The sequence below is a fragment of the Sardina pilchardus genome, chromosome 1 (assembly GCF_963854185.1).
Source record: "Sardina pilchardus chromosome 1, fSarPil1.1, whole genome shotgun sequence".
In the NCBI taxonomy this organism is placed as follows: Eukaryota; Metazoa; Chordata; class Actinopteri; order Clupeiformes; family Clupeidae; genus Sardina; species Sardina pilchardus.
The window spans coordinates 6,461,345-6,605,523 of NC_084994.1; the positions used below are offsets into that span (position 1 = coordinate 6,461,345).

Below are 144,179 nucleotides of genomic sequence, written 5' to 3' on the forward strand. Positions count from 1 at the left end.
ACAGCACTACACCTACAGTATAGGACTGAGATAATGGAGCTCTGCACCTTCAACACTAAAGGTTTGACAGTGACAGTGTATTTTGCCCACAGTGCAGGTGCACTGGCCAGACTGAATTCAGACGCACAGAGTGGGAAGAGTCAGGCCCAACTTAGATAGATAGATAGATAGATAGATAGATAGATAGATAGATAGATCAATCACTGATTGCATGTGATTGGTTTCTCAATAGGGCTCGGGAACAAGCCTTGCATTCTAGGAATATAGCCGCCATATTGGTAGCGCACCGAGCGCAATATCCATTCATTCAGATGCAGAAGACAAGAAGCAGAAATGTAGTATTAGCGATTCTTTTCCTCTTGCGATCATGGGTGGTGCTGTTACACCCCACTACACAGCAACATATGACCAAGAAGGCAACAACTAAGTAACAGGAACACACTTATAGGCGGGAGAGTAAATCCATAGTAATCCATAGTAAACTAAGGAGTGAGGCTGCCAATATGGCTGTGCCCGCGCAGTTTTCACGTCATGTCCCCTAGTCCTATTTCACTTCACCTATTTCAGAAATCCTACCTTGATGTAGCTTCCTTCTATATCTCGCCGAACTCGGGGCCTACGTCTTTTAACTTAGATGACCAAGCACTGCTACTGCATCTCACCTCTGACTTGGACCTCCATATCAGTGTTGTCATGGTTCCCGTCTCCTGCGTCCGCGGTGCACTGGTAGCGTCCAGCGTCCGACAGCCTGACGGAGCTGAGCTTCAGAGACAGGTTACCCCCGGCGATCTGGTCTCGGAACAGGGAAGTGCGTCCGTGGTATGCCGGGTCCTGATCCTCCGTCTGGTCCTCCCCATCGCTGTGCACGTGGATGTGTGTCTGGGTGGAGTCTTGGAGTCTGTACCACACCACGGACAGCTGCTCCGCGTCGCCGACGGCAACGTGGGCGGAGAGTGAGCAGGGCAGAACCACGTCTTGTCCCGCTTCGCCCAGCAGGGGGCTACCAGGACCCACTAGCGTGAAATTACCTGGAACACCATAACGCACACACAATGAGCTCTCCTCGTGTTAATGAATGTGATGGGCTCTGATTGGCTGTTAGCTTTGTAGCATCCTCATTCTTGCCTTTTGTCATTTCACAAAATAATCGTCATCGTAATCGAAAATCGGATTTTGAGAGAAGATAAACAAGATTTTATTTTAGGGCAAAATCGAACAGCCTTACTGAGTCATATCATATATAGAGTCCCAAACAAACAAACAAACTCCGATGAAAACATAACCTCCTTGGCAGAGGTAATAAATGGTCCGAACATCTTGCCATAAAGAGAGAATGCAGCCTAGACACACAGCTTACACACACACACACACACACACACACACACACAAACAAATGGTCCGAACATCTTGCCATAAAGAGGGAATGCAGCCTAGACACACAGCTTACACACACACACACACACACACACACACACACACACACAACAAATGGTCCAAACATCTTGCCATAGAGAGGGAATGCAGCCTACCTGTGGATGCACATGCCACTACCCCAGTGCAGAGAAGTAGGATGCAGAGATGTGCTAAGAGGGGCGAAGAACAGAAATGGCTCAACCCTGAAGGGGACACAAAGAACAGAAATGGCTCAAGCCTGAGGGAGACACAATGCCCATCTGCAGTCAATGTCAAGTGTCTAGTTATAGAGTACATTTAAAAACAATAACTTTATGATGTGTTACTTTATGATCAGTTATCTGGAGTGTTCACACTGTACTGTACTGTAGGCCTACTGTGTAAAGGCCTACAACAGAAAGAACGTTTTTTTTTATTATTATTTGCCATTCAGATTAGAAATGGTTGGTTTGGTGCATTCTTGAACATCATGCAAGAAAGTGGTCGTCACTCCAGTGCATCAGAGTAGTCTGAGACAGTATGGTGGCCGACAGGTGCAAACGACGTGCAACTTAAGACAACACATGCACAAAACACGTGCAAATAGAGAAAACACAAACAATTTCAGAAAACATCATCTTCATTTGACAACACGTGCACAATGCACATCATTTCGAAAAGGTGCTGCAAATTCAGATAGCATCTACATTTTAGCTGCCAATTCACTCAACACTTGCAATTCAGAGAGGCGCTCCGAAATTCACAATAAATGTAAATCAGAAACGCCAACAAAACTCACAATACGTATGTTATCTGTTACAGATATTGACTACATTACAGTATCAATATATTGAGATAACGTTAGCTAGTTGGTTGGTGAACTTACTGATAAGTATGCTAACGTTAGCTTACCCGTCATAGGCTACTAGCAATGTCGCCACAGATGCTAGATGATAGACGCCGCCGCGTTGTTCAGGTAGAAAAACACAACTTAAACCCCGATGTATATCTGGGTCCTAAAGAGCATCTCACAAATTCCCATGCAGATTTAGAGAACTAACGTCAACGTTTGTCCTTCAAGCGATTTGTCTGCTGCTCCAAAATCGTTCGATGTCAACCTATTTTTTAGTCTGTTTCACCATGACAACGAGTCGAATACTATCGAGATCGCTCGTTGTCGAAGAGTCTATCAGTAGTTTGCATTTTTCACATGTTGCATACACCTCTTTCAACACTGCATTTCGGTCGTTGCTTTTACCTTACAAAAAAAGCCTATGCCAGTTTCCTATCCAACTGCTGCCTGCAGCCTACTTCCAAAACTCCAAAGCTGCGGTCAGATCCACCACTCAATAACACTCAATAACAGTTTGTGTGATGTTACTGAATCCCAACAATTTCATTTTCAAACAGCTAGATGACTGCAGTCTGCACCCGTTTACTCGGGTTTTGGGTGGTCGTTTGGATAGGGTGTATTTCATACACAATCTGGTAGCCTGCTCTTAGAAAGGCCGAATAGATCAGTATGAACAAATATATTATATGTTGTCTAAAACCATGTCCTGACCTGCACAACAATGTTCATAAAATAATTTTGCATAACTATAGGGAATATTGAATATTGTTTTGATCCACAAGCATTACAATCATATTTTTCTAAATAATTGAATGCCAGCTGATGTATTCTAAATACGCTCACTGGTAAATGACATAAGTCACTGTGACTAATAATGTCTGGTTTGAATTATCTGCAGGATCTTGGCTGCTGTTGAGAATGGATGGGTTCTCTCACTGTTCTCCAAAGGTCAGATAAAGGTCACTTTTACAGAATGTATCTCTGGCAGATCCCATCACCAGTTCAGCTAAAACGATGTCAGAAGCCAAAGATGCTGATTTCCAGCGAAGAGCGGGTAAATTAACATGTCATCAGTCATGTATGTGCAGCAGATGAAACAAAGTACTGGAGGGATTTACAGTCTTACCACTCAGAGAGCTCCAGAAAATCTGGGAGGCAGCCATATTTTACAATGGGCAGTGCACAGCAGCATTTCTACCTCAAGCATGTTGGGTAATGTGACTCCACTCTCCTCAGATCAGCTGCACTGTCTGTTTTGCTATACACTTTAGTCATCTGCCATTGAGAGGGTACTGTGATCTTCGGTATGTTTACACTGCAAACTCTGATTCTTGCCACCCAAGAGCTTACAATGCAACTTACCAGTTTGGCAGTTAGCATTTAACACCCAGATCTCCAGTCGCAGCAGTGAAGCACTGACATTGAAAACAGCAACTGACAGATGACAGATGACAGTTTTTTTCTACCCCTTGGCATACACAAATCATAGACACAACGACGTCATAGACAAAAAGGCCTTTAATGTCTTTATAATACTGTCCATCTGATTTAACAGATTTTTTTTTTTTTTTTGAATGTCAAAATACTAAGAAACTCTTTTGTCTGAATTTAGTGTTTTGCTGCCACACTGGAGAAAAATGAATACCCAACACTCGAGGTGAGGGAACTGAAGAAACTAAACAAGAGGAACTTAAACAAATGGTAAAACCACACAAACTTAACAAACAGAACTAAAACGCATACTAGAATCAGGAGCTAAGCCAACAGAACTAAAACAAATGAGCTGAGGAGATCGGCATGATGTAGAGGTCTGTCATGGGCCGATGTGTATGGAAACCATCACCTGTAAAACAAACAAACATCACCTGTAAAACTGAAAAATAAACAAACAGCAGCTCTCCCATTAAAAAAATAAATACAAACAAGGTGAAAGTCAAGGGATATATTAATTTCACATTCTTACGACACAAGCTTGGCAATGGGGTCATTCCACCTCAATTCAACAAATGCCTTCTGCTTGACCATCTCAGATTTCCTTCAAAATTTTACCACCTGAAGAGTAACCATTTAAACTGACTTAGCCAAAATATTAGATTGGTATACCTAATACGTCCAGAGAAAAACGTTTTTGAACATGGTACCCCCCTTCTGATTTTTGGCACATTGGCGCCCTCATCTAAATCTGCAGCAAAGTTCAGATGTCATTATCTCAAAAAGTGTTCAAGCTAAAGACTTCAAATTTTCTGGGAATAATGATTGCTACCTATAGATTCCACATATTCATTCGTAGGCCGTATGTATTGATACTGACTGTGTTTCAATCTTGTGAAATCAGAAGAAAAATGGCAGATTTTTTTTCAACCCCCACATTGGGTGCTCCATTACACAATTTGTAAACAAAATGTTTGACAAATGGTTATATCTCTCTACAGAAGTGTTTAAGCTGTCTTTGAAAAAGTAATGAAGAGGTGTCTATATTGCTTTTTTGTTGGAAGTATTGTAACACAAAACTGAAAAATAATCAATTTGGATGATATTGTATCTCCCCATTACAGAGGTATGACACGCTATACCAATGAATTGAACACATCTCCAGAAAGAGTATGGAATGGGCTTTCAGACTGTGAAATTTCAAGATGGTATTATGGCTGCAGTTATTAAAAAACATTTTTTAAATATTGGTCTATTACAACAATTAGCGTTGCTTTTTTGTGCTATTATTTAATGATTTCATAATCCTTGTCTTATTCCTAAGTATCAGATGTTTATGTCTCATACTGTTCAACATTTATATTTTCATTTACTTGCTGAGTGGTGAACTAATAAAATATTTCCTGTATTTCCGAAATAAATTGCTGCTGTCACCATTTAATGCCACTAGATGTCACTGTTCATGGATATCAGCAATGTGTTGTTATAGTAGACCAATATTTCAAAAATAACATTTCAATAACCATAGCCATAATACCATCTTGAAATTGCACAGTCTGAAAGCCCATTCCATACTCTTTCTGGAGATGTGTTCAATTCATTGGTATAGCTTGTCATACCTCTGTAATGGGGAGATACAATATTATCCAAATTGATTGTTTTTCAGTTTTGTGTTACAATACTTCCAACAAAAAAGCAATATAGACACCTCTTCATTACTTTTTCAAAGACAGCTTAAACACTTCTGTAGAGAGACATAACCATTTGCCAAACATTTTGTTTACAAATTGTGTAATGGGGCACCCAATGTGGGGGTGTGAAAGAAATCTGCAATTTTTCTTGTGATTTCACAAGATTGAAACACAGTCAGTGTCAACACATACGACTTAGGAATGAATATGTGGAATCTATAGGTAGCAATCATTATTCACAGAAAATTTGAAGTCTTTAGCTTGAACACTTTTTGAGATAATGACATCTGAACTTTGCTGCAGATTTAGATGAGGGCGCCAATGTGCCAAAAATCAGAAGGGGGGTACCATGTTCAAAAATGTTTTTCTCTGGATGTATTAGGTATACCGATCTAATATTTTGGCTAAGTTAGTTTAAATGGTTACTCTTTAGATGGTAAAAGTTTGAAGCAAATCTGAGATGGTCAAGCAGAAATTTTCTCTAAAATCCGTTGAATTGAGGTGGAATGACCCAATGACTTTTCACACAGATATCTGTTTCTCGAGGTCATGAGAACTGTCAGTTCGGAAACAAATAATAATAATTAAAAAAAAATCTCTAGAGTCACAATACATATTTTACTCTGCTGTTGTAAATAGCAAACGTCTCGTGACTGGTCCCCCCTGTCTTTGTAGGCCACCCTGCAGGTGTGTGTGTGTGTGTGTGTGTGTGTGTGTGTGTGTCTCTACCTCAGATGTGCACGTCTGCGTGCTGTATGTGGTCCTTGTAGGCCACCCTGCAGGTGTAGGTGTGTGTGTGTGTGTGTGTGTGTGTGTGTGTCTCTACCTCAGATGTGCACGTCTGCGTGCTGGATGTGGTCCTTGTAGGCCACCCTGCAGGTGTAGGTGTGTGTGTGTGTGTGTGTGTGTGTGTCTACCTCAGATGTGCACGTCTGCGTGCTGTATGTGGTCCTTGTAGGCCACCCTGCAGGTGTAGGTGTGTGTGTGTGTGTGTGTGTGTGTCTACCTCAGATGTGCACGTCTGCGTGCTGTATGTGGTCCTTGTAGGCCACCCTGCAGGTGTAGGTGTGTGTGTGTGTGTGTGTGTGTGTGTGTGTGTGTGTGTGTGTGTCTCTACCTCAGATGTGCACGTCTGCGTGCTGTATGTGGTCCTTGTAGGCCACCCTGCAGGTGTAGGTGTGTGTGTGTGTGTGTGTGTGTGTGTGTGTGTGTGTGTCTCTACCTCAGATGTGCACGTCTGCGTGCTGTATGTGGTCCTTGTAGGCCACCCTGCAGGTGTAGGTGTGTGTGTGTGTGTGTGTGTGTGTGTGTGTGTGTGTGTGTGTGTGTGTGTGTGTGTGTGTGTGTGTGTGTCTCTACCTCAGATGTGCACGTCTGCGTGCTGTATGTGGTCCTTGTAGGCCACCCTGCAGGTGTAGGTGTGTGTGTGTGTGTGTGTGTGTGTGTGTGTGTGTGTGTGTGTGTGTGTGTGTGTGTGTGTGTGTCTCTACCTCAGATGTGCACGTCTGCGTGCTGTATGTGGTCCTTGTAGGCCACCCTGCAGGTGTAGGTGTGTGTGTGTGTGTGTGTGTGTGTGTGTGTGTGTCTCTACCTCAGATGTGCACGTCTGCGTGCTGTATGTGGTCCTTGTAGGCCACCCTGCAGGTGTAGGTGTGTGTGTGTGTGTGTGTGTGTGTGTGTGTGTGTCTCTACCTCAGATGTGCACGTCTGCGTGCTGTATGTGGTCCTTGTAGGCCACCCTGCAGGTGTAGGTGTCGCCGGGCTGCGCTATGAGGGTGCGGCGCACACTGACGCCCCCTACTGGGTCCCACTCGGAGGTGGCCGCGTCGGTGGTCAGCTTGATCTTCTTGCCGTCCAGCCAGTCGACGGCCGGCTTGGGGCTCCACCCGTGAGACCTGCACACCAGCTTGCAGCCGTCGGCTTCACACGCCTCGACGGAGATCTCGGGGACGGACCCTTTGGCTGGGGACGAGTCCAAGAACAAGGGACATCATGAGTGTGTGTGTGTGTGTCCGTGTGTGTGTGTGTCTGTGTGTGTGTACCTCGGCCTGTGAGTTGAATAACAGCATAGTGCTGCCATATTGTGTGCGTGTGTGTGTTTCAATAAAAGGAATATAATGTCCGGTACACTGATATTTGCTCCCGTTTAATGTTAAAGGCAAGCTACGTTTTGACCCTACTGGGTCTTCATCAGGCAAAACAAAAAAAGTTCTGTGTGTGCGTGCGTGTGTGTGTACCTCTGACTGTGAGTGGCACGACTGCGTAGCGCTGTCTGGTGCTGGACTGCAGCACGATGCAGATGTAGGTCCTGGTGTGTGTGTGTGTGTGTGTGTGTGTACAGTGTGTGTGTGTGTGTGTGTGTGTGTGTACCTCTGACTGTGAGTGGCACGACTGCGTAGCGCTGTCTGGTGCTGGACTGCAGCACGATGCAGATGTATGTCCTGGTGTCCATCATTCTTGTCTGGCTGAGCCTCAACGACACGTTGCCTTCCTGCAGCTGATCCAGGAACAGCGCCGTGCGGCCCCGGAACGAGTCGATCTGCTCCCGGTTGTGCTCGCGGCCGTTCCGGTGCACGTGGACCTTGTTGGTGGGCTCGTCGTAGGCGAAGGTGGTCCACTGCACGGTGAAGTCGGCGGCGTTGATGCGCGGGTCCAGGGAGCACGGCAACACCACGTCCTCACCCACCAACACCTCCAGGGGCTGCCTGGGGCCCACCAGACGGAAGTCCTCTGGGAGAGGAGAGAGGGGGAGAGAGAGAGGGGGGGGAGGAGAGGGAGGGGGAGGGGGGGGAGAGAGAGAGAGAAGGAGACAAGAGAGAGAGAGAGAGAGAGGAGAGAGAGTGAAAGGAGAGAGAGAGGGGGGGAGGAGAGGGAGGGGGAGGGAGGGAGAGGGAGAGAGAAGGAGACAAGAGAGAGAGAGAGAGAGAGAGGGGGAGAGAGAGGGAGGGAGGGAGAGAGGGGAAAGAAATAAAGATGGTTAAGCACAGACATCTGAGTTCTAATATACTGTACTGCTACATTAATACTCTCAGGGCTGGGCATCTGAGTTCTTATATACTGCATTGCTACATTAATACTCTCAGAGCTGGGCATCTGAGTTCTAATATACTGTACTGCTACAGGTCTCAGAGCTGGGCATTTGAGTTCTAATATACTGTACTGCTACAGGTCTCAGAGCTGGGCATTTGAGTTCTAATATACTGTACTGCTCCATTAGTACTCTCAGATCAGTACTCTGCTGGAGCATCCTCACCAGAGCTGTCCACCTCGTCCTCAATGTCTACAACCTCCAGAGGGCGGTCGGGGCCCGCCGAACGAAACTCCACTGAGAAAGATCATCAGACAGACGGACATTTGAGTTCAAAATATGCTGTGCATCTTCATTGGTGTTTTGTAAACATATGGCATTGATAATTCACATCCCAACTCCACTGGGCAATTTACCTGCGTGGCACTCTCTGCAACAGTGGACCAGCACAATCACGACAAAGGCCGCCAACGATGTAGACACAAAATGAGCCATTGCTGTCAATAGTCAGAAACAACCAGTAAGATACGTCATGTAATTTTCATCTTAGCATTGGGAATGTTATGGCATTAATATAACATACGTTTAACTTCTTTCACTTTAACAGAGCTATCTGCTCGCCACAAGTTGCCCAACGTTGAACGTTACGTATCACCAGAGACACTTTAAAAAGACTTTGGTATCACCCAGTGGGACTGTATCAAACAAGCTAACTATTCATGCTATCGCTGTTAGAACCAAAGAAGGTTGTATAAACGGAACCGCTTGTTTCCTCCTTTCTGTGCTAAAGGTATGAATATTGCCTATAGTGGCAACCGGGTGATATGCGGGATAACGGCCTTGGAGGTGTGCAGCTACGGAATTTATAAAGTCGGGCGGAGGCACCTCGGCCAAAGATTGTCTAGTTACTTTAGCAGCTAGCTGCTAGCTAGCTTTATAAACCGTCTCTGCCTCAGCCGTTACACCGTTAGCACTATGGCTAATGTGGCTAACGTTATAAGTATCAATGTGCTGTTAGTTAATAAATATGTAACTTACCCGCTAATTTCATGAAAAATTAAACAGTCTTTGGCTAACATACCACTTGGTGAATATGGAATGAATAAGGTGGATTACCTTGATATTTTCTCAACCTGACTGAAAGCCAGCTAGATCTTCTAGAAGAGCCGAGGTAGAACTAGTCTAGATCTACTGTACAGTTAGGAAGCTGCCTAATTTGTTACCAGGCAACAGCAGCTCTAGAGAGAACATTCCAGAGGGCAGCACTGATTACAGTCCGTTCTTCTGCGTTTTATGTGTGATGCTTGGTTCACTGTTCATTTTTCTTTACTATGAAAATGGGTGAAATTATATAATTTCTTCATTGCTTTAACATATCACCACAAATGGCTGTTCATGTCATAGCCTATGTGTAATAAGAAGTGCTTGCTAAAATGCTTTGCATTGTGAGGGTTAGGGCATATATTACACATGTAGCCTACTTTGCAGACATGTACACAAAAATACATTGTATGGACAACATAAGTGATATTACATATCGTTTCATAGGTTGTTACACTGTGCTCATTATGTAGATACACTGAAAGCAGGACTCCGTAAAAGACTGTTACCTATCTTTTTAAAAAATCATATTTTATGTTTTTAATCATCATTTACAGCAAGTGATCACAAATAAAAGTTTGTCACGTTTTATGTTGATATATATTTTGATAGCATATGGCATATACTGTATAGGAAGAGAGTCACAAACACAGTACAGTATTACATATACAATATGTTTGTGCAATGTTCAAACAGAACAATTTGCAGTTATTATCTGTGTATACACACACAAAAAAAAAACAACAACCAAAAACATGCATTCAAGATTGTAGATTTCCCTAGCTTTGAGGGTTTATTTGGCATTTTTTATGCTTGGTTTTGTTTTTCGTAATTGGAGTGTTTGTAGAGGCTTTAGAGACCCAAATGTAAGTTTCTTGTCTGAACAGTTTCCTTGTTATATAAATATAAGCACTAGGCTACACCACAGATGTTATTAAAAAGAGAAGACAACAACAAAACATTTGCCTTTTAGCACAAGGCATGAATAAAGGCATATACTGTACTGTATAGGAAGAGAGTCACAAACACAGTACAGTATAGACACATATAATACGATATACAATTTGTGCAAACAGAACAATTAGCAGTTATCATCTGTGTACAAAAACAACAACAAAAAACCAACCAAAAACAAGCATTCAAGATTGTAGATTTCCTTGACACCAGGATACCACTGAACTGAGTGAATTTGACAGATGACTGCGAACAGATGCAGCCGCAAAAGAAGCAAACATATATGATGGGTCATATATGCCCGCCCTTAGAATTGGGACTTTATTGGTTTTGAGGGTTTATTTGGCATTTTTAATGTAGAGACCCAAATGTAAGTTTCTTGTCTGAACAGTTTCCTTGTTATATAAAGATAAGCACTACACCACAGATGTTATTAAAAAGAGAAGACAACAACACAACATTTGCCTTTTAGCACAAGGCATGAATAAAGGCATATACTGTACTGTATAGGAAGAGAGTCACAAACACAGTACAGTATAGACACATATAATACGATATACAATTTGTGCAAACAGAACAATTTGCAGTTATCATCTGTGTACAAAAAAAAACAACAAAAAAACAACCAAAAACAAGCATTCAAGATTGTAGATTTCCTTGACACCAGGATACCACTGAACTGAGTGGATTTGACAGATGACTGCGAACAGATGCAGCCGCAAAAGAAGCAAAAATATATGATGGGTCATATATGCCCGCCCTTAGAATTGGGACTTTATTGGTTTTGAGGGTTTATTTGGCATTTTTAATGTAGAGACCCAAATGTAAGTTTCTTGTCTGAACAGTTTCCTTGTTATATAAAGATAAGCACTACACCACAGATGTTATTAAAAAGAGAAGACAACAACACAACATTTGCCTTTTAGCACAAGGCATGAATAAAGGCATATACTGTACTGTATAGGAAGAGAGTCACAAACACAGTACAGTATAGACACATATAATACGATATACAATTTGTGCAAACAGAACAATTAGCAGTTATCATCTGTGTACAAAAAAACCAACAACAAAAAACCAACCAAAAACAAGCATTCAAGATTGTAGATTTCCTTGACACCAGGATACCACTGAACTGAGTGAATTTGACAGATGACTGCGAACAGATGCACCCGCAAAAGAAGCAAAAATATATGATGGGTCATATATGCATGCCCTTAGAATTGGGACTTTATTGGTTTTGAGGGTTTATTTGGCATTTTTAATGTAGAGACCCAAATGTAAGTTTCTTGTCTGAACAGTTTCCTTGTTATATAAAGCACTACACCACAGACGTTATTAAAAAGAGACTGCATTACCATCCACACAGTTGCAATCTCTCATGAGATTGCCACAAGTTATCTTCTGTACTTGAACTTTCCAAGCATGTCGCTGTGCCTGACAATGAGTGTGGCATTAGCATGGGAGAGGAGGAGGTGGTGGAAGCAGCAGCGCCAGTGGAAGTGGCAGTGTCTCAGCGTTCGCTTGCAGCCCTCTCTTCTCTCTCTCTCTCTCTCTCTTTCTATCTCTCTCTGTCTATCTGTCTCTTGCTCTCTTCTCTCCAAAGAGAAGACAACAACAAAACATTTGCCTTTTTACACATGGCATGAATACAGGAATATGTATAGGAAGAGAGTCACAAACACAGTACTCAAAAACAAGCATTCAAGATTGTAGATTTCCTTGACACCAGGATACCACTGAATTGAGTGAATTTGACAGATGACTGCGAACAGATGCAGCTGCAAAAGAAGCAAAAATATATGATGGGTCATACTGTATATGCCTGCCCTTAGAATTTTCCAACACACACACACACACACACACACACACACACACACGCACACGCACGCTCCCTCTACTAGCACGACCCCAGGCAATTGGGTTGGCACCTTGAGCCGTGGATCTGCCCAGGGTTTCTTCCTGAACAAGGGAGTCTTTTTTTACATAACCTGACATAATGGCACAGTGGAGACAATAGTCTAACTATAAAGCACTCATCACTATAGTCTAATAGACTGTACTGAGAATCGACCAATGCCTAGGCTATACAATGATTTGAAGATAAAGTTATATCTAGAACAACAGTCATCTAAAACTTATTTAACAAAGTTTATGTTTCAGATAAAGTCTCAGTCATCACAGTCACTCACCAAAACTCCTCTCTTCTCTGCCCGTCGTTCCTTCCCCTGTTATCTCCCTTCTCCCTATAAATGTTAAATAAATGTTTTTGTTAAAGGTATACTATGCAGGATTGGCGATTTCATCGCCGGTTTAGCTTTCACTTTTCATTTTCGCTCGTTTTATGCTTGCATATTTCTCTGCAGAGCTTCCCCTACAGCTTTAGCGTGTATATTTGACAAAACTCCTCAATCGGTCAGTCTGCCGTGCCTTTTCATGAGACTTTACATGACACTTCCTGGAGTAGAGCATGGGTGCGTGCCCGGTGTCTCCTGAAGTTGCAAGTGTGGTTTTACCGCTACAGACCACTAGAGCGGCCAAAAAAAACATCGTTCGACCGGTAATGACTCATTTAATCATATATAACAGTATAGAACGAATTGATTAACTGAAAAACGTTGCATAGTATACCTTTAAGACACACAATTCCTCAACTTAAGTTATCATTAGTGGTACAGTTTATCCTGAAAGTAGAGGGCAAAAAGCAGAACATATTTACATATTAAAAATCAGCAGCAAGTATCAGAGAGCAGCTGACCCTGATTTCTAAAGAATGGCGTCGGCATCGGCCTTAAAGGAACACTTCACCGTTTTTTTATATTAAACTATGTTATTCGCTTAATTAAGACGCAGGCATGAAAATGGGTCAGGGGTGAAAAAGGTGAGAAGACTCTTCTCTGACCAACCCCCCGACAATCAAATGTAAATTTAGGTTACGCATGGCTTACGTACTCGTAATGATCCGGGTGTAACTGAAACTTGTCGCAAGTCACACACATAACTCAAACGGTTACGTGTGTTACGTGTGGTCTGAAGCAGTCGCAACTTTTTTTTGGCTACGTTACGAATCATTTGCGAACCATTTGAGTTGTATATCTTTTGCATAGGCTTTGCGTAACGTCTAAGCGCAGTGTGCTTCGAGTAACAGGGCCCACGTTTCTTAAAGACAGCATTATCATGTCAATCAACTACATCTCTGGACAAAACGAACCAGCCCAGTTGATGAGCATTTAATTCAACTGTCACATTAGCCTTTGATATAGCCTACTGATAAAGTCTGCCTATTTGCTTCACCTTTTGCCGATCTAGATGGTTCAAACTGCACGTAGGCCTATTCTTCATTAAAATAACTCGTTATGTCTACATGTTTGTCTAATTTCGCTAATAACATTAGAGGAAAACAACCTGCTACGTTGCTACACTAGTCTCAGCGTCTTTTTCTAATAGAAGTTGAACGTTTCAACTAGCCCACCTGTGAAATCCCTCGGTATCTCTCCTCGCCATGATCACTATTCCACCTGACATCTCAGACGCATCTATCTGCGCTCACAACAGGGAGGCTATACTTGGCTTGCGCGTTCTGTTCGCGTTTCGTCTTTGTCAACAATTAGCTTCCACTAATGTTTATTAAACGCATAGGGGCTATATTCACGCATCCCTTGCTGATCAGACACGTTTTAAATGCGGCTCTGGAAACACCTCAAGATGCGTTAGCGTCTGCGCATGACTCAGTTATAAATTCAATTCACCTTGACCCCCCCCACCCCCCTCAAAATATTTTCTCATCGGATCTGCACGAATCATGTAAGTCACCTATTCATTATTCAAAACGGCGAATTTCGCCGAAAGGTGACGAGTTTTCATGCCTGAAGACGAGTTGATACATACCTCTCACGTTTCAATGCGTGCACTCTCTGGCTCTGGCGCAAGGCGCAACTTTGATAGCACTTAGTTAGCCCAATGCATTCATTAGGATCCAAACAGAGATGAAGTTAGAAGTGACCAAACACCTCCATGTTTTCCCTATTAAAATACAGTTACACGAGTAGTCACATGACCAAGTATGGTGAGACAAAATCAAACGTGGTGCATTTCTAAGCAGGTAAAAGGGATAACTATATTGTGTGGCGGAATAATATTGGGAGCACTTAGTCTCTGCGCAGTAATATCCTCACTCCAAAGGGAAACTGAAAGTGCAAGAGTGAGGATGTTACTGCGCCACACAATATAGTTATCCCTATTACCTACTTAGAAATGCACCACGTTTTATTTTGTCTCACCATACTTGGTCGTGTGACTACTCGTCTAACTGTATTTTAATAAGGAAAACGTGGAGGTGTTTGGTCGCTTCTAACTTCATCTCTGTTTGGATCCTAATGAATGCATTGGGCTAGCTAAGTGCTATCAAAGTTTGAGTGCACGCATTGAAACGTGAGAGGTATGTATCAACTCATCTTAATTAGGGGCATAATGTAGTTTAATATGAAAAAACGGTGAAATGTTCCTTTAAAAAAACATATCTGTCACACTCTAATTTTAATGGATCTCCATGTATTTAAATGGAAGCATGTATTTGAAGTGCTCCACCCTGATATTACCTTTTCCACATTCCATGGCTGGTTGGCTCTTTGTATCCTCCTCAGCTGGTTTGTCCCCCTGGTCTGAAACATGAATATATAATGGTAGTTGATTTAGATGGAAGTGTGTGCTACATACATACATACAGTATATGTACCACTTTTTTGAGGGGGAGAGGTTAGTGAAAGCATATTACATATAAAATGGAATATTTAAAGGAACCGTATGTAAGAAATGTATTTCAATTAATCATAAAATGGCCCTGATATGTCACTAGTCATTAAAGAGAAGAGCTTCCCCTACATCTTTAGCGTGTAAGCACAGCGCAACTTTGATAGCACTTAGCTAGCCCAGTTCATTCATTAGGATCCAAACAGAGATGAAGTTAGAAGCGGCCAAACACCTCCTTGTTTTCCTTATCAAAATACAGTTACACCAGGTAGTCACACAACCAAGTACGGTGAGACCAAATAAAACGTGGTGCATTTCTAAGCAGGTAAGAGGGATAACTATATTGTGTGGCGCAGTATTATCCTCACTCTTGCACTTTCAGTTTCACTTTGGAGTGAGGATATTACTGCGCCGAGTCAAAGTGCTCCCAATTGTTATTTCGCCACACAATATACTGTAGTTATCCCTCTTACCTGCTTAGAAATGCACCACGTTTTATTTTGTCTCGCCATACTTGGTCGTGTGACTATTTGTGTAACTGTGATAGGGAAAACATGGAGGTGTTTGGTCGCTTCTAACTTCATCTCTGGTTTGGATCCTAATGAATGAACTGGGCTAGCTAAGTGCTATCAAAGTAGCGCCGCGCACCAGAGCCAGTGAGTGCACGCATTGAAACACGAGAGGTATCAACTCGTCTAAGTTAAGGGAATAACATAGTTTAATATGAAAAATTGGTAAAGTGTTCCTTTAAGTTATCATTAGTGGTAGGCCTCCAGTTTATCCTGAAAGTAGAGGGCAAAAAGCAGAAAATATTTACATATTAAAAATCAGCAGCAAATATCAGAGAGCAGCTGACCCTGATTTCTAAAGAATGGCGTTGGCATCGGCCTTAAAAAAAAAAAACCATATCTGTCACCCTCTAATTTTATTGGATCTCCATGTATTTAAATGGAAGCATGTATTTGAAGTGCTCCACCCTGATATTACCTTTTCCACATTCCATGGCTGGTTGGCTCTTTGTATCCTCCTCAGTTGGTTTGTCCCCCTGGTCTGAAACATGAATATATAATGGTACAGTTAGTTGATTTAGATGGAAGTGTGTGCTACATACATACATACATACATACAGTATATGTACCACTTTTTTGAGGTGGAGAGGTTAGTGAAAGCATATTACATATAAAATGGAATATTTAAGGGAACAGTATGTAAGAATTAATCATAAAATGGCCCTGATATGTCACTAAACATTAAAGAGAAGAGCTTCCCCTACAGCTTTAGCATGTGTATATATATATATATATATATATATATATATATATATATACTGTATGTGTATGTGTGTGTGTGTGTGTGTGTGTGTGTGTGTGTGTGTGTGTGTGTGTGTGTGTGTGTATATATATAAATTGCAAGTGTGGTTCTTCTCATTCCACAGACTCTAGTCTCACAGACTTCCAGCTGTAAACAAGGAGTGAATGCTCCCTGGACAAACTGCATGGCAGGTCAGTCAAGCAAAACAACGATTTCTAAGTGATTTTATGACTATGAAAATGTTGCATAGGGTCTCTAAGAAATCATGCTCGTTTTGAATATTTATATCACTGACAACAGTGGTCCGGCCAAGATATTGTCATTTTAGAGTGATTTGCAGCCCTCAACTGATGCTCATATGTTGTGTTTTGGTCTGATGTGCCACCCTACACTTATCCACTAATCATGAAGTCAGTAGTGTTTCGGCATCCGGGTACCACAGCTGCAGCTACAAACGTGTAACTTACTTGTACATTTCAAATATTCAAAGTTATGCATGTTCGTGCAAAGTATCGTTATGTTAGTGTATATGGAAGAGGTGGGTCATCGATTTGAAAAGGTAACCTAAGGAATTGTTTGGGAAATAAAAACGGCGAGTAGTCATTGCTAACGTTAGCAATGCATTATCAGAGTTTGTTTCTCTGTCATTATGCTGATGAGGAAAACAACATGCCCTTGAAAGCTAGCAGCCTACGTTCCTGCTGGATCCTGCAGCTAGCTGGCAACCGCGACTCAGAGGGGAGGGGGAGGCGATACACCGCTCCTCAGTATTTTGAAAGTAATTGCAGTACTAGTTTTGGCCGAAATCCTACATACAGTATGGTTCTATAAATGCTAGATAAATATTTTTGTTAACACACACACACAATTCCTCAACTTAAGTTATCATTATCGTTAGAGTTTATCCTGCATGTATCTGAGGCCTAATATTACCAAATTCCACGTCTGCTTGGCACTTTGTATCCTTTTCAGCTGGTCTGTCCCCCAGACCTGAAACTTAAATGTATAAACGGTATAGTTAGTTGATTTAGATTGAAGAGAGAGCACGCCTCTTGTGCAGTAGAAATAAAGCGCAGATTCCCCATACAAATGTTTAATCTAAAAAGATTAGGTTAGTCAAAGCACATTACATAAAATGGAATATTTCATATATATATATATATATATATATATATACACGCTATAAATCTATATAGATACTGTAGATACTGTAGATCAGGGCTCAAAATTAGCACCAGCCACCAGCCAAATGCTGGTAAATTTTGAAGTTGGCTGGTAGCTTTCAGACAGAAAATACTTATTTCCTATTGAATGGCTGGTGGATTTCACCAGTTCATTTGTCTCTGGCTGGTAAATATTCACATTTCAAAAAGTTAATTTTGACCCCTGCTGTAGATAGATAGATAGATAGATAGGCATACAACACACATACATTTTTCAACTTGAGTTATCATTAGTGTTACAGTTTATCCTGCAAATAGAGGGCAAAAAGCAGAAAATATTTACATATTATCAGATATCAGAGAGCAGCTGACCCTGATTTCTAAAGAACGGCGTTGGCATCGGCCTTAAGAATAATGAAAAAAAAAAAAACATATATAAACATATTTGTCACCCTCTAATTTGAATGGATCTCTATGTATTTAAATGGAAGCATGTATTTGAAGTGCTCATCCTAATATTACCTTCTCCTTGTTCCATGGCTACTTGGCACGTTGTGTCCTTTTCAGATGGTGTGGCCCTGGAGCCTGAAACATGAATGTATAATGGTACAGTTAGTTGATTTGGATGGAAGTATACTACTCACATACATATAAATAAGTTCCACTTTTTTGAGGGGGAGAAGTTAGTTAGTCAAAGCATATTACATAAAACAAAGAATATCTCAAGACATTTTTGTTTTAATCTCAATGATCACAGTTTACAGTTTACAGTTTACATCATAGTTTACAGCTCATAAACAGCAAAAAAACAGCATCAGTTTATATTTCTTTCTGTTTCTGTTTTAGGCACTCCGCTTCATGTCATGCCTAACAACGCCCCTTAAGGCTGGCTTACATTGTATGATTTCCAAAATCGTGGGAAATCATGGGAGTTGTACTGGAATCGCAGCATGCTGCTGTCAACTAAATCGATTAGAGTAAGCTGCCAATCTTAGCGGTTTTAAGTCTGTCGGAGTCAGGGCTCGAAATTAACTTTTTCAGACCCCCGCGGCTCATGAATAACATGGGAGATGCTCCGCGGAAATGCCTTCATCAATGAACCAATCATTGGAGCTAATAGTGCTGCTAATATCCAATCAGAAATGCAGGATGACTATACATATCAGAAGTTGTCATGCTGCAGGAAAGTCGAGCATGGGGATCGAAAATGAACTAGTATTAAGTTTAGTTGTTAATAAAACCAAACGTGGAACTTCTGGTCGTGACACAGAAATGATGGCAGCATAGTGGAACAGCTCCCGAGTATTTGAACATTTCCCATGCCTCTTAACTTAATATTTAGTAAGAGGGGCAAAGATGTCAGCTAGGGGCAAAAAAGATGGCAAAGAAATAAAGAACCCAAGGCAAACAGGAACGCAAAGTGGAAATGCTAACATGGCTAGCCCTGACAAAGAGCCCATGGATAATCTAGATTTGATCCTTCAAGAATTCAGAGATTTTCGACAGGATAAATCTCAAATAGAGGAAATCAAAGGAGAAGTAAGTAAAACCAACACTAGACTGGAGGAGGCCGAAGACCGAATCGAAAAGGCAGAAGAAAGATTACAAAATGTAGAGGGTGTTCTGTCAGAAATGCTAAAACTCCAAGCACAAATGGAGGCTAAATTAACCAAGCAAGAGAGCGGCTCACGACGAGTAAACATCCGCCTATATGGGATTCCTGAAGGGGCCGAAAAGGACAGTGCATCGGTGGTAGAGTTTGGAGAAAACCTGCTGGGGGATAATCTGGATATTGCAGATACAACAACTCTACAAATTGAGGGAGCCCATCGTTCACTAGGACCTAAGCCACCGTCACAGGCACAGCCAATCAATCATTGTGAAATTCGCCAATTTTCTAACCAAAGAGACGATACTTCGCAATGCTTGGCAAAAGAAGGGCTTGGTGCATGTATCTGAGGACCCCCACCCTAATATTACCTTCTCCCTGTTCCAGGGTTTCTCGGCACTTTGTATCCTTTTCAGCTGTTATAGCCCTGGGGCCTGAAACATGAATGTATAACGGTACAGTTAGTTGATTTAGATGGAAGTATTCCCCTTTCCCCTATACCTCACCTGTGAGGAAAACCAGTACCAGTCATCAGGCAACTTTGTGCCTGGCCCTCATCACACCTGAAATCCCATCCCTATGACAACCCTACCATCGCCTGCTGTGGTCCCCTGCCCGGATTCCTGGCCCACGCATCCTAGCGACCCATTACTTTCCGAAAATTACTAACTACCTATAAATTAATATTACCTATAAATAAGTTCCACTTTTTTGAGGGGGAGGGTTAGTCAAAGCGTATTACTTATTACTTAGTATAACACTATATTTTGTTCTTCTTTGAGGTAACTTGCATTTAAATCTGTATTTTGAGGGGACACACTGTAGCATGTCTGTAGCGATTGCATTCGAGCAAGTTTAGTCTCCTATTCCCAATTAATCTCCATAGACAAAACTCCCTTACTCTATGCGTTGCTCAGCAGTTGCAAAGCTTTAGATGGAGGCATGTGTCTGAGGATCCCCAACCTAACATTACCTTCTCCACATTCCATGTCTGCTGGATTCCTTGTCTCCATTTCAGCTGGTTCAGCTGGTTTGTCCCTCAGGGCTGAAACATGAATGTATAACGGTACAGTTAGTTCATTTGGATGTGCTACATACATACATATAAAAAAATATATATATTTTTTTATTTGATTTTATTCATGGTACAGTCCAATGCAGTCTTGTCTAACACATAGGCTAGGCTATATCAAACTGCCTGTATGTTAACTTTGTTTTGTTCATAGCACTGGTCCTACAGAGGTTGATAGTTCTGTAGCACAATCCCCCAAATCTCTAACGGTATGTAGTTACAAACACCTCATCTGCTTCACTCTAGAAACCATTTGAAATAAGGTGTCATCATCCATAGCACCTATAGTGTGATGTTTGTAGCACTGTACAGCCCTGCTGCCAGCAACCCTTTATCCTCTCAAATTCAAATTCAAAGGAGCTTTATTAGCATGACTGTTTGGGTACAGTGTTGCCAAAGCCAGTGTTACAGATAACACAGTAGAATCACAAGGGTACAGAACGCACCAACATACAAAACATCAAGACGCATATTCTCTCTCTCTTTCAAACATACAGGCACAAATAACTTATTCTTATCAAAGCATGAGCTGAGCAGCAGGATTTAAAGCTCTCCGTTTGCCTAGGTGTTTTAGGAAATAGAAGCATAATTTTAGCCTAGAAGTTTAAACGCCCCTACCAGTAGCAAATTTAATTTGCTGCCGGGGTAGTCTAGCAACTCTTCCTTGTCTTGGGAGCTGGCAGCTGTCACCACACCAATCACATTGTGTATAGATATTCGACCATAAGTTGCGACCATTAAGCGTGATTTCTGCATCCTGTAACTGCTGCTACTTGAAAACAAGAAGATGAGTGGTTGTAGGGCTATCCTATTGCGTGGAGAGGGAGTTTGAAAGATAACCATTTATCCCATCTTTCCGATTGAGCCCTACGGTTAGTTCACAAGACCCATCTTTATGTGGGTCTGGCTCGTCAGGCTAGCATAATTTAGGCATTTGGATAATAAGAAATAACTTTCATTTATTGTGTGGATAAGTGGTCCCCAGCGATGGGGTATTTTTGCAAGCTACGCAGTAGGAAACGGTAAAACATGTAATTGAATAATGACCTTTTCTGCTCTTCTTCCTCCATGACTTTCTCGTGTAGTAAGTTGTCGGCCCCAAAACAAAGCAAGAAAGTAGAAAAGATAAAGATGCAATAAAAGGGATTTTCCATGGCTGAGTAAAAACACCATCTGCCAAACAAAACAAACACAAGAGTGATGAGTGTCAATATATAACTGCTTGACAATTTTTTTGGCAAGACAGACAATCAAAATGTATGGCATACCTGAAATATGAAATGTGGCCTCCATCACAACAAGTTTCTCAAAAGCAACTCTTGCATCTTGTTGTGTGAGTCTGCACACATATTGATTCCCATTATAAGCAACTAGCCGTCGTTTCACTCTGACGCCATTTGGACCCAGGACTGTCTCAGGTGGTTCTGCAGTTAATAGTCGTCCCTTGCGGTCCAGCCATTCCAGAACCGGCTCAGGCCACCAACCTTCAGACTCACACACAAGAGTGAAGCCGCCATCCTTTCTGATGCCCTCTGGAGTGATCAGGGGGGCTTGTCCAATACCTATAGAACACAACAAATTGATCATTAATAAGTGTGTTGATTACATAAATTTGTCATTGATTATTTTCACTGTGTGGTGTGTTAAAAATACGATATTAATCCTCAAAGAGGCAAAAGGTATGCACAGGCAGGCCGACCTTCGGTACTAGTGTACAAAGCTTTAATCATGACGCCGGAGACAAGTTACAAACACACAAACATCCTAGACGAGCATGAGAGTCCTCTTTTAACATCTATATTTAAACTCAGTTCCATGCAGACATCTAACATCCAAGGTGTTATCTACAAGTAGTTACTGGAAATTTCCCCACAGTGGCAACAATTAACCATTTTACCAGCCGGAGGCAATATTCAACGCCGTTCTCAGTTACCTGCGAGTTCACGTTTTGATTGAAAGTGTGGCATGGGACCATTTTGATTTTAAAACTGACTGACTTAGTTCACTGCAAACACTGTAATATAAGTACAACACGGCTATAACTCAAATGATGTACCACTTAAATTAATATAGCAGTGCATCCCGTATCTACCAGACTGGTAGAATTTCACTACAAAGAAAAGACGCTGTTAGCGAGATTCTACCAGTCTGGTAATAGTAGGCTACATTGTGGCCGAATGTGATAATGCTGGTTACAATACATATTGTATATACATGTACTTTCTTGACAACAATAGGCTACTTAAGGGCAGCATATCCATCTCAAAGAACTTGTAGATCTCTTGGATAGTTTTCTCTGGTTGTTGTGCATCGCAGCTCCTCCGTCTAACGTCAACGCTATGTTGAAACTGAAAGCAAGGTGCAACTGGTGACTGAGAATGGCATCAAATGTTGCCCCTGGCTGGTAAAATATTTAATTCTTGCCACAGTGGAATTTATTTCATTGCTTCAAGACCACACTACGCAACAAACACAATGTATTTTTGTATTTTCATTAAATTCTAGATGAATAGAAAGTTAAATAAATATATTTTAATATAAAAATATAATATCATTAATCTATAGTCAATCTTTAATTCTCCCAACAATTGACTGAGAAAATGTAATCGAATACCCATCCTTAATCAAAACAGGCTCACCTCTTACAAAAACATGAACAAAGACATCGTCATAGTGTGATCCGATCTGTATGAAGCATTTGTAGTCTCCATCATCTGACACCTGGACGCTGCTGAGTTTCAATGAGGTGTTTCCTGTCTTTAGCTTGTCTTCAAACAGAGAGGTTCTACCTTTGTAGGCCTGGATCTGCTTGTCATTTTGCACCCTGCCTTCTTTATAAAGGTGCACCAAAGAGCCCTGTTTATGACGGTTCAGCCTGAACCACTCCACAGTTGTGTCCTCCTCAGCACTCATACTGGGCTTTAGGGAGCAGGGGAGAACCAGGTCCTCCCCAATCACAGCAGAAAGAGGATAGTCTGGACCAAGAACCTGGAAAAAGCCTGTTCACAAAAGAAGGAAAAAAAGTCTGTTCACAAAAAGAAGGAAATTGTCCAGCGTTGAATAAAGTCATCATTAGGACATTGTAAAAACCTTCAAGAAAAGTAACATTTCTAAGGTAGAGAAAATACTTTCACATGAGGAAAATGGTCTGGTCTCCACGAACATTTATGGAGAACTCCTGGCAAACAGAAAACTTTTTGCAAACATTTACCTACGTTTGTTAATTTGAACGCACCTAATTAGTTATATCATTAGAGTAGCATATAGTAGTAATAATAGAAGTGTCCCTTACCTGAACTAACCTTGCACTCAAGGAGCAGAATCATCCAGCAATATATCAAGTGCTTATACGTATAATCCCACATCATCATTCATAAAATAGGTTCACTTGCAAACGTACTGAAGGCGCAGTGATATCGTACGCAGCATCTGAAAATAGTCCCCATAGACAACAAGCAGTAGTAGTGCCAGTAGGTTGCAAGTTGCCTTGATTATTACGCCAGATGAGAGTGTAGTTCCATGTCAAATCAGCCTAGAAAAACGCCAGGTTTCATTTTCAGTTGGTCTTATTGCACTTTCTAACTTGAGAGGAGACACGTTTTAAATGGGAAAATTACCAGAAATCTTAGTCACTTTTAAACATGAAGCTAGCAGGCGAGAAGCTAATGGTCTAATCCGATTCAATGATCTATGCTAGGCTGAAGCTAAAAGTTGTATCGCCAGACTCACAGAATGGCTGGATGAACGGGAACAAGGTAAATATAGATTGTTTTGCTCGAGGGGAGGTGGAAAATGAGCGTATTTCCAAAAATGGCGGAATATCCCTTTAAGGCAAAGATTTTTTGTATTGCAAGTTTTCTGAAATGTGATGTTTAGATATGCAAATGAGACCAGTTTTACTTAAATATGCGGTAATTTGCATATATTTCTAGAAAACTAAATCTGAACAATAGGCACAGTCAGCTTCAAAATAATTGCTGCATTTTGCTTATATATTGGATACCAAAAGCCTATGCAAAGGGAATATTAGATATTACTTCATATCACCTCAGAAATGAGGAAATCAGGTCAAGTCAAAATCAATGTGTTTCAATGGAAGTACATAATAGAACAAATGATTGTCAATGATATGGTATGATGGAAGTATCTAACTGAATGCCAAGTCACATAAGGAAGATATTGACCTTTAGACAACATATCAAGTGAGTTGGCATGCATTGAGATACTTCCATCATACCATATCATTGACAATCATTTGTTCTATAATGTACTTCCATTGAAACGCATTGGTTTTGACTTGACTTGATTTCCTCATTTCTGAGGTGATATGAAGTGATATCTAATATGTTTCTTTAGACACTCTTTAGCTCCAGCTCCTCCAAACTGCATGGTTTTCTTGCATGGGCTCTTGTTAGCATGAGCCACAGATTTTCAATGAGTGGCAAGGCTCTCCGTAGACGGGCTCTGATAACGGAGTCTCCTAGTAATGAGTGGTCAATCAATTTCCCAACAGTGCAATGACAAAATCACTTGAACACAACACACTGGTAAATATCAGTTCACAAATGGAAAATATCATCTTTTCCATAGCACGTGAATGAAGCAGTCTGACCTCATGGCTAGCGGACTGTCTACCATGGGTGGCATCAACACGGACATTTAAGGCTCTTTCATTCGAAAATTCTAAAACAACGATGCTTCAAAATAACATTTGATTAATAAACCTATAATTTTCAGTGGCCATGAGTGTATATTTGAACAAAATGTGGTTTGGTTGTTAAACGGGATCTAGCGCTGCGTTAGAAAAATGCTTAAAATGATGCTAGCTAACTGCAACTTGGCTATTAACATTGTTAGCTGTTCAGCAGTCCAAACACGCTGGAAAATACTTGCTGCAACAGCACACACATCTTTCAAATTCAATGTTTATATTGATCGGCAGAGACGCTGGCCTGTCATTAAGTTTAACGCCAAATAGTTGTGGTAAACAACCTAGCAGCATTAGCTGCTAACAGTGTTAAGACAGCTAATAAAAAGGCGGGCGTCACGGTCAATCAATCAATCGTCACGGTCGTAATCCGTGAATACACAGTACCAAGTGACACGTTATAACGTTAACGCGAATAATAACATGTCTTTAAACGACTCACCAGCAGACGCTTCAAATGAGCATAATAATAACTGTCGAAAGTGGAAACTGGAAAGTAGTACAACAAGTTCAAGTGTTCGGCTGAATGCGCACGTGCAGCTCTCGAGATAAGATTTTTTTTTTTTTTTTTTTTTTTTTAAAACGCGAAGCGTAAAACTCTTTACATCATGGCGCATATCACGTAATGTACGTTCATGTTAACATAACTCCAAGGAGTGTAGCCAACATCCAGAGAAATCTAAACGTTGAACTCGCGCATTATGCGCAATGATATGTTATTATTAGCTTACAGTCCTATTGCTATTTACTCATCTGCCAGGATTGATTGATGGACGCATGCTTCGCTCATAAACCATTTAATTGTATTATTTGTATTTAATATAATATAATTATTTGTATTGTCCGCGAATTTAGCTTAGGCTACTTGTTGTTTTGAAACCCACACATCTCCTTGCAGTTTTGTTCAACCACAAGCAGAGTTGTTTTCTGTGATGGTATTTCTTATTTCCAATCTTGCTATGATCTCAAAGTCTCAGGAGAGTTGTGAACAACGACAGTGTTGTGTTCACTGCTTAATTAGAACTACAGGAAGTAGGTATACAGGATGTTGATATATGATGTAGCCTAGTGATGCTTCCGTACATGCTGCCATGCTGGAATGATGCATGCTTTGTGACTAAGTAAAGTACCGTTCGTTATACAATGTCGACGCCGTCATTCCTTATCTAAAACACTACAGACAGGTAGGCTACAACCCGTCTCCTTTATCGACAACCAGTATATCAGAACATATGATAGTATGACTAAGTATTTATTAAGGCACGTTTTAGCAGTCTTTGTTTTGCGAGGGCTGTTGTGGTCGAAAGCGGCACCGTGTGGTTGTTAAACTTCATTTAATAGTTAATGGTGAAACGGTGAAAATACTGTAGCCTATGTGCTGCGTGCTAAGGGACAATTATCTATTCAATTAGATTTGTTATAGCAGTAGCATGTTATATTGAACTTTGGGTGAATGGTGGACAGAGGCCAGTAAGCCAATTTACCCTCGGGAATATTATTAGCCTACAATTATAGCAGTGATAAACTGTAAAGAAATTGTCCATGTTTTCGCCCATGCATATTGCAAGCACTTCACAAAACTTCACAGTATTTCACATAACTATATTGTATGCATAATGGCCACATGTCCATTACTTATTGTGCAAACATGGGCATGATGCATGCAATAGTTAGTTTGTGAAAAACTGTGAAGCTTTGTTTTAAGTGCTTGAATCATGTTGGCTGCTGCAGTAGTCTATTGTACGTAAGGCCTCGAACTTGTTTCTCCCGGGGAGCTTTTGACTAAATGGACATGGCTGAGAGCTTAGGCTATACCCTGTTTGTTACACTGTGGTCAGCAACTTCTTAAACATGTTAGTTACATTGTGGTAATACAAATCACATGATTGCAATGTTCTTTTCTAAAACTCCTCACACATGCAGAAATACAACAATATATGGACATAGCATGTGATCCATGTGCCATACGCAAGGCATGGCTACTCCAAGTAAGTTAGATAATTGGACAATACAATACATCCATTAAATATACCTCCTTCAGCATTTTCTAACTCATACTGTATGCTCCCTGTTAAGATATTACTGCCTCTAGCAGAATACCCTTAACTTGTGACAGAAGGGGGTCGTGTAACCTGCGTTGTGTGGAACCATAGCGGTCCAGCCCTGCACACGCCCAGACTCGAATCCGCAAAACAGCAGCACCTCGGATCGGGAGTCGAGCGCGCTAACAATCCAGCTAAAAGCCAAGGTTACTAGCTTTCATGCCAGCACTGCAGCACTCTTGAAGCGTCGGGGAGACAAAATATGACGAAGCAGGTAAGTGGAATGAGTTTTGGAGATTCTGATATGAACACAGGCCATTATCATCATATAAATCACTAAATAGCCTACATTTATGCTTTGAGAGGACCATAATGGATTTTGAAATGGCTTGCCACCTACCTATCAAGAGTTTAAAGTTGTGCCAGAGGGGTGCCTGTGCACTGGTGAAGAGTTGAATATCCATGCATTTCCCTGCTTGTTTCCAGATAGTGCTCAATTAACCCAGCCTTAAATTCTGGTTGGCCCTACCAAGCCCAGCAGAAAGCAGATCCTGTAATTTATGAGGCTTCACCATAGCTTCTTCAATAGATCTCCAAGGTAGGCTACTTTAGACTCTGGGTCAATTATGCTTTCATTTCACAAACTTGAACTGGCACTTGTAGCATGAGTGACTTTTTCAACAACACTCTGTTGCTTCTCTGTGAGAGTGTGTGTGTGTGTGGTATATATCACATTGTGATGTGTGTGTGTGTGTGTGTGTGTGTGTGTGTGTGTGTGTGTGTGTGTGTGTGTGTGTGTGTGTGTGTGTGTGTGTGTGTGTGTGTGTGAGTGATCTGTGTTGACTGGTGTGTGTGTGTGTGTGTGTGTGTGTGTGTGTGTGTGTGTGTGTGTGTGTGTGTGTGTGTGTGTGTGTGATCTGTGTTGACTGGTGTGTGTGTGTGTGTGTGTGTGTGTGTGTGTGTGTGTGTGTGTGTGTGTGTGTGTGTGTGTGTGTGTGTGTGTGTGTGTGTGTGATTGGATCAAACCGGTGCGTGTCATTGGTGTGCTTAACATTCCAACCATACAGTATTGTATAGTGATTGTGTCATGCTACGGAACATGTCATATAAATAACTGCAACAAACGTCTATTCTTCCCGCAGATAGCAGGTTAATAGCAGATTGACCAGAATCAAATTCCTTGTTTGTTTATGCAAACCTGGCCATTAAAGCTGATTCTAATTCTGAAACAGACACCCATGCTTTATGCATGTAGGTTTAGAGAAAGACCAATAGGTGTCAGCATTGCACACAGATGTGCTTTTGCCTCACAGTTCATACCTGGCAATACAGGCTAATACAGTGTATACTCTATGTGTCAGTTGGGGAGCTTGTGTGTGTGTGTGTGTGTGTATGTGTGTTTTCTGTGTGTAACTGCCTACTGTACACCAACACAAATGCCCCCGCCCGCCCCATACCATATGTTTACAACTCATACCTCTAACAGCTCAGAATGCAAAACAGGTGAACAGAGTAGGCCAGAGCATATGCCTGCTCTTCCACTGCTCACTGAGGCATGGGTAACATATGAAGGGGAGTCCATATCATTTCAAAAGCATTTTTATTAAACCATTTAGCAGTGTTGGGGATTGTTCAAAACAAAATCAATGGCGGGAGGAAGTTGAGTTCCCGTCGTCTGCTCTTCCGTTAGTGAGGCCAATCAAAATCAAGCAGGAGCTGCTACGTCTCCTGTACTGTATCTTCCATTTAGCAGATGCTTCTATCCAAAGTGACTCACATGTCAATCACATTACAGGAGCCACTGACCCCAGGGCAGCTTGGAGTCCTGTGCCCTTGATCGAGGGCACAACGGTGGGAGCCAGGAATTGAACCCACAACTTTTCATTCCAGCCCACTTTAACCACTACACTCCGTTCTGCTGGGAAGACAGGAAGTGGGCGAGCCAGCGCAGGCCCAGGGAGGTGAGTCAGAACCTGTAGAGGGGATCCCAGACACAGTGGTGGAACGTAAAAAGAGGTGTACCATAAAACAATCTATACATTTGAAGTTAGTTGAATGTTGAAGATATATACATGCATGATAGATTTTAATTTTTGTTACAGGGCATCAAAATGCACTGTTTTGTTATCACACCTTTCTTATTCTCCCTTATTCTTTTTCCCAGATTAATTCAGCTCAAACTACTTAACGTACAAACTTTGTTCAACCTCCATTGTGTAGATCTCCCAAACGACACGTGTGCTACGTAATTTCCGTGTTTGACAACTTATGCTTTTTGAGATATTTGCCATAAACAGGTTAAAATGCCCCATAGTGAATTAATGGGTCAAACGATTGAGCTTAAACTAATCATAATGCATCATAATGCTGCTCTCAACAGCTCCTTTTCTCTCTCCCAGCCTCTGGAACGGGACACTTTCTGTATCTCGCTCCATTCAACCACATAGCCGCTTTATTTGGTATAGCAACCACCATATAGGGGCAGTCGTGGTGTACTGGTTAGGGCTTGTAACCGGAGGGTTGCCGGTTCGATCCACGACCAGTCCACGGCTGAAGTGCCCTTGAGCAAGGCACCTAACCCCTCACTGCTCCCCGAGCGCCGCTGGTTGGGCAGGCAGCTCACTGCTCTGGGTTAATGTGTGATTCACCTCACTGTGTGTTCACTGCGTGCTGTGTGTGTTCACTAATTCAGTTAAATTGGGTTAAATGCAGAGACTGAATTTCCCTCACGGGATCAAAAAAGTATATATTATATTCTATTCTATTCTATATGTACTTTAGCAACAATCGGAATTACCCTAGCAACACAACTGTAACTATCTCTACTCTATATGATATTTTACATCATATTTTTTTTGCATTTTAATGCATTGGTAATTCCTTGGAATTGCATTTCTAGAGAGTTATCAGTGTTATTATTGTCCATTTGTCATATTATGTAAAAAATACGTTACCTATGGAGAATGGTATAGGTAAAGATCACAGCGACAGCATTTAAACCGGTGACGCCAGCAACAACACCTGGAGTAGAAAATGAGCTCTTGAACTGCAGGTAACCATTTCATCAACTTCAGATAAAACAGTGCTGTTGAATCAGTGCATATAATTTCATTAAATTTTCAAAAAATATGGCTTTCTTCCTCATCATCACAGGCTAATCTTCCGAGTACATCATCACAAGGCTGCTCAACATGGAGCATGTGTGTCATGTGTTTCATCTGACTGAAAGTTTTTCAATTGGCCTGCTGTTAATCTGAAAGGGATGTGAAAGTGATGTGAATAATTACCAGGATAACGAACAACTGATCAAAATCACCAAAACCACAACCCCAACCACAGTCACTCCTACAATGAGGTGAAAACGGATTTGTAAAGGATAAACGTGATTCAACCATCCTTCTGCAAAAGATTAAGAAATGTGAATTATTTATAAAACACACACACACAAACAAATTGAAACATTAATTATTGTATAGTATGTTAAGACCAACTGAAGCAGTTAGACTGGATTGTTGAGCACCATTAATGTGAAAGATGGTCTCCTTAATTTTTTCATTCTGGGATACTCTACAGATGAAGGTGCTGTTCTTTTCCAACTTGTCCACAACCAGGCGTCGCTTGACTGTCAATCCATCAGAGTTCCACTCTTGGTTGTCAGCTGGCAGTCTCCTCCTCTCACCATCCAACCAATCAACCGCTGGCTCAGGGTTCCATCCAGATAATTCACACACTAAGCTGAATCCACCGTTAACGTCATACAAAGAAATCACTGGGTGTGAGCCTATGCGTATAAATAGGAAAACACATATTTTTGGTTAAATATTTTTGAATACCTCGGCAATAGTGGATTTGTACACACCTTAAAGGGGGTTAATCCAGTGTTAAATGGGTTTTATATACACTATATTGCCAAAAGTATTGGGTCACCTGCCTTGACCCCCATATGAACTTCAGTCACATCCTATTCTTAAATCCATAGGGTTTAATATGATGTCGGTCCACTCTTTGCAGAGTTGAAGCTGTTATAGCTGGAAAGAGTGGACCGACATCATACCAGTGTACCAGTGCACCAAGCAAGGTCTATACCAGGGGTGTCCAAACTACGGCCCCCGGGCCAACTGCGGCCCGCCGAGCATGTATTAGTCTATTATAGCTATGGCCCGCCACACTTATCATTGGCTGTTCGCTATTTCTTTCCAGCAACGACGTTGTGGTTAAAGGAGAATTCCAGTGTGAAATTGACCTTAACTGTACCGAAACATTTTGCGGAATACTTAAACATGTTAAAGAGGCACCTTCGCTCATTCCCTAGGATTCCGAACTCCGCCGTTTTCAGCCGAGCTTGCAGTAGGCTTGAATCTATTAGATTGGGCATCACATACCCTATGCAGCTAAATCGCTATTTTTAAACCATTAAAACGGTTCCAAGTTCACTGTATTGGTAGACTTCTGAGGGTCCTGACATTTAAAACGAGATACTTAGAACTTTGGAAGTGCACAGGAAGTGTATTAAAAATACTGTTTATTCAAGCAGTACCTTCATAGAATCTCTCCTCTGGGCACCATCTTGTGGTTAAGTCGCAATAAGTCGACTGACGAGCACAAACGAACAGGAGCGACATATTGCAAACATTTTGAGCTTTGTTACTCATCATGCTCATGTAGACAGTATAACTATATATTTCCTATGGAATTACTTTTGCAATATGTTCCCCTGTCCTTCCTGTTCGTTCGTGCTCGTCAGTCGGCTTATCGCGACTTGATTACAAGATGGCGCCCAGCGGAGAGATTCTATGAGGTACTGCTTGTAAACAGTCTTTTTTAATAAACTTCCTGTGCATTTCCAAAGTTCTCAGTATCTCGTTTTAAATGTCAGGACAAATATTATTCTTGATTCTAAATGCGGGAAACAATTAAAAATAAAATGTCCCATTTTCCGACACACCACAAACCTCTTGCCTATGTAGGCTATAGGGCTTTGACTTTTGGCCAAAAATCATATTCGAAGTTCGTTTGTTTATTAATATCAAACTTCGAATGTATTCGAATATTTGTTAATAATATTTTGACCATTATTTTTACGCTATTGAAAAACACGCAGCATTCATTAAGCTGAATTTCCTTTCCCTGCTCTACCTCCGTCTCTCTATCACTCATGCGTCTGTCTCTCTCTCTCTTTCTCTCTCACACACACACACACACACACACACACACACGCGCGTACACAGCCCCTCCACTCCGTGCACACCGCGTCTGTCTCCATAAAAACGAGACCCCTTGAAGCTTGATTGCACCACGCTGCTCGGGTGGAGGCACTATGCATACAACTTTACCAAACAGTATTTAAGTAGGCTAGCCTAAACTCATTCTCCATGGCCCGCTATTCTCTCATCCTCCTTCGTGCGCGCTCAATGGACACCCGTCCCTCGACATGCATGCATCCAAAACATTCACAATCGTGAAAGCAATGACGCATAGAAGACAATAAGCTAAATTATCCGGTTAGCATGATTAGTATGCTGCACAGATTAAAACTCTTGCATTCAAGTTGACTGACCATCTCAATACCAATGTCTTCCAACTCCAAGACTTAAAAGGGCCTGTCCCAATGAGGAAGTTACTATTAGCTTACCTTGAAACTTACACACACGTGGGGAAACTAAATAGGCTAGTCAAAAAACACTCGCTAACATCACCTACAGGAGCCCAGATGACTAGCCTTGCTAATGAGCTCATGATTCACGACTTTACCAGATGTGAGAAAGCTGCTGAATCTGAAAACAACGTTTGCATGCAAACACATGTACAAAAAAATAATGCTCATAACAGGTTTGAATATTAAGAGCTGCCTAAAATTCGTTCGAATATCATATATTTTTCAAAAATTCGAATTATATTCGAATAACGAAGTTTATAGTCAAAGCCCTAGTAGGCTATAGGCTACATTAGGCTATGTTTATTTGAAATGTAATCTGGCTGTTGTCAAATTTGTCAAATAAAATAGGCCTACAGGAGAAACTAGCCTATATGGTTTATGCCCTCTTATGATGTTTCATTCCGAACCGAAAGCGAAGGAGGGAGAATGAATTACGAACGTTTCACTTTTGCATAAATAATTCCTGAACGGTTTTGATCAGGCGGGAAACAATAAAAAAATATAGCCGCAAGCGGCGATGGCGGGCCCGAGCACCTGCGGTGCGGACCGGTGACATTTCGGCATCTAACAAAGCAACACGTACTTGTTGGTTTGCATGTGCATGAGCAACACACATGCCCACCACATTTGGTTAATTTTCATCAATGTATGTGTCAAACAAGCTAGGTGGTGCTATAGAGTCCCTAAGCCACACCTAAGGCCAGAGCTCTGTCTCTGACTAGCGGCAGCAATAACACACAAGAGTACCTAATTGTCGTGAATGTATGTGTCAATCATAATAGACAATGTGCTAGGTGACGCTATAGAGTCCCTAAGCCACACCCTAGGCCAGAGCTCTATCCCTGACTAGCAGTCGCAATAACACACATGCCCATCAAATGTGGTTGATTCTCGTGAACGTGTCAACCATAATAGACAAAGTGCTAGGTGGCGCTATAGAGTCCCTAAGCCACACCCTAGGCCAGAGCTCTATCCCTGACTAGCAGTAGCAATAACACACATGCCCACCTAATGTGGCTCATTTTTGTGAATGTATCAACCAGAACAGACAATGCGTTAGGTGGCGCTATAGACTCCCTAAGCCACACCCTAGGCCAGAGCTCTGTTTCTGACTTGCGGCAGTAATAACACACAAGCTCACCAAATTTGATTAATTTTCGTGAATGTATTTGTCAATCACAACAGGTAACACACTAAGTGGCGCTATAGAGTCCCTAAGCCACACCCTCGGCCAGAGCTCTGTCTCTGAATAGCTATAGCAAAACACATGCCCACCAAATTTGGTCCATTTTCGTGAATGAACTTGTCAACCACAACAGACAATGTGCTAGATGGTGATATAGAGTCCCTAAGCCACACCCTATGCCAGAGCTCTGTCTCTGACTAGCAGTAGCAATAACACACAGTATGATAGACAAATGGAGAAGTAGGATAGACAAATGGAGAATGGGGGGGTGTGTGTGTGTGTGTGTGTGTGTGTGTGTGTGTGTGTGTGTGTGTGTGTGTGTGTGTGTGTGTGTGTGTGTGTGTGTGTGTGTGTGTGTGTGTGTGTGTGTGTGTGTGTGTGTGTGTGTGTGTGTGTGTGTCAGTGATGCGCGGGTACGTGTCTGAACGACCCGCCCCGCCCCGCTGTTTACAACTAACCCGACCGCAACTCGGACCGCAAAAAAAAAATATTGAAATACAGGACCCGACCCGCTTCCCGACCCGCTTATTGTAAAAAGTAGTCTAACTTAGTCGTAGCGTCATTGAGCTACGCAAAATTGGTATCTCATATGCATGTAAAACAATAATATATATTGCCTAATTATATATAGCCTATAATTGCTCAGAATTTGGGAAACATGCATTTAGTCTACCTTTTTTTTGTTCCGTGTCAGCATTCATCCAAAAATGTGGCTGTTTGACTCAACATTGAACATAATTAGCCTAGGATTTTCCTATACAAATTCTGTTTCAGCCGTTCCTCACATGAATGCCTTGAAGCTCTCCCAAGCATGAAATGCAGGCATAGAATATTATTAAGAAACTCTTTATTAACGTCTTCATCAATGGACCAAAAGTCCATTGCTCCGCGATTATAAATTGCAGCGAGATGAAACCTTTATTGCACGACGTGGGGAAGAGCAGACGTGGGGCTTTCCAACGAGCCACTAGGCCTATAAGTTGCGCAAGGACACACATATTGCATGCTCATACCAATTGTAGGCTATATGCCTTGATGACATTAAATTAAGAAATATTTCCTGATTTGGGAAACTTTTAGTTTATTTTTCTTTCCATAATACCATTCGACTTGAGAAACACGCATTGCATCGGCAACTTCGCTGCTCAGTAGACGATTCTGCCACTTTCTGTAGAGGCCAGCAGTTCGAGATAAAAGCTGCAGATCATAGACAGAGAAAGCATATGCTCTGAGAACAGAACACAACTGCATGTCAAGTGTAGCCGAGGGTCTGTCTACGCAGAAACAACAAGTGCATTTCTACATGTTCGTGACAAAACGTGGGGGATAGAATCGCGTTTCAGTGGGAATGCTGCAACTTATGTCTTTCTCTTCTAAAGACAATTATGTACGATATAAATGACAATTTATTTTTTTTACCGACCCGACCAAACATGACCCGCATATCATTAAAAATATTTTTTCTTGACCCATAACCGCGGGTGACCGCGGGTGACCGCGGTCGCCCGCTCGATTTGGATCAGCCCGCGCATCACTGGTGTGTGTGTGTGTGTGTGTGTGTGTGTGTGTGTGTGTGTGTGTGTGTGTGTGCACGCGCGTGCGTGCGTGAGAGAGAGAGACAGAGAATGACGGGGGAGGGGGGGGGCTGAGAGAGTGTCTGTGTGTCTGTGTAGAGAATTAGCGGGGGAGGAGAGAGACATGCAGCTGAGAGAGAGAGCACCTACTGCTGCGCAGTTAAATGGATGGAGTATGAGACAACACAAATAAACCAAACTTACTGTGAACATGGCTAAAGTCAAAATTGCAGCATAGGTTGATATGATTATAATTATTTGCAACTTGCTTCAAAATATTTTAGCTAAAACTGTGTCCACCACAATCATATGCATAATGCACTTTTAAAAAACAAAAACAACACCAAATTCAAAACTTTGTATATGACTGTCACTACAAACACACTAACTAATTCACCATCAAATTTCATCCAAATTAGTCACTGTTTTCTGCCTATAACACCAACTTTTTTTTTCTTTTATAAGACACCTAGATTCAAACCTTCGCCATTTCAATATACTTTTGAAATTCAAAAATCTGGTCGCAACTTCTCTTGGGCAACCCCTCAAGATCATGTTACTGCTGAAATGACATGATTTCGATAAACCGTCTAGGAGAAGTTTTTCAAAATACATGATGTGCAAAAATCGTAATCATAATCATAACTCAAATTCTTCTAATATTTACTATAGAGTGTAAATGTATTTACACTCTATAGTATGTTGTTCAGATTCATGCAACACATCTGCCTACCAAATTTGGTCCATTTTCGTGAATGCATGTGTCGACCACAACAGACAACGCAGTAGGTGGTGCTATAGAGTCCCTGAGCCACACCCTAGGCCACAGCTCTGTCTCTGAGTAGGGATGTAACGGTATGAAAATTTAACTCCACGGTTATAGTGACCAAAATTATCACGGTTTTCGGTATTATCGCGGTTTTAAAAATTGTGTGTACAATATGTTAAGAAAGCGCTGATGGGTGTAGACAAGCTGAAATATTTTAGTTTTAAAAAGTGTGACAGTGTTTATTACATTAAAAATATAGGCAAACCCTTATTGCCTTCAGCAGGATACCCATCATTCACAGCAGTGGCAATCCTAGTCTCTGCTCAACCCTCCACACACACAGAAAATGGCTTGTCTTGTTTCTATTGCATATTTTGAATTCATAAACTTTATATATTTTGCTAATAGTTTAGAATATGTTAGGATCTGCATAATTACTTATAGCTAAATATATTCAGTAATTTGAATACTTCATATTGATTTTTAAACTATTATACTTGTCTTTAATGACTTTAATGTTGTGTAGGTCTAATTGAGAGCCTGTCACTTTAAGAGATACGTGAAGTAGGCTAATTATATTAACCTTCATTCGGTATTAGGAAAGTAGTCACGCATAGTTCAAGGATATCCGTTTTCATTGAATAAAATGAATGTTCAAAAAATTAACAAGTCAAAGAAAATATTGCTGGGATCATAGAAAAGATAAGTGTCTTGCAATGTTAACTTCTATGATTTTGGTGAGCACTAGGCTACTGTACATTAATGATAGACATGACGCGTGAGCTAATGGGATAGTTATGGAACTCTCTCAAGATGTAAAAGTTTGCCAATAGGCTGTGTAGCTTTTTTCGGAAATTGAACTAAACACTACAGTAGGCCTAAATGAACTAAATTCCATAGCCTACTGTAGGTAGGTTACCGTGGCATTGTGCTCACTTTTTCCTTGGTTGGAAATGTTGGCTGCTTATAGCTAAACTTATGATTTGGAGTTTGGTATATCTGTTATATCCAATGAGTGACACCCAGCGCTCAACATAAAACTTCACGGCATTCTCCTGATAACGTTAGTGGAATAGCCTAGATTTAATGTGAACGTGTAGGCCTACATAAAAAGACGCAGAGTGGCTACATGATACAGCGCACGTTTTGGGGTGAAAATGTTGCGCCCTTTAAAAGCAGGGGTAGCCTTATCAGAATCATGGTTAAATCCATCAATTAGACAACAGAATTAGTAAGGTAAAGTTTTGTTTCATAGTTGCCTTCAGCTTGTGTCAAAAGCAGGCTCGGATGAAGCTGGGAGGAATTAAACACGCGGTTACCACACCGTAGTATCAACCGTGATAATAATGATATTCGAAATGAACACGGTAATTGTTATCGTCAACATTTTTATCATGGTTTACCGTCACACCGGTAATCGTTACATCCCTATCTCTGAGTATCAAATGCAATTCTACATATGCCAGCTAAATTGCAAGAGTTTTAGAGCATGCCAAGTTGGTGAAAAAAAGAATTAGGTAAGACGGAAAAAAATATAATAATAATAATAATAATAATAAATATAGCCGCAAGCGGCGATGGCGGGCCTGAGCACTTGCGGTGCGGACCCGTGACATTTCGGAATCTAACAAAGCAAAACCTACTTGTTGGTGGGAATGTGCATGAGCAACACACATGATCACCAAATTTGGTTAATTTTCATCAATGTATGTGTCAACCATAATAGACAACGTGCTAGGTGGAGCAATGGAGTCCCTAAGCCAAACCCTAGGCCAGAGCTCTGTTTCTGACTAGCGGCAGTAATAACACACAAGCCCACCAAGTTTGGTTCATGTTCGTGAATGTATGTGTCAACCACAACAAACAACGCAGTAGGTGGCGCTTTAGAGTCCCTAAGCCACACCCTAGGCCAGAGCTCTGTTTCTGACTAGAGGCAGTAATAACAAACAAGCTCACCAAATTTGATTCATTTTCGTGAATGTATGTCAACCACAACAGGTAACAAACTAGGTGGCGCTATAGAGTCCCTAAGCCACACCCTCGGCCAGAGCTCTGTCTCTGAATAGCTATAACAAAACACATGCCCACCAAATTTGGTTAATTTTCGTGAATGTACTGTACATGTCAACCACAACAGACAATGCGCTAGATGGCGTTATAGAGTCCTTAAGCCACACCCTCGGCCAGAGCTCTGTCTTTGACTAGCGGCAGCAATAACACACAAGCCCACCAAATTTAGTTAATTTTCGTGAATGTTTGTGTCAACCACAACAGACTATGTGCTAGGTGGCACTATAGAGTCCTTAAGCCACACCCTAGGCCAGAGCTCTGTCTCTGACTAGCAAAAGCAATAACACACGAGCCCACCAAATTTGGTTAATTTTCGTGAATGTTTGTGTCAACCACAACAGACAATGCGCTAGGTGGCGCTATAGAGTCCTTAAGCCACACCCTAGGCCAAAGCTCTGTCTCTGACTACCGATAGCAATAACACACAAGCCCACCAAAATTGGTTCATTTTCGTGAATGTATGTGTCAACCACAACAGACAATGCACTAGGTGGCGCTATAGAGTCCCTACGCCACACCCTAGGCCAAAGCTCTGTCTCTGACTAGCCATAGCAATAACACACAAGTCCACCAAATTTGGTTTATTTTCGTGAATGTTTGTGTCAACCACAACAGATAACGTGCTGCTAGGTGGTGCTATAGAGTCCCGAAGCCACACCTTAGGCCAGAGCTCTGTCTCTGACTAGCAGAAGCAATTCCACATGTAGCTGCCAAATTACATTCAATTCATAACCTTTTTTCTGCCTATAACACCAACTTCCTGTTTCTTAATAAAACGCCATAATTCAAACCTTCGCCATTTTAATATACTTCAAAAATTCAAAAATCTGGTCGCAATTCCTCTCGGGCAACCCCTCAAGATCATTTTAGTGCTTATATGACATGATTTCGATAAACCGTCTAGGAGAAGTGTTTCAAAATATGTGACGTGCAAAAATCATAATCATAATCATAACTCAAATTCTTTTAAGATTCACTATATAGTTTAAATGTAAAACTTGTTCAGATTCATACAACACACATGTCCACCAAATTTGGTTAATATCCGTGAATGTACAGTACAGGCCAAAAGTTTGGACACACCTTCTCATTCAAAGAGTTTTCTTTATTTTCATACTATATGACTATGAAAATTGTAGATTCATACCGAAGGCATTAGAATTATGAATTAACACATGTGGAATTATATACTTAACAAAAAAGTGTGAAACAACTGGAAATATGTCTTATATTTCAGGTTCTTCAAAGTAGCCACCTTTTGCTTTTAATACTGCTTCGCACACTCTTGGCATTCTCTTGATGAGCTTCAAGAGTCACCTGAAATGGTCTTCCAACAGTCTTGAAGGAGTTCCAGAGATGCATAGCACTTGTTGGCCCTTTTGCCTTCACTGTGGTCCACACGGTGGTTGGAACCAAAGATCTCAGATTTGGACTCATCAGACCAAAGCACAGATTTCCACTGGTCTAATGTCCATTCCTTGCGTTCTTTAGCCCAAACAAGTCTCTTCTGCTTGTTGCCTGTCCTTAGCAGTGGTTTCCTAGCAGCTATTCTACCATGAAGGCCTGATTCAGGCAGTCTCGTCTTAACAGTTGTTCTAGAGATGTGTCTGCTGCTAGAAATGTGTGGCATTGGCCTGGTCTCTAATCTGAGCTGCTGTTAACTTGCGATTTCTGAGGCTGGTGACTCGGATGAACTTATCCTCCGCAGCAGAGGTTACTCTTGGTCTTCCTTTCCTGGGACGGCCAGTTCCATTGTAGCGCTTGATGGTTTTTGCGACTGCACTTGGGGACACTTTCAAAGTTTTCCCAATTTTTCGGACTGACTGACCTTCATTTCTTAAAGTAATGATGGCCACTCGTTTTTCTTTACTTAGCTGCTTTTTTCTTGCCATAATACAAATTCTTACAGTCTATTCTGTAGGACTATCAGCTGTGTATCACCCCTGACTTCTGCACAACACAACTGATTCCCAACCCCATTTATAAGGCAAGAAATCCCACTTATTAAACCTGACAGGGCACACATGTGAAGTGAAAACCATTTCAGGTGACTACCTCTTGAAGCTCATCAAGAGAATGCAGAGTGTGTGCAAAGCAGTAATCAGAGCAAAGGTGGCTACTTTGAATAAACTAGAATATAAGGCATATTTTCAGTTGTTTTACACTTTTTTGTTAAGTACATATTTCCACGTGTTAATTCATAGTTTTGATGCCTTCATTGTAGGTCTACAATGTCAATAGTCATGAAAAGAAAGGAAACACATTGAATGAGAAGGTGTGTCCAAACTTTTGGCCTGTACTGTATGTGTCAACCACAATAGACAGCGCGCTAGGTGACGCTATAGAGTCCCTGAGCCACACCCTAGCCCAGGGGTCTGTCTCTCAGTAGAGGAATCAATTCTACAGGTAGCTGCCAAATTTCAACTCGGTGCTCGGGCCCTAATAATAATCTGAGCAGAAACAATAGGGCTTTGCACCTACGGTGCAGCCGCTGCTACAGCGCCCGCACCTCGGTGCTCGGGCCCTAATAAAATGTCCCATTTTCCGACGCACCACACACATCTTGTCTATTTAAATATTCTATTATTTGGGCCTATTATAAAAGTTAGGACTTTTTCGTTAGAAAACTATTTCATTTGAATTATCGACTGCCTTTGAATGAAGTTTGATCGGACTTTAAGTTCACAGAAGACAGTTTCAAGACGCTAAGAAACAAAAAATATGCCGTTATTTTTTTGTCATTTATATCGTACATAATTGTCTTTAGAAGAGAATTCTATTCCCCACATTTTGTCACGAAAATGTAGAAATGCACTTGTTGTTTCTGCGTAGACAGACCCTCGGCTACACTTGACATGCAGTTGTGTTCTGTTCTCATTCTCAGAGCATATGCTTTCTTTATCTATGATCTGCAACTTTTTTCTCAAACTGCTGGCCTCCTCGACAGAAAATTCGGCTACTGAGCAGCAAAGTTGCCGATGCGATGCGTGCTTCTCAAGTCTGATAATTTGCAGCAAGATCGAATGGTGGCACCATGGACTGAAAGAAAAATAAACTAAAAGTTTCCCCAATCAGGAAATACTTCTTAATTTAATGTCATCAAGGCATATAGCCTACAATTGATATGAGCACGCAATGTGCGTCCTTGCGCAACTTATGAAGTGGCTTGTTGGAAAGCCCCACGTTTGCTCTTTCGTGCAATAAAGGTTTCATCTTGCTGCAATTTATAATTGCGGAGCAATGACGCACTCAATCGGGCTCTATGGGTTTTGGTTTTGATTTTTGTTTTGGTTCATTGATGAAGACATTAATAAAGAGTTTCTTAATAGTAGCCTAATACTGTAATATTCTATGCCTGCATTTCATGCTTGGGAGCCTCAACGCATTCATGTGAGGAACGGCTGAAACAGAATTTGTATAGGAAAATCATTAGGCTAATTATGTTCAATGTTGAGTCAAATAGCCTAATTTTTGGATGAATGCTGACACGGAACAAAAATAGGTAGACTAAATGCAGGTTTCCCAAATTCTGAGCCTATATTGTTTTACATGCATGTGAGATACCAGTTTTCCGTAGCTCAATGACGCTACGACTAAGTTAGACTAATTTTTACAATAAGCGGGTCCGGTACAGTATTTCAATAATTATTTTTTGCGGTCGGAGTTGCGGTCGGGTTAGTTGTAAACGGCGGGGTGGGGCGGGCCGTTCAGACATGAACCCGCGCATCAGTGGTGGGCACCAACTTTTTTGATGAATTGATAAACATTTAAAAAGTGGTGGGGACAAAATCGTTCGTCATAAAAAGTGGTGGAGACATGTAGGCTACCCGGTCCTCGGCGAAAATGATCCTGCTGTTTCCGAAAGCCGAAAAGGAGTAGGCTCACTGTTGCAGACGCACACTCAACATAGCCTATACAAAAGATTGCTATTGCTAATGATGTGTGAAACTGCTCTTGGGGGGGGGGGGGGGGGTCTTTAATTCGTGTTGTAAGGCACAGAGGTCAGCTCACAGAGGGGGGATGGTAGCCTACAGCCCATTTCGGTGCCTTATTAATCGCTTTGTGGTAGCCATCTGAATGGAATGCCTCAGTCGGCACGGCATAGATGCTTGGAAAACGACTCAAAAGTCAAAGACTAGACTAGACTAATCGTTATAATAATATTTTCTATGTTTCAAATCACTTGATTGCAGATGTAACAGAACCCTCACCAATTAACCAGTTAATGGCAATTTTGAACTATGACAAATATTTTGTTAGTTCATGCTCGTCTTTTTCGAAGTGCAGAGCCTTGCGAACATTTTCAGAGTGCCAGACTGAATTTACAAACACCCGAAAAAACAAAACAATAAAAGAGTTGTAGTGTTGCAGTTTGTAGGTGACTAGGCTACTAGGGATTTCTGTTGGCATTTCCGAAAGCTCCGAAATATACTATATGGGCTGGGCCACTTAGAGGTTGCTTCCTGGCTGCCTATTGAATGAGTAGAACTGGGCTACAGTATCAATCACACCACAGCAATGCTACAGCGGACTGTACTGCCACCTTGTGGCGGTAAGTTGTAATACAGCTGTAATACATTTCACGCAGAGCGTGAATCATGCAACGCATGAGGGAAATGGCCATTCTCAAGTAACGCCTACTGTAGGTCAGAGTATGTTTCTGACCATATGTGGCACCGACACACGAGGCGTTTGCAGGTTGTAAATTGTCATTAACTGCTGAAAATTAGGGAGGTTTACGGGCGTTTACGGGGACGGAAATCCCACTGTTCATGCAGTGGAGATGGCTCTGCACTCATTGGATAGACCTAACCAAACAGAGCAACGAAATAGCCAATAGCGAATATCTTCTGGTCTTTTTTTTAAAGTTATTGCGCTGTCAGTATCTTGTCAAACACCCAGGAGTGAAATCTAAGTCAATGAAATATGTAACAGGCTATTTGGAAAACATTTCCGTTCCTTCGTTTTTAAAAATAATTCCTTTAAACCGTACAAAATCCAATGAAAAGCTGGGGAGGGGTGTCCTTAACCCAACGAGCAAACAGACATTTCAAACAAATGGGAACAACATCACGCAAACATGCTGTTTTACCTTGATGAAAGTGAAAGTGAAACTTGAGTTTTCCCACATATCCACGTTGATCTAAGTGTTCAGAAATAATCATGTGATAATCCATTGATAACTTCTGTTTTCATGTAAACTAAATGATAGGCCAAACTGCATGGAAATACAGTAATATGCATTCATAGCCACAGCGTTTCTGTTGCAATCAAAAATTAACCTAAGCGTGAGCGTGATCTGTCCATCGCCCGCCCTGACAATTTAATTGGACACAGTTCCGCCCCAACGGAGCAATGCGCAGCATTGAGCAGCGCTGCGCAGAACTGCGCAGCACAAGATGCACGTGGTTAAAAATCTGTCCACGATGGTCTAGATGGGTGTGTTTACTACTCTGCGGTTGATATCACATGGCCTTAACTTATCGCGGGAGCAAGGTGGCTGCTACACAGCAGCGGTTGCTCTCCAGGCACTGCCTTCAGGAAGTCGGGACTTTGCCCTAATTGGCTTTTACATCTATTTGGAAAACATTCCCCCTCCTTTTCAAACAAACGGACATCACGCAAACATGCTGTTTTACCTTGGTGAAAGTAAAACCGAAGTTTTCCCACATATCCACGTTGGTCTAAGTGTTCAGAAATAGTTGTGTGAATCCGTGATAAAACCTCCGCTTTCATGTAGCTAAGCTAAACGAAAGGCCAAACTGCATGGAAAAAATATGCCTTCATCATAGCCATAGTGTTTCTGTTGCAATCAATCTAACCGTGAGGCCATGAATGTCACTATTGTTCATCTGTCCATCATTGTGTAAAGACCACCCTGACGATTTGATAAGCCCGGTAAGATCTGTACAGCGCGTAGTGCCAGCCCAACCAGGGGGTCAGGATTTGACTGATTAGCTTCGCTGATTAGCAAGGCACTTCCTCGTCGCCATTTTCCAGATATACATCATGTCCGGTGCCGTTTCTCCTCATGCTGATCAGATGCTGATTGGTGGCTGTTCCACTCTCAGCTCATGCACGAGCTTAGTGTGGGCACGAGCTCTCCTTCTGTACCTTACGTCAATCAGTAACCTGCCACTTAATAGGCTAAGTAAAACGGCACCGGAAACAAGCCCCTTGAAACGCCATGTTGAAGCCTGAAATTTTTTTTCAATTTTGGCATTTTTCACTAGCCTAGCATTCCCATTGAAATGAATGGGGGCGGGACTTGTTCACTTTCTCCAGTTCTTATAATACCTCCATGAGCCCAACGGAGAAATGCCAGACCGAACTCTCAGCCGGAAAGTCATGTAGGAAGGGCTAAAGTTCGGCTGCACCCAGGCTAGTACGGTTAGGGAGGTAGGGCCCTAAATGCTTCAAACTAAGTGATTAGCTTTACAAGTGTATCTATCTGAATGTATACGGTGAGTGGTCAGGTATGGTGGGGGAATGAAAGATCCATATATCAAATAAAAAAAATATATATATTTTTTACATGCAGTATAAATGGCACTTACTTATAACACTGAGTTGTACAGAGATATCATCATAGTCTGTAGATTGTACGAAGCATTTGTAGTGTCCTGTATCAGCAACACTCAGTTGTTTGATGAGTAGTGAAGTATTTCCTTTCTTCAGTTCTTCCTTGAAGAGGGATGTTCTGCCGCTGTAAGACGACATTTGATTGGTGTTTATATCTTTGTGGTCTTTATAAAGGTGCACTATGGAACTCTGGCCTTGGTTGTCCAGTCTGAGCCACTCCACGGTCATCCCTTCAGCATTCATACTGCTCAGTGAGCAGGGGAGAACCAGGTCTTCACCAGCAACCGCATACAAGGGATGGTCTGGACCAACTAGCTGGAAATCCCCTGTGAAATAAATACAGATGCAAAAAATGTGACTCAGTGATAACAGGAAGTTAAGTCTAGAATTAACCCTATGAGACCGACGGACGCAAAGTGCGTCAAAAAACACACCCATTCTTCTCTGTTACATTGCTCCGTGATTATTAGTCACAGCGAGATGAGACCTGTATTGCACGAAAGAGCAGAACCGGGGCTTTCTAACAAGACTAGGCATTTGTCTGTACGATCAAGTATGAAAATAAAATAAAATCATGAAGTTAAATCAAAGTATATCATATTTACAGTCTATATTGCTATGTGTTCACCACCGCATCCAGTACTCTCGCTTGAATTACTCGCGAACCCGGCATCGCACAGACATGCCACGCATATCAAATGAAAGAGGAGAAACAGAGCTTTCCTTTGATATCAAATGCATCGATCCATTTGAGTTATAAAAACAGACGAAGTGACAAACAAATAGCTTAGGCTACCATTACTCTCCTTTGATTTACTCGTGAAACCGCGATCAGAAAGATATGGCACGTGTGTCAGATGAAAGAGGAGAGCTAGAGCTATCCACAGATACCAAATACAACCTTCTAGGCCATAAAACAGATGAAGTGACAGCAAAATAATAACTTAATTTAGCTCCACTTACCCCCCTTATGTTTTTGTGTGGCATAATAGCCTATATGTTCATAATAAAACGTTATCATGTGTTTCTCTATGGCAAGGCATGCTCATAATACGGTTTTGAGATCCTAGCAAACTCCTGTATGGTATCCAATTTGAGACTCATATTGCATCCAAATTTGTTTGACAAATAAACCCTTTTTCCTTTACTTTGTTCATTGCAATGCAGTAAAAAAATATTATAGAGAATCATCATGTGAGCACGTCATGTGTGCTACTGTGGGATAAATTTTATATGTTTCCCATTGTATTAACCATTTACTATAGCTTACATATATAATTAACTCTAGTTGCCATCCTGACCTTAGGAATGTGGAGGTGACCCCATGGTGAACCCATGGCACACAAACACAAACATGGTTGAGGAGTTCTTGTAAACATTCTTATCTCTGTTAATCACCAGGTGGTTGAAGACTCACTAAAGTGTGTCTAGTGATTTTCCATGTGTGTGTGTGTGTGTTAAGGGTATAAGAACAGGCTTCGCCCACAGATGTGTGGGCTTGTTACTTTGACTTTCATGTGAGTAACATGCTCCCGCTATCGTGAATAAAGCTGCAGTCTCACACCAGTTGTCTTGGAATAATTTTGACCACATATTTGGCGACGAGGATGGGATACCTATCTCTGAGACATAGCGAGGAGGACCAAAGGCGCAGGACCCTAACCAAGTCGACTGGAGGGAGATCTCTTTGTGATCTTGGGAGAAGGCCGTCATCAGCAACCAACACTGCTCAGCGGCACCCAGCCTGGCCAGAGGGAATCCTCCTGTGACTCGGATACGGTAACACCCGTGTTTGGTGGTCACAGACAACTTGGTGGTGAGTCCCTGATTTTACATTTGTTTAAGCTTGTAAAATAGGGTGGTTGTATATACATGGTTTCCTACCTACTGTAAACAGAGGTAGAAGGTTTTCCTACCTACATAGGGGTAGAGGGTTTTCCTACCTAGAGAGAGGTAGAGGGTTTTCCGGTTTTCCTACCTAGAGAGAGGTAGAAGGTTTTCCTGCCTGTGATGGAGGTGGAGGGTTATCCTGCCTAAGGTTGAGGCGGATGATACGTATTTTCCTGCCAGATATAGTGGTAGTGGCCGTGCTGTCTATGCGTAGACAGTGCAACCGGTTCTGCGCATTGTGTGTTTGTGTGTTTTGCGCATTGTGTGTTTTGGGTGTTTGTGTGTTTTGTACTTTGGGTGTTTTGAACTTTGGGTATCTGATAAGATTGTCATCACATTTTGTTTGATTTGCTCTGATTTTAGGCGTAAGGCAATTGGCAAAATAAAAATATTAAGGAGACACTGATATGGGGAGCAGTAGAGTAAAGACATTAACCCACCAAAAGGGATAGGATGTTTAAGAGACATGTAGAGAAAATATGGATCTGAATGTATAGATGGGAGATTAGTGGGTAAAGGGAATAGGTGAAGTGAAGGGAAATTTCCTTTATCTATAGTGTGGAGCATAGAAAAGCTAAATGAATGTAGGGCTATGGAAGAAAAGGGAAATGAATGTAGGGCTATGGTAGAGAAGGGAAAAGAAAGTAGGATAAAGAACAGAAAGAAAGATAGACCTGTGCAGAAGAGAGAGAGAGGCAAAGGCTCTACAGAGGATATTATGGACTATGTAAAGAGTTCTTGTTGCTTAGAGTACTGTGGCTCTGAATGAACTGAACAATATGCTTGAAGGAAGAACATGGATGTGGCTAGGGGGGCTAACCAGAGGAGTAGACCACTTTGTATGCCACTGTGACAAAGACAATCAGAAAGAGTATTGGGATCACCCATCACAACAGCACTCTCCAACTCCTGTCTGGTCTCAACATGACAAAGCTGAATAGGACAGAGAGGTCCGAACAGGGGACCCTATGGTGACACTTCTGATTTACAACTTGAACTGTTTCCTCAACTCGCTCTGACAACAGCACAGCCTACTCAGCCAATTCTCTCTTTCTGTTAACGGGGATATTTTTTCTTGTTGAATAATAAAGAAGCAGAGATTAGTTATGAGAGTGAAGAAGGATAATAGTAAGTTTATGATAATGAAAAGTACAAGAGAAGTGCAGGGTATAGGAGTTTCAGATCAGTTAACATCAGACAGAGTTTTAACCCATGGGGAGTTAAATATGAACAACATGTAGTTAAACAACATTCCTCCTCAGCAGTGTTTGCTCCGAAGATTTACTGGACTGGGATTTAATGTGTAAATGACATCTTACAATTTCACTCACACATAATGGGGTGGGTTTAGAGGTCTGTTTTCTCAAATAATTTGGATAGGGTACATGCACACAGCCTAGTGTAGTATTAACTTCACCAGTCTTGGTCCAGGGAGATAAGGAATCACCAGAGTACTTGCAATGTGTGATGTCATCCTTTCAGGATAACCTCAGATCCGAAATACGTAGAACAATGGTACCAGTTAAGACATACAGTTAAGACTGTTGAAACAGCTGGCTAATTAGCAATTACATGTTACTACTCTGCAGATGTAGTAGACCCGTCACCTGGTCTGACATATTTGTTTGCAAACTCAATATATTCTTATACACATGTGTATTTTAATTTATTTAAGGTGTGTGTTAATGGCAAAGATTGGACACATGTCCAACACACCTTGGTTTATTTCCTATTACCATGAAGGCATATATTTTTAGAAATGGTGATTAGTAAAAGTCACCCCTGTGCAGACAGAGACAGATCTTTGTTCCCTTCAGAGAACAGCTTCTGCACAACAGGAGGAGTTTGTGACTCTTTCTCCCTAACAAAAAGCAAATATTCCACTTGTCTACTGCTCAGCCACTAACTGTAATATCAAATAATCCATCGAAGGCGCAATATCCACTATTGAAAAAGGCTGAGCAGGGGATAGAGCAAACATGTAGAGTAATACATGAGAGAGGAGTTATTGTGATGAACTCTAGCACTAGTCTCTCTAAATGCAACATGTTTCTCTGTAATCGTTCTAGAATTGCATAAATTACAATTAGAGCGGATCCTTATTGTTAGTTTCGATTTGCGTTTATTTTCAAAGGACATATTTGCCACAAAGATACAGAGTCAGCGCCTGTTTCAAACAAAGCTCTGGTATCTTGCCTCTCTATATTAATTCTGCTGTCATGAAGCGCTATTATCACCTATGTCAATAATGTTTAACTAGCAAATCCGTCGAGTGAGGTGTGCCAAATTGACACTGTGGCAATATAACATTCCTGGCCAGTGTGAGACTGGAAGCCTCCAAACAAAAGTTGCAACTCTGTCAGGAGAGAGTTAAGTATTTGGGTTATATACTAACTCCTGGCTGTTGGGCCCTAGATGCATTTTGCATCTCAGCAATAACTGCTTGTCCAGACCCAAGACAAAGCAGCAAATGTTGTGCTTCCTAGGAATAATTGGCTAATCCCTTGCTTGGATTTTAAATTAAACAGAGAGTATAGCCACTCCAAGCATATGCAAATGCCTGTTAAAAAATTGACTGACGAACTGACTTGGACTGACAAATGTGACAAAACTTTCTAGATCATTAGTGTCAACTCTAACTCTGAGGTTGCCTAATCATGACCTACCATTCTGTGTGGAAACACCTCAACATGTCCCCAGTGTTATGTCAACAGCATGAGGGTCAGCACAGACCAGTGGCTTAACTTATCTAAACAATTAGGTCCTGAATGATTCCTTATCTGAAGTTGTGACAGCAGCTGCAGTGGGATGTTAGCTTGTGCTGACATTGTGTTGTTGCATCCACTCACTGCAAATGTCCCACATGAAGTATATTCATTGCTTCTACAAGAAAATCTACGCATCTTCCACCTGCCCGTGTCCTGACATATCAGCATGTGTTATCAACCCTTACTCATATAACCCTTGCATGTTGTACAACGCTTAACCCAACTACTGTATACCAACAAGATGATGGTGATTTGCATAATTACTGTGAAGTTGTTTCTATGTGCACTAATTCTAGCCTTGACATTTCTGAAACACTTTTGTCAAATCCCAACCTAATCTTGTTTGTTAATGAATCATCTAAGTGTTTGGAGTCCGGAGAGGTAGGGACTGGTTACCCTGTAGTGAATCAATTTGATAAAAGTGAATCTCACTCCCTCCCATATTTCTCTGCCCAATCAGCTGAATTGGTGGAATTGACAAAAGGCAAATCTGTTCACATTTATATGGATAGTCATTTTAACTAGAAAATTGTTCATGATGTGCCTGTAGCAAATTGTCAACCCACACTGCAAATAGAGATGTTATCAGCTTGGTCAATAGGAGGGCTGACGCGGCAGCTAAGAGAGCCACGCAGGGGGGAGTGTAGAGAATAACACCTGAATTAACAACTGAATTTTGAAATTTGAGACAACAAAGCACAATGCATTTCTTTTTGAATTTCCAAATACCAGATATTGTTACATCTGAAGAGGCTTTAAAGGAAGCACAGAAAGCATCAAATAATAAGGAAAGACGGAAATGGAAGAATTGTATGGAAAGTACACAGACAGGTCTGTGGGTACATATACCCTGACAGCCAGGCCAGTTATTCTGAGGTTTTGTGTTCACATTATTGCTAACCTATCTCATGGCTTAGGCAATGCAAATGCTAATGCTATGATACAGACAGTAGAGAAAATCTTTTTGCACCAGGATTCACTACAGTAGCAACCATGTATTGTGCAAGGTGTATTAATGTGTCTAAAATATAATGTTGCACCTACAATGAGAGTCAAGGAAGGACATCACCCATCACCTGAATGACTGTTGAGCATATTATAATGTATGTCATTCAATTGAACAAATGTAGAGGATATGAATATTGTTTGGTGATAGTTGATATATTCTCAAAATGGCCTGGAAGTTACCCAGGAAATGCCTTATCAGTAGCTAAGGCTTTAATAAGACATGTGGTGCCTGGATGGGGAGGCCCTAAGAAACTAACCTCAGATAATGGAGAACATTTTGTGAATAAAACTTTTAAAATTCTATCAGAGAAATTGCAAATTGGCTTTAGGACCCATTGTGCATACCAACCACAAAGTGCGGTTGAAAGAACTAATTCAATGTTAATGCAATGTTGAAAGCAAAATTGACTAAAATTATAGTGTCAACAGGGATGGGCTGGGTGACAGCTTTTCCTTTGGCTTTTTTCTACCTTAGAGGTCGTTCATCAAAATCTACAGGGTTTAGCACTTTTGAGATTTTGACCGGACGTCCCTTGCCGGCTCTAGTTTACCTAACCTAAGAGATGTAGATAGGACAATGGTTACATGCGAGAACTGATTGCTGCTCTGTCTTCTGTTTCTCATCAGGTGGCGTTGGCACTTCCACAAAGTTTGCAAAGGACAAACCTAGCCAAGCCAGGCTCCTAGGAACTCATCAAAGGATTGCAAAAGAAGAAAACGCCGGCGTGCGGTGCAGGTGCCCCAGCCAGTTGTGCCACGGCTGGGGCCAGAAAGGACCTTTTCAAGAATTATCATCTACACCTACATGTATAGCCATAAGGATTTCAGAGTGGTGAAGAATCCAGAACATACATGAACTGAACTGAACATAACCAACACGTGGTTGCAAGAGAGGGTTGACAAACACATTTTGCAATAGACTGAAGAATAGACTTTTGGGGAGAATGAATGAAATATCACTAGCATCACATTAAAATATTCTTTCTCAGTTTAGCTAGATAAACGTTACAAGTTTGTTGTTTTGGTTTAATTTTATTTGGACAGTTACCTGAGGAGGGTCTAAAACACCCAAGTCAGCTCTGCTGTTGAAGACTAGGATTAAGTTTTATTTTTGGTTTTGAATAACTGAGAAAACAGAAGATGTTGATGTTTGTTTTGCTTATTATTCACCTAATCATCCCTTAAGAAAGAAGTTTGTGATAATAATAAAGTCTGTAAGTTAGCCTTCCATGCTAAATTAACATTAACAGGAAATAATGAAATATGTTGGATATTCCAAGAAAAATCTTTTCAAGTGCGAATGTTTATGTATTAAGTGTTCCCTATAGATCTTTTCAGGATTCTCTGTGCGGTCTATTGACTATGTACCAGCCCTAAATGTTTATCAACAGTGACATGGTCCCATGCCAAGTGGAACTTCTAAAGATTCAGAGAAATACTAGATATTAAGAAAGAGAAAATGATAAAACTATAAAATATACACATAATGTATTGCTGCAATAGAAATGGAGCTTCATAGCTCCACAGGGGGGAATATGTGGGATAAATTTTATATGTTTCCCATTGTATTAACCATTTACTATAGCTTACATATATAACTAGAAATGCAATTCCAAGGAATTACCAGTGCATGAAAATGCAAAAATAGATAGATAATGTAGATATGGTTACTAAGGTGTAGCTAGGGTAAACATGGTGGTTGCATAGTTTACAGAGAGTTGATAGTGTGAAGGTAGACAGTTTAAAGATGAAACATTCCAGCTCTAACTTAACTAATGATTTCTATTCATGTTAAAATGTTGATTAGCTAACTTAGGTAATGATTTCTAGCAGTTACGCTAAAAATGCTAATTATGCTAGCAATGCTAACTTTATTAACAATAGTAACCAGGTTGATTAGCTAACTGAACCGATGATTTCTAGCAGTAATGCTAAAAATGCTAACTATGCTAACAAGGCTAAATTTGCTAATAATGCTAACCAGGTTGATTAGCTAACTTAGTTGATGATTTTTTGCAGCTATGCTAAAATGCTACCTATGCTAACAATGCTAACTATGCTAACCATGCTAACTTGCTAACTTGCTAGTGAGGACTTTTATTTTGAAACATTTGTTGCTAGGGTATCCATGGTGGCCACTATCAAGAAACAAGAAGTTACTGCAGTATAATCATGTTGGTTGCTATGGAAACGGTCATAAACACTTAATTTTAATGGTTGCTATGTTGGTTGCTAGGTACATGGAGGTTTCATGTAGTTGACTGGAGGCATAGTGGATGATAACTGACAGTTGGAATGGTTGAACAGTTCAATAGTTGAGTAGTTTCAATGGTAAAATGATTTAATAGTGTATTATTGCGTTGAGGACTTTTATTTTGAAACAGTTGTGGACAGAGGAAACAGTTAACAGGATATGTCGTCTTCTGAGAGACTGTATGCTTAAAGCCAGAGAAACTGACAGTTGGTGCCCAGGTGGCCGGCCACCTGGCGTAAGATTCTAATTGCTGCCGTGATGTCATAATGAGCAATGTTAAGTCTATGGGGGAAATTGTAATAGTTTTTAACTAATAGTTTAAAAAGTATAAAAGTTACAAAGTTGAAAAATACAAAGCCCACATCGCGTGAGTAAGACCTACGCGACAAAATTTGAATGGAGTTTCTACGTTAAGCGGTTGAAGCTGAATTGCGTGCGTTAGAAGAAGAACTAGAAATGCAATTCCAAGGAATTACCAGTGCATGAAAATGCAAAAATAGATAGATAATGTAGATATGGTTACTAAGGTGTAGCTAGGGTAAACATGGTGGTTGCATAGTTTACAGAGAGTTGATAGTGTGAAGGTAGACAGTTTAAAGATGAAACATTCCAGTTCTAACTTAACTAATGATTTCTATTCATGTTAAAATGTTGATTAGCTAACTTAGCTAATGATTTCTAGCAGTTACGCTAAAAATGCTAATTATGCTAGCAATGCTAACTTTACTAACAATGCTAACCAGGTTGATTAGCTAACTTAACCGATGATTTCTAGCAGTAATGTTAAAAATGTTAAAAATGCTAACTATGCTAACAATGCTAAATTTGCTAACAATGCTAACCAGGTTGATTAGCTAACTTAGTTGATGATTTTTTGCAGTTATGTTAAAAATGTTATCAATGCTAACTATGCTAACCATGCTAACTAGCTAACTTGCTAGTGAGGACTTTTATTTTGAAACATTTGTTGCTAGGGTATCCATAGTGGCCACTATCAGGAAACAAGAAGTTACTGCAGTATAATCATGTTGGTTGCTATGGAAACAGTCATAAACACTTAATTTTAATGGTTGCTATGTTGGTTGCTAGGTACATGGAGGTTTCATGTAGTTGACTGGAGGCATAGTGGATGATAACTGACAGTTGGAATGGTTGAACAGTTCAATAGTTGAGTAGTTTCAATGGTTAAATGGTTTAATAGTGTATTATTGCAGTGAGAACCTTTATTTTGAAACAGTTGTGGACAGAGGAAGTAGTGAAACAGGATCTGTAGTCTTAATGAGATTGTATGCTTTAAGCCTGAGACAGAAGGTGCCTCTCATAGCGTTTACGCGTCCTCTCTCGCTCCTCACTGATCTACATAAAGAATGATGGAGCGGCAACAATGGGATAGTCTAGCCCTTCTTCTATCTGTCTTTATGTAGATCATTGAGGATCGAGGAGCGAGGGAGGACATATAAACGCTGCTTGAGAGGGACCCACAGTAAATACTTTAAAAGTTGTATGTAGATAGTCTAATTAATGTTGATAGACAGAATGTTTAATGGATGTTGATAGGCAGATTGTTTAATAGATATTGATTGACAGTTTAATGGGTGGATGAGTGAATGGTCTGAAGAAGATGAATGGATAGAAGGTTGGATGGAATGTGCCTTATATTCTTGTTAAGAGAGACACTGATACAGCTCTCTGAGAGTAGTTGACACAGGTGTAATCAATTTAACTGGCTAGTCTTAAGAGAGCCAGAGTACTCTTAAAGCCTGCGACAGAGTAAATAATTTAAAAGTTGAATGTAGATAGTCTAATTAATGTTGATAGACAGAGAGTTTAATGGATGTTGATAGACAGATTGTTTAATAGATGTTGATAGACAGTTTAATGGGTGGATGAGTGAATGGTCTGAAGAAGATGAATGGATAGAATGTTGGATGGAATGTGCCTTATATTCTTGTAGAATGGAGAGACACAGCTCTCTACTGAGAGTAGTGGATACAGATACAGGTGTAATCAATTTAACTGGCTAGTCTTAAGAGAGCCAGCCTGAGACAGAGTAGATTGTTTAAAAGTTCAATGTAGAGCGTCTAATTGATGTTGTAAGTAAGTAAGTAATATTTATTTATAAAGCACGTTTACAACAGTTCACACTGACTAAAGTGCTGTACATAGTGTAATAAAAATAGGTAAAGAAATAAAGAAATAACATGTTGTTGATAGGCAGACTGTTTAGAATGGGTGGATGAGTGAATGGTTTGAAGAAGATGAATGGATATAAAGTTGGATGGAATTAGGAGGACTTATTTTGATACTGTTGTGCGCAGAGGATACAGGGGAACAGAATATGTAGTCTTCAGAGAGGAGCCTGAGAGAAACTGACAGTTGGTGCCCAGGTGGCTGACCAGCTGGGGTAACATTCTAATTGCTGCCGTGATGTCATAATGAGCAATGTTAAGTCTATGGGGAAATTGTTAATAGTTTTTAATTTATAGTTTAAAAAGTATAAAAGTTACAAAGTTAAAAAATACATTGCGCTGATGTCCTAAGCAAGACCTTCGTAACACAGTTTGAATGAAGTTTCTACGTTAAACGGTTCAAGCTGAATTGCGTGCGTTAGAAGAAGAATAATAAGAAGTAGTAGAAGAAGAAGAAGAAGAAGCCTAGGGATAACAGTACAGTGCATTTTCATGCACTGTAATAATAAGAAGAAGACCGAGGAAGAACAGTACAGTGCATTTTCATGCACTGTAATTAACTCTAGTTGCCATCCTGACCTTAGGAATGTGGAGGTGACCCCATGGTGAACCCATGGCACACAAACACAAACATGGTTGAGGAGTTCTTGTAAACATTCTTATCTCTGTTAATCACCAGGTGGTTGAAGACTCACTAAAGTGTGTCTAGTGATTTTCCATGTGTGTGTGTGTGTGTTAAGGGTATAAGAACAGGCTTCGCCCACAGATGTGTGGGCTTGTTACTTTGACTTTCATGTGAGTAACATGCTCCCGGTATCGTGAATAAAGCTGCAGTCTCACACCAGTTGTCTTGGAATAATTTTGACCACACTACCACGCAAATAAGTCAGGTCAGATCAGCTCGTGTCACAAATATGGAGTGCAAAAAGTGTCAAAAAGTACGGTGGTCTAAAGGGGCATTCACATACGTCGCTACTCGCACATCGCTCCTCGCTTCCGTTAACTGTCAATCATCTCTATTCTACATTCTGATTTGGTACTCGCTTCACTCGCATCGCTGGAAGTTAAAATTATTTTAACTTCGTACCCGCCCACATCGCATCGCTAGTCCTCGCATCGCCTGTCCTGGCCACATTCAGCTAGAACACATTCACTTAAAGGAACACGCCACCCCCAGGTGAAATTGGGTCACTCCCCGCAGTCCCTAGAGTTGGATGAGTGAGCCAAAGCGTTTTGTAGCCGACCCAGCCACTGTCCTAATCTAGAAACGCCCCGTTAGCCTTATCTTAGCATAGTCGCTGTATTCCAAAGTGTCCGGTTAGCATGTCGTTGCAAAAGTGAATCAAATAACTCAAGATTTTTTATAAGTATTTCTCGTAACTTGTACATTCACATCGAGTGCAAATACCAATGCAAATTCACACGAAGGTATTTACTAGACCAATTTAGATGTGGAACTATTTTCGGGCATTGCACCGTCAAAGCACAGCTGCCAGGCGCAAAGACACCACCAGCATCTGAAAACCCTCAACTTCTGTCAATACGTTAGCAATGTATAATCAAAGCCATCGATATCTATCGATGGCTTTGTGTATAACCTAAGGAAGTGTAGCGCCGAGGAGAGGTTAGGAGACAGGGGATGTCGTTTCAAACTCCGGTAATTTATTCTTGCTAATAAATTGTACAGACTAACACATTGAGGGCAGCAGGAGGTGTCCACTCAAAAACAACAAACTCACTGCTAAATCACGCCAATCGCTCGTCAATCACTCTACACAACTCACTCGCACGTAATTCACTTCAACTCTGATAAAACTTAGTAAACGTCTAGAACCCTTATTCTAATCCCTCCCCTATCAATAACTAGCCTATCTGATCCCCTAAATATTCCCCCAAATCATCAGAACTGATTGACACATTCTATGACACAGGAAGGAGAGGGAGACACAGACACAGACACACACACACACACACACACACGCGCGCGCGCACAGACCGGGAAAACAGGAGACACAGGGGAAACAAACAGAGCAGTCCAACAGGGGGGCGATAGCCTCGGCGCTACAGAAGGATAGAAATTATAGGCTACTTACAGGCACGGATGATGAACACTGTTCTGCCTCTGTACTGAAAATGTATGGGATGGCTGTATCCTTCAGATGTAACAGCATCTTTCTCGTAGCATAGGCTACTGCATTTTCTATTCGTAGTCCTCCGGTTAGAAAATTATGCTCATTGCAAACACAATATCGATTGATTTTATCCACTGGTGTTTTTGCAGGAATGCCGAGGGCAGCAAGCCAAAGATTTCTTTGTTCCAATGGTTTTGGAATTCTGTGAAACATTATGTTCGTGTAGTCCTCTGCTTGTTATCGCAGCCCTTAAAAGCAGTTATCGCAGCGCAGCAAATAATCATTTTCCTCAATAGATGTTAAAATAATTTTAATGTAACTAACAACCTTACTGCAACTTCTTCTCTTACTGCAACTACATGGTCATAGTTATGGTGTATTGAAGCTGCGGTGCTGTGTGGTGTCTTAGAAAAAGCCCACCTGTCACTGCCTAGTAGCGGAAAACTTTGTAGTCACGTTAGTGTATTGACGGAAGTTGAGGGTTTTCAGATGCTGGTGGTGTCTTTGCGCCTGGCAGCTGTGCTTTGACGGTGCAATGCCCGAAAATAGTTCCACATCTAAATTGGTCTAGTAAATACCTTCGTGTGAATTTGCATTGGTACTTGCACTCGATGTGAATGTACAGGTTACGAGAAATACTTATAAAAAATCTTGAGTTATTTGATTCACTTTTGCAAGGACATGCTAACCGGACACTTTGGAATACAGCGACTATGCTAAGATAAGGCTAAAGGGGCGTTTCTAGATTAGGACAGTGGCTGGGTCGGCTACAAAACGCTTTGGCTCACTTATCCAACTCTAGGGACTGCGGGGAGTGACCCAATTTCACCTGGGGGTGGCGTGTTCCTTTAACATTGACAGTTCTCGCTCAGAGATGGGCGAGTAGCGACGTATGTGAATGCAGCTTAAGGGTGACTGTGTCGCTCAAGATAAAATCATCATCATTTATCAAATAAATATGTTTAAGACTAAGATTTCAAATTGTTTGAGGTCTATATCAGAGTGTGTCAGTCACAATATGCCAATTTGTTTAAATTCATACCTACAAAACACCGTGACCGAAATTTTACTTTTTTTTTTTACTTTCAATCCGACCTACCATTTTTTTGTTTTTTGGCTGTTACTGCAAACAACAATATTTTTAAGGATGGTTCTATCCCGAAAAAGGGAGCCTTTCACACTTAATAGTCTAGTCGTAATTTCTTGAACCCAGAAATGTTGAGTACCCTAAAGTTTTATTGCAGAAATGTCATCTATAGGCCTAATAGATGGAATTTAACTTGGTTGCCTAAAGTTGCACTTTGGGCAATTTGCATAATTAGCACAAATATATAGGCAATTAAGGTGAATAGGGTGCAGGTGAATAGGGTAAAAAATTTAAATAATAGATATCACTATGAAACTTTCTTAGTTGGTTACTTGTGCTAAGATGAGAAAAAAATGTGTTGCATGTTTTTTATATTTTAATGTTTACATATGCAAATGAGGCCATGTCTCATTAAACATGAGCTTATTTGCATACTGACAAAATCAGATTGTTTAATAATAAAGTCATGCTCAAAATATTTTTTTCCAAGGGTAACATGTGTACTTGGGGTCTGAGTTGGTGAGAACCTTTAAGGAACCTGTCAGGAGGCAGTGTTGACCTATGGACAGACGGATTAAGAAATTAGGTGCTCCATGCAAAATAACTATAACAGCATGCACACACACGCAAACCTACAAGAACTGTACATAATATGCAAAATAACTATATCCAGCATGCACACGTACACAAATACACATTAACTATATACAAGAACTATACAACATATAAAATAACTATGACATTTTAAAGGCACAGGAGCAAGATGTTTTTGTACGGTCACAATTATGACAATTGGGATTAAATGGGTCAATGGGTTAACACTGCCTCCTTACCAGGTTCCTTTAAAGGTTTTCACCAACTCAGCCCTCCAAGTATACATGTTTACTTTGGAAAAAATAAACATTTTGAGCCTGGCTTTATCACACTATCTGATTTTGTGCGTATGCAAATTAGAGCCTTTTTTATGAGATATGGCCTAATTTGCATATGTAAACATTAAAATATAAAAAACATGCAATACATTTTTTTCTCATCTTAACACAAGTAACCAACTGAGAAAGTTTCATAGTGATATCTATTATTTTATTTTTTTTACCCTATTCACCTGCACCCTATTCACCTTAATTGGCTATATATTTATGCTAATTATGCAAATTGCCCAAAGTGCAACTTTAGGCAACCAAGTTGAATTTCATCCACTAGGCCTATAGATTACATTTATGCAATAAAACGTTAGGGTACTCAACATTTCTGGGTTTACTATTGGGCCTATGGGGATTACGACTAGACTATAAAGGAGCCACACCACTTTTATGACAAGACTATGCTGCTCTGTTGACTCGGTTTTGTTACAGGCCAATTATCAGCTCTGTCTATCATTGGTGGTAGGTGTAGAAACGTTTGCACATTTGAAAAATACCATAATAATGCTGATAACCGTGATAATTATGGTCACTATAACAGTCACGCTCATACCATTACATCTCTATATACCTGCCACCTACACCAAAAGCTTGCATGGAGTTCACCCCATGCACAGTATCAAAGGATGCAGTACACAGAGGTGATCAGTTCCTTTTTTTTTAACCATCTTAGCAGAAGAACCCTATGGCTTATTTATCCACACTGACAAGGGCTCTAAATATTATTATAATAATGAGGATATATGAGTTGAACTGTCCTTACCTGCATCACAGATGGTACTGCACAGATGAAGTATCACCCAGACACATATCCAGTGCTTGGACAGCCAGCTGCACACACACGCCATAACCAGCAAAAACGCTTGAATACCTACAGTCCACAAATACAGTTGGCATAATTCACTGCAGGCTAACTTGTGTAACCCCACAATCATCAGTCTGTGCAAACAGTGTTTGAGATGATTGTGAGCACATGTAGCAGTTTACACAATCATCAGTCTGCGACTAAATTGAGGGGCTTAAATGGCCAAGTGGATCAAGTCACACAAGGCTAAAAATGAAATATAAGACAGATGAGATACTGAGGGAGAACACTGTGAAATGTACAACCCCTGCTATGATGGCCTTTGATCCCACTGTGTCCCTAACTGAGGTTCATTCTTATTAAACAAATTTCTTCTGCATGAAGCATATTGTCTCCTGGTTGCTGTTGGAGCTACCGTTGGATGCAGCATGCATTGTGATTTGTTCTAATGGTATCCCTGGACAGTTAACCCGAGATCCACTTAGATCACAGGTGTCAAACTCAAGGCCCGCGGGCCAAATGCGGCCCGCCACATCATTTCATATGGCCCGCGAGAGCTTACAGGGTCTGATGCAGTATGTGGCCCGCGAGAGCTTTAAAGGTCTGATACAGTTTTTGCGTATAGGCAATACACTGCAATACAATGCACGCACGTGAGACTGACAGGGAGGTAACATCAACCACCTTCCTCTATGATCAGTGTAACTGGCTACATCAGATGTGATAGCAACGCGAACGTGTGAAAACAAAATAGACCAGTATTCTAAACTATTTTAGCGAACGGAGCGCCTAAATTACGCGCTCGGTTTAGCCTGCCTGTGAAACGCATGATTGTTTGAAGTGCGTGTGGTTCTTTGAGAGGGGAATCGATGTAAGTTACTTTGATTTCAATTGGTAGTTGTAAACTACGTGATACATTTACGTCTACGTTTAAAAAGCATACATAATTGTGTGTAGTCCTATCCAAAAAAATCCAGCTTCAAAACCTTGCTAATCGAGCAAATGATTGTTTGGCCAAAAGTGAGCCTATTCCGACCGAGAAAAGGTGCATTCAGATCAGGCAAGCATAGGTAGGCTAGAAGTTTGTTGTAATCCTGTTGCTTTGCATTTTCATTTCGGTTCAAAACGAGCAACGTAGAATACACACAACACCTTTCAACTTCAAAGAAAAAGTCCGCCGGGAACGTTCGCTTCTACTGTATGTGTATAGAACGGTGTAGTGATGCACTTTTTGACATGTCAGTTTGTTTGCATCACTGGCTAGATGTAAAACTGCATTTCGTTACTGGTATTTCGCTTGTGCAATGACAGTTAAGTTGAATATACTCGAATCTAAAAAAAAAAAAATCCATGGCATGACCTCTTCCTGACTGACCAGTGACCCTCATTGAAAAGTCAAACTGTATGGAACTGACAGAGGTTTTTGTTTTGTTTTTACAAACATAACAATAATAAAAAGAACATGTCATGCTGATACCTTTTGCTCTGATTTTAGGGAAGTTCTATACCGATGCTAAAGATTTTGCGGCTGGTGCTACAAATCTTATAGTTACATCTGGCCCTTTGAGGGCAACCATTGTGCTGATGTGGCCCTCGGTGAAAATGAGTTTGACACCCCTTTAGATAAACATAACCCTAGGACCAGTGAAAATCCTACCCTTTTTGGTCATCCATATCCATCCATAAGTTAAACCCTAAGGGGGAATTTTTTTATGTCACACAAAGTGCGTACCAATCAGCTCCAAATGGTCTGAAACATACTCCTACACAATATCTCAAACCATGATTTTGGCCTCAACACAAGCAAATTTCAGTTTTTTTGTTTTTTTCCCAATCGTTTCAATGGGAAATAGTTTTTTTGCGAACAACTCTTGAACGGAAGGTCGTAGACTCAATCTGATTTGCTCCATCAGACATAATTCGACCATGAGGATCAAGCAAGAAGTGAAAGTTTATTTCTATGACCTTCCGTTCTCTAGATATTGCCTTTTTAAAGTTTATTTCCTGTTTTAAACCAACTTCCGGTTATCACAGGATATTAGGGACACAGTGGGTTCCAAGGCCATCGTAACAGGGTCAAACATTTCAGTGTTCTCCCTCAGTATCTCATCTGTCTTACGGTGCAGTCAGACGCTTGCGTCCACCAACGTATGCCTCATTTTGTCACATTTCCATAAACGCGAACTGATTGGTTTGTCAGTGTTCGAAAATTTGCATTAACGGAATTTCATTGGCTGGTGCTTGCGCGATCCGTCAAAAGTTGAACATTTCTCAACTTTTTAGCGGAGGCAACGTATCCCAGGCAACGCATTGGACCCACAATTCAGTGCGGCATGAAATGAAGTCCAGCCAATGTAAAGTGAATGGGAAAATAACGGACAAACGTTGGCGGACGCAAGCGTGTGACTGCACTGTTATATTACATTTTTAGCCTTGTGTGACTTGATCCACTTGGCCATTTAAGCCCCTAAATTTAGTTGCCTTTTTCATTTTTGACAACTTTTGGACATATTTTAAGGGATCACTAAAGAGTAAAAAATGGGATACAACATTTTTATCCTATTTACAGGATGGCATTCTGATCCCTCAAACAGACAAAATGGGTTTACACCCCATATTGTCCTTCTAAGAGGTTCATACAAATCAAACCAACACCTCCTTCAGCAAAGACTATTTTTCATTTTTTCTAACTTCAGACATATGGTAGCCTTAAGAGAGGAGAGGGGTTTAAAAAAAAAAGTGGTGCTCATTAAATACAGGAATTTTCAGCCTTTTTTTAGGACACGTCTAACCACATTTGAAGAGCCATATCTCAGAAACTAAACAAGATACCCAGCTAAAATTTTGGTTTTCTTCTAATGAGACATGGAGGAACATTTGGACCAAAAATCAGGAAAAACTGAGGACCATGGTGTCGGACCTGTTCCAACTGATATGGAATTGCCCAAGAGCTACTTGACATGGGCTCACGTGAGCTCTCAAACACTGTCCACTAATCTATGTATGTGCTGCATCCCTCTGCTTTAAGCATCTAGTGTTTATGTTGGCTAACTGTATCTGGATGTGGTGCTATCAGAGCAGGAAGTTAGATATGGCGCATGATGACATGTAGTGATGCATCGTATTAAAAAAAAAAAAAAAACGCCATTTAAACGAAGCACCGAAATGAGGCACCGAAATTCACGTTGTTATTCGGTATGGTTACTACCGTTTGCGTCGGCACCGGTTCCATACTAGAACCGTGTTTCGGTGCCCAACCCTACTGAAGATCGATCACAGTGGATCTAGTTTGCAAGCGGTGCAGGGAATAAATATGCTTACTTCTTACATCAAGGATGGAAAACATGTGAACGGTATGATCCATTTACATTGGATATCGCTATATAGACTAACAACAATTTTGCTAGTGCTAGCTTGCTAAGTCTACCGTCCTGTTCAGAGTCTATAGCGACCATCAGAGTCCCTAGCAACCTTGACGAGACTGACGAGATAACAGTGCAATCTTGGTTAATGTTAACATACTACTCAAACGCTAACGTTAAAAAGTTGATTTTCACAAAAAGATAGTTTTCTCCATTTTTTGGTCAAAAACAGTGTTTTTAGCAAAACTAACCCATGTTCTACTGACGATTACTAAAGAACGGAAAACGATAGAAACAAACCGTTTTTTCCTGGTGAAAGACGAGTCTACTCATTTGGTACCTTCGGTGTTTACATAGTCATAAAGCTCACCATTCGGTGGATCTTGGAAAAACAGTCAAAATGCTGTAAAACGTCTGGCAGTATGGAGAGCTCTGCACTGAAAATGGCTGGCAGCCAATGAGTTAAATATCGGTATATCGCCCAGCCCTAGCCCAAGGCCTTAACAATAGTAATTTTAGTCACGCAATAAGTATTATCTAAAAGCTATAACTATAATTTCTGTTAAAATCGCTTTTCCAGGGTTTCTCTATTCTCAGGGCTAAAACAGGTAGTGCAACCCAAACATTTCAATGTTTAAGTGTCACTGCACCCTAAAATATGTTTTTTTGAGCTGTTGATTGATTGAAAATACTCATAAGTGGTGAACTACACGATTACGAAGGTTAATATTGACAAAAATCGTGTTTCTCGACAAAAGTAACATTTTGTATGATTGTGTATTGGAGATACTGCTCTCCGTGCCATCTACAGGTTGAAACATGCCATGGCATGTTGGTCCAAAATACTATGCTGGAATGCTGACGTTGTCCTGCACTTCTCGTCCAACATTACATCACCGGGTCGTTACAAATTAGGAATGAAACGCCCCAACACCTGCTACCCTGATTAGCCTACCTGTGATGTCTGTAGCACTCATTCCCAGATTGACACGAAATCACCATGGTTGATTGGCTGCAGCAGGGCTGCACTCCCTTCCAAATTTCAGAACGTCCTGCCCATAGACCTCTGAAGTTCGCCTACAAAAAGGATCCAAAGCTGCCATCTTTGCCCATATAAGGAGATCCGGGAGTTAATTGAAGCTAACTGCCTATGGCAAGTTGCATGGTAAGTTAGCTCTGGGGTAGCAAAGATCAAAGTGTGCCGTCTTCACCTACCGAAGATCACAGTATCCACTAGACAGCAGTGGACAAAACTGTGTAGTGAAAAACATCTGCATTTCCAATGTCATCATCCCCGCGAGAGTTTAACAGGTGCGATAATTGAAAATCCCCATGTTATTTTCCCATAGAAAAAATCTCAAGATACCGGATCTCCTTATTTGGGCAAAGATGGTGGCTTTTTTGTAGGCGAACTTCAGAGGTCTATTTTGAAAGCCTTTTTCAGAAATGTGAAGTGGGTGGAGTTATGGGGTGAAGTGACACTTTAAAGGAACCGTATGTAAGATTCTGGCCGAAACTGGTACTGCAATCACTTTCAAAATATTGTAGAGTGGTGTATCCCCTTTAGACTTTAAACACATTAACAGAAAGTGAGTTATTTAGGGTTATTTGTTTGATGCCCTAGGGAATGAAACTCAATTGTCTGTAAAACCAAAGTCTTTTTAAAGCAAGTCACGTCACTCGGCAGCCATATTGGCCATGGGGTCGGGCAGCGACTTTGACCGGAACAAGACCAGGCTCTATCTAAATGAATGGGGAGAGAGCTGGATGTCCATATTCCGAGGTGTAAGAGACATAAAAATCACATGTTTGAAATCGCGATGAAAATCTGACTAAAATCGCTGAAAAGGTTTGGTGGCTTTGTATCAAATTAACGCTTAAAAAGCCTTTTTCTTACTGGTAATTTTGGACTGCGCATGCTCTATTCTTCACGACGCAGCTTTCAAAAAGCGTGACCGCCAAGGATCGGCCAAATGATTGGAGCAACGGCACTGGAAGAGGCGGGACATGTGCAACCATAGCCAACCGGTGTAAACAACCGCCATCTTTCGCGTTACGAAGTTACCCCATGCTTTTCAATGGGCGATTTTTCCAGTGCAGTGTCTCCTCATATATAAGTGTCTCTGGTAAAACGTCTCTCACTCATTTGACATTCTGTGGTCGAGAGCACTCACTGTCCCGCCCACTACACCATCTGATTAGTCAGTACAAATCCAGGCGATCCCATAGGAGAGGCAGTCAATGTAGCTCTACACTGAGTGTTTTCGTGGACGTATCGTGGAACCAGTGCAATCATTTTGACTTTCTCTCTACGGAGTTATTCTTGAAAGTAAGGTAACAGTTTTGTTGAAACGCTACTGAAGTTGTATAAGCACAACTTTGCAAGCTATTTGATCCGGTTCCATAAGTTGGCTAAAGCGCTCGTGTCCTCCATGTAGCTAACTCCAAGTGATGCACGTTAGTGATATGGTGTTTACTAGATAGTTTATCTTACTTTAAACTTTACAAATAGAGCCTTGATAGCCTAGGTGACAGCCTAACTAGGCCTACCGCAACATAATCCAAACTTTTGACAGTTGTAAAATGTAACGTGAAGTTCAAATGTGTCACTGTTTGGGAGTAGCCTGTCGTTTTGGGAGTATGCTAACGTTATAGCAAAGATACATACCGTCTCTGGTTATAGCAAGGCAGGATTTTGTCACGTTCGGTAATGAACAAGTCTCAGTGCGATAACGAACGTCAAATAGCTGGTCTTGTCGAAAAGGTCTGGCGGAAAAGACAAGGGCACCCAGGGCCATCCGTAGTAAATTCGTCCTGGTTTAAATCTTGGCCTAATTAGCTTAAGCTAACTATCAGGATGCCTTTTTGGCTCACACAAGTAGCTAGAACGGATAGTTCTGGTCCTTGATTATGAATGGTTGAATCGAAGATTGTCTAGTTTGTCAACCGTCCCTGGTTGAATTGTGTTTGATGCATGGTTCGATGCCGTTGTAAATTATAAGCACAACTTTGCAAGATATCTCTTTGATCCGGTTCCATAAGTAGGCCAAAGCGTTCGTTTCCTCCATCTAGCTAACTCCAAGTGATGCACGTTACCGATATGGTGTTTACTAGTTTATTTTAGCTTACAAATAGAGCCTTGATAGCCTAGGTGTCAGTTTAACTCCTGAAACATAATCCAAACGTTTGACCGTTGTAAAACGTAACGAGAAGTTCAAATGTGTCACATTTTGGGAGTAGCCTACCGTTTGTGAGTAGAAGCTAGCTAATGCCTCTATTAGTGGAGGACGTAAGTTTGAAACCACAACGAACTTATTCTGCCTAACTAAAGGAGGATGTTTCTCCATGGACATCTAGAAAGCAGGAGAGAAGATGACAGAGCTAGAACTGGCCGTCTGCTTAGCTGGTTAGCAAGGTAGGTTAATGTTATTCAGTTGTGGTGATTAATTGCCTTTAAATTGAGTGAACCATCTATCTATTCAAAATAATCTAAACGTTTCCCCTATCTGGAAATACGTTAGTTTGGTGCCACCGATTCATATGAGCAGTCGTGCAATGTGTGTGTGATCCAAGTGAAACCATACGAGGCTAGAAACAACGATATTTTTCAAACGATTGATTCCTGCAATTATACCCATGCAAACAGCATAGGCAGACTGCCTAATCTTAGTTTTTGAAGCGATTTAAGATGGTATGAACATAGTTTATCCCTTTGCATGCGTTTGCAAACATGCTCTGGGTACACTTCAAAACGTTTTTTTGTATTATTTGATCTGCCATCACTTACAGCCTAGTTTAATTAGGTTATAGGCCTATGCATTAATAACCTAGCCTATGATGGGCTACCTCGAAATTTGCTGTCGACGTTAGGCATGAAACGGTAGGCTCAAATTATTTATTTAAAAGACGTAATTTATGAAGTTGTTGTTGTTGCCTTTGCCACGCGTTCGCATCCAGTTTGACGTGTCCGGGTTTTCCGATAATGACAGCAATCTCGTGATGGCAATATTGACTTTTAATTTCTGCGCGTGTAAACTAGTCTAGGCTACAGTGCCTAAAGTTAGCTGTGACAGACTAGCCTACTGGTTTTCATAGTTTTAGCCGCAAAGCCTGTCTACCTTAGGTCAACTAAATTGTTTAGTTATCACCTTGTCATTTCGCGTTTTTCCAGTTTTATCTCCGTGCGCCCCATGTCATTCAAAACATATTTCGGGATAGCCATCTCACTATGAGAAAACGTATGACGACAGTGTTAAGAGATTAACACATTGGCATGCTTGGTAAACTTGTCTTGCACATAATATTGAGCTGATTTTTTTTTAGTGAAAATGGCCTGTAGCATTGTGCTGATAGATGAAAAAAGTCGCCTATTTAAAGGCACAGTCTGAATTTTAATCCTAGCTCTCCATTTAGTGTGTGCACCTGAACAAGGGATTTAGCTTACGGGTCATTCCACGCCAAATCAACCAGAGCCCACGCACTTGCGTCTCAAAAAAATCTGAAAAAAATACCATGTGTGCCTATGTTACCCAGGAGACACTCTGTAAAATGTTTTTGTGCTAAGATCAATACTTTTCAAGTAACAGCCAGTTTTACAGGGGGAGGGGGGTGTCAAATTTGTTCTACCTCTTTTTTTTGTCAAAGTTCACAAGCTCATTGCTCAAGAACTAGAATCTGTAGGAGGCTCAAATTTTGCAGGCTGATGCATAAATAGGAATAGTATGCAGTAAAATCACCACGAGTAGTCTGGATGATCCTGCATGGTCATAGCAGTCCCTCAAAGTTGATCAAAATTTTATTGGAGTTCTTGGCTGGGCTCTGTTTAGGCTTACAGAAGACATATTTTTGCTCAACATAGGCTCTTGATTTTTTTTCTCGTATTGAGATAAGTAGAAACACTCTCCGAAAAAGCAATGAAGAGAAAAGAAAATCCATCATGGACTGAACAGCAGACCTCACAAGTTTGAAAAATAATTTTGGATCTCATATTCAGAGCACCCTAACACCTTGTGGGAATATACAAAGATTTTTTAAATATTTTTTTTGTTAATCTGCATTACCTCTTCTTTTTAAAAACACCAGTTTGACTTGTCTTATGCGAATCTTTCCTTTTCATTTTCCACCCTAAACATGGACAAAATGCACCATTGAGATCAATATGTTTTGTCCCCACCCGGCAATTTCAGTGTTTCAGTGATTTTAGTGGCACCTAGTGGTTACTCTATGCAAAACAAATCTCTCAATAGATCTCTATGGTGCATTTTGCCCTTGTTCAGGGTGGGAAATGAAAAAGAAAGATTTGCATAAGACAAGTCAAATTGGTGTTTTTAAAAAGAAGAGGTAATGCAGATTAACGAAAAAAATATTAAAAAAATCTTTGTATATTCCCACAAGGTGTTAGGGTGCTCTGAATATGAGATCCAAATTTATTTTTCAAACTTGTGAGGTCTGCTGTTCAGTCCCTGATGGATTTTCTTTTCTCTTCATTGCTTTTTCAGAGAGTGTTTCTACTTATCTCAATAAAAAAAACCCCCCAAGAGTCTATGTTGAGTAAAAATGTGTCTTCTGAAGGCCTAAACAGAACACAGCCAAAAACTCCAATAAAATGTTGATCAACTTTGAGGGACTGCTATGACCATGCAGGATCATCCAGACTACTCGTAATGATTTTACTGCATACTATTCCTATTTATGCACCAGCCTGCAAAATTTGAGCCTCCTACAGATTCTAGTTCTTGAGCAATGAGCTTGTGAACTTTGACAAAAAAAAGAGGTAGAACAAATTTGACCCCCCCCTCCCCCTGTAAAACTGGCTGTTACTTGAAAAGTATTGATCTTAGCACAAAAACATTTTACAGAGTGTCTCCTGGGTAACATAGGCACACATGGTATTTTTTTCAGATTTTCTTGAGACGCAAGTGCGTGGGCTCTGGTTGATTTGGCGTGGAATGACCCTTACAACAGTAGGGCCCGACATTTGTTTTTAGGAGGAAAGGTGTAGGACATGTTACTTTGGAAGGAGAGGGAGGGGTGCAATTTGATTTTCTTTGGAACTTAAATATCATCAATCAACCTCTTCAAACAGCATCAATATATCAATAGGCCTATTCACTATTATATTATATTGTACATGACAAGAGCTAGAGGACTAAGGGGGCAGGCTATATGTTATCAAGTAGGCCTATATTAAAACATGTAGTCAACATTATAACTTTATGTTGGTTTAAGTGAAAACAAAGCATGTCATGAACTAGGAAAATCCATGGTTCTACATCATTGTTGGCAAAATGATCATGATAGCCTACATATTTCAGCCATATCTGGTTTAGTCTTGAGTAGGCCTAGGCTACTTTGCTATGAATTAGTCGTAGACTTATTACAATATAGTCTATGTATATCTACAGTGCCTATAGAAAGTCATCATACCCTTTTGAAATAGTTACTTTTTTTGTCTTACAGCCTGAAATCAAAACCCATTTTTAAAAAATCTTGTTCCAGTTGTATTTACAAATTTAGCTGTACAACATCAACATAATGAAAAAGAAGTCAACAGTTCTGAAAATTAATAACAAATTAAAAACTAGAATAACAGGGTTGGAAAAGTCATCATACCCCTGACTTAATACTTTGTAAAGCTTCCTTTTGCTTTCATTACAGCCATCAATCTGTTTGGATATGTCTCTATTATAGCTTTGCACACCTTTGCACAATTTTCCGTGCAGAAATGTTAAAATTTAGTCAAATTCTGTAGGGAATGGCGATGGACTGCTCTCCAAGTCAATCCACAGATTTTCTATAAGATTTAAGTCAGGGCTCTGACTTTGCCACTCAATCCTTAAGCCACTGCTTTGTTCTTTTGGCAGTATGTTTAGGATCATTGTCGTGTTGGAAGGCGAATGACCTCCCCATCCTCAGCTGTCTAGGAGAGGGACGCAGGTTTTCCTCAAGAATGTGGGTGTACTTGGCAGCATCCATTTTCCCTTCTATCCTGACCAATTGCCCAGTCCCTGCTGAAGAGAAACATCCCCAAAACATAATGTTGCCCCCACCATGCTTCACAGTAGGTATGGTGTGTTTTGGGTGGTGTACTGTGTTGGTTTTCGCCAAACATTGCACTTGGAGTTCAGTGCAAAAACACATCTGGAATATTCTGCTACCATGTGGAACTGTTGACTTCTTTTTCATTATTTTGATGTTGTACAGCTAAATTTGTAAATAAAACTGGAAAAGATTTTTTTTAAAATGGGTTTTGATTTCAGGCTGTAAGACAAAAAAAGTAACTATTTCAAAAGGGTATGATGACTTTCTATAGGCACTGTCTATATATCGAGGGCTGAGAACCACAGGGGCGTAAGTGACATTTCACCAACTTTACAAGAGAGCCAAAACAAATCTAACTGCTTATGTTCACAGTTAAAGACCTTTGGTTTTTGTTTTTATCAATCATTTTATATTTATAAATATTTTACTTCTATAATTTTGTCAGCTAGAAAGAGCTCATCAAGAGCTTTCAGATGATATATATAACTCAATTTTGACCAAAATGTCACTTGCGCAACTGCCCCTTTGGTTCTCAGCCCTCGATATATGTTATAATGTTTTACATATATGTATCACAGTTTATCAACAGTTCTCATAAAAGTCATCTGATGTTATCATTTAAGGGGTCATTTTTGAAAACTTTCTCCTGAGGGTGCTGGGTATATTTTCCTCTTTTTTGTCCTTTGCCAATCACACCCCTGAAATATGGTGTGAATCAATCCATGCTGTTCAACATCATCGAGTGCTGTCAGTAAGAAAAAGAACAAGGAAACTTGACAGAGCAGCAGCAAACACTCCCTGAGAAAGTTCTTGAGAAAGTTCGAGTTCACCGTTTTTAGCCAAAACTCGTTAGCCTGTAAGTGACCGGGGCAGGTCCTTTCGCCACTACAAAACGCTATTTTTATACCTCTTCTACTGTTCCAAACAACGCTACACTTACGTTGTAGTGAGTAGAGGGTCCCTAAAGCCAAACTGAAGTATCCTCACGTCTTTATGTGGTCGGATAGAGAGTCCAGAATGAATTTAATCGAGTCAGTACCTTTCCGGAAATGTTAGTAAAGTGTTGTTGAAGCGTTGCGCAGCTGCCACAGCGACATTTCCGGAAGGTACTGACTCGATTAAATTCATTCTGGACTCTCTATCCGACCACATAAAGACGTGGGGATACTTCGGTTTGGCTTTAGGGACCCTCTACTCACTACCACGTAAGTGTAGCGTTGTTTGGAACAGTAGAAGAGGTATAAAAATAGCGTTTTGTAGTGGCGAAAGGACCTGCCCCGGTCACTTACAGGCTAACGAGTTTTAGCTAAAAACGGTGAACTCGAACTTTCTCAAAATACATCCGAATGACATGATTTTGGTGTCAACTCAACGTATGTACTCCCAATAGTCCGAAAAATTGATCTAAAGTGCATTTCACTCCGGATTATCCCTTTAAGAACAAAATTTTGTAGCTTACCAGGAAGTACCAGGTCATTCAGAGCTGGAGCTGACAGAGACTTCGTCTCCTGGCATAGTGCTGCTGAAGTGGACAACTTAATTAAATGTTATTTCGAGATTGGATTAACTAACAAAGAGATCCTTGCAGTCTTAGCACAGAATCACAGTATTGTGATTTCTATCCGGACCTTGAAGAGGCGGTGTCATGAACTTGGACTGTGCAGGAGGCGAAATCAGTTGAACATAGACAAGTCATAGCCTTCGTGCAGGAGGAACTGCATGGAATGGACAGACGCAGGGGTATTGACATCAAGCCCCGCCGACATCAAGGACAAGTTAGTGTCTCTGTTCTACGCATGCGCGTAATAGTAGCAGGAAGCGGGGAGATTTGTCTGCCCGATCGCGAGTTTGTCACGAGCTGTTGGACTGCTTATTTGTCTTTATTTCAAAATGTTTGTCTATTCATCTGTTTATTTCAGATAGTTTGTTATTAAAAACCATTAACGAAAAATAATTGGTCGTCGTCGTCGTTGAAAAATGTCATTGCATTCAGTCAATGTAAACTACAAAACTACAAAATTTCGAACATATATAGGCTATAGAGAGCCGAAGTCCCGCCCCTTCGGTTTGCCTCCATGGGACCTATCTTTGGATTTTTTTTTAATGGCAGTCAATGGAGAAAGATAAATTATTTTCTGGTCCCGATTGTCTTGTGCCTTGAATTACCCATATGATGTTTGTCAATTTTAATGAAAATTTTTCACGTAAAGACATTTGAAAAGTATGTCGTAACTAGTGAATTACAACATTGTGAAAGATCGTGTTTCCAACGACTACAAACACATCAGTCGCGTTAGTGACGTTACACAAATTCACAGCCACGCGCGCCAGCATCAGGTCTTATTTGAGCTTCCCCCTTGCCGATGAAAATATCATGAGTCAGAGGATTAAACTCATCAGATAAGTTGTATTTCATTCATAGACTGTACAAACACTACTGTTAAGTGACTTAGCTGACAGCAAGATGTAACCGTTAACTAGCATAATAGCTAGCTAACTAGCCAGCCTCTAGTTTGCTAGTTGGTGACGTGCATCGTTTGAGACGAGAGATGTAGTCCACTGAATGGATTCGCACAATCCATGGGCCACAATGGGGGTCATTGGGGCCCACCTACACGTACCTCCACCCCACATCAAATTATCAATATGATTATCATTATCACAATTGTTATTATGCTATATTGTTCATACATGCACTTCACTTCAAAGCAGTCAATATTTGAAGTGCTAAAAATGCTTAAAGTGCTATGCATGTGTGTACATGTCCTATGCAAATCAGAGGCCTGCTTTAATAATGTAAGATATATTTACAATAGTTCACTGCTTTTGCATGGTTGCATGAGAAATACTTCTGAAAACAACAGCAATTATATGGGTGCTATTGTTTTGGGATGTTTCCCTCATGCAAGCATACTCTGCAAGCAAATGGAGAAAAAAATGATATGCTTTATAATGAAATTTCATTTGAATGCCTGAATGTAAAGATCCAGGAAACATAATACCAACTTTTGTCTATGGTAAACGGCCGAGCATATAGGCGTAAATCACTTATCTGGAGATCTTTAAATAAAAGACTAAAGCTACAATCTTTTGACCATGTTATATTCATATTTGACTAAACAATACTCAGTGCTAAACAATGTATTGTACAGTCTCTGCTCTGTTTCCATGGAAGTTGCAAGAATCCACGTTGTTGAAGGTGCACTATGAGATCCTGCTTGATCTTAGCGAGATTTCATTTGTATCTCAAATCGTATGTTTCTCCCCTTGATCAGCTTGCTGTCTGTCCACTGAATACGATGTGAAAAAACCCGATATCAAAAGACAACACAGGGGCTGTGATCCTCAAAACAAACGTTAACAACAATAGGGGCGCAGGATGTGCACCAAAACAATAACAAACCAAAGATTCTAGAACAGAGCCAGATTGATCAGTTATTACGTCAAAAGAATGAAGCTCTGAGTTCGACATCAGGCGCGCCACTGTGGTAAGCTCAGCGCAACATTTCAGACACAGTTCAATCATAAACCCACCTAAACAGCTGTTTTTGCCGTTGTCAGCTGTTTTTCTTTGTTTACTCGGTAATGAACTGCAAGATCTGGCGGTGTGAAAGGCACGATTTATTATTTTTCAACTTTCCACTGAATAAGGAGGTAGGCCTAATAGGCCTTTATTTGTAGGTCTATAAATGCGCTGGTGAATAAATCACATCAATTCCCATTGGGAGATTCTGTTAAGCTAGCTAGCAGGCAAACTAACTTAGCTACGTTATATTATCATCTTTTTTCTTATTTTCTATCCGTAGACTAAGTTAACCTTTGTTTACGGCAACTGGCGCATTACCAATCACTATAATGTAGGCTAAGTCAAGTAGCCTAACCACTATTTAGCCTACTTTTAAAAAGGGAGTCCAGAACAGGACAGAACAGGTGTTGTGAGTAATGAAGAAGCAGTGATCATAATCATAATCGTAAAACACGCTGCATGTGCTGCCTCCGGTGAAAGCTTGTTGTGCAGTCTGTGAAAGCACAAAAAACCACAAGCTTGGTGCCTGTAGCCAATGGTCGTTTGCAAGAAGCCAATGCCATAGCTTATTTTAAGACCGATCCGATTGTATGTTTCATAATATTGTACCTCATATCTTTCGTTGTCGACTGACTTGAGAGAATAGGTTCATTGTAGCCCATATTCTCGTATTTATCTCAACTGCAACATTGACAGACAGCCTATATAGCTTACTAGCCACGACAGCCAGCGTACCCTTATAGTTAACTTGGTCTTACGGTACCCGTCTTTTTCATAATTGGCTGCTGTGCTGTGTCGTTCATAGACAGAGTAGGCTAAAGATGTCGGTCATTGCTCCCTTTCATTATCTAGGCCTAGGCTACTGTGCGCAAAGTGTCGAGGCCACATACAGTCGGGACATAAAATAGTTTGACGAAGTTTAAGGCATGTTTAGTAGGCTATGGCAGCGCTATCCATAGACTATACTGTTTATTTAAGGATTTCCGATGTTGTGGAAAGAAATTCGTTGGGGTCCTCCTCGTCATATTCTAATAACAAATAAAGCTAATTTCCTTAGACCTAGGCAGGGTTTCCCATAGCGCTTTCCTGCTAAGGCGGCCGCCTTAACAACACAGGGCTGCCGCCTTAACTAGCGTCTTCAAAAAATAAATAAATAAATAATCGCCGTGTTGCTGATATTTGTCATGTTTTCTCCCTGTCGTTACAAACCGTGGACGCTAGTCTCCCTTCTCTGTAGAACACATTGAAAAAAGAAAGAAAAAAAAACTTTGAGTGGGCATAGGCCTATGCGCCAGTGATGCGCGGGCTGATCCAAATCGAGCGGGCGACCGCGGTCACCCGCGGTTATGGGTCAAGAAAAAATATTTTTAATGATATTCGGGTCATGTTTGGTCGCGTCGGTCAAAAAAATATGCCGTTCATTTTTTGTCATTTATATCGTACATAATTGTCTTTAGAAGAGAAAGACATATTTGCAGCATTCCCACTGAAACGCGATTCTATCCCCCACATTTTGTCACGAACATGTAAAAATGCACTTGTTGTTTCTGCGTAGACAGACTCTCGGCTACACTTGACATGCAGTTGTGTTCTGTTCTCAGAGTATGCTTTCTCTGTCTATGATCTGCAGCTTTTTTCTCGACAGAAAATTCGGCTACTGAGCAGCGAAGTTGCCGATGCAATGCGTGCTTCTCAAGTCTGATAATTTGCAGCAAGATCGAATGGTATTATGGAAAGAAAAATAAACTAAAAGTTTCCCAAATCAGGAAATAGCCTACTCAATTTAATGTCATCAAGGCATATAGCCTACAATTGGTATGAGCATGCAATGTGCGTCCTTGCGCAACTTATACAGTGTCTCGAAAGCCCCACGTCTGATCTTTCGTGCAATAAAGGTTTCATCTCACTGCAATTTATAATCGCGGAGCAAATATGACGCACTCGGGCTCTATGGGTTTTGGTTTTTGTTTTGGTCCATTGATGAAGACGTTAATAAAGAATTTCTTAATAATAGCCTATTCTATGCCTGCATGTCATGCTTGGGAGAGCTTCAAGGCATTCATGTGAGGAACGACTGAAACATAATATGTAGGCTATAGGAAAATCGGTTACATGCTGCCACTCAGACATGCCACCACTACGACATGCTTCCATTTAGACATGCCTCTATTTCGACATGCTGCTATTTAGACATGCTGCCAATCCGACACATTTTAGTACCCCCATTCCGACAATTTACAAATCCTATTTTTTTCCAAGACAATTTAACGGACCCTATGAGCCCGACGGACGCAAAGTGCGTCAAAAAACACACCCATTTTTCTCTGTACATTGCTCCGCGATTATTAGTCATAGCGAGATGAGACCTATATTGCATGAAAGAGCAGAACCGGGGCTTTAACGAGACTAGACAGTGTCTGTACGATCAAGTATGAAAATAAAATAAAATCATGAATTTAAATCAAAGTATAGGCCTATCATATTTACAGTCTATATTGCTCCACGCAGCCACTGCTCTCGCTTGGATTACTCCGGGACCAGGCATCGCAGGCAACAGACACGCATATCAAATGAAAGAGGAGAAACAGAGCTTTCCATTGATACCAAACACATCGATCCTTTTGTGTTATAAAAACAGACGAAGTGACAAACAAATAAGAATGTCATATAGCTTTGGCTACCGCTACTTTCGTTTGATTTAGGCTACTCGTGAAACCATGGTAAAAAATATATGGCTTGCATGTCAGATAAAAGAGGAGAGCTAGAGCTATCCACAGATGCCAAATACAACCTTCTAGGTCATAAAACAGACGAAGTGACAGGAAAATAATAACTGTAACATTAATAGCCTATTAATTACCTCATGTCGGAATGGCACGTTGTTTGAAAAAAAAAGTTAAATACCGCCACTGCGACTATGAAAAAAAAATATGTCGAAGTGGTGGGACTTTTTCCCATAAGGAGACATGCCTCCACTACGACAATTGGACGTCAATGTCGGAGTGCTGGTATGTCGGAATGAACGGCGGATACCAGGAAAATCCTTAGGCTAATTATGTTCAATGTTGAGTCAAATAGCCTAATTTTTGGATGAACGCTGACACGGAACAAAGAAAGGTAGACTAAATGCATGTTTCCCAAATTCTGAGCAATTATAGGCTATAGTAATTAGGCAACATATATTATTATTGTTTTACATGCATATGAGACACCAATTTTGCGTAGCTCAATGACTCTACGACTAAGTTAGACTACTTTTTACAATAAGCGGGTCGGGAAGCGGGTTGGGTCCAGTATTTCAATAATTATTTTTTGCGGTCCGAGTTGCGGTCGGGTTAGTTGTAAACGGCGGGGCGGGTCGTTCAGACACGTACCCGCGCATCACTGCTATGCGCACAGGTGACGCGCTTCAGCATGGGTTATGTTTTGATATAAGGTGCCACTGCTACGCACATCTCAGAATGACAGCTAACAACAACTCGTGACGGCTATTCATTGTTGTAAAATACTGAAATTGTCTGAAGTTTACACAGGCTAGTTGAAACTGTAGCCTACTGTAGCCTCGTCTCGCATGGCAGTTTCCTTCATCCCGAACTCGGCGGGACGCACGTTTCGGTTTTGTTGAAATAATTCCTTAATGTTTTTTGTTCAGAGCTGAACATGCAACTATAGCCTATTTGACAGATGACAGATTTGGTTGCTAGTGACACAATATTAGCGTTCAATGTGGTACGATCTCGTTGCTAATTACGTTTAATTAAAACGCATTAAAAACGTCCAGGCTCTCCATGGGCTATAATAAGCAACAAGCACGCACAATAGGCTATACAGATTCAATCGAAGAATTGCAGCTTTAGTCTACTAAATCACAATTCATTAACTTTACCATACAGTCGCAATGTTACATTTTCACAGTTTCATCTTTGATTGTATATTTCATGGTAAATTCTAAAATATCCAACATTAAACATATTCTTGGTTTTAATAAATGATTATAATATTGACTGGCTTTAAAATATATCCTATGGTGCTATGCTGAGCAGTAAAGGTTTTGACAGATACAATCTTGCAAAAGGCCCTGTATTGGAGTTGTTGTCAATAAATTGTGTTAATGATGTTTAATTGGTTGTTGATACAATTAAATCACACTTTGAATGTGAAATCCAGGTATATTGTTGTCATTAGTGTCAAAATTCAACATTTTAAACGTTAATGAAATGCTGGCATAGCCTACTAAATTTTTACTCCAGGTGACCTTGTCTTAAAGTAAATCAGAAAATAAGTTATTTAGACATAACAAGTGTTTGCTAGACTGCTCCTATAGCCAACAATCCCCACTTTACCCTTTGGGAATTGAACTGTTATATGATACTTGGGTGATGTAAATTATGAAAATCTCTTTCTTTGGTTGGTCTCGATGCGGCCTTGACTCCTTAAAGACTCGGTCTCGACTCACACTTGCCTCCTATAACACTTGGTCGTTGTGACTCGGTCTCGACTGCAGTTAAACCAAAGGTCTCGACTCGTCCCCATTGCTACGTGTACTCCCTGTCAGCAACGTTGTGCATCAGCAATGACTTACCCCCCGACAGCGTCCTGTGAGCCGAGATCCAGCCGGTTTTTGATGCTGAAGAAAGTAGTCCGGCAAGTTTCTGGGGTCACGAAAGTAAAGTGTTTTTCTACTCAAAACCATACGTGTTCAAAAGAGTGATATATTTGCACCACAAAAACGTTGTCCAGGAAAAATTCAAACCTCGTTATCACTGCACTATTTTTCTCGATTCCTATCACTGCGCGCTACTGACAGCTGGCCAACGTTTTTGTGGTGCAAATATATCACTCTTTTGAACGCATATGGTGTTGAGAAGAAAAACACTTTACTTTCGTGACCCCAGAAACTTGCCGGACTACTTTCTTCAGCATCAAAAACGATCAAAAACCGGCTGGATCTCGGCTCACAGGACGCTGTCGGGGGGTAAGTCAGTGCTGATTCACAACGTTGCTGACAGGGAACCCATATAACTTTGTGTCTTAAAACCCAAACTATCCCTTTAATGGAACAAGGTCATGGAAAATGAAATGTTTGTGCAGAACGTGTTTCGATAATCTATCCTACAGCCGAAGGTTACGTGAGTAAGTGTATCTCGTTGCTATCCAAATGAACAGTCTTACAGTTAGCACGTTACAGAGGCTCAGCTGCAGTCAGTCCGACAGAAGGGGGAAGCATAGAACGCTGATGTCGCAATTGCTACAATTTATTCCGATTCCAAAAGGAACGTTCTATGTCTATGAATGCGCGTTGTGTTTGTTTTGTTTTGGTGTTTATGGAACGTTAACAGAAGTGACGTCAAACAGGATCTCATAGTGCACCTTTAAATGTCGTTACGTAGCCTAATTAAATAGTCTTCCAGGTTGAAGCGGAGCTTTGCCAACAATGTTATTGTGTAGTTTCAGTTTCTTTCGCGCAAACGCATGCATTCAATGAACGCTCATACCACCACTTATTTGTATGACTCTGTTTAATAACATCAAACTAGCCAGCATTTCCTCCTAATTGCAGAAACTTTGTTTTCTTTTCTGTTGGGCCGCGGTTGCTTGATCCAGATCAATTGCGCAGCTAATTATCAGGTGAAGCACCGGACCTCACTCCATGCCTTGCGGACCAGCAGGCTCCACGTTGTGTCAGGGATAGGGCTGGGATAAACGATTATTTTTTAAACGATTAATCTAGCGATTATTTTTTCGATGCATCGATTAATCTAACGATTCATTTTTTCAGTTCGATTCGATTTCGATTCGATTCGATTATCGATTATCTCCCCACTAATTGACTAATTGCAATATATACATGTTGATTTACAAATCTGAATGAAATAACACATTGCAATGTATGTTTATTGCTCTTAAAATTCCAAAATGAAAGACTATGCAAGTGCAAAGTAATGCATTCTAAGTCAGAGGTAGCATTCAATAAAACCTTGAAGCCTTGAAAACACTGGGAGTGTTGTCAGATTGAAGGGGACAAGATCCCAACTGTCATCAATAAAATGACAAGTTAAGTAGACTTATTTTAAGTCTTTGGGACTTTGGGCCATAGGGCCCACCTACACATACTGTATACCCCCATCAAATCATCATTATGATGATCATTATTACAATTATTATTATGCTGTACTAAGTGTACTTTCACTTCAAAGCAGTCAATGTTTTAAATGCTAACATTGTTCACAAAAGGTTTGTGAAAAAATCAGAGACCTGCTTTAGTAATGTAAGATACAGTATAATTAGCCTATAATAGCTTTTGCATGGTTGCATGATAAATACAGTAGCCTACTTCTGAAAACAACAGCAATAATATATGGGTGCTATTGTTTTGGGATGTTTCCCTCATGCAAGCATCAAACTCTGGTAGGCAAATGGAGACAAAATTGACATGCTTTTTAATGAAATTCCATTTGAATCTCTGAATGTAAGGATTCAGGAAACACGTACCAACTTTAGTCTATGTATTACGGCCGAGCAGATAGGCGTAAATCACTGATCTGGAGATTTTTAGATGAAAGACTAAGGCTACAATCTTTTGACCATATTCAAATTTGACTGAACTATACTCTGCTCTGTATCAAGAATCCACGTTGTTCTAATAAATGTCGTTAAATAATTAAACAGCAGGTTGAACGGAACTTGCCACCAACGTTATCGATTAGTTTCAGTTTCTGTCGCGCAAACACGCACATGCATTCAATGAACGCTCATACCAACACTTAATTGTGTTGCTGTATGTTTATTCACATCGAATTAGCAAGTATTTCCTCCTGATTGCTGAAACTTTTGTTTTCTTTTTCTGTCGGGCCGCGGTTGCTTCATCAATTGGGATCAATTGGGGATGTTATCAGGTGAAGCACCGAGCCTAATTTCACTCCACGCCTCTCTACATTGCGGACCGGTGCAGCTCCAGTCCGCGGCCCATAGTTAGAGAAACGCTGTAGAGGAACGAGTGCGTGCTGCAGTGCCTTGCACTTTTGAAATTCTGAGGAGTCACTCACGTTGCCGCCAACCTAGTTTTGATTTTGACGACGTGTCGATTCGCATATTTTGAACCGACGTATTTTTTGCGTCGAACTAATCGGTTAAGTCGATGCGTTGTCCCAGCCCTAGTCAGGGAGCTTTTTTTGAGTGTGTTTTATGTGTTTTTTTTTTTTTTTTTGTAGTATGTGTGCATTGAGCAGTTTCTCAAAAATACGGAACAAAGAGCGTTCCCTATTAGTTCAATACGGAACAAGACTTTTAGGTGTCAAATACGGGACGATTCCGTAGCCTATTATACGGCATGGTTGGCAACCCTACATGTGATCCCTGTGTAACATTTTGCTAACCTATGCCAAAACATAGCAATCATAAATGTGATGGATCATTTTTTAACTCCCCGGGGGAAAAGCTCCACGTCAGACACAACTGATGGAGGTTCGGATGATCCACCTTCAGAGGATGCCAACACGGCTTGAATAGCCAGAAACGAGTTGTATAAAGCAGTAATTACCCCCCTGTTATATTAATAATGACTTCTGTTTAGAATGTGTGCGTTCGTGTGTGTGCGTGCATGCAATAGGCACTTATGACTGACGGTCCAAATGCAGTCTCTCTCAAAGCCAAGGGGTCCTTGTATTTTGCTGAAAAAGGAAGAAGACCCCTGATCTAGACTAATAGACCGATTTCCTGTTGGGGAGAACCGGCACAATCGTAACACTTTTTTACTGTCTCAATTCAAACTAGCTTTACACAAAGACGATAGACTTGAGAGCTATGAAACTTAACCAGCACAGAGTCATACATCTATACTCCATGAAAGTTGAAACAGAATTTAAAAAATATGTTATAGTTTGTTTATAATTTAACTGAACAGTGTCATGTACCTTTGTTACAACCTAGACGCAGCCATAAAAAGTGCGGTACAGTTGTAACGGTATAGCGTCATGGTTGTAACAGTGCTAAAATCGTCTTGAAATCGTGAATCCTATAACATATTTTAACACAAAACACTGCTGGCTTAAACAAAGAACATCCGTTTTCATAGATAATCAACAAAAAAAGTCAAAATGTATGACTTTTAAAGCTAATTTATTGTATGAGTGATTAGCCATTGCAGACCGTATGATATGATGTTATGCTAGCTCAGAACAACCTTTAAATATGCTTATTTTGGTCATATCGACTTGATAAAACCTGTTAATATAGTTGATAAACTGCTTATCTCTTACATGTCTGAAGCATTTGGTCCAACACTGATATTTGAAGTTGCTGTGTTAACTTTAATTGGGGGTGATCGCGGCACAAAAATCATAACCCATAACTCGCAATGTAACTGCTCACGCATGCGCGATAAAATCAGTTCATTTTGCCATAGAGACGGGTGTTACAACTAACCCGCACAGGTCATGTTTTTATTTTCATTTAATTGCATTTGCTATGACTATATAAATCAAATGGCACTCATGTTAACTTGAAACAGAGGGACTGACGATATGAATGGCGTTTGATTGAAGTCTACACATTAAAATTTCGCGACGCAAACTTAAACAAACAGTTGTGGTTTAAAATAAAATAAAAATCGCGATGCTTGAATTTGGCTCTTTTTTGCTTAATCTCTGGTTGTATGTACAGTAGACCATTCATATTTGGATGGCTATACGATTGTAGATAATTACTTGATATCAGTCTATTTGCGTTTCTGTAGCTACACCATGTCTTGAGAAATAAACACTGTTACATTTGTACCGCTGTTACAATAGCCTTTATGCCACCGCTAGTGTGACGTACTCCCGAATTCTAAGTAAACCACCGTTGCTCCTTCCGGAACGCTACTCTCGCTGTTAAACTTGGTGCTGATGTAGGCCTAGTCTAACCATTAAAGAACAAACTGATTCGCCTTTCCACACCCCAGAGATAATCCCTGTCCCTCAGAGAAATTATATGCGACGGGCAAAAATTGCTAAATGCACAAGCATTCATCTCTGTCGGATTGCTCACGAAGTAGGCTACAGTAGGCCCTGTTGTCTCTGGTATAGCCTACGAGTCACTGATGCGTGTCACTTGCAGACTGCACGTCTTAGCTTTCCGACGGTATTGTAATCAAGGGTTCGCGAGAAAATCAACGTGAATTTAGGCTACATGAGAAGCATTCATTTGTACAAGAAGCCATTCCCGAGTAACCCCGTTTTTAAATTGCAAAACATTTCGTCTTGGTCTCCGACTTCAGTTTGTGTAGCACCCAATAACTAGGCTACTAATGAATACTGTGTTCTTCCACTTGTTTGGTTTTAGAACATTTATTTAAACTACATACATTACATAGAAAACATGGGCTTTGTTTCCTCATATTGCATTATTTTACACTAGCCGAATAACCAGGCCTAATTACTCTCACGTTATTTTAAAGTGACAGGCACTCAATTAGACAGTCAAGATAAATGTAAGTCAATATGACAATCGTGTAAAATGTGAGTCAAAATAAAAATCAATATGAAATAGTCAACTTACTATGTATTTTAGCTAATTATGCATATCATAAATAGGCCTAATGTAAACTTAATTTTAGCATCAAAATGTTTGAAATGCAAACATATGATATGAAGCGAAGCCACCTTTTCACTGAGTGTGTTTGGGGAAGTACAGTATGCCTTGTAATGTCTGGTCTGCACTGGTGTGGTGTGTAATGTCTGGTCTCCACTGGCCCCACCACATCAGTGGAGACCAGACATTACAAGGCATACTTCCCCAAACACACTCAGTGAAAAGGTGGCTTCATATCATATTGTATGTGATAAGCAGATCACAAAGAAATCGGGTATCATCAACCTCTTAAAACCTGACATGGCTGTGATGGTAGATCATGGTTTTCTGATTGAAGACATTGTACCATGCAAGGTTTACAGGCTAGCATTCCTTGCTGGGAGGTCTCAAATGTCTGCTACTGAAGTTAGGGAGACCCAGGCCATAGCACCTGTTAGGGTGCCTGAGCCATGAGTAGGAATTATTTGCAAAAACAACTAAAGCTGGAGCTATTTATCCTTTATTTTACCAGAGAGAAGAAACATGTTAGTTGTTCAACAAACAAATTATTATTATTACTGTCTAAAACTGTGTACCTTTGTTTTTTGTCATATTCTAAGGCAGGTCATTACAAAAAAAATATGTGAAAATGGTCAACTTAATTTGAGTGCTTCTTCGTCACTTTAATGCACCAATTTCATGTCTTACAGTTATGTATTTGTGACCTTCTGCAACAGTAGCAAAAATAACATCACACCAAATTGTTTAAATTCTAGTCATCTTTTTATTAATCAGTCATTTGTTATTAACCTTATGTTCATGTGTTCTTTAAGTATGACCATTACATTTTTAAAAATGCATAACATGCAAAATAGTGCAACAGTGCATCTCACTCACTTTGCTACACAAGAAAGTGCTGAGGTAAACATAGAAAAGTTATCTCTTTGATGATGTCAGTGATTTCATTGTCACAGGGAATTAATACTTTCTACTAACATGTCCTCCTGATGTCCTGAATCACAAACAAAATCACATCCAGAAATCAGCATCTGGCCCTGTATCTGCCTAGTCTGGTTTTCAACATACTAAACTCAATCTTTTAGGATTGAACATTTAGTCTGGCGAGGCTGTGCTTTGTTTCTACTGCACTTCGCGTCACTTAAGTTTCGTTATCGTCGCGTCACCGGCGACTAGTGTGCCAGGACAAGAGTATGGCCGTTTCTGATTGGAGCCAAAGGTTCTGGCACTAAACAGCGAAAATAGATCTGCTGGGCTCTTTTAGGGGAGCACATCCATGGGGCATCAGGATGGATAAGGAACCCATACTGATGGTGGGGAAGTTACTCCCCTCTACAGGTTGTTTCTGTGAAAAAGACAGAACAAAAGGCAAAAATAGAATATAGGATAGACTAGATTACAGGTCACAGGTACAATGAAATTTAATTTTATAAGCATTTCAGTAATGCAATAGCAATACGACAATGCAGTAACAATACAAACATGATTCCTTCTACCAGCCTTCTTTTGGTCGGGCTTCGAGGACCACCATCTTATTCACCAGAACAGGTTTAATACCAATAACATCAAACATGTTAAAAGTAAAAGTAAACCTAATTGTTAGCTCAACTTTAAAAGGTAAGTTCCCATGGTTCTTGGTTTGTGCAACCTCTGCGCTGAACAGCCTTGAACTCCAGCTTCGAATAGTGTGCTGTTTGATACAGAAGAGCTGCCACGTGGTTGCACAGGCCAGTGCCAGCCACACATGTACATGAACAGCTTTCGAGTGTCACAGGCTTTGAATCCCTCTGAACAATCTGTTACAAAATACATGTGTTAGAGATAGAACAATTGTCAGTTGCAAGAGCAATTCAACGTTACAGGTGCAGTGAGAGAAACTTCAATTAATCCAACTAACTCCATATCCCCATGATTGACTTCCCCTACTGTATATTCTCTTGAGTAGGCCTACCCCACAGAAATGTGTCAGACAACAGCTTTTGTAAACTAATGTGAACATATACTTAAACATCCACAATTTCATCCAGTCACTAACAAGACTTGAACACAGTTTGAGAACTAATGAACTGTGAGCCTAGGCTGGGAACTTATAAGAAGAAATGAGAAAAGTGAGACATTATAGAAGTGCAATTTGTGTGTAGCTGGCCTAGTCTATAGCCTACTTTATTATGCATAATGCAAAGTGTCCAAATGTATGATTACGCTCACTGAACTCATGTAGTGAAGTAGTAGCAAAGAAATAAAAGTAAAGAAGCTGCTAAGAGAACTCTTAACAAAATCTAGTTTCTGTGAGATGCACTTGGAACAAACGTGACCATACACATTGAGAAAAATATAGCAGTTGTTAGGTAGCCTAGTTGAGTATTGTTTTCGTTATCATTTAATTATGCCATGCCTCACAGAAACTTGATTTGAGTAGCAGCTAAGTAATCAGACCAGGAGCCCAGAGGGGTCAGCCTAGTTGGGAAGGTTACCAATTTTTATTGATACTACGATGTCTGGCATGGTCCCCAGATAGAGGACCGGCACGTCTGCCGGGTTCCCTCTGGTGGGTGTGGCCAGGGGGGGTGAAAAACTAGCACCCCAAAAATGGGCTAGATTAGTTGGTGAGGTTACCACTTGAAACCTGTTGCAAATTGTTTGCCATGGTCCCCTGATTGAGGAATGGCCACTGCCAGATGTTTTTAGTGGTGGGCGGGGCTTGCCAGACATCATTAAGTGAGGGGTGGAAAATGGGCTAGATCAGTTGGTGAGGTTACCACTTGAAACCTGTTACAAATTGTTCATCATAGTCCCCTGATAGAGAAATGACCACTGCCAGACATTTTTAGTGGTGGGTTACCCCCGGCAGACGCCCCCGAATGATGACACCCCCAAAAATGGGCTAGATCAGTTGGTGAGGTTACCACTTGAAACCTGTTACAAATTGTTCATCATAGTCCCCTGATAGAGAAATGACCACTGCCAGACATTTTTAGTGGTGGGTTACCCCCGGCAGACGCCCCCGAATGATGACACCCCCAAAAATGGGCTAGATCAGTTGGTGAGGTTACCACTTGAAACCTGTTGTAAATTGTTCATCATAGTCCCCTGATAGAGAAATGACCATTGCCAGACATTTTTTGTGGTGGGTTACCCCCGGCAGACACCCCCATATGATGACACCCCCAAAAATGGGCTGGATCAGTTGGTGAGGTTACCTATTCAAACCTGTTTAAAAAAATGTCAATATGGTCCTCTGACAGAAAAATTACCACAGCCAGACATTTTTGTTGGTGGGTTACACCAGCAGATGCCCCTGTATGATGGCACCTCAAAAATGGACTAGATCAGCTGGTGAGGCTACCAATTGTTAAACGCCTGCAACTGCCAGAGCCTATTTCAGACCAGAATGGGGAATTGGGACGAGACGAAAGCGATTTTTACCGGCGGTGGCGAAAATGGAAACAGAACTTTGCTTTTATTTTTATTTTATTTCAAGTTATTTTATTTTACATCATGTTTATCTTACTTTACTGTACAGCACATTGAATTGCATTTATGTATGAAATGCACTATACAAATAAAATTGCCTTGCCTTGCCTTCCACACCAACACGATGGTAGACAGGCGGCAGCGGCGCGGGAGCTGCTCTGCATTTGGAAAATAGAGCTTGAGCAGAATTTTGACGGCAGTGGCAGGTAGTGTCCTGTTGAAATGAATGGCAAAGTAGCAAACTAGCATTGTATATGGGGAGATTTTGAACAGGACTGGCTGTGCTCGCCAACACTGTCGGTGCGAAAGGCCGAGTAGAACACACCGCCTGATACCCGGCTGTCTTCTCGCTGCTGACACGCCACGCTCTTGTGTGTATCTGGCCTTATATCCCAAAAACGGGCCACAAAGCTTGCCCAAAAACTTTGGCTTGCCACACAAAGCGACTTCATGTATTATAGAGTACAATCTCACAAGATTTATTGCAAAAAAGGTTGACCATCTAGACAGTGAAGGTCTCAAGGACTGGTGAAAATTCGAGCACTTCTTTAAATTTAATGAGCAAAACATAAAGTCGCCTGTATTAAAAGTCGGTCATTGTAGAAGCCTTGGCCTCCGAAATCAAATCTTTTTATGTACCAATTATAGACCATTAGCACACAAAATTTGGTGCAAATCTGTCCACTCTTTCAAAAGGTAAAGCATTTACACAAAATACCTTTCTGAGTGGCCAGCAAAAAATAATAATTTCAATCAAAAAGATCCATGTCACTTTTTTTCTAACACACTGTACGGGATAAAGGAGCTGATCCTTGCCACATGTACAGTAATATCCCATCATCTGAAAGCCTCAGATCACCACTCCAGATTTTTTTTTTTCGAATCTAAAGTGGTCAATTGATGGGATTGGACTGTCATTTGGATCGAGCAGAAGACTGCTGAAGGTTGGTTCTAGGGGTGTGAATCTCTCCCTTTTAAGACGATTCGATTCGTATCGATTCATAAAGCTACGATACGATTCACAGACGATGCGGTTTAATACAGAACGATTCAGTGCGATTCGATACGATGCGATACGATTCGATACGATGCAGTAATAGGCCCCAAAATGCAATATAGTTCTTAATCTCATTTTATTTTCCATACTGCAGATTTTTTTGGTTTTTTTTGCTACTTGAAATGGCATGAGAAAAGTTAAGCTACAATTGCATGTCATTAATTAAATTTTTTCCAAAAGACTTGATTGACTGGATTGAAAGACTGAACAAACATTTTGATAATAAGAACGTGGCCAAATGCCTCTAAACGAAATCACTCGGCCAAAAGAGATACATTCATATCACCCTATACTTAGCTGCTGAACCAATCACAATAGTTTAGAAATATGTGATGTAGCTGTAGCTCTTGGGAAAGAGTGTCTGTCTGGATTACCTTTCATAAATAAGGAGTCTACTAACGCACGTTGTGAGAACTGCGTTCAACACATGACAGGTAGGCACTCCCTCATCAGTCAACTTTCAGACCTGCACCGAACATACAGTAAGGCACCGAAGCATTTGGGGAGACACGGGGAAAGGGGAATGCAGGAGGATGACATGGGGTGTTTGTTGTAGCCTATGAAGCTAGTTTTGAGGCTTGTGCTTATGACTGAATGTCTTCGTTCAGGATACTGCAACACACGTTCACGTCAGCGTTATCTGCGTTTCACTAAACTTGACAACTAGTTTGTTGCTGCCACTGTCTAGCAATGACGCTACTTAGCCTACCCTCGTTGGAGAAGGCTAGGCGCTCTGGTGTGTTAGCAAATCACGGTTGGTCTTACGATTTTGAAAGTAGCCTATCATAACTTGTAACGTTAGTTTTCCGATTCGTCATTTTAAAATCGATTTATCTATCGATTCATAGTACATTTAAACCGATCCAGGGGTTTGCCTACCGATGCACTCGCGTTGTTAACGTTCCGAATGATTACCGATACGTATCGGTTATTTTTTACACCCCTAGTTGGTTCAAACATTTTCTATTATCATTTAATATAATTTTATATCATTATATAGTCCTATCTTTCTTTGCCCCTTATTGTTGAGCTCTACATTTATGTATGTATGTATACATGTATGTATGTATGTGTGTACTAGGGCCGTAATGATATTGTATCGAACCGAGAAATTGTGATACACAGATTCACAATACTGTATCGCGATACAAGGAGGCAGTATCATGATACGCCCTTTTAACGTTTTGATACCGATCAGGCCAGAAAACTACATGATATGAAGTGATAGTGCTTCCAAACAATCATTATTATATAGAAACTTTTAAAAAGTAACAGTAGCCTCTTGTAACCTGTTCTACCTATAAACTATCATAGTTTTTATTCATAAAGTTTATAATGTTGGCAAATGTGAAATAGTGTGGTGTATCAAACTGTAGCTCATGAATAGTGATTCAAACCGAATCGTGAGTTGAGTGTATCGTTACACTTCTAGTGTGTACATATCTCTGTATATCAGAAGGTTACAAAATCACTGCCTGAAAACCCATTCTTCCAGATGGCTTAGGATCTAAGAGACTAAGTATTTGAATTGATAGGCCTGAATATTTAATTGATAGGCCTAAGAATTATGTAAGTCTATAGCCTCCTACAATGAATTCTGTTGGTCATTTGATCATTATCTTATCATCATCATCAAGAACGGGTTTTCAGGCAGTGATTTTGTAACCTTCTGATATACAGAGATATGTACACACTAGAAGTGTAACGATACACTCAACTCACGATTCTGTTTGAATCACTATTCATGAGCTACAGTTCGATACACCACACTATTTCACATTTGCCAACATTATAAACTTTATGAATAAAAACTATGATAGTTTATAGGTAGAACAGGTTACAAGAGGCTACTGTTACTTTTTAAAAGTTTCTATATAATAATGATTGTTTGGAAGCACTATCACTTCATATCATGTAGTTTTCTGGCCTGATCGGTATCAAAACGTTAAAAGGGCGTATCATGATACTGCCTCCTTGTATCGCGATACAGTATTGTGAATCTGTGTATCACAATTTCTCGGTTCGATACAATATCATTACGGCCCTAGTATCACACGTACATACATACATGTATACATACATACATAAATGTAGAGCTCAACAATAAGGGGCAAAGAAAGATAGGACTATATAATGATATAAAATTATATTAAATGATAATAGAAAATGTTTGAACCAACCTTCAGCAGTCTTCTGCTCGATCCAAATGACAGTCCAATCCCATCAATTGACCACTTTAGATTCGAAAAAAAAAAATCTGGAGTGGTGATCTGAGGCTTTCAGATGATGGGATATTACTGTACATGTGGCAAGGATCAGCTCCTTTATCCCGTACAGTGTGTTAGAAAAAAAGTGACATGGATCTTTTTGATTGAAATTATTATTTTTTGCTGGCCACTCAGAAAGGTATTTTGTGTAAATGCTTTACCTTTTGAAAGAGTGGACAGATTTGCACCAAATTTTGTGTGCTAATGGTCTATAATTGGTACATAAAAAGATTTGATTTCGGAGGCCAAGGCTTCTACAATGACCGACTTTTAATACAGGCGACTTTATGTTTTGCTCATTAAATTTAAAGAAGTGCTCGAATTTTCACCAGTCCTTGAGACCTTCACTGTCTAGATGGTCAACCTTTTTTGCAATAAATCTTGTGAGTTTGTACTCTATAGTACATGAAGTCGCTTTGTGTGGCAAGCCAAAGTTTTTGGGCAAGCTTTGTGGCCCGTTTTTGGGATATAGGGCCAGATAAACACAAGAGCGTGGCGTGTCAGCAGCGAGAAGACAGCCGGGTATCAGGCGGTGTGTTCTACTCGGCCTTTCGCACCGACAGTGTTGGCGAGCACAGCCAGTCCTGTTCAAAATCTCCCCATATACAATGCTAGTTTGCTACTTTGCCATTCATTTCAACAGGACACTACCTGCCACTGCCGTCAAAATTCTGCTCAAGCTCTATTTTCCAAATGCAGAGCAGCTCCCGCGCCGCTGCCGCCTGTCTACCATCGTGTTGGTGTGGAAGGCAAGGCAAGGCAATTTTATTTGTATAGTGCATTTCATACATAAATGCAATTCAATGTGCTGTACAGTAAAGTAAGATAAACATGATGTAAAATAAAATAACTTGAAATAAAATAAAAATAAAAGCAAAGTTCTGTTTCCATTTTCGCCACCGCCGGTAAAAATCGCTTTCGTCTCGTCCCAATTCCCCATTCTGGTCTGAAATAGGCCTAACTCTGGCAGTTGCAGGCGTTTAACAATTGGTAGCCTCACCAGCTGATCTAGTCCATTTTTGAGGTGCCATCATACAGGGGCATCTGCTGGTGTAACCCACCAACAAAAATGTCTGGCTGTGGTAATTTTTCTGTCAGAGGACCATATTGACATTTTTTTAAACAGGTTTGAATAGGTAACCTCACCAACTGATCCAGCCCATTTTTGGGGGTGTCATCATATGGGGGTGTCTGCCGGGGGTAACCCACCACAAAAAATGTCTGGCAATGGTCATTTCTCTATCAGGGGACTATGATGAACAATTTACAACAGGTTTCAAGTGGTAACCTCACCAACTGATCTAGCCCATTTTTGGGGGTGTCATCATTCGGGGGCGTCTGCCGGGGGTAACCCACCACTAAAAATGTCTGGCAGTGGTCATTTCTCTATCAGGGGACTATGATGAACAATTTGTAACAGGTTTCAAGTGGTAACCTCACCAACTGATCTAGCCCATTTTCCACCCCTCACTTAATGATGTCTGGCAAGCCCCGCCCACCACTAAAAACATCTGGCAGTGGCCATTCCTCAATCAGGGGACCATGGCAAACAATTTGCAACAGGTTTCAAGTGGTAACCTCACCAACTAATCTAGCCCATTTTTGGGGTGCTAGTTTTACACCCCCCCTGGCCACACCCACCAGAGGGAACCCGGCAGACGTGCCGGTCCTCTATCTGGGGACCATGCCAGACATCGTAGTATCAATAAAAATTGGTAACCTTCCCAACTAGGCTGACCCCTCTGGGCTCCTGGTCTATGCGTGATCCCTTGGACTGTCAGACGTTTTCTTTTCTCCATAATCCTGAAGCACTCAGATTTAGTAACCTTTCCTGCCGGACTCTTGTTTGAAACTGGGATTAACACCGGGCTTAATATATTATATTGTACACAAATAACACACAAAATATATTATATACAAGCACTGCTGTTACGATTAGCCTATCGCTATTTTACTAGCTGCTAAGTTAATGTAGGAAAACAGATACGCTAGGCTAATAACAACGTCGTAAACTTACCTTCGTAGTTGTGTCTGTAGCTGGTCACGTACATTTTTAAATCCTTCGTTCTTCATCGCCACTGATGTTGATGAGTTTTGAGCAATGATGTGACTCGTGTCGTTTAAGTTTATGCGGGGTAAATCCATAGACAGTATAGACTATAGAGCGACAGGATAAAAAACACTTCACTCACGGCATCACTTAACCAGCGAACGCTAACGCACCGGAAGTACAGTGGCTGGCTAATATTTAGAGCGTAGGTCGTGTCATAAAGGCTATTGTCCCAGTTCTCCCCCTACTAACAAAACTAGATGCGCGCGCAGCCGTGGGGGCAGAAGACACCGAATGGACGGTCATAACGTTATAAAGTTAACCTAATAACCAGCTGCTGTAAGCTATAATCTGCATTTTTTTGTATGCCACTGTTGTCTAAATGATGATAACATCTCATTTATGAACTTATTTCAGAGTTTGTCGTTCGTTTTCATTATTTATAAAACATCGTCTTATTGGCGGTTTTGGTGGTTTCTGGCAAATATATGCATTAGCCTACTTTACATTCCTGAACGTTCTCTAACCATCGTCATTTTGAATAGTGCTGTTTTCGGCACTAAACTTCATTTTAATCTTTTCACGGAGAGCAGCTGCTTAATGCTGTTCATGGTGTTTTCTGCCCCTTTGTGTGCGCGCGCATGTTTTCGAGAAATCTATTATACTCTCCAGAGAAAAAAGGAAACTGATATTCCGATCAAATATTCTAAAGCGCTTTAAAGCACCTGGTGTACAGACGGCACAATTTTTTCAATCGGAATAGTTTAATCAGAATGACAAAAAAATCTGTCCATGTAAACTGTTTGGCCTACAGCTGAAAGGCTGCGGAGTCGGGGACGAACTTCCTGTTATTTAGCCTACTTGAAGACACTCTTAGATCATTTCTACCTGACAACAGCGACCCATTGGCCAGATTTCATTATTGTGACATTAACAACGTTGGGACCGTGCTACCACCAGTAGCCTTTCGCGTTGTGGCAGTAACCAACTGTGAAACTGTCTTCGAAACCACTTCGCCTTTGCATTCAGATAAGCAGAGAGAAATTCGTCTGCGAGTTGTGCAGAGAAAGGCTGAGCTGGTGACGGCCTAAGTGATCGTGTAGCTAAACGTTTATAAACAGGCCTATAAAGAGTACTTCACAAGCTATTGTTGTGGTCTACTCTACAGTGACAAACTACACCGTAGGCTGGTTTATGTGTATGGAAAATACTGATTCAAGATCACAAATTACTTCCTTTCTTGTGTAGCCTAAGATGTTTACCCGATTATCTATTTTTTCGGATGTAGGCTATGCGTCGTTGATGTCTGGTTTAGCCAGTTCTATGTTGTTTACAAGTAGTGAAACAGTGGTAGCAAAGCTTCAGCTGCCTGAAGTAGGCTAGTACCTGCCTGTAGGCTACGTGATATTTGGACCGTGGTTCGCACCAGCTCCGCACGCGTAAATATTTATCAAAATTTAGGATAACATAAATCATTAGTGTTGGACAAACAGACAACTCACCAGACATGAAGGGCTACAAAGCGAAATGACCGTGTCCTTCAATCATCACCGCACGTTTCCTGCTTCAGCAGAAAGTAGGTGCACTCGACATGTCAAATGACAGGTCGGCTGCAAACGCATGCAGTCGAATGCAAACAGACACGTAATTTGAGTCATATGCAGTGCATGCTGGTTAGACGTGTTGTTCGACTTGAGGAAAAGTTGTGATAATAGGCGCGTTCAAGATGGCTGCGCAGCACAAAAACTGCGCAGCACAAGATGCACATGGTTAAAAATCTGTCCACAATGGTCTAGATGGGTGTGTTTTCGACTCGGCAGTCGGTATCACATGGCCTCAACTTATCGCGGGAGCAAGGCGTGGCCAGGCAGCTGCGGAGCAGCAGAGCAGCCGCTCTGGAGGTACTGCGGAGCGCAGCGGAGCCTAGACCCTGCCTTCATGACGTCAGGTCTTTGCCCTAATTGGCTTTTACACAGGGTTGGGTAGTAATCAAATACATGTAATCTAGATTACGTAATCAGAGTACAACAAACAAGTAACTGTAATCAGCCCAGAATACAATACAAAAATGTGTAATCAGAATACAGTTACATTGTTGGGGATTACCTGATTACATTTCATCATACAAACAATTCAACTTTTTTAATGATAGCCTAGCCAGTGTTTAAATTTGACAAAAACAGCTCATTCGTTTGCACTAGATTTCATTATCATCCAATTGCCTGTGTAGTTTCTTGGAGGAACCGTCAACGTCAGCCAACCCAGATAGCAAAATCAGATTGGCAAATAGTGCACCGCTATAGTTGCATGCCACTTGTGGTTCACCGTTGGACCACCATCTCTTGAAATGAACTTAAATCATGAATATTAAGAAAAGACATTAAGTGTTATGAAAATTATGGATGCAGTAGCCTATAGCCTAACTGAATAAATGAAAACCAATAGTGAAAAAATATTGAGGCAACTCGCTAGTGGACCGCCAGAGAACCGATGAGCAAAACGCCAGCGGACTGCCAGGTCTACCCCGGTGGGCTGACAGTGGTCCGCCAGTCTCTTGCTATCTGGGAATAGACCCGTTCCAGTCGGGAAAAAAACATTCAATACTTCGCCACATCTATGAATTAAAGACAGTGGAAAATAATATTGTGTATGTTGTGTAGCCTACAAGTTGTGTAAAAAGTAATCCTAAAGGAATCAGATTACGTTACATGTTTTGGGTATTCCAACTGATTACGTTACTGATTACAAAATTTGCCATAATTCTGTAGTCAGTAATCCATTACATTTCAAAGTAATCTGACCCAACCCTGCTTTTACATCCCTGACGTATGTGCAGGTGTTTAGATGCCTCCTCATATCCACAAGGGTCCGTGCGGGTCCGTGCCTCGTGATTCGTCACATGGTCAAGTCTAGCTAAGTCTACACTACGGGAGAGTGTACAACTTCATAGCAGCATTTGTATCCCCTCCCCTGCTGCCACCGGCAGCTCTCGCTGCTGCAAGAGGTCATTTGGAGTTGAACTTGAACACGCCTCATGTCACAAAAATGCGACCATGTCACGTCACTCAAAACTCGCGGGATGAAGACGCGTACATTAGGCTCGTTTGCGATCATAGACCTAAAGCTTGAGAGTAGGTGCATTCGAGTTCGGAAACGTCTGACTTGGGTTGGCTGCATACGTCAACGAGAGCTTGAGTGTCACCGGGAGGGGCGAAAGTTTTAGACGCAGATGGTCCCGAACACGATTTTGCACGATTTTGCAAATTGACCTCGCGGGAGATATCGCGGAATTTGTATGCATTAAATACAGTATTTAACTTTCATTCTTACTCATTAAAATGAGCATGATGACTGACGAAATAAATTGATATGAAGTAGTTTAAATAAACCACTGTTGTCATACAGTTAACAGGCCTGTATTGTAGCACATTAATTAAATATCAAGTGTTTTCCGTGTGTATGTAACCAACAGCATAAAATAGCAGAATGTCAAAACCTTTTCAGTGGGCTAGCCTACCGCTGTTCCAGAAATCACAAATAAGAAGGTATCCCTTCCATATCTGTTCATTTTAGTACATTCTAACGTAAGGGGCAAAGATTCTACAACAGAACAAGATGGATCAGTTTTGACAAGCTCAGGTGTCATCCCAGACGCTGCCTAGCGCTGATCCTAAAATGTTAACAGATCCATCTTCCTCCGCTATACGTTAGACCGGACCCGCGTCACACAGAGCAGGTTGTTTGCGCCACGCCCCTCTTTTGGGGAAAACAAGCCCTCAGAACAAGCCTGAAACAAGTCAAAGTGAACGGGTGTTGTCCACGGTCACTGATCTATAACGAATAACTTATTATTTATAGATCAGTGTTCGCGGTAGACAGACATGCCGAGAAGCTGCTGTGTGGTTGGGTGTACCAACCACAAAGCTAAGAACCCCTAACATTAGGCTACATTAAAAATAAATCAGACCAACGAAAACGGAAATCTAGGCTAACACTAGCAGCTAGGCTATCGGCTATGACAGAAATTATCATATGTTGGAATTATCTAACGAACATACTTTACATCCAAGCCTGTCAGTCAACTACACAACATTACAATTAAAATAAGAGGCCAAAAATACAGGAAAACAATTTAGTTATTTAACTGGAGATTCAATGAGATAAGAGTATGTCCGGGTATGACACTGGCCACTGCTACTGCTAGCAGGCTACTCGGGAGACCGAAGGGACATATTTTTACTTGATTGAATTAAGCTTTTGAACGTATTTTTCACGGTCAACGACCGGCAAAGTGGTAATATATTGAGTGGTTCTATTGATTCGTTGTGTTTTCTGTTATCATTTACCCCTACGATTTCGGTATGAATTACGTTTATTGACCCTAATTTGCATTGGAGTTAATAGGTGCACTCGACATGTCAAGTCGGCTGCAAACGCATGCAGTCGAATGCAAACAGAAACGCAATTTGAGTCATATGCAGTGCATGCTGGTTAGACGTGTTGTTCGACTTGAAGAAAAGTTGTGATCATGTCACACAAATGCGACCATGTCACGTCACTCAAAATTCGCGGGATGAAGACTTATGCAGTCGAATTCTGCATCTGCCTTTTCGTGCATGCAACCGTCTGTATCCCGCCCCATGACGTCAGTCCAAGGACTTGATAGGTCCGTTTGGAAAAGGTTTGGAAGAAATCTCCCCATGACGATTATGACAGGGGTCTCGTTCTGCCTGCTTACCAAAGATTCTATAGCGGAGCAAGATGGATCCGTTAACATTCTAGGATCATCGCCAGGCAGCGTCTGGGATGACACCCAGTGATGGGCAGTAACGCGTTAGAAGTAACGCGTTACTGTAATCCGATTACTTTTTTCAAGTAACGAGTAAAGTAAGGGATTACAATTGCAAAAATTAGATTACCTTTACTTTCCTGCAAGCAGGCTGCGTTACTGCGTTACTAAACTGTGATTTTAATTGCTTTGTGAGACTGTCTGACAATCAGTAGCCTATAACGTGCAAGGTATTGCGAGAGATGTAAACAAAAGACGCACATCAGCAAGACAACGGAGTGCGGGAGAGAGCATGACCATGCTGCATTTCATAGCCTACGTGAGTTGGGGTTTTCCTAAACTTTTCCCATAGTTCGGGACAGGGACTTGTTTTAGCCTACTTATCTTAACTTCAATTTATTCTTCTTTCTACTTTCATTTAATTTCGATGTATGCTTTCGCCTATAGCTTTCACTCTGGATTGAAGCTTCAACTCATCATATATCTTTTCAAATTTGAAATTGAGGTCGTTGACGTTCGAACTTGTTTTGGGTGGACATAAGGTTAAGTTTGTATACCGTCGGAGTCTTTGCGAGACAATGAGTAAAATGTCCGTAAATAGCCTGTATCATTCTCTGTAGGCTAGTCGCTTTCAGACATAACCCCTGCAGTAGCCTATGAGGTTTGCCAAACGGAGGTCCGACTCTTCGGTTAATTATACATTCCAGATTCTTTGTGTGTATAATATGCGGCCGCTGTCAGAGGGCTGGCTACTGTTTTTGTTTTACCACGGACAGCGCGCCCGTTTCGAATGTTGTTCCAACAATGCAGCATGTGTTCTGTTACATCCGCAGCATCCATGAAAGATTGGAGCGTAACATGCAGGTAATCTGAGCAGATTAACTGCATAACGTTTAATTGAGCAGTGACGCTCGTTGTTCATTTAACATAATCGGAAGGAATTCACGTTCAAGATCTTTATTTACAAATGTGTTGCATGCAGTTCATAGTTCACAGAACTCGTTTATGCACAACACTGCATTTGATTATATTTTATAGGATGGAATATGCAGAAAGAATAGAATAAGGCTGGAAGGTGTATTGCTTTATAGCATATTAAGGTTGTGTAGCCGAGCCAGTGTGTTTTTGAAAAGTAACTAAGTAAAGTAAATAGTAAAGTAACTAATTACTTTTGGAAAAAAGTAATTAGTAAAGTAACGGATTACTTTATTGGACAAGTAATCAGTAATCAGTAACTAATTACTTTTCCCAAGTAACTTGACCAACACTGATGACACCTGAGTTTGTCAAAAGTGATCCATCTTGTTCTGTTGTAGAATCTTTGCCCCTTACGTTAGAATGTACTAAAATGAACAGATATGGGAGGGATACCTTCTTATTTGTGATTTCTGGAACAGCTATAGGCTAGCCTACTGAAAACGTGAGAATATTCTGCTATTTTATGCTGTTGGTTAAATATACACACGGAAAACACTTGATATTTAATTAATGTGCTACAATGCAGGCCTGTTAACTGTATGACAATAGTGGTTTATTTAAACACATCATATAAATTTATTTCGTCAGTCATCATGCTCATTTTAATGAGTAAGAATAAAAGTTTTACTGTATTTAATACAAAATCCCGCGATATCTACCGCGATATCTCCAGCGAGGTCTCCTCAGCTCAGTCAGACTGTCCGGGCCGAGCTGCGTGTGCTAGTTGCCCCTCCTGCTAACAGGGCGTTCACACTGTCTACGTCCGTCAACGGATCTCATTTACTTTGCATGGGGCGGACTCGAAAGGAATTGTGGGTCCGTCCGTTACTTCAGCTCCGCTGCCTCCATCAAAAAAGTTGAGAAATGTTCAACTTTTCAGGCAGCGACGGATCCGTTAGCCAATCGGATAGCGTGTATGCAAATATACATACGGCAGACAGGCAGTAGGCGCGTTTGACTTGACGAAAATCTGCGCAGATCTGACTTGATGTGATGCATGCTGGGTTAAACAGAGTGCATACTGGGACAGACGAAATGCAAACTGGTTAGAAATCATGTCCGACTTCTTGCAGTCGCGGTGGGAGTTACCACCGTGACATCATGTCACATGTCCTTACAAGATCTCGGGAGACTGCGTCTTAGCTCAGCCAGCGCAGTTCATTTTCAAGCAACTGCGCTGGCTAAAACCCACCCCAATGACGTCAGTTCAAAGTTGTGATAGGGCCGTTTGGAAGGAATCTCCCCATGACGAGTATGACAGGTGTCTCGTTCTGCCTCCTTACCAAAGACTCTAGAACGGACCAAGACGGATCAGTCCAACAGCACTAAAATCAGCGTCTGGGACGAAGCTGCAGCTTATCCCTGTGATCCATCTTGCTCTGTTCTAGAATCTTTGCTCCTTACGTTAGAATGTGCTAAAATGAACAGAAATCGAAGGGATATCTTCTTATTTGTGATTTCTGGAACAGCGGTAGGCTAGCCTACTGAAAACGTGAGGATATTCTGCTATTTTATGCTGTTGGTTAAATATATACACACGGAAAACACTTGATATTTAATTAATGTGCTGCAATGCAGGCCTGTTAACTGTATGACAACAGTGGTTTATTTAAACACCTCATATCAATTTATTTCGTCAGTCATCATGCTCTTTTTAATGAGTAAAAATGAAAGTTATATTTGTATTTAATACAAAATCCCGCAATATCTCACGGGAGGTCTCCCGCGAGTGAATTCAGTCACATGGCATCTCAGGCGGAGTGTCCGGGATCAGCTGCGTGTGCTAGTTGCCCCTCCTGCTAAGACTCTGCAGCTCTCGTTGACGTATGAAGCCAGCCTAAGTCAGCCGCAGCTCATCGCAAACGCACCTATTCCGAGATCCGTCGACGGACGTAGACAGTGTGAACGCCCTGTTAGACTCTGCAGCTCTCGTGTCAGCCGCAGCTCATCGCAAGGCTTGTTTGCGATGAGCTGCGGCTGACTGACGTTACGTGTCCATTATCGCGGCAAAAGCCACCGCGCCGCACATAGCCCATTCATTTCCTATGGAGAGCGGCAAGGCGTCGTTAACGCGTCCGCAATGCACTTTGGGAAGGCAGCGCGGTCATTTGAACAGAGGCAGTGCGTCAAGAAGTTGGGCTCTGCTGAAATTTATGCAAATGAAAGCGGTAAACGCGAGGCAGCTAGCCAATGAAAGTTCGTCTTCGGTAAACAAGTGTTCTCCTTTGCTCTAGTCCTCCGGTCCGGAACCATAGCCTGCTAGAAATATTTGTTCCGCCTGCTAATCGTCTCGGTTTAATGAAAATATATAAGTTATACAGCGGCTAAGCCATTAAGTTTAGAACAAATTTGCCACTGCACCCTATCAAAATGACCTTGTTGGCGACTAGGACCAAGACAGAAAGGTGCTTTGGAGGAACATGGTAATGATATTTGTGAGTATTTCAATAAAATATGTTAAAATTACTTGCACTGGCTAATAGTGTTACGTATTAAGTAGCTATCTTCACTTTAGTTGCCTACGTGTGCTGGCATTGTGTATTACAATTTAATAAACTACTTTAGCCTACTACACGCCCACAAGCGGCGACGAAAAGAGGGTCTAGGCGTCTGCAAGCGCCGCAATAATGGACACGTACCGTTACGCCGGTGATCCACTAGCACGCGATGCGAACTCCGCATCGCACTACTCATTCGCTACGCTACCCTCCCCGTAGACGCTTTGGTAGGCTTTGTAGGCGTTCCCTTTTTAATGGGTGAAACAGGACAGGTACGGCAAACCAACCAAAAGCTAAATTATTGGCCAACTGTGATAGCAGTGCAAGCCAATTTCCCACTGACAACCAAATTACTAGCAGTCTAATCTGAACAAATGAACAAGTATTTTCGTCAACAAGTAGGCCTACTTTTGTCAACTTCAAAACACTCACCCTCATCAACAATATCCGCTATCTTCCTCCGTGCTTCATTGCACATTATGCTGTCTGTCAGGAAAATCTTCCCAATATTAAAGACACAAGAACCACAGACAAGTAGCATAATTTTCATTAACTACTCTGGCGCCAAGAGGAGAGAGTGACCAGAGAGGAGAAGTCTCTCCTCTCCAAAACAGTCTCTGGGGCTCTTGGACACAAGACAGTGCTTTTATTTAACAAGCAGTTCAAACACATGAGAATGACCTTCAGTGAGAGCTCCATCCTAACTCCCTAAAATGTCTTATCTTTACCAGGTGCATAGCTTTCCTGTGAGTCTCTCAAGTGAAACTGTGAATAACAAGTTATGAATAACAACTCTGTGAATAACAACTCTGAACACAAAGAAAGTGTTGATTATAACTTTGACGCACACAAGTGAAGTTCATAATGATAAATATATACATTTCTTTGTCACTGTCCCTCTATGAGTCCAATCATACACACAGGGAAAAGTTCACGTTCCAATATTCAGTTTTTCGTTTGATATTATGGCAAATGATTTACTGGCGGTAAAGCCAAGACTACCGGAAAATGCAATGTTGTTGAACGTCAGGAGCGAGCTGCTCTACTATTGGATACTCGCCTCGCGATGTGCTCGCGATGGACGGATTAATTTGCATAAAGTTGGGGATTGCTGAACTTTTCCGACGCACCGCAACCACAGCTCTCGACGCAACGCGTACCCAGAATGCTATGCGGGATGCGAATTTGCTTCTCATTGAAATGAATGGGGATAGTGCGATGCGGAGTTCGCATCGCGTGCTAGTGGATCACCGGCGTTAGGCTGGCTTCATACGTCAACGAGAGCTGCAGAGTCTTAGCAGGAGGAGCAACTAGCACACGCAGCTGGTCCCGGACAGTCTGACTGTCGTATGTATATTTGCATACACGCTATCCGATTGGCTAACGGATCCGTCGCTGCCTGAAAAGTTGAACATTTCTCAACTTTTTTGACGGGGGCAGCGGAGCTGAAGTAACGGACGGACCCACAATAACGGTGCAATCAGACGCTTGCGTCCGCCAACGTATGCCTCATTTTGCATTTCCATAAACGCGAACTGATTGGTTTGTCGGTGTTCGAAAATTTGCATACACGGAATTTCATTGGCTGGCGCTTGCGCGATCCGTCAAAAGTTCTCAACTTTTTAGCGGAGGCAACGTATCTCAGACAACGCATCGGACCCACAATTCAGTGCGGCATGAAATGAAGTCCAGCCAATGCAAAGTGAATGGGAAAACAACGGACGAACGTTGGTCGACGCAAGCGTGTGACTGCGCCGTAAGAGAACGCTACGTGCGCGCCCATAGTAAATTTGTCAACAAAAAAAGCGGCGATGGTGCGTCCGGAATTTCAACGGGTCCACCCATTTTGCAGCGCTTGGCATGGCTGAGCCTTTACATTTTTCATCGCGCCACCTCCAGCAACTTCACCAGTGATGTAAGTTTATGCTTTTTTTTTTGTACTCAATTTGTTTCGTTATCAATAAAATGCACATCTCCACTGATAAAGTTTAAAGTTGATATCTGCCTGTCATCTGCGAACCCCCTCATTTCCCTTCCTCTGACTAGTGGTCGTGTCGTTGACAAGCTTTGTTCTTAAATAAATTATTGCTGGGATTGAGCTATACTTTAATTAGACTTCAATCTTCAGTAGGTAGAAAAACATGATTGTAAAAAACATGATTTCATGTGTAGTCCTGCAACTATTTACATTATTTACAATGCAACATAAAAGATAATGTTGTGTTGTAGTCAGTTGTCATGGACATGATTGGAAACATTGTGGATACTTAAACACATAACTAGAAATGCAATTCCAAGGAATTACCAGTGCATGAAAATGCAAAAATAGATAGATAATGTAGATATGGTTACTAAGGTGTAGCTAGGGTAAACATGGTGGTTGCATAGTTTACAGAGAGTTGATAGTGTGAAGGTAGACAGTTTAATGATGAAACATTCCAGTTCTAACTTAACTAATGATTTCTATTCATGTTAAAATGTTGATTAGCTAACTTAGCTAATGATTTCTAGCAGTTACGCTAAAAATGCTAATTATGCTAGCAATGCTAACTTTACTAACAATGCTAACCAGGTTGATTAGCTAACTTAACCGATGATTTCTAGCAGTAATGCTAAAAATGCTAACTATGCTAACAATGCTAAATTTGCTAACAATGCTAACCAGTTTGATTAGCTAACTTAGTTGATGATTTTTTGCAGTTATGGTAAAAATGCTAACTATGCTAACAATGCTAACTAGCTAACTTGCTAGTGAGGACTTTTATTTTGAAACATTTGTTGCTAGGGTATCCATGGTGGCCACTATCAGGAAACAAGAAGTTACTGCAGTATAATCATATTGGTTGCTATGGAAACAGTCATAAACACTTCATTTTAATGGTTGCTATGTTGGTTGCTAGGTACATGGAGGTTTCATGTAGTTGACTGGAGGCATAGTGGATGATAACTGACAGTTGGAATGGTTGAACAGTTCAATAGTTGAGTAGTTTCAATGGTTAAATGATTTAATAGTGTATTATTGCAGTGAGGACCTTTATTTTGAAACAGTTGTGGACAGAGGAAGTAGTGAAACAGGATCTGTAGTCTTAATGAGATTGTATGCTTAAAGCCTGAGACAGAAGGTGCCTCTCATGGCGTTTCCGTGTCCTCTCTCGCTCCTCACTGATCTACATAAAGAATGATGGAGCGGCAACAATGGGATAGTCTAGCCCTTCTTCTATCTTTCTTTATGTAGATCATTGAGGATCGAGGAGCGAGAGAGGACATATAAACGCTGCTTGAGAGGGGCCCACAGTAAATACTTTAAAAGTTGTATGTAGATAGTCTAATTAATGTTGATAGACAGAATGTTTAATGGATGTTGATAGGCAGATTGTTTAATAGATATTGATTGACAGTTTAATGGGTGGATGAGTGAATGGTCTGAAGAAGATGAATGGATAGAAGGTTGGATGGAATGTGCCTTATATTCTTGTTAAGAGAGACACTGATACAGCTCTCTGAGAGTAGTTGACACAGGTGTAATCAATTTAACTGGCTAGTCTTAAGCGAGCCAGAGTATACTCTTAAAGCCTGAGACAGAGTAAATAATTTAAAAGTTGAATGTAGATAGTCTAATTAATGTTGATAGACAGAGAGTTTAATGGATGTTGATAGACAGATTGTTTAATAGATGTTGATAGACAGTTTAATGGGTGGATGAGTGAATGGTCTGAAGAAGATGAATGGATAGAATGTTGGATGGAATGTGCCTTATATTCTTGTAGAATGGAGAGACACAGAGAGTAGTGGATACAGATACAGGTGTAATCAATTTAACTGGCTAAAGAGAGCCAGCCTGAGACAGAGTAGATTGTTTAAAAGTTCAATGTAGAGCGTCTAATTGATGTTGTTGATAGGCAGACTGTTTAGAATGGGTGGATGAGTGAATGGTTTGAAGAAGATGAATGGATATAAAGTTGGATGGAATTAGGAGGACTTATTTTGATACTGTTGTGCGCAGAGGATACAGGGGAACAGAATATGTAGTCTTCAGAGAGGAGCCTGAGAGAAACTGACAGTTGGTGCCCTGGTGGCTGACCAGCTGGGGTAACATTCTAATTGCTGCCGTGATGTCATAATGAGCAATGTTAAGTCTATGGGGAAATTGTTAATAGTTTTTAAGTAATAGTTTAAAAAGTATAAAAGTTACAAAGTTAAAAAAAACAAAGCAGGCATGGCATAAGCAAGACCTACGCAACAACGTTTGAATGAAGTTTCTACGTTAAACGGTTGAAGCTGAATTGGCTGCGTTAGAAGAAGAAGTTTAATAATAACTAGAAATGCAATTCCAAGGAATTACCAGTGCATGAAAATGCAGAAATAGATAGATAATGTAGATATGGTTACTAAGGTGTAGCTAGGGTAAACATGGTGGTTGCATAGTTTACAGAGAGTTGATAGTGTTAAGGTAGACTGTTTAAAGATGAAACGTTCCAGTTCTAACTTAACTAATGATTTCTATTCATGTTAAAATGTTGATTAGCTAACTTAGCTAATGATTTCTAGCAGTTACGCCAAAAATGTTAATTATGCTAGCAATGCTAACTTTACTAACAATGCTAACCAGGTTGATTAGCTAACTTAACCAATGATTTTTAGCAGCAATGCTAAAAATGCTAACTATGCTAACAATGCTAAATTTGCTAACAATGCTAACCAGGTTGATTAGCTAACTTAGTTGATGATTTTTTGCAGTTATGCTAAAAATGCTAACTATGCTAACAATGCTAACCATGCTAACTAGCTAACTTGCTAGTGAGGACTTTTATTTTGAAACATTTGTTGCTAGGGTATCCATGGTGGCCACTATCAGGAAACAAGAAGTTACTGCAGTATAATCATGTTGGTTGCTATGGAAACGGTCATAAACGCTTAATTTTAATGGTTGCTATGTTGGTTGCTAGGTACATGGAGGTTTCATGTAGTTGACTGGAGGCATAGTGGATGATAACTGACAGTTGGAATGGTTGAACAGTTCAATAGTTGAGTAGTTTCAATGGTTAAATGATTTAATAGTGTATTATTGCAGTGAGGACTTTTATTTTGAAACAGTTGTGGACAGAGTAAACAGTTAACAGGATATGTAGTCTTCTGAGAGACTGTATGCTTAAAGCCAGAGAAACTGACAGTTGGTGCCCAGGTGGCCGGCCACCTGGCCTAAGATTCTAATTGCTGCCGTGATGTCATAATGAGCAATGTTAAGTCTATGGGGGAAATTGTAATAGTTTTTAACTAATAGTTTAAAAAGTATAAAAGTTACAAAGTTGAAAAATACAAAGCAGGCATGGCATAAGCAAGACCTACGCAACAACATTTGAATGAAGTTTCTACGTTAAACGGTTGAAGCTGAATTGCGTGCGTTAGAAGAAGAATAAGAAGAAGAAGAAGAAGAAGACCGAGGAAGAACAGTACAGTGCATTTTCATGCACTGTAATAAGAAGACTTGGAATAACAGTACAGTGCATTTTCATGCACTGTAATTACAGTGCATGAAAATGCACTGTATAGGCTACTGTTCTTCCAAAGTCGTCTTCTTCTTCTTCTAACGTACGCAATTCAGCTTCAACCACTTAACGTAGAATCTCCATTCAAATTTTGTCGCGTAGGTCTTACTTACGCGATGTGGGCTTTGTATTTTTCAACTTTGTAACTTTTATACTTTTTAAACTATTAGTTAAAAACTATTACAATTTCCCCCATAGACTTAACATTGTTCATTATGACATCACGGCAGCAATTAGAATGTTACGCCAGGTGGCCAGTCCAGGTGCAGCAGCTCTCTCTCTCTCTCAGGCTACATACACTGGCTCTCTTGAGACTACATTTTCTGTTCCCCTGTATCCTCTGCGCCGAACTGTATCAACATAAGTCTTCCTAATTCCATCCAACTTTTTATCCATTCGTCTTCTTCAAACCATCCACTCATCCACCCATTCTAAACAGTCTGCCTATCAACATCAATTAGATGATCTACATTCAACTTTTAAACAATCTACTCTGTCTCAGGCTTTAAGCATACACTCTGGCTCTCTTATGTTATGTTTTTGATGTGCAATGGCTACCGTAGTTCTAATAGGTAGGCTATCAATATAATCCCTAACCACTAGATGAGAGAATTTCACAATGAAATGTTCTCAAGCTTACACAATATCCCTTAGAAACATGAAAGGGAGTCGATACACACAATTTTTAAAAATAAAAACATTTTTAATAAAGCATTTAGGAACAGTCAGCACAGTGAAGACAACATACAGATGTGGTGCAAGTGTGATGGATCAAAATGCAGATGGTGGGAGGAAGCCCGTCTGCTGGGCGAAACAAACGCGTCCTTCGATTCCTGACCTTTAATGAGGCCAACCAAAGAGGACCTGCCACATCTCCTACATCATTCATTTGGCAAATGCTTTTATCCAAAGTGACTTACAAATGTAAGTCATATTACAAGAGTCATTGACCCCATAGCAACTTGGGGTTCAGTGCCTTTGATCAATGGCACAATGATGGAAGCCAGAAAATTGAACCCACAACTTTTCAGCTTACTGCCAGCCCACCTGCTGGAAAATGGGAGGGGCCAATGTAGATCCAGAACCTTTAGAGTGGAGGTTTAAAAAAAAAAAAAAAAAAAAAAAGACAACGTTAATAAACAAATCTATACATTTTCAGTGAGGTGAATGTGAAAATATATACATGCTTGACTGATTTGATGTATTATTATTGAACATTTTTCATATAATATAAAAATGAAATTACCTTTTGACGTTTATAAATTGCGTCAGAAACGTCACCAACGGAAACCACGACGGCCACAGCAACTAAAGTGGCCATCATTGCAACAACACCTGGAGAAGAAAATCAGCTCTTGAACTGCAGGTAACCATTTCGTCAACTTCAGATAAAACAGTGCTGTTGAATCAGTGCATATAATTTCTTTTTTTTTTTTTTTTTTAAGATATTTTTTTGGGCTTTTATGCCTTTAATCAGATAGGACAGTGTAGGGTGACAGGAAACGAGTGGGAGAGAGAGTAGGGTAGGATCCGGAAAGGACCACGGGGCGGGAATCGAACCCAGGTCGCCGGCGTGCGGTGCAGGTGCCCCAGCCAGTCGCGCCACGACTGGGGCCAGTGCATATAATTTCATTACATTTAGTCACAATAAGCTTACTGAGAGCAGTGGCGGTGCCAGAGATTTGTTTCTGTAGGTGCCCCCCGCCCCCCCGTAAAAAAAAAAAAAGAGAAATCCGAAATACATAATTTCAACACAGTTGTCGGAGGGACAGATATAACAACACAGACACATAGTCAGCACAGAAAGCAGTATCTGTCTTCTGCCAGGCTGAAGTGTCATGAACATTACAGGCCTGCAATAGCCTAAACTAAACAATTCACTCCTTATCACGATCCCAAATGGAGAAATATTGCGCATCAACACTGGAGAGAACCTTTCAGAATTTGACCAAATCGGCCGTTTTATTCAGTACCGCATCTTGTCGACTTAAGTCGCCAGTGGCACCTTGGTTAATGCATGATAGGCCTAATAGTCTATACTTTTTTCTAAGAAAATGTAGGCTAAAAGACAGATTAGACAGAGCTAGCACTCAAATTCAAAATAATCTTTTGAAGATAAAGCATAAAACATTGCAAAGGGAATATATATTTGTGTTGCATTCTACCTGATTAACTAGTGTCAGTTCAGTGTTACCCTACAACGTATTCAGCAGTGGTGCAGCGCCACGGCTGGATTTTCAGCGCTACTGCAACGTTTTCACATGATCAGTAATGTGACGACAATTAGGCCTACTTTCACATTCTAAAAGCACAACAGTCAACGTCATCGTTGAAATTGTTTTCTGAAAAGTCTTCACTAAGTTTCATCAAATTCTGATTTAGCCTCTATATTCAGGACTTGTAGGCTACATAAAGACTACGTTTCAGGCTATTAGAAAACTGAAGACAAGCGGCGCCTGCAGCAGGCAGCAGCCCATACGTTCTGAGGCAGTAGACTTGGCTAACATTACGGCTCATAACATCCGGCTCATAACGGCTCATAACATCCCATCCATCGGAAAGCCAAATAATACAGTTTACTGTGCCACAGGAAAATATTTAGTCCAGGTTCAACCAGCCTAATTTTCTCGCGGAGTAACCTACTCATCGCAGAAATGTCACACCGCATATCACATGAACGAGTGAAATCTAAGCTGTCCGATGGAGTTAGTGCAAAGTTGCTGTAATAAATAGTTTGCGAGAATATTAACATTGAACTTGCCTGAATCATATTTACATGCAGTGCACAGCCCTATGCACCCCTATTTCACGAATTCATTCAACGCATAGCAACCCTTCAAAATAAACAGCAACCTTACTGAATAGGATGGTCGACATTATACATATATGTGACCTTCCACGGCGAAATCAGTCACATTGTCCAAATTTTCAAAATCATAGTTATTACGTTTTCAGGAAGGGGCATAATCAACCTTCAAAACGATACCTTTATATAATGAATTGAACGTCATATTACTGAAATATAAACATTCAAAGGAGTTGAGTTCATCCTGTCATGCCAAGAGAAAAACGGAGAAATCTGCCTCTGAAGTTAACCGTCGGCTCAACACTCACGAACGCTTTGTAAGGTCGCCGCTATTACAAGATTTACGGTACTTGTATCAACGACACAGCAAGAAGATGGCTTGGTGGTTGTCAATGGGTGTTTCTCAAAGTCAAGAGCTCGTCCTTGATAGAATGCTTTCTTTCGAGTTGAGTGCTAAAGAGACAAGGCAACACACCTTCCCAGTACCCTCTCCAGCTGTCAAGATCACATGCAATGGAACAGCCTAGCGAGTGTGGAAGTGCACGTCAATTGTGCACGGTTCCGGCTGCGCGCTTAATTAGAACCGTGGAAATTGTGCTACTTTTACAGGAGTTCCGACAACTGCAGCTGCACTTTCCTCTAAATAAACTTTTTGGAGTAGCCTACAGTATTTCCACATTCGACTTGGTCTTCACATAACAATCTGTAGTTTATAATTATGTTGTGTCAATGGAAAGTTATACCGGTAATTGGGAACAGCAACGGCAATGTTAAACTTCTACAAAGTTTGCATTGGGCGAAGTTCTGAGATAAATTAATAACAAGTCTATCACAACTTATTCATGCACATTGACATATGCATTTATGATGAATATGCACAATAACTTGATATAAATGCCTGAGCAAATATACGATGGCATTAACAAAACACTTGATAAATCATATTTAGCCTACATTAACACGCACTGCTTCTTTGCATCTACTTTCCATCTCCCTCTCCCTCTTTTTTTTAAGCCGCACCATCAGAAAATGTCTAATTGTTCATACGCAAAGGATTGTGGGTTATTTCTTCACTCCGAGGATCCATCGATGCATCCTCCAAAATTCTCAGAACGAAGGACTCAGTACTTGCTAGAATTTTAAAGCATCCTTGACTTTGGAAAAGTGCTTGACGAGATTTGATGACGTAACGTCCTTAAAAAAGTGGCTTGGAAGGACCAATCCTTGACTTTGAGAAACACTCACTGAGTGCATTTACCGTAAATATTGGAATAGAGCGGCAAAAACGAGCTTCCTCTAACTTTCTCACCTCAAGAAACTCACGTTTTTAGACTAGAAAAGGTCAGTTTTTTCGGCGAAATGTATCCACGGCCGTACAGTGTAGACCTCCCACTGTTTCAAAACACACATAAAAAAATCCACGATTTTAGCACAAGTGACATAAATTGTCATGTTTCTCAGAAACGCCTGTTGCGACAAGCGACTGGTTTTGCCGTGGAGAGTCACATATTAACAACATATTTTAAAGTTAACTATTATGTCAGTACAAACATTTTTGTACATTGTTTAACCATAGAGTATCCCACCTTCATGGGTAGCCCATAGGGGTGGCACGGTTCACAAAATCTACGGTTCGGTTCGTATCACAGTTTAGGGTCACGGTTTTCGGTTCGGTACGGTTCTTGTTGTTGTTTTTAGAGTGCATGAAAATGCACTCTACTGTTATACTGTTTATTCTTATTAGAGTGCATGAAAATGCACTCTACTGTTATGCTGTTTATTACAGTGCATGAAAATGCACTGTACTGTTCTTCCTAGGCTTCAACTTCTTATTATTCTTCTTCTAACGCACGCAATTCAGCTTCAACCACTTAACGTAGAAACTCCATTCAAACTATGTCGCGTAGGTCTTACTTACGCGATGTGTGCTTTGTATTTTTCAACTTTGTAACTTTTATACTTTTTAAACTATTAGTTAAAAACTATTACAATTTCCCCCATAGACTTAACATTGCTCATTATGACATCACGGCAGCAATTAGAATCTTACGCCAGGTGGCCGGCCACCTGGGCACCAACTGTCAGTTTCTCTGGCTTTAAGCATACAGTCTCTCAGAAGACTACATATCCTGTTAACTGTTTCCTCTGTCCACAACTGTTTCAAAATAAAAGTCCTCACTGCAATAATACACTATTAAATCATTTAACCATTGAAACTACTCAACTATTGAACTGTTCAACCATTCCAACTGTCAGTTATCATCCACTATGCCTCCAGTCAACTACATGAAACCTCCATGTACCTAGCAACCAACATAGCAACCATTAAAATTAAGTGTTTATGACCGTTTCCATAGCAACCAACATGATTATACTGCAGTAACTTCTTGTTTCCTGATAGTGGCCACCATGGATACCCTAGCAACAAATGTTTCAAAATAAAAGTCCTCACTAGCAAGTTAGCTAGTTAGCATGGTTAGCATTGTTAGCATAGTTAGCATTTTTTAGCATAACTGCAAAAAATCATCAACTAAGTTATCTAATCAACCTGGTTAGCATTGTTAGCACATTTAGCATTGTTAGCATAGTTAGCATTTTTAGCATTACTGCTAGAAATCATCGGTTAAGTTAGCTAATCAACCTGGTTAGCATTGTTAGTAAAGTTAGCATTGCTAGCATAATTAGCATTTTTAACGTAACTGCTAGAAATCATTAGCTAGGTTAGCTAATCAACATTTTAACATGAATAGAAATCATTAGTTAAGTTAGAACTGGAATGTTTCATCTTTAAACTGTCTACCTTCACACTATCAACTCTCTGTAAACAATGCAACCACCATGTTTACCCTAGCTACACCTTAGTAACCATATCTACATTGTATATCTATTTTTGCATTTTCATGCACTGGTAATTCCTTGGAATTGCATTTCTAGTTCTTATTATCGATATTATTATTCTTCTTCAGACACTTTTTGTGCGTTCAATTCAGCTTCAACCGTTCAACGTAGAAACTTCATTCAAACTGCGCTGCGTAGGTCTTACTTAGGTGACTTCAGCTATGTAATTTTCATCTTTGAAAACTTTATCGTTTAATTTATATGAATTTTTTAAAACATTTTTTCTCCCATAGACTTAACATTGGATTATGACATCACAATAAAGTCGTTAAGCAATTAGAATCTTAAGCCAGGTGTTCAAAGCCACCTGGCAGCAACTCTCTGTCTCAGGCTCTCTGGCTCTCTTAAGACTACATATCCTGTTCAACTGTTTCCTCTACCCACAACTGTTTCAAAATAAAAGTCCTCATCATTTTTGCATTTTCATGCACTCGTAATTTCCTTGGAATTACATCTCTAGTTATCGATATTATTCTTCTTCCACACTTTTTGTGCGTTCAATTCAGCTTCAACCGTTCGACGTAGAGACTTCATTCAAACTGCGCTGCGTAGGTCTTACTTAGGTGACTTCAGCTATGTAAATTTCATCTTTGAAAACTTTATCGTTTATTTTATATGAATTTTTAAAAACATTTTTTCTCCCATAGACTTAACATTGGATTATGACATCACAATGAAGTCGTTAAGCAATTAGAATCTTAAGCCAGGTGTTCAAAGCCACCTGGCAGCAACTCTCTGTCTCAGGCTCTCTGGCTCTCTTAAGACTACATATCCTGTTCAACTGTTTCCTCTACCCACAACTGTTTCAAAATAAAAGTCCTCATCATTTTTGCATTTTCATGCACTCGTAATTTCCTTGGAATTACATCTCTAGTTATCGATATTATTCTTCTTCCACACTTTTTGTGCGTTCAATTCAGCTTCAACCGTTCGACGTAGAGACTTCATTCAAACTGCGCTGCGTAGGTCTTACTTAGGTGACTTCAGCTATGTAAATTTCATCTTTGAAAACTTTATCGTTTATTTTATATGAATTTTTAAAAACATTTTTTCTCCCATAGACTTAACATTGGATTATGACATCACAATGAAGTCGTTAAGCAATTAGAATCTTAAGCCAGGTGTTCAAAGCCACCTGGCAGCAACTCTCTGTCTCAGGCTTTCTGGCTCTCTTAAAGAGTACATATCCTGTTCAACTGTTTCCTCTACCCACAACTGTTTCAAAATAAAAGTCCTACCCATTTTTGCATTTTCATGCACTCGTAATTTCCTTGGAATTACATCTCTAGTTTCTTTTAATCTTTAACACTCCAGAATAGGGGTGGGCAATAAAGGCTATAGCCTATTGTTTGGTATATTATTGTGAATGTTGTTTTGGCGATGTGCAAAATTACATTATCGAATATTTAAAGTAGGTTACTTAGAGGGGGGGAGGGGCACACTCAAAGCCACACATTTAAACCCCATACATTCATGAAATCAGGAGGTGTGCAACAGAAGTGAGAGAAGCCACTGGCTGCAGCAGAGCAAGTCACATGATCACTAGTGGGCACTGGGCACGTTGTCACACGCGCCTAATGTTTATGTTGTGCAGCTACTTTGTGGCATTGATGAGTTAACAACAGGCGTTTTTTCCTACACGGTTAGGCTACGTTGTTATATGGAGAGAAAACATTAGACTTGATTATTTTAATAGTCAGTTGAAAACAAAAAAACTCTTCTGTAACCTAAGTTGTGTAAATGGACTGAAGTTCGCTCTAAATATCTACTGTTATCGAGTATGCTAACCGTTAGCATGTCTATGGGATTTCTCATAGACATTAGCCATAAGCTAACGCATTAGTTTCTATTCTGTAACTTGGAATGCTAGCCTACGTGATTGCTCTTTAACAAAACATTGAAGGAAATAAATGTAGCCTACTCTGGTGTTCTGCTGGCGCATCATGCAACTCCGGCCAGTCTGCCAGTTGTTTGTTGCTTTTATCTACATTATCTCCAGTGGTTCAGTTTCACTTGCGGACACACATTGAATGAGCGCTCACATCACTACCCCTAATGTGTTGCCTCTTTATTTGATAACACCAAATTTAGAAATATCTCCTAATCTGGAAAATGTTTAGCCTACTTTAGTTTGCTTTCAGTTCACTGTTCCATGCCCTTCAATTAACACACAAATTATCTGCGGACCAGCAATCTCCTCGTCGAGGAGGCCCTAATGCTGCAGAACATAAGGCAGAGAAAGCATGCTCTGGGAAGCACACACAGTTGCATGTGCAGTGCATTCATATGTCTGTCTTGGTGCATTTCAATATTTTTAAATGAGATATAAACCATTATTTTCTTGGTGGTGCTACAGGGGTGCTATGGCCAATCCAGGGGAGCTGTCTTGGTGCGCTTACATATTTTAAAATGAGATATAAAACGTTATTTTCTTGGGGGTGCTATGGCCAATCCAGGGGGAGCTGTAGCACAACCTAGAGTAAATAGTAAGTCGAGATACTGTCAAAAGAATAAATATGGCTTTCTTCAACATCACATGATAATCTTCTAAGTACATAGTCACAAGGCTGCTCAACATGTGTTTCATCTTACTGAAAACTTGTGGGCTGTTGGCCCACTGTTTAACTTAAAGGGATGTGAAGGTGATGGGAATAATTACCAGCAACACAATGAAAGAAGCATAATCCCCAAACCCACAGCCACAGCTATAGCCACTTGTGCAGCAATGTGAAAACGAACTGGGAAAGAGTCAAAGTAATCAAACCATCCTTCTGCAAAAGATTAAGAAATGTGAAATAGTTATAAATCACACACACACACACACACACACACACACACACACACACACACACAGTCACACACACACACACACACACACACACACACACACACACACACACACACACACATCACTGTACAGTATGGAGTATGGTAAGACCAACTGAAGCAGTTAGACTGGATTGTTGAGCACCATTAATGTGAAAGATGGTCTCCTTCATCTTGTCAGCCTGAGATACTCTACAGATGTAGGTGCTGTTCTTTTCCAACTTGTCCACAGCCAGGCGTCGGCTGACTGTCAATCCATCAGAGTTCCACTCTTGATTGTTAGCTGATAGGCTCCTCCCCTCACCATCCAACCAAACAACTGCTGGCTCAGGGTTCCATCCAGAGGACTCACACACTAAGCTGAATCCTTCACCATCAACTTTATGCAAAGAAATGAGTGAGCCTATGCGTACAAAATAGCAAAAAACATATATTTTTGTTAAAGGATAAGGAATATACTAATTTTAATACCTCGGCAATAGTGGATTGGTACACACCTTAAAAAGAGGTGCCAAAAAAAAAAAAAAGACAATTGGGTTATTCAAAGTCTCCCCTAGAATTAGATAAGTGAGCAAAAACAATTTTGGCTCTGTGCATGCACTGTCTGGCTGGGTTAGGGAGCCCTGTGCTAGTATGGTAAGGGCACGGTTTGAAGTGCAAAGCACAAGTGCATTTAGGTGGTGTCAGAAAGTGTCAGGGTGCCAAGTACATGGTTCATGAAGGTTTTTTTTTTTTTATTCCTCTTATTCCCTTTAAAATAAGGGTGTGCTTACACAATGGTGAATTGTTACCTCCGCCAAGGAGGTTATGTTTTCATCGGGGTTTGTTGGTTTGTCTGTTTGTTAGCAAGATAACTCAAAAAGTTATGGATGGATTTTGATGAAATTTTCAGGGATGGTCTGAAATGATTCAAGGAAGAAACTATTACATTTGAGAGTGATCTGTATCACCGCCTGGATGCAGGAGGCGGTTGTGTGTTCGCTTGGCGGAAGTTTGCGCTGTGAGTGCTTTACTCGTTTCTACATTACAAGATATTACAAGTGAGCACACTGCTGAGCTGCTGTAAGGTTAAGGAGGTAGGGCCCTAAATGCACTTGCACTATATGCTTCAAACTAAGTGATTAGCTTAATATGCGTGTCTATCTGAATGCATACAGTGGTAAACTCAGGTATGGTTGGGGAATGCAAGATCCATAAATCAAATATACAGTACAAATTCCATTTTTTTACATACAGTATAAATGTCACTTACTTATAACACTGAGTTGTACAGAGATATCATCGTAGTCTGTAGATTGTACGAAGCATTTGTAGTGTCCTCTATCAGCAACACTCAATTGTTTGATAAGTAGTGAAGCATTTCCTTTCTTCAGTTCTTCCTTGAAGAGGGATGTTCTGCCCCTGTAAGACGACATTTGATTGGTGTTTATATCTTTGTGGTCTTTATAAAGGTGCACTACGGAACTCTGGCCTTGGTCATCCAGTCTGAACCACTCCACAGTCATCCCTTCAGCACTCATACTGGGCTTCAGGGAGCAGGGAAGGACCAGATCTCCACCAGCATCAGCAGTAAGAGGACCTTCTGGACCAACTACCTGGAAATCCGCTGTAAAACAGATAGACACAAGGCAACAATCATTAAAATACAGATTCAAAAACTCTGACAACAGGAAGTTAAGGCAAGACACGGCAGGTGAAAACATTGTTCTATTTCATATCGGTCAACACGCAACAGTATGGGTCATTCTCTCCGAGGGGTTGAGCTGTTAGGAGACAGAATAGCAAATTAACCACTCCCCGCTACGTGCGTGCAATCAACCCCAGTCTACATATACAGGTGCATGCACGCCAGCACTTTCTCTTTTTGCCTCCTGTGGATGGTAGCTGACACGAGACGTAAGTATTTTTCATCTATATTAATAGAGATTGTTGATAAAGTAGGGCCTTTGCTCTCGAGAGGGGGTAAGTCGCTGCTTAAATACACCCCTGTTTGCAATTAATGATTAACAGCTTGGTAGCCTCTTAGTTTGATTAACTGGATTTACTTGGACTGCTCACAGATTCTGTGGTGTAGCAATTTAGCGTCAGTCTGCCACGCGGCCGACCCGGGTTCACAACCTGAACTCTGCAAGTTTTTTATTTAGCTTGCGTTAGCACTTGAGTAGTTGCAATAGTGAAGTTTCCGTGTTTTCTTAATTATATGAGTGTTGTATACTTCTGGGAGCCTCTTTATCTTTGAGGACAAAAGCTACTAGTGGTGGGGGAAAAAATCGATTCTGTTCAGTATCGCGATATTTTGTGCATGCAATTATATCGATACTAGTAGCTCAAGTATCGCAATACTTAATTATAGAATTTAATTATCTATTTTACCTTTATTTGAGTCCCCAAGGGGAATTTCAAGATATTACACTCACAAGGTGGCGCTTGTTGTGCCATTTTATTGTGCATTCAACGGCAATTTCAAATAAAAATGGCTTCACAATCACAACCTGTTATAGACGACCCTCCATCACTTTGAAAGTGTGGGTGTATTTCGTTTTCAACAAAAAGCAAATAGTAAGGACCTTGATATGCACCACGCCATGACAAAGTGAGTTGAACAGTGTTATTTTCCTTATTTTTTGTAATGCCTTTGAATAATATGAGAGACATGAATAGCAATATATCGCAGAATCGAATCGCAATACTTGTTGTATCGCAATATGTTTAGAATCGCAATAATATTGAATTTTGGCCCAAATATCGCAATAGTATCGAATTGTCATTCTTTTGCCAATTCCCACCCCTAAAAGCTACCTGAGTGATATCTTTATTATATAGGTGCACTGTCCTATACATAATTATTTGAGTGTTTATATGTTTCTATTCCTTTAAATCTATGGGAAATGTTGTAGGCCTAATGACCGCATTCAAGTATGCTGCCAAAACTCTCTGATAGCCTCTTATACAACTTACTAGCTTACTAATAAATGTTGCCTAGCCTAATCATATCAAAAATCCACTTAATTGCCAGTGTATCTTGCAGACACAATTCAAATTGTGCTCTCGCAAGAACTCTGGATTTCCAGGGTAGGCTGTCACCACAAGTGCACAAGAAATGTTTTTGCCCAAGTTGAGTGCTGTTCCCACATTTCTGAAATTGCTTTAATCCCATTTAGACCTACACCTTCGTTACCCACCTAACAGTCGATACCTTTTACCTGAATCGAACCATGATTAAGCTGATTGAGCTCGACCACAACTAGCCTATATTTTGTGTCTGCCTTAATTCTACCGTGGTGGCATACATTTATCCGTAGCGGACTGCCATACTAAAATTAATGTCGCGGGAACACTGGTAGCCACAGGAAAAGTTGTATTCAGCGCACAGAGGTGATGAGTTTCTTTTCCCCCAGAGTTTGTGATAAGCATCTTAGCAGAAAAGCCCACACTGACAAGGGCTGCAAAAGTGTGAAAAGTAGGGGTGTACAGATTTACCGATACATATCGTAAACACTCTTTCCCAAGAGCTACAGCTACATCACATAGTTTTAAACTATTGTGATTTGTTCAGCAGCTAAGTATAGGGTGATATGAATGTATCTCTATTAATTGGCCGAGTGATTGCGTTTAGAGGTATTTGGCACTGAATCGTGCTGTTTTAAACTGCATCGTCTGTGAATCATATCGTAGCTTTATGATAAGAATCGAATCGTCTTAAAAGGGAGAGATTCACACCTCTAGTGAAAAGCCATGAGAATTATGAGGATATATCAGTTGAACTTTACTTACCTGCATAACAAATGGTACTGCACAGATGAAGTATCACCCAGACACATATCCAGCACTTGGAAAGCCAGCTGCACACACACACCATGACCAGCAAAAATGCTTGAATACCTAGAGTTCACACAGGATTGTTAAAAAAAAAAAAACATGTTGTGTGGCGGAATAACAATTGGGAGCACTTAGACTCGGCGCAGTAATATCCTCACTCCACCTTGCTTTGTGCACTGGTGCAGTCATGTTGTAACAGGAAGTGGCTATCCAAACTGTTCCCACAAAGTTGGGAGCATGAAATTGTCCAAAATCTATTGGTTATAGCATTCAGAGTTCCTTTCACTGGAACTAAGGGGCCAAGTCCAGCTCGGGGATGACCCCTTCATGTTCCAACATGACTGTGCACCAGTGCACAAAGCAAGGTCCATAAAGACATGGATCTCAGAGTTTGGTGTGGATGAACTTGACTGGCCAGCAATACCGCGATAATACGGAGAACCGTGATCATTTTGGTCAACCGTGAGGTGGGTTGTGTGGCAAAATTGTTTTTGCATACCCTCAAAAACGGAGTAGTTGCGCCCCTCCTAGTGCTATCAAAGTAGCGCCGCGCTCCAGAGTCAGTGCATCAACTCGTCTTAGTTAAGGGAATAACATTAGTTTAATATGAAAAAACGGTGAAGATTTCCTTTAAGATGACTCATCCTGAACACAAGCACACCGTCTGACCGTGCAGCAAATGTGCCTTAAAAGACTTCTTAAAAGTCAAAATTCTTTCGAAGTAACACTAGAGTCTCATACTTAAAATAAAACGTTGGTAAGATGAATAACACTTGTTTAGATTTTATTTTTTACCTTGTGCAGAGTCGGCAACGAACGATTGGGTGTAACTTCCTGTTATTACCTCTAGACACTCTTAAATGATTTCTACCTGACAACAGCGACCCATTGGCCAGCTGTTTATTATTGTGGCATTAAAAACGTTGGGGCCGTGCTACCACCAGTAGCCTTTCGCAAGCTCTTTTTGTGGTCTACAGTAACCAACTGCGCATTGGAAATTATCTTCGAAATCACTTCGCCTTTGCATTCAGATTAGCAGAGAGAAAATGATCTGCGAGTTGTGCAGAGAAAGACTGAGCTGGTGACGGCCGAAGTGATCGTGTATCTTAACGTTTATTCTCACAAACTCTTTGTGTCCAGTAACCACCTGCAGTAGTTTAGCAGCTATGTGTATGGAAAATAATTAGCCTAGGCTATTCAAGATAAACTAGCCTACCCTAGCTTTCTTTTCAGCCCATTGTCCCACATCTTGTCTGGCAAGGAGGAATAGAAAATGTGTTAGACTACACCAGGCACGAAGGCCTAAGTCAAACTTTCGTGGTCTAATTTTTCGAATGGATCATATGCACCGCTTTCACGTCTGGTGTAGCCAATTCCATTTTTACAGTGGTAGCAAATTACAGCAAATTGCGAATTGAACGCTTCAGCTGCCTGTGAATGCACCCCAAGTGACATTTTGAACCGTGATGCACACCAGCTCCGCACGCGTAAATATTTATCAAAACTTACGACAACATAAATAAGCACAGCGTTGGACAAACACGACAAGACAACTCACCAGATTCGAAGATTTACAAAGCGAACTGCAATGTGAAATGACCGTGTCCTTCAATCTTCACTTCATCTTTCCTGCTTCAGCAGAAAGTGAAACCGTGTCAAAGTGACGTCGACTTTTTTCGTTTGTGGGGGCGGAGCCGATCCTTTGTGCAAATATGCTGCGTTCGAGCGCAATGCGACGTGTAGACACTAGCTCCTAATTTAAAACGTTCCAGGTAATTTAAGTGGAATGATTTGCATTAAGTTCAATGAGCATCATACAGGCTAATAGGCCTACTGGAAAAAGCACCATGCCAATTTCTAGCTATGGTGAAAGGTGTGTGATGATGTGGGGCTATTTTAATTCCAACGGCCAAGGGAACTTTATCAGGATGCATAGCCTAATATCCTGGATCCATGAAATAGCTGGCCTTAAAAAATAAAAATCTGCCTGCCCCTATGTTAACCCTATATGTGCTAAATTCCCATAGGGTTAAATAGGGGGTCAAAATAATCCCTTCCCCCTAGCATTTAGGAAGAACATTTATTATTTATTGAACGCGTTAACGTGCCCAGCCCTAATACATTTCTTTGAATTTCATAGAATTTCAATTCTACTTCCTTTAATCCTGTTTTTCACCTCAGTTCAAATTGGACTGGAATTTAGGAGTCATTCTCAATTCAATTCTGAATTTTGCCTGGGTGACATGCTATCCATGTGGGGCTACATGCCCACCACGTTTCGTCCTTGACGGAAATTTGGTCCTTGCAAAAAAAAAACTGACTAAACAATATATTAGCCTGGCACGCCCTCGTGACGTAGCCTAACACCTTCAGTGTTGCTGTCGCTGGTCTGGCCAACTGCTCATCAGGCAGGATTTCTGAATTTCCCAAAACTGCGGAACTGCCCCCTTTGGTCGAGAACCAATACAACTTTGAGCAGCTCCAACAGTTCTGGGTAGAGGCGTGTTCAAGGCAGAGGAAAGAGTGTTGTTATTGGTTTAAACTCGGCAAACCGCTTTCTGACATCGACCAGTAGCAAATCGAGGCACTTAAAGGAGGCAGGTCAACCAAGCGCTTGGAGAAACCGTTTAGCACAGGCTCTTGGTCGGACTAAAGTCTCGCAGAGCCTTGAAAGTCGATGGCAATCAGGCTAACAATATAGCTCTGCTGCGTGGCGGTCATAATTACGCTACAAGGTAAATCACACAATATTCTCATATACCACTATGGTTCATGTTCAATCTAGGCTTATATCTCAGTCTGTTCACGTCCTGTTTGCTATTCAACTGTCCTTATTGTTTTTCTGATTTCACTGGTACTATGTGCAATAGAGCTGTGATTTGCAGTAGTTTATTATAATGTAAAGTAGCTCTACAATAAACAGTGCGCGCGCGCACGCACGCACGCACGCACGCACGCACGCACACACACACACACACACACACACACACACACACACACACACACACACACACACACACACACACAGAGACAATACTCACGCCCAATCAGTAACCTGTTGTTCTGTTACTATCCAATTACCCTCTCTAGCCTTATCCAGCCAATCATCTTCTATTTCCAACTCTTAACACTTTTGTTTGTCAGGTAGAACAGATGTTGATAGCTTACATTTAAGTGGTCTAGACTTGAAGTCCAGAGAAACTTAAATTGGACTTGGGAGTGAGTCAGAAGGAGGACTTTATTGGAACTGCTTCTGTAGGTCCATGTCCAATTAAAGTTAAACTTAAGATTTTCCACATACCGATCCTACCATCCTGCGCAATGCCCTCCAGGATGATCATGGTTATAAGGAGCTCACTGTTTTTTTTTGTGGTCCAGTCTAAACAAGGATATCTGAAAGTGCTAGAATTGAATTCAGCACCTTCTAAAACCTCTAAAACCACTCCAATATTATAGAAACTGGTCACACAGTGCAAAATCTACTGTCAATCTGGACGAATGAGCTAATTATGCTAATTGTGCGGATTATGCAAATTGCTCAACATAATGCAAATTAGCATCCGCCAGTTTCTGTATAGGCTACTGGGGACCCATACTTTACATTTCTGCAATAAAACTTTGGTGTACACAACATTTTCGGGTTCACAATGGGGCTCTATAGGCTGGCTACTAGACTAAAGGACATCATGGTAGGCTATAAGAGAACCCTATTTATCCAGGTCACCAATGACAAGATAAAGTGTGCAATATTTAATTTCCCCCTGGGGATGAATAAAGGGATTTGAATTGAATGAATTTAGCCTCTATTTCGATTAGGATGATGGTTAAATTGATCAGGCTACAAGACAATCCAAATGTGTCACTCAGTTAGCAATTCAGACAAATAGGCTACTGTTGATGTGAAATTAATCTGAAGTGTTATAATGACCATATTTTTTATTAACTTACATCAAAATGTTATCTAAAATGTTGAAATGATGAAATGTATTGAATTGTCTGTGTGCACCATCACTCCACCCAAGACATCGCACATGCCTGCCCTTAGTATTCCCCTGCGTTTTGAACATTTTATCAAACAGCAAAAAAAAAACAAACATAGATTCATGTTTTGCAGTCCTATCAGAAATGCAAGGACACTAGGCTCCTAAATAAGTGCTACTAAAGCACAGTGGCAATAATAACAGACAAATGGGCTACATGTGATCAGTGATCTTTCTCTCTCTCTCTCTCTCTCTCTCTCTCTCTCTCTCTCTCTCTCTCTCTTCTTTTTCTACCTTCCCCTCCCTCACCTTCTTTCTATTCCTCTCCCTTCACTACTGCAGTCTTTCTTTCTACCTCTCTCTTTCTTTTACTCAGTCTCTCTCTCCTTCCTTTATTGTATCTCTCTTTCTCAGGTTCTCTCTCCCTCTTCTCTCTCTCTCTTTCACTCAATCTCTCTCCCTCTCCCTCTTTCCCAGTCTCTCATTCTCTCTCCCTCCCCTACTCCTTCACACTCTCTCTTTCTCTCACTTAATCCTCTCCTCCCCTGCTTCTCTCTCTATCCCTCCCTCTTTCTTTCCAAAGGCTTGTGACAGTCATTGTTCTCTCCATACAGCAGACTGACCTCAAAGCCATAAATATGAGATTACTGCAGTTCACTGGTATACTCAACAGGGCATGTGCTTCTGCCATAAAACGTTTGTTGAAACAGCTATAAAACTACGACTCAAAGTCCATCAGAGTCCTGATAATGTTCAGTTAGCGACTCAAAATCCAGGTACAGATGTGAGCTAGGAAGAAATTAACGGTGTTTATTAAATACCCACAAAATGGAATCATTTGAATGTAAATGCTGTTGACAGTCTACCTAAAGATGATTTACTGTAAAGGCACCCTTGACAAGATTTGCTCTCAAGGTCCCCCTGCTGGCTGAGAATCGCAATAATAAACAAACTAAATATGTGTCTTATGATCTGTAGGCCACTCGGTGGCTATATTTAGAAGGTGTGCTGCAGGCATCCCATAGGCGTCCCATGGACACTGTATTGATATGAGGGACCAACAGCAGTCTGTAGCAAATCATCTCTGAATTCCTGCAGCAGAGCAGCTCTGTTGCGTCTTGATTTTGGAAGGGGGAGGGGGACAGTGTTCCTACTACTACAACGGTAATAACCTATAGAGGGCCGCTCAGATAATGCCAAAAGTGCCATTCCTCATGTTATGGTGTCATCAACATGATTTTGAAAACATTGTTTAAGGCAGTATGCATTAGTGAGCAATCAAAAGTCCTAGTCTCCATATAGGGTATTTGCCAGACACATGGGCATGCCTTTACAAATAACTGTGGAAATAACTAATATTTTATTTTTTACACACAGCTTCCTAAGAAATTACAGCTTTCTAAAGAGGTCAAGCATTTGATGGTTGGGCATAATAGGTGGGAACAGTGCCCTCGCACCTAGGCACAGTGCAATGTCAGAGGGAAAAACCTAGAAATGACCCACACCAGAACAATAGTTGAAAGAATTTAGGAAAACATAGTATAGTGAATACAACAACAACAACAACAACAACAAACATACAATGAAAAAAATGCGTTCAGAGGATATTAATGAAAAAAGTGTTCAGAGGATATTTAAAAAAAAATGGTGATGGAGAGAGTCCATCTGATGGAACAAAGGCCTTAGAATCCTGTCCATTAGTGTATCCAATCACAGAGGTCCTGCCATATTAGTGTGTCCAATCACGGAGGTCCTGCCACATCTGCTGCATCATTTTCTAGCAGACAAACAAAGACAAACAACAAGGCTGAGTGGGCGGGGCCAGTGCAGCCCTGGTGAGGTCATAACACTGCTGTCTGGTTGAGCTGACACAGAACCTTCCGGTTGTTAGGTCAAATGTCACGGGTCCAACAGCTTTTTCAACAAAAAAAGGTTTACTAGCACAGCAAGCCGGTTTTAGCAACTTGTAAACCCTGTCAACATCACCATTGTTTTAGTAAGAGTATAACAAAATTGCTTGTAACTACTCTTTAACTGAGCAATTAAGATAAGCAGATATTAAGCACTTAATAAGCACTGAATAACCGAATAAATGGATCCAGACAATGCAGAAATGTCCCATAACAACTCTTCAGTTATTGACAGTTAGGAATATAGCAAAATATATTGTATATTAATAATAATAATAATAATAATAATAATGATAATGATAATTGTCAATTTGTCACATAAAAACAATACCTTTCAATGTCATCAGCGATGGTGTCTGTAGTATGTGACTGTCAGTAGTTAGTCGACCAATTACCCTCTCTACAGAATATAAGAAAATAAGAATATATTATCTCTTCTGTTTAAATGCAATAAAAAAACAGCTCTTGAACTAACTAATGAGGTGCCTACTTCTTCAACATTGCTGTTGAATCAGTGCACATACTCTCATTAGGGCCTGAGCACCTCAGCGGCCGCACCTCGGTGCTCGGGCCCTAAAAACAGCTCTTGAACTATCTAATGAGGTGCCTACTTCTTCAACGTTGCTGTTGAATCAGTGCACATACTCTCATTAGGGCCTGAGCACCTCAGCGGCCGCACCTCGGTGCTCGGGCCCTAAAAACAGCTCTTGAACTAACTAATGAGGTGCCTACTTCTTCAACAGTGCTGTTGAATCACTGCACGTATTCTCATTAAATTTAGTCACTGTGCCCTTACTGAGTGGCATCCAATGCAGCCACCTTCAGAGAGTGAACAGTGAGCTGAGATATTCTCAATAGATTAAGATTAAGATTAACAATATTATGTCATGTGCTTCAGTTCATTGAAAGAGTAATGGGCTATTGGGCCGCTGATTAAAGAGGACATAGAATGGATGAATTGAGTATTGCACTGTGTTCTCTGATGTTAAAATAGAATATATTCAACTTTGATTTATATGTATAAACAAAACCTCAACTGCAATTTTAGAAGCCCAATTAAAACCTTATATTTAGGCTGGGTATTGAAATAGTCCTCCTTATGACTAAATGGCGCCCTCTTTTGGCAACCCCAATTGAACTTCAGTGTCTTTGCGATATTTGACATCACATGTAGGCTTTGTTCTAATTCGCCCATTTTTTTTTGTGTCCATTTCTAAGTTCAATATTTTCATATGAAGGAGGGCACAACCATGCCTCATGTTCATGATAGCTGTATGGTTATGCACAACCTCTCCTAATTCATCAAAACCAAGACAAAAATGATTTCCATTCTACGTCACGATCTGAAGGTGATGTGAATAGTTACCTCAATCTCTCTGCTCCCCCACAGAGTAAAAACAGAAGAAACCCACAGATCAGAGCCAAAAGCACAGCCACTAATGAAGCAATGACTATTGGCTGTTTTGAGACCTGAAACCATCCTTCTGCAAAAGATAAAAGGGAATTGAGTTAGTTTAGACAAAATTTTGCAAAAACATCTTTGTAGGCCTACAGTATGATAATGTTAGATGATAAAAGTGAGGAATAACTGAAGCACCATTGATGTGAAAGATGGCCTCTTCCATCTTGTCAGCCCGGGAAACTCTACAGGTGTATTTGCTGTTCTTTTTCCAGTTCTCCACAAGGAGGCGTCGCTTGACTCTAAACCCATCAGAGTTCCACTCTGTGGGGTCAGCTGGTAGTCTCCGCCCCTCACCGTCCAACCAATCAACTGCCGGCTCAGGGTTCCATCCAGAGGACTGACACACTAAGCTGAGTCCTTCACCATCAACTCTATCCACAGCAATCACTGGCTGTGAGCCTACGGCTGTAAGATAGTCAAAAGCAGTGTTTTTGACAAGCAGTATTTTGTATACCTCAGCAATAGTGGATTTATACACATCCTGTTTTAATGAAGTTAGTGCAACCAGAGCCCCTTTAGGGAGAGCCGGTCCACTTCCTATTAACTCCATTGTACCGGATTGTTCCTGCAATCTGTTGAAATTCCGCTAGGGGCGCTGCCGAGCAAGTGATAAATTAATTGTGGTCTATGGAGCTAAGCGGCTAAAACTCGTTTTTTTCACAGTTGACAACTTCATTTCTTAATGTACATGGTCGTAGTAGCTACCTGAGTATAGGTTTTCCACTGGAAATGAAATAAAAAGTCACTCATGTCCTTTCTGCTTTTCATAGGATGGGCCGCTTTCCGCGTAACATGCTAGCATTTAGCTCATGGATGCTGATTGGTCAGCGAGAAATCGCGACCGATTACGACGACCGTCGTGAAGCTGAACCTTCTTTTAGGTCTATGGCCGTAAAGTGGTTCGCATTTGTGTCACGTGACATGAAAACTTTCAAAGGGTTTTTAGGAATAACAACACATATTGAAAATTGCATTGGTCAGCTAATTGTCAAGTCAAGTTATCCTGCATCGCATGCATTAATGCAATTTCAGGAGAAAAAAATATATAAAGACAAATGTGGTATTGGGGGGTTCAGCTCCATTGCTACCCATTCATTCATCATTTGCTCGCGATCACCCTCTAGTTGCAGTACCATGCGGAAGTATTTACCAAGTGGTCCTTCTCCCCTTATTAGACATTCTCTGGTGCAACCGGCTCAAATGCCTTTAGATTGTGTGTTGGGGCACCAGGCGTATGGTTCATTCAAGGTTTTACTCCTTGATTAATCATGGGTGTGCTTTGGTTGTTGTCATGATATGTAGAAATACTACATCCTGATATACATGTAATGTGGAAGCCACAAGGCGGCGCTGGTGAGTTGATGAAAGTGAGAGCTAAAACCTACAAGAGGTCTGTCGTGTTATCTTTTATGCTCTATAAAACTAATATTAAAACAGTTGTAAAATGCAATAAACCATAGTTCCATTTCCCATTCCCTCTAACAGAAGGGTGCACTTGCCCATTGGTAAGTTGCTTCTATATGGATCTGCCCTGCTGAGCTGTTACAGAGGAAGTGCCATACATGCACTTGCACAATATTGCTTCAAACCAAGTGCTCAGCGAGGCTTTACATGTGTGTAAGTGTGAATGCACACAGTGAGTGGTATACCCACAACATATATTTAGCACAAAAAGTAAGGGATTTTGTGGTAACAATGCTATTTAGCAATACATCTTGTGCTGTTGGAAAGCCTACAAGTGCATGTTCCTTACAAATGGGGCACCAGGCTTAGTTGCGCTTAGTTTATATATATATACTGTGTGTGTCTATATATATATATATATATATATATATGTATTCCAATATATATATATATATATATATATATGAATGTATGTATTCCAGTATATATGTAGGCCTATTACATTTTTACATACAATATACAATGTACTTGCCTATAACATTGAGTTGTATGGAGATATAACCGTAGTCTTTAGACACTATCAAGCATTTATAGTATCCTGTATCGGCCACACGTAGTTTTTTGAGGTGTAGCGACGCATCTCCTTTCTCAAGTTCTCCCGGCAAGATGGATGTTCTGCCCCTGTAAGACGGCATTTGATCGGTGTTCAAATCAGTGCGGTTTTTATAAAGGTGCACTATGGAACTCTGTCCTTGGTGGTCCAGTCTGAGCCACTCCACAGTCATCCCTTCAGCACTCATACGGGGCTTCAGGGAGCAGGGAAGGACCAGATCCTCACCAGCGACAGCAGAAAGAGGACCATCTGGACCAACAACTTGGAAATTCTCTGTAAAACAGAGACAACAATTCACAATTCACAGCAAATCAAAAGACTAAATGAAGATGATGCTGTGTGCTTTATCAAACTAAAACAGGCAGCTCCCTCGAAAATAACAGCAATTAACAGTAAAGGAAATAAGACCATGTAGCAAATTCTAATGGTGGCAATATGAATAAACAGTACTGAGAATATGTTGTTAATCGTACTTTTAAATTCCATTTTGATATTTTTTTTCTGTCTGGTCATGCTCATTGGCCCATCGGACTTTTTCCAAAACCCATAGGGAATTCCAAGATTGTGGTCTAGTGAACAACCCTTGTATCATATTTCCAGTTTCCAATGTTTCCCCATAGTTTGGCTGGTCTCTCTCTCTCTCTCTCTCTCTCTCTCTCTCTCTCTCTCTCTCTCTATACAGTATATACTGTATATACAGTGCCTATAGAAAGTCATCATACCCTTTTGAAATAGTTACTTTTTTTGTCTTACAGCCTGAAATCAAAACCCATTTTAAAAAAAATCTTTTCCAGTTGTATTAACAAATTTAGCTGTACAACATCAAAATAATGAAAAAAAAGTAAACAGTTCTGAAAATTAATAAAAAATGAAAAACTAGAATAACAGGGTTGGAAAAGTCATCATACCCCTGACTTAATACTTTGTAAAGCTTCCTTTTGCTTTCATTACAGCCATCAATCTGTTTGGATATGTCTCTATTATAGCTTTGCACACCTAGATAGGGGAATATTTGCCCAATTTTCCGTACAGAAATGTTAAAATTTAGTCAAATTCTGTAGGGAATGGCGATGGACTGCTCTCTTCAAGTCAATCCACATATTTTCTATAGTATTTAAGTCAGGGCTCTGACTTTGCCACTCAAGGATATTCACCATCCTATCCTTAAGCCACTGCTTTGTTCTTTTGGCAGTATGTTTAGGATTATTGTCGTGTTGGAAGGCGAATGACCTCCCCATCCTCAGCTGTCTAGGAGAGGGACGCAGGTTTTCCTTAAGAATGTGGGTGTACTTGGCAGCATCCATTTTCCCTTCTATCCTGACCAATTGCCCAGTTCCCGCTGAAAAGAAACATCCCCACAACATAATGTTGCCCCCACCATGCTTCACACTAGGTATGGTGTGTTTTGGGTGGTGTGCTGTGTTGGTTTTCGCCAAACATTGCGCTTGGAGTTCAGTGCAAAAACACATCTGGAATATTCTGCTACCATGTGGAAAAAGCTTATATGGTCAGATGAGACTAAGATCGAACTTTTTGGAGACTAAGATTGAAGTTTTTGGACTGAGCTCCAGGCGCTAACCAAACACAGTATACACACCCAAACACACCCAAAACACACCATACCTACTTTGAAGCATGGTGGGGGCAACATTATGTTTTGGGGATGTTTCTCTTCAGCGGGGACTGGGCAATTGGTCAGGATAGAAGGGAAAATGGATGCTGCCAAGTACACCAAAATTCTTGAGGAAAACCTGCGTCCCTCTCCTAAACAGCTGAGGATGGGGAGGTCATTCGCCTTCCAACACGACAAAAATCCTAAACATACTGCCAAAAGAACAAAGCAGTGGCTTAAGGATAGGATGGTGAATATCCTTGAGTGGCAAAGTCAGAGCCCTGACTTAAATCTTATAGAAAATATGTGGATTGACTTGAAGAGAGCAGTCCATCGCCATTCCCTACAGAATTTGACTCAATTTTAACATTTCTGCACGGAAAATTGGGCAAATATTCCCCTATCTAGGTGTGCAAAGCTATAATAGAGACATATCCAAACAGATTGATGGCTGTAATGAAAGCAAAAGGAAGCTTTACAAAGTATTAAGTCAGGGGTATGATGACTTTTCCAACCCTGTTATTCTAGTTTTTCATTTTTTATTAATTTTCAGAACTGTTTACTTTTTTTTCATTATTTTGATGTTGTACAGCTACATTTGTAAATAAAACTGGAAAAGATTTTTTTTTAAAATGGGTTTTGATTTCAGGCTGTAAGACAAAAAAAGTAACTATTTCAAAAGGGTATGATAACTTTCTATAGGCACTGTATATAAACATGAATCAAGGAGCAAACATTACCGTCCACAGCTGCTCTAGGCTTGTGGAGATCGGGAACGGTAAACAACATGTCAGACATTTTCTTGTAGGCCCCATAAGATATTGAGGGGGTACAGTACATGGAGATTATTTCAAATGCTCCGGTGACCATAAAAATACTGACGCGCTGTTTGAAGTTGCGCTGCTTGTTGTTAAAGGGCATGACAGATGTCACTGTCGTTGGTTTACAAGATGTTTACAAGACACCCACTACACCTCTGGTAAATTAAAAGGAGTAGTAGCCTACCACCTTCTTGAACCATGAATGTACGCCTGGCGAAATCAACATGAATGTGGGCAGGCCACGTCCAAAAAGATCTATACGTTTTTCGCGGGTGACCTAGCGTTAGACTATCATAAAAGAGAGCATTGTCCAACTCGTCTAACAGTAATAGTAAAGTACAATAGTAATGTACTGACTTTGTGAACGTGTTGTGTGCCGCTCCCTCCAAGCGGGAAAAGGGTTTAAAATGTTCTTTATCTTAATCAAGCAGCTTATGCTGAGCTGGTTAGGTAACTCTAGCTATGTTGTTCAACTGGTAATATCCTCCTATATGAAAACGTATAGACAAGTAATCTGTCTTTTTCTGCCTTGGCTTACTGTTGATTGGCTAGTAGGTAGCGAATCCAAAATGGAATCGTGCATAGAGCCTATTAGCCTATTCGATTCTACAAAGTATAGACCAGCACTGTTTTGGCTCTAGTTACAGGGCAGGCTGATCATATTGTAAATGACAAGAACAGCATACATGTGCCACCTCCTTGTAGGTGCTGCTTGTTGCTTTTGTGATTTCCTTTCTTATACCAAATAGGAAATGCAAACAATGACATGCCCTGGGACTGACAACGTCACTGAGTCTGTATATGTGGTCTGGGAAAACCCTTCACATGGGGAAATTTGACCAATTTTATGATTCTGATACCACCAACATGATTTTGTGAGGATGGTATGCTAGGGGGAGAGCGTCCAGAATGTTGCTAGGATGGTGTCAGAATCTTAACTTATAGAAATATGACCAGAGAGCGTTGAAACGGATCAATGATTTTCCTGGATCGCATCATCTCAATAGTGCCATTAGAATGTACATGTTCAAACAGAACACGATAAAGACAGTAGCAATGAAATACAGACAAAGGTGTATGTTCAGATGAAAACACATAAAGACAACTGTCTCCTACCTGAATTAGTCCCATATAGTTGTATATAGTTAAGAAGAAGCAGACTCATACAGGCAACCAGCAGAGCTGCTGACAAATATGCCATGACTGGATAAAGGTTGAATACTCCAACAGTCCTACAAATGACAATAGCTATCACAACCCTTCATTTAAACCTGACAGGACAATGTTCCTCTGTGTCCATTGTTTAGATTAGAACATGCCTATGCTCCGTTCAGCTACCAGGTCGATCTGTTCGGTTTTTCAGATAGGAAAGATGATAAGCCGAGAACTGCTACAGAATACTGGTCTGACTGGTCTGTGGCATTACAGTGGGGAAAACAATTCAGGAAACAGCATATGGTTACACCCATCACAAATCACACCCAGCAAAGCATGGGAGAGCAGGGCTTAAACCTGCCACCTCCACTCTCTCAAAATCTGAGTAAAAGAAATGAGGTCATTTGTTGACGGGTTAGTGACAAAATGTTACCTCAGTGTAAACGTTCAGCATCACATCAAGTCTACAGTCACAACATGGTTTAGATTAGGTCTACATTGTTTTAATGATGACAAAGTCTGGTCCCATTGGGTTATATATTTGACTATAAAGTCATTTTGACAGGAAACCGGTCTGACTACAAAGAACAAGGCTAAAGATAAATATGATGAAGAACAGTCAATAGGCACGTTCAAGTTCCTTTAAGGCCATGTGATATCGACTGCACAGTCGTAAACACACCCATCTAGATCATTGTGGACAAATTTTTAACCACATGCATCTTGTGCTGCGCAGTTTGCAGCACTGCTCGATGCTGCACCATCTTGAACTCGCCTAGTGTCAGTATTGTTCAAAAGAGGTCACGCCACAGCAAACCAATCACAGTGTCTTACCAATAATTTGTATCAATACCTTCTGTTGGAGCGTATCATGTAACTGCATGTCATTGGTTGTTCTGGAAAATGATGATGATCCTGTGAGGGATATGGCCCTATCCTTTAATCTCTATTTTTAAACATCTTTTATCACAATGTCCCCACCGACATTACTTTTTGATTTTATTTCGGAAATATGTAGAATCCATTATTGAACATTATTCTATGCATTTCAATAGACAGAAAGAAAGATACATTTGAACTGGAAGAAAAATCTAACTTAAGTAATTGAAGTAACTGAACTGATTTGCTGATGACCAGTAGGTGTCACTAGTGTTCAAAAGAAGAATATTTGAACTGCAGCAGGTTGAGTTGTTGATGACCAGTAGGTGTCTGTAGTGTTCAAAAGAAGAACAATTGAACTGCAACAGGTTCAGTTGTGAATTACAGTTACATTTATTCATTTAATAGACAAAACTTTTATTCAAAGAAACGTATAGGACAATTTTATCTGATTTCTCTAATCCTTTGTTTTGTCATGGTATTACTGTACTGTAATTGCACTGATACTCAATAGCATGTCTATACATTTTCGGAATCACAAATGACATTCAAAGATAAACAGAGGTTTTGGCCTTTGCCAAAGTGAGTCCAACTCCAGGGAGCAGGTCCTGAACAGAGAGATTTAGACACCCCAAAACATAGTGCACACACTGTAAAAAAAAAAAAAAACTCTCTGAGCTTACTTAAAAAAAACAAGTCAACACATTTCACTAGCTTTTTTGAGTAATTTCAAGGCAGCACAGACAGTGGGACACAGTGGTAGCAAAGAACAGATATGGCAGATGTACTGAAGTAGAGGTCTGTTACAAGTTAGTGAGGAAATGTGTAGGCTGAAATAACATGTATTACCACTGTATTGCCATTGTCGTGTTTCATAACCTAATTGCATTTTTTTCCATTTAAATCACATTATTATGAGAATCAAGTATGCTATTTGTAGGTTAAATTCTGATTCATTTTAAGTAAGTATATTAAAGAAAGGGAACATTAGCTGGATTATTGTTGTTGTTATACACACAGGTAGAGGTGTGGCTGGTTGTAATATCTCTGCAGTGGTGAATGGGGTTGAAGAAATACCTATTGTGGCAAAGGGGGAAATTTTTTGAATTTTAATATTAAAGGTAGTCATAAGTCCATAACAAACCGTGTGAACAGGTCCTATGCACACGTAGTTGTAATTTCCCTGTATGTCTTGTTGAGTGAGAAGTATTGAAGACACTCTGGAGTACTCTGGATCACTCATAGATCTACGAGTGTTTCCGCAATGTTCTAAAGCAAGGATGGTATGCGGAAACAGTCCACAAAACAAGAGGGACTTCTATAGCTACTTACAGTGGCTTGCTTTAGGGCAGTGAGGCCCAGAGGTGTAACATAACTCCATTCTTATTGACAGTTTGGAGAATAAACATATGCATGACAGATTTAACCGTTATCATTATTGTCATTTGTTTATAACATATTAAAAAATTACCTTTTAATGTCATCAGCGAAGGCGTCTCTAGTACATGGCCATCATGGTTTGCGCATTCTACAGCATGTAAAGTATAAACATAAATTACTGTCTGCTATTTGAATGCAGCAGAAAATTAGATCTTGAACTGCTGCTTAACTTGATAATACAAAAAACAGTGCTGTTGACACACATGCATATATATTCATTCAATTTAGTCACAGTACACTTATTGTGTATCATCGAATGATGCCACCTGTTGAAAGCAAATACTGTAGCTATTGTCAAAAGATTTACAAAGATTAACATTAACAATAAATATGGCTTACTTCATCACTACCACAGGATAATCTTGTGAGTATAATCACAAGGCCAACATGAAGAATCTGTGTCATGTGTTTTAGCTCATAGAAAGATGGCACTGTTAAACTGACTGATGTGTAGGTGATCTGAATAATTACCTGCGATACAGTACACGCACAACACACACACTGATCACAGCCAAAGCCACAGTGCCAACTAGAGCACCATAGAAACTGAGTTCATCATCATAACACAGGTCCAACCACGCATCTACAAAAGATTAAGAGCTATGAATTAGTTATCACTTTATATCATTGAGTCATCATACAACAAACAGGAACATGAAAATTACAGTACGGTAATGTTAGAAATTCATTCAGTAGAAGTAGAGACAAACTGAATAAGTAGATTGGATTGTTGCGCACCATTGATGCGAAACACTGTCGTCTTTGTGTTTTCATCCTGGGATACTTTACAGGTGTAGGTGCTGAACTTTTCCACCTTGTTCACAACCAGGCGTCGCTTGACTATCAACCCATCAGAGTTCCACTCCGTGGGCTTAGCTGGTAGTGTTTTCCCCGCACTGTCAAACCAATCAACTGCTGGTTCAGAGTTCCAGCCGGAGGATTTACATACTAAGCTCAATCCTTCACCATCAACTTTATCCAAAGAAATCACTGGCTGTGAACTTATGCCTATGTAAGATCAAAAACATGCTTTTGGTTAAAACATAGCCAATATTTTTTAATACAATTTAGAGTTGTTACTTTAAAGGAGCACTTCACCGTTTTTTCTATATTGTGTGGCACAGTAATACCCTCACTCTTGCACTTTCAGTTTCACTTTGGAGTGAGGATATTACTGCGCATTGTCTAGCTCCCAATGTTATTCCGCCACACAATTATCCTTTTTACCTGCTTATAAATGCACTACGTTTTATTTTGTCTCACCAGATCGTGACTAATCGTGTAACTTAATAGCGAAAACATGGGGGTGTTTGGTCGTTTTTAACTTCATCTCTGTTTGGATCCTAATGAAAAGTTGAGCCGTGTGCCAGAGCCAGTGCCAGTGCATGAGTGCACACATTGAAACGTGAGAGGTATGTATCAACTCGTCTTAGTTAAGGGAAAAACATAGTTTAATATGAAAAAAAACGGTGAAATGTTCCTTTAAATTTTGATGTTGACACGAGGCTTTGTGTTGTAATGCATCTGTAGTATTACAGGTTATACATGCATTTAATAATTGATTTAAAATCCAATCATCCAATGTTCCAAAGGCACATTCTGTTTACTAATCTGATATCATTTTTAAAAGGCTTCTCTGAGAAAGCATTGGAGAACCCTTTTGCAATTATGTAAGCACATAATGTAACCTGAAAACTGCTACCCTGATTTAAAAAATACAGTAATAATAGTAAAAAAAACAATGCAACTGATGCTGGTATTCATCTCTAATGGAATGGGAGGGAAATCTGCAAGTGACCCCAAACAATATATTATAATATAGTTTCTATAAAGCATTTTATTATTATTATAATTTGCTTAGTCTGTAATGAGTCTGTATATTAATGGTCTTAATAGAGCCATGCATGTACATGTTGAAACAGGAACATAAAGATAGTAGTGATGAAATGCAGACTGAGGTGTCTGTTCAGCTGTGAGGATATAATTGTGTCCTACCTGAACTGCTGCACGGGAGAATGAAAATCAGACAGACACACAGCAGAGATTTAGAGGAGGAGCCGGACAGGTACATGACTGGAAAACGGTTGAATACCCCAAAAAAGAACATTAAAATGAAGTCTTCTGGATCTGACAAGATTATTTCCCCTGTTGTCTGTGGTTTAAACAGTGGCAATGTTCCCTTTAGCTACCACGTTGATCTGTTCTGTTTTCGGAGAAGGAAAGATGTTCAAGTGGAAACTACAGATAACTGGTCTGACTGGCATGGCACATTGCAGTGTAAAAACAGCATCAGGTCACACCCATCACAGAGATCTTGGCAGGGTGAACAAATTATGCCCTGCATTTACTATCTCTATCTGACTGCCTGGTCTGTTACAGTCTAGTGAGAAAAAGACAATGAAGCGCATCATCACTATCACAGAGCCATCACGGTGTTCGATTAGGGCTTTCATCTGCTGAACAAAACAAGACTTGAATCTTCTATCTAGTTGCCAGGACAACAATACACTTCTTGCTCTTCACAATGCAAGTAGAACGCTCCATTGACTTGAATGGGATTTCCCAGAGCCATATAAAGAGGAAATGTTAATAAAGTGTTGTTAAAGCGTTGCCTGCTGCAACAGCGACATTTCCGGAAAGGTACTGACTCGATTAAATTTATTCTGGACTCTCTATCCGACCACATAAAGACGTGGGGATACTTCGGTTTGGCTTCAGGGACCCTCTACTCACTACCACGTAAGTGTAGTGTTGTTTGGAACAGTAGAAAAGGTATAAAAATAGCGTTTTGTAGCGGCGAAAGACATGCCCGCGTCACTTCCAGGCTAACGAGTTTTGGCTAAAAACGGTGAGCTCGAACTTTCTCAAAATACATCCGAATGACATGATTTTGGTGTCAACTAGTATGTACTCCCAATAGTCCGAAAAATTGCTCTAAAATGCATTTCACTCCGGATTATCCCTTTAAGTTTCTCGTTTTGGCAGTAGTCGTGTAATAAGTGGGATAATTGTAAACTTTGCCTCGGGGTCCATTTTGCCCTGTATTTATTTTCTAACCTGACACTCGCCAGATCCTTGTAGTTCGCTGAGCTTCACAAGGATCTGGGACTAGTGCTAGTCGATAGGAGATGTATTTCTGAAGGCGGGGCCTTGTAAAACATCCTTGCATGTGATTTGATAAACCACTTGTCCGTTATCTTGAATGACGTGCTAGGCTACTTCAAGCTCTTGCCAAACCCGGTCGGAAGAAGAGTGAAAACATCCTTGCCACCAATAAATGTCTTTAAAACCATTTTCTGTTAATCTTTTAAAGAATGAATATTCGATAGATTCGACAAATGGTTGAAATAGCAGAATCAATGTCAGCACAAGACTCCTCGCTGCGTGCCGCCATTGTTGTTTGAATCAAACACTCGCTTCGGCGCTCCTGATAGGTTCATAATTTTTTTCTCCTTGGAAGGAGTTTGGATTGCCCTCGAGCCCAGACTCTTGTTTGGAGCTCTTACAGCCCCCCCCAACCCCAACCCCACCCTTCTCACGGATAGAACACTACAGGTTCCTCATTCCTCTAACTGCTGAGAATGTAAACAACCCCACCCTTCTCACAGATAAAACACTACAGGTTCCTCATTCCTCTAACTGCTAAGAATGTAAACAACCCCACCCTTCTCACAGATAAAACACTACAGGTTCCTCATTCCTCTAACTGCTAAGAATGTAAACAGCACAAAGTAGGCATACAGTATGGCTACGATGCTTGGCCCGAGATATAAGAATTATAAAGGGGAGTCCATATACAGTTACAGTTGAGAGAGAATATTTATTAAAGAATTTAAGGAAAGCATGAGCTGTATAGTGACTACAATGTAAAAATGCAAGTACTGTATATGTTTACATTAGAGGATATATGTAAAATCGAAATAAAAATGGTTACGGAGAGAGGAAGTCCATCTGATGGGTGGAACAAAGGCCCTCTTCCTGTCACATTAGTGTGGCCAATCACGAAGGCCCTGCCACATTAGTGAGTCCAATCATGGAGGCCCTGCCACATCTGCTGCATCATTTACATGCTGGAAAGACAAACAAAAACGTGTCACTTGTAAGTATCCCCTGAGAAACACTTCAAGGGCTCTTGTTAAAATAATAAAACACTATTTGGGAAGAGTATCACACTATCTTTAACTATTTTTCACAGCATGGCCATATCCATGTGTTTGGGTTGAACGGCATGACAGTAACATCTAAAATATCACCATGTTAATGTTATATTCTTATCAAACTTTAGCTATTTTCAGAATCAACTACATTTTCCTGATGACCATAAATCGGCCGGCTGTTGAGCCGAAGGTGATGTGAATAATTACCAATTATGCAACACGTTGACGCGAGAAGGCAGACACAGATCGCAGCCAAAACCCAAGCCACACACTTAGCAATTAAGGAACGGTGTGCTGAAGAGTCACAAAAATGAAACCATCCTTCTACAAAAGATAAAAAAGTGAATAAGTTTATCGTTTATCACAATTGTTGTACATGGTGTGGTTAGAAATTCAGTTATATTATTTAAGGAGAGAGAAGCAGGTATATTGGATTGTTGAGCACCATTGATGTGAAACATTGTCTCCTTCATTTGGTCTTCACCGGATACTCTACAGATGAAGGTGCTGTTCTTTTTCAACTTGTCCACATCCATGCGTTGTTTTACTGTAAGATGATCGTAGAACGAGCCTTCATTGTTAGATGGTAGTCTTCTCCCCTCACCGTCCAACCAATCAACTGCTGGGTTAGGGATCCATCCGTCCGATTGACACAATAAGCTGAATCCTTCTCCATCAACTTTGTCCAAAGTGATCACTGGCTGTGAGCCTACGACTATAATACAGTCAAAAACATTTCTGATTAAACCATAAGCTATATCAGGGGTGGCCAACCAGTCTAGCATGAAGAGCATATCTAGCATACCAAGTATTAAACTAATGTGTAGGCTAGAAACAGTGTTATCACCTCCGCCAACAAGGTTATGTTCTCATCGGGGTTTGTCTGTTTGCTAAGCAAGATGTTAAGCGGAGGCGCGAGATGTTAAGCAAGATGCGCGAGGCATAGGTCTGCGATGTCAGAGTGCTTTTGTTTTGATTACTTTGACATATTAACCAGAGGGGTTATGCTACAAAACGATAAATCCTTCTTTTCAATGGCACGTGTTCCTTTTACTTATGATTAGCTTCAGGGTATTTCTGATTGCAACAGTATCATTAAACCTGGCTGAAGAACGAACACGTCTGCTTCTTTTTGCCCAAGATTCCTATCCATATCATGATGGTAAAATTATTACTGTTACTATTAATAGGCCCTAATTACTTTTGGCAATAGGCTACTATCCAATTCTTACCGGAAATAACGGCTATCTAAAAAAAAAAGTCAGAGGAGAAGTGAGAACATCAGTTGAGGAGCCGCGAGCCGCAGGTTGGCCACCCCTGAGCTATTTTATGTAATAGCTATAAGCCATAATGAATTTGTGGACATTAAAGGGATATTCCGCCACATGGAACTACACTCTTATCTGGCGTAATAATCAAGGGAAGTTGCAAATGTACCTCGGACGCAGTGATATCACGTCAGACGATTATTATGTCAGATGAGAGTGTAGATCTATGTCAAATCAGCCTAGAAAAACGCCAGGATTCATTTTCAGTTGGTCTTATTGCACTTTCAAACTTGAAAAGAGACACGTTATAAATGGGAAAATTACCAGAAATCTGAGTCACTATTAAGCATGATGCTAGCAGGCGAGAAGCTAACGGTCTAATCCGATTCAATGATCTATGCTATAGGCTGAAGCTAAAAGTTGTATCGCCAGACTCACAGAATGGCTGGATGAACGGGAAAGAGGTAAATATCGATTGTTTTGCTTGAGGGGAGGTGGAAAATTAGCTTATTTAAAAAATGGCGGAATATCCCTTTAATTAAACCCCAATTGTTGCGTTATTGAAAAACGGGTGGAAAATTAGCTTATTTCCAAAAATGGCGGAATGTCCCTTTAAGGGCCCTGTTAATTTACTAATTACAACTTCGGTAAATGTTGGGAGAGATTCATATATTGTATTTTTTTTATTTTTTTTTAAAAGGTACTTACCTTTAACAACTACTATCACTAGTGCATACTCTTTAGACTCTGTTTTGCATGTGTAGCCTCCTATATCTTCAACTCGCAGTTGTCTGAGGAGTAGTGACGCATTTCCCTTCTTGAGTTCTTTCTTGGAGAGGGATGTTCTGCCCTTATAAGACGCCATTTGATTGGTGTAAATATCAGTGCCGTCTTTATATTGGTGCACCATCCTGCCTGCCCTAGTCCACTCCACTGTTATCCCCTCAGCATTCCCACTGGGTTTAACAGAGCAGGGAAGGACCAGGTCTTCACCAACATTCGCATACAGAGGACCAACCACCTTCACATCTGTAAAACAGAGATATAACTGAGAGACTGCACAGTATGTACAACTAAAGTGTGTTAATCAAGTAAATACATAAGCTGGATGAACCCTGCCTGACCTGCCGGAAAATTTGGATTTCGCTCAGCAGCTCAGGCTGGAAACCTGCACATCTATCTCTCCTGCTTCCTGTCCACAACCTTTGGGTCCAATCACAAACTAGCTTATCTAAAAGACACACTGGATCATTGGTCTGATTGGGTTGAAGGACTATCCAAGCCTACAGAGTCATTTGAACGATGCCCATTGATCACGCCTCTAGTGCAGACTCCCCATACTAATGTTCAATCTTAAAATATTGAGTTTAGTATGGTGACAGACTAATAAAAACATGCGGTTTCCTCAAAAACAACAGTGAATGACGGCAGCAGTTTCAAACTCTTAAAGGTGACACAGAATGGAAATAATTTCTGTCTTGGTTTTGAATTAGGAGAGGTTGTGCATAACCAAAGAGCTATCATGAATATGAGGCATGGTTGTGCCCTCCTTCATATGAAAATCTTGAACTTAGAAATAGCCACTAAAAAACAGGCGAATTAGAACAAAGCCTTCCAAATATCGTAAAGCCATTGAAGTTCAATTGGGGTTGCCAAAGAGGGCGCCAATTAATCAAAAGGTACATTTCCATACCCAGCCTAAATATAAGGTTTTAATTGGGCTTGTAAAATTGCAATTGAACTTATTTTTTATTCATCAAAGTTGGAAATATAGTATTTTAACATCAGAGAACACAGTAGAGTACTCAAATCACAGTACAATATTCAATACTCAATAGACTAGCTAATTCTAGCACTTACTAGACTAGAAATGACTGCATGACTGCACTTTGCGCTGCTCTAACCTGTCTTTGTCACACTGAACCTTGATTGTTTGCCTTGCTGGAAGTCATTTTAGTGAAACGCGTCAGCCAAATGTAATGCAATGCAATAACAGCAGTGGTTATTGTGTCCTACCTGAGCTTCTGGGTGGGAGAACCACATAAGGACCAAAACACGACGAGCCGGAAAAATATGCCGTGACTGTAAAAAGCCTGAACAGTCTAAAAAATGACTTTCTATAACTTAACTCTGACAGACACATTGTCCTTTTGTCGGTGGTTTAGAGAGTGCCAAAGCTCCATTCAGCTACCAGGTTCATCTGTTTTGTTTTCGGGCAGGGAAATATGTTATTACAGCAGATAACCGGTCTAACAGGACGTCACAAATTTCCAGGCATTGACAAGTCGTCTGATGAACAAAATATGTCCCTGTATGTCTGAAAACCTTTTACTCTACCAGTAAGGCAAAAAGATCCCATAGAAAATGTCAGCAACGATTAGAAAATGAAAGAAAAGGATGGACCATAGCCTGAAAACATTTATCAAATCTGGAAATGATGTGGATATGAAGCTGTTTAACCCTACATCCCTCCTGTCAAACCTTCACTTTCACCCTATAAGTAGTTAAAGAACTCAGAATGTCCAAATCAAATTATTACATTCACTCTATCAGAGGCCCGGGAATGGCAAAATATTTTGGAAACAACAAAAATAATAAAATCAATAATTTCTTCATAGAATCTGTTAAAAACCTTGCCTCAAGGTTTTTAAGCAGGAACGATATAGGCCTAACAACAATAGACCTGTTTGAAGATATTAATTTGGGCTCAGAGAGGTGTAGATTAGTTTCGACATGCTAGCTTACGCAAGTATGGCGCCGCATGGAGCATTTAGAATCAGAATGTCCAATAAAAATCGGCGTTGGTCCATGCGTCATTTCCAGCTTTGAAATTTGGAGCATGGTCAGTGCCGACTGGCGCTGGATCCCAGCTCCAGTGTTCAATATGGAGTTGGTTATGAATCGGCTGTTTGATTTACTAGCCTAGCCTCCGCCATTTATTTGTATGTAGGGCAGGACTTAGTCATGCTCTCCAGTTGTATATAATACCTCCATGGGTAATCCGCATGCTTCCTCTGTGACTTTAGTGCTCATGTGATTTGTGTAATGCTCACTTTTTTTGGTTTGACGCTTTATAGTGTAACCATTTACTTTGAGAAGGTCACCAGGTCCCATTGTCTGAGAAACACCACCAACACTAACACATTTCTATAGCTTTTCTCCACTGTGGGTAAATGGTAGTTTTGGTGGTTGAAATGTTCACCTCACTCAAAATGGACCACTTGGTCATCATCATGGATACATGGATCACTCTTCTCCAAACAGCCGTGGCCTACTGGTTAGGGCTTCGGGCTTGTAACCTGAGGGTTGCCAGTTTGATCCCCGACCAGTCCAAGGCTGAAGTGCCCTTGAGCAAGGCACCTAACCCCTCACTGCTCCCCGAGCGCCACTGGTTGGGCAGGCAGCTCACTGCTCTGGGTTGTGTGATTCACCTCACTGTGTGTTCACTGTGTGCTGTATGTTCACTAATTCGGTTAAATTTGGTTAAATGCAGAGAACTGAATTTCCCTCACGGGATCAAAAAAGTATATATTCTATTATATTCTAAACAACTCAGCTTAACCTTTAGGAAGTCACATCTGGAAAAATATTTTAGCTTTCACTGGATTTTTTGTTCCAGGGACATGGCCTGAGATTGGCATAAAAAGCAATACATCCCAATGATACCATGTCCATTTCAAGTGTGGGGGTGAGAAAATTGTTATTTTTTGGGGGGGCAGCCGTAGTGTACTGGTTAGCGCATCGGGCTTGTAACCGGAGGGTTGCCGGTTCGATCCCCGACCAGTCCACCACGGCTGAAGTGCCCTTGAGCAAGGCACCTAATCCCTCACTGCTCCCCGAGCGCCGCTGGTTGGGCAGGCAGCTCACTGCTCTGGGTTGTGTGATTCACCTCACTGTGTGTTCACTGTGTGCTGTGTGTTCACTAATTCGGTTAAATTGGGTTAAATGCAGAGAACTGAATTTCCCTCACGGGATCAAAAAAGTATATATTCTATTCTATTCTATTCTATTCTATTTTGGGAAGTTTTTCAACCAGGGGAACCTGATGACCTTCCCAAAGTGAATGGTAACACAAACACGAGATACAGATTCCCAGATACAAGCTACAGTACATTAAGATGCTTTAGGTAAAGACCAGGCAGTGTGCTGAATGAAAATTAGACAGATGCACAGCAGAGATTTGGATGGGGAGCTGGTGACCAGATCAGATTGTGATATTTGCATAAAATCAGTGAATATTCAACAAATCCCTCCCTACTTGTTAACAGCGCTCTGCTCTGCCTCCGCCCCTCCTGTGCTGGAGATTCACATTTTCAGGAAGCGCAGTGAGCGAGATAATTAGGAATAAAGATCTTGCCAAAAACATGCGGACATCACGGATTCATGTAGCCTATGCATGTGTGCTTAAGCATTATCCACACAAGATGCTCTAGAAACAGGAATTGTTCAAGTAAAGCAACAAGGTTTTGTTGGGTTTCGAACATGAGTCTCGTGTAGGCAAAATAATCACTGACCTGCATCGTTACCACATCACTACGGTAGATATCAAACAAGCATACTGTTGCTCATATACTGAAATCATGACGTCCAAATGATTTTCTCTCACTTGCAAACATTTTGTGAAAATGCGAACTCTCAGGGGCAGAAGCCCTTGTTGAATATTCACTGATTTTATGCAAATATCACCAGTTAAAATGCACACCAGTTAAACTGGAGCACAGGTAGGCTACATCATGACTAGAAACTGAAGACTGGTAAATGAAGTCTTTTATTATTATGATCGGATATGACCACTTTTTTGCGCCTGTGGTTTAGACATTGCCAGTGGTCTGTTCAGCTACTGTTCTGTTTTCGGGAAGGAAAGATGTTCAACCGGGAACTACTACAGAATACTGGTCTGACTGGTCTGTCACATTAGAGTGAAAAGAAAACCCAGCAAACAGCATCATGGCACAGCGCCTATCTCACAATTCCATC

At 40.7% G+C, this 144,179-nt stretch overlaps 7 protein-coding genes across 11 annotated transcripts in view; all 7 read right to left on the reverse strand.

The window, feature by feature from the left end:
* LOC134079548 (CD276 antigen-like) overlaps positions 1-9,542 on the reverse strand; it is a 25,415-nt gene extending 15,873 nt beyond the window's left edge. Inside the window, exons 1-6 of the mRNA XM_062535675.1 lie at positions 9,512-9,542; positions 8,812-8,892; positions 8,621-8,692; positions 7,738-8,097; positions 7,063-7,329; positions 663-1,028 (exon numbers count right to left, since the gene is read on the reverse strand). Coding sequence (XP_062391659.1) covers positions 663-1,028; positions 7,063-7,329; positions 7,738-8,097; positions 8,621-8,692; positions 8,812-8,890 — 1,144 coding nt within the window. The 5' untranslated portion in view covers positions 8,891-8,892; positions 9,512-9,542. The remainder of the gene's footprint in view (positions 1-662; positions 1,029-7,062; positions 7,330-7,737; positions 8,098-8,620; positions 8,693-8,811; positions 8,893-9,511) is intronic.
* Positions 9,543-10,082: 540 nt separating this feature from the next.
* Positions 10,083-23,735, reverse strand: LOC134063463 (butyrophilin subfamily 3 member A2-like). 2 transcript variants are annotated; one of them, XM_062518989.1, is made up of 12 exons: positions 23,647-23,735; positions 22,994-23,353; positions 21,623-21,916; positions 21,402-21,527; positions 20,256-20,327; positions 19,654-19,716; positions 18,196-18,258; positions 17,444-17,506; positions 16,187-16,249; positions 15,049-15,111; positions 12,643-12,696; positions 10,083-12,231 (listed from the first exon to the last, which is right to left on the reverse strand). In XM_062518989.1, exons 1-12 carry the CDS (start codon positions 23,723-23,725, stop codon positions 12,155-12,157), a joined length of 1,377 nt encoding a protein of 458 aa, XP_062374973.1. In that variant the 5' UTR covers positions 23,726-23,735; the 3' UTR covers positions 10,083-12,154. The 2 variants fall into 2 exon arrangements, with proteins under 2 accessions (XP_062374973.1, XP_062375060.1); XM_062519076.1 differs by lacking the exon at positions 16,187-16,249.
* A 4,952-nt stretch (positions 23,736-28,687) lies between these two features.
* On the reverse strand, positions 28,688-93,972 carry LOC134082118 (butyrophilin-like protein 10). 3 transcript variants are annotated; one of them, XM_062537773.1, is made up of 7 exons: positions 93,844-93,972; positions 59,956-60,063; positions 44,917-45,267; positions 30,625-30,885; positions 30,392-30,503; positions 30,059-30,125; positions 28,688-29,077 (listed from the first exon to the last, which is right to left on the reverse strand). In XM_062537773.1, the coding sequence occupies exons 1-6, from the start codon at positions 93,848-93,850 to the stop codon at positions 30,059-30,061; spliced, it is 906 nt and encodes a 301-aa protein (XP_062393757.1). In that variant the 5' UTR covers positions 93,851-93,972; the 3' UTR covers positions 28,688-29,077. The 3 variants fall into 3 exon arrangements, with proteins under 3 accessions (XP_062393757.1, XP_062393750.1, XP_062393764.1); XM_062537766.1 differs by having other exon boundaries at positions 30,059-30,189; XM_062537780.1 differs by lacking the exon at positions 59,956-60,063 and having other exon boundaries at positions 30,059-30,189; positions 93,844-93,959.
* Positions 93,973-106,831: 12,859 nt separating this feature from the next.
* LOC134082136 (butyrophilin-like protein 10) lies at positions 106,832-119,346 on the reverse strand. The gene is made up of 6 exons (XM_062537786.1): positions 119,297-119,346; positions 118,457-118,564; positions 115,935-116,288; positions 114,828-115,085; positions 107,399-107,487; positions 106,832-107,237 (listed from the first exon to the last, which is right to left on the reverse strand). Exons 2-6 carry the CDS (start codon positions 118,539-118,541, stop codon positions 107,082-107,084), a joined length of 942 nt encoding a protein of 313 aa, XP_062393770.1. The 5' UTR covers positions 118,542-118,564; positions 119,297-119,346; the 3' UTR covers positions 106,832-107,081.
* Positions 119,347-123,290: 3,944 nt separating this feature from the next.
* Positions 123,291-131,636, reverse strand: LOC134063574 (butyrophilin-like protein 10). Its single transcript, XM_062519199.1, has 6 exons — positions 131,420-131,636; positions 127,790-128,143; positions 125,989-126,258; positions 125,758-125,875; positions 124,723-124,791; positions 123,291-124,258 (listed from the first exon to the last, which is right to left on the reverse strand). Exons 1-5 carry the CDS (start codon positions 131,502-131,504, stop codon positions 124,764-124,766), a joined length of 855 nt encoding a protein of 284 aa, XP_062375183.1. The 5' UTR covers positions 131,505-131,636; the 3' UTR covers positions 123,291-124,258; positions 124,723-124,763.
* A 1,103-nt stretch (positions 131,637-132,739) lies between these two features.
* On the reverse strand, positions 132,740-136,358 carry LOC134082145 (butyrophilin-like protein 9). 2 transcript variants are annotated; one of them, XM_062537801.1, is made up of 5 exons: positions 135,773-136,358; positions 134,516-134,785; positions 134,249-134,360; positions 133,809-133,865; positions 132,740-132,987 (listed from the first exon to the last, which is right to left on the reverse strand). In XM_062537801.1, exons 1-4 carry the CDS (start codon positions 135,882-135,884, stop codon positions 133,850-133,852), a joined length of 510 nt encoding a protein of 169 aa, XP_062393785.1. In that variant the 5' UTR covers positions 135,885-136,358; the 3' UTR covers positions 132,740-132,987; positions 133,809-133,849. The 2 variants fall into 2 exon arrangements, with proteins under 2 accessions (XP_062393785.1, XP_062393778.1); XM_062537794.1 differs by having other exon boundaries at positions 132,740-133,414; positions 135,773-136,262.
* Positions 136,359-137,572: 1,214 nt separating this feature from the next.
* On the reverse strand, positions 137,573-141,410 carry LOC134063646 (butyrophilin-like protein 2). Its single transcript, XM_062519317.1, has 5 exons — positions 141,219-141,410; positions 139,911-140,231; positions 138,380-138,649; positions 138,142-138,258; positions 137,573-137,847 (listed from the first exon to the last, which is right to left on the reverse strand). The coding sequence occupies exons 1-5, from the start codon at positions 141,343-141,345 to the stop codon at positions 137,837-137,839; spliced, it is 846 nt and encodes a 281-aa protein (XP_062375301.1). The 5' UTR covers positions 141,346-141,410; the 3' UTR covers positions 137,573-137,836.
* Positions 141,411-144,179: the final 2,769 nt, after the last annotated feature.

Bases quoted from the DNA above. Each gene is read 5' to 3' on its own strand.
- LOC134063646 (XM_062519317.1), bottom strand. From the start codon at position 141,345: ATGTGTCTGTCAGAGTTAAGTTATAGAAAGTCATTTTTTAGACTGTTC. The intron at 138,650-139,910 runs GTAAGTACCTTT...ACTGTATTATAG, and splicing joins AGTGATAGTAGTTGTTAAAG to TCGTAGGCTCACAGCCAGTG. The intron at 138,259-138,379 runs GTGCTCAACAAT...TATCTTTTGTAG, and splicing joins GACAATGTTTCACATCAATG to AAGGATGGTTTCATTTTTGT.
- LOC134082118 (XM_062537766.1), bottom strand. The intron at 30,504-30,624 runs GTGCTCAACAAT...AATCTTTTGCAG, and splicing joins GACCATCTTTCACATTAATG to AAGGATGGTTGAATCACGTT. The intron at 30,190-30,391 runs GTAATTATTCAC...CTGATTCAACAG, and splicing joins ATCAGTTGTTCGTTATCCTG to CACTGTTTTATCTGAAGTTG.
- LOC134063463 (XM_062518989.1), bottom strand. From the start codon at position 23,725: ATGATGATGTGGGATTATACGTATAAGCACTTGATATATTGCTGGATG. The intron at 19,717-20,255 runs GTAATGTTAGGT...TTCATGTTTCAG, and splicing joins AGACATGGAATGTGGAGAAG to GCCCCAGGGCTATAACAGCT. The intron at 18,259-19,653 runs GTAATATTAGGG...TTCATGTTTCAG, and splicing joins AACCCTGGAACAGGGAGAAG to GCTCCAGGGCCACACCATCT.
- LOC134063574 (XM_062519199.1), bottom strand. From the start codon at position 131,504: ATGGCATATTTGTCAGCAGCTCTGCTGGTTGCCTGTATGAGTCTGCTT. The intron at 128,144-131,419 runs GTAGGAGACAGT...TCTGTTTTACAG, and splicing joins ACTATATGGGACTAATTCAG to AGAATTTCCAAGTTGTTGGT. The intron at 125,876-125,988 runs GTGCTTCAGTTA...TATCTTTTGCAG, and splicing joins GGCCATCTTTCACATCAATG to AAGGATGGTTTCAGGTCTCA.
- LOC134082136 (XM_062537786.1), bottom strand. From the start codon at position 118,541: ATGGTGTGTGTGTGCAGCTGGCTTTCCAAGTGCTGGATATGTGTCTGG. The intron at 116,289-118,456 runs GTAAGTAAAGTT...TCTGTTTTACAG, and splicing joins CAGTACCATTTGTTATGCAG to CGGATTTCCAGGTAGTTGGT. The intron at 107,238-107,398 runs GTAATTTCATTT...TCCACTCTAAAG, and splicing joins CAATTTATAAACGTCAAAAG to GTTCTGGATCTACATTGGCC.
- LOC134082145 (XM_062537801.1), bottom strand. From the start codon at position 135,884: ATGTTCTTTTTTGGGGTATTCAACCGTTTTCCAGTCATGTACCTGTCC. The intron at 134,786-135,772 runs GTAGGACACAAT...GATCTTACATAG, and splicing joins TCTCCCGTGCAGCAGTTCAG to GCATAAGTTCACAGCCAGTG. The intron at 134,361-134,515 runs GTGCGCAACAAT...AATCTTTTGTAG, and splicing joins GACAGTGTTTCGCATCAATG to ATGCGTGGTTGGACCTGTGT.